At 40.9% G+C, this 138,065-nt stretch overlaps 10 protein-coding genes across 16 annotated transcripts in view; 6 read left to right on the top strand and 4 right to left on the bottom strand.

Moving 5' to 3' along the window:
- Positions 1 to 16,987: 16,987 nt before the first annotated feature.
- On the top strand, positions 16,988 to 19,494 carry LOC133982066 (F-box/LRR-repeat protein 14-like). Its single transcript, XM_062420969.1, has one exon. It carries the CDS (start codon positions 17,506 to 17,508, stop codon positions 18,715 to 18,717), a length of 1,212 nt encoding a protein of 403 aa, XP_062276953.1. The 5' UTR covers positions 16,988 to 17,505; the 3' UTR covers positions 18,718 to 19,494.
- Positions 19,495 to 22,778: 3,284 nt separating this feature from the next.
- LOC133982138 (ELKS/Rab6-interacting/CAST family member 1-like) lies at positions 22,779 to 40,048 on the bottom strand. Of its 2 annotated transcripts, none has more exons than XM_062421065.1 (20): positions 39,901 to 40,048; positions 37,783 to 38,563; positions 37,466 to 37,654; positions 34,524 to 34,815; positions 34,015 to 34,142; positions 33,808 to 33,885; positions 33,572 to 33,727; positions 33,271 to 33,438; positions 32,931 to 33,098; positions 32,653 to 32,790; positions 32,343 to 32,483; positions 31,851 to 31,991; positions 31,537 to 31,730; positions 29,807 to 29,942; positions 29,531 to 29,662; positions 28,440 to 28,600; positions 28,088 to 28,235; positions 26,958 to 27,053; positions 25,621 to 25,806; positions 22,779 to 24,409 (listed from the first exon to the last, which is right to left on the bottom strand). In XM_062421065.1, the coding sequence occupies exons 2-20, from the start codon at positions 38,320 to 38,322 to the stop codon at positions 24,272 to 24,274; spliced, it is 3,330 nt and encodes a 1,109-aa protein (XP_062277049.1). In that variant the 5' UTR covers positions 38,323 to 38,563; positions 39,901 to 40,048; the 3' UTR covers positions 22,779 to 24,271. The 2 variants fall into 2 exon arrangements, with proteins under 2 accessions (XP_062277049.1, XP_062277050.1); XM_062421066.1 differs by having other exon boundaries at positions 33,808 to 33,882.
- Positions 40,049 to 42,064: 2,016 nt separating this feature from the next.
- On the top strand, positions 42,065 to 71,465 carry LOC133981908 (serine/threonine-protein kinase WNK1-like). Of its 4 annotated transcripts, none has more exons than XM_062420779.1 (28): positions 42,065 to 42,246; positions 43,942 to 45,201; positions 55,390 to 55,562; positions 55,814 to 56,034; positions 57,655 to 57,812; positions 59,117 to 59,205; positions 59,312 to 59,531; positions 59,690 to 59,791; positions 59,966 to 60,350; positions 60,459 to 60,607; positions 60,763 to 60,846; positions 61,271 to 61,306; positions 61,755 to 61,889; positions 63,100 to 63,179; positions 63,258 to 63,420; positions 63,511 to 63,627; positions 63,934 to 64,047; positions 64,149 to 64,197; positions 64,321 to 64,464; positions 64,732 to 65,741; positions 65,854 to 65,928; positions 66,056 to 66,157; positions 66,251 to 66,578; positions 67,040 to 67,211; positions 67,334 to 67,527; positions 67,644 to 67,793; positions 67,885 to 68,108; positions 68,226 to 71,465. In XM_062420779.1, exons 2-28 carry the CDS (start codon positions 44,404 to 44,406, stop codon positions 68,613 to 68,615), a joined length of 5,862 nt encoding a protein of 1,953 aa, XP_062276763.1. In that variant the 5' UTR covers positions 42,065 to 42,246; positions 43,942 to 44,403; the 3' UTR covers positions 68,616 to 71,465. The 4 variants fall into 4 exon arrangements, with proteins under 4 accessions (XP_062276763.1, XP_062276766.1, XP_062276764.1 ...); XM_062420780.1 differs by lacking the exon at positions 42,065 to 42,246 and adding an exon at positions 42,566 to 42,640; XM_062420781.1 differs by lacking the exon at positions 42,065 to 42,246 and adding an exon at positions 42,826 to 42,934.
- A 1,080-nt stretch (positions 71,466 to 72,545) lies between these two features.
- On the bottom strand, positions 72,546 to 79,313 carry rad52 (RAD52 homolog, DNA repair protein). 2 transcript variants are annotated; one of them, XM_062420777.1, is made up of 12 exons: positions 79,193 to 79,313; positions 77,472 to 77,543; positions 75,784 to 75,885; positions 75,386 to 75,479; positions 75,212 to 75,279; positions 74,961 to 75,079; positions 74,759 to 74,834; positions 74,433 to 74,668; positions 74,163 to 74,347; positions 73,349 to 73,429; positions 73,034 to 73,264; positions 72,546 to 72,952 (listed from the first exon to the last, which is right to left on the bottom strand). In XM_062420777.1, the coding sequence occupies exons 1-12, from the start codon at positions 79,253 to 79,255 to the stop codon at positions 72,891 to 72,893; spliced, it is 1,389 nt and encodes a 462-aa protein (XP_062276761.1). In that variant the 5' UTR covers positions 79,256 to 79,313; the 3' UTR covers positions 72,546 to 72,890. The 2 variants fall into 2 exon arrangements, with proteins under 2 accessions (XP_062276761.1, XP_062276762.1); XM_062420778.1 differs by having other exon boundaries at positions 79,182 to 79,304.
- prr5a (proline rich 5a (renal)) lies at positions 79,286 to 88,140 on the top strand. 2 transcript variants are annotated; one of them, XM_062420776.1, is made up of 11 exons: positions 79,286 to 79,508; positions 80,760 to 80,890; positions 83,267 to 83,392; positions 83,482 to 83,562; positions 84,108 to 84,156; positions 84,318 to 84,375; positions 84,478 to 84,569; positions 84,688 to 84,828; positions 85,357 to 85,492; positions 85,607 to 85,885; positions 85,991 to 88,140. In XM_062420776.1, the coding sequence occupies exons 2-11, from the start codon at positions 80,760 to 80,762 to the stop codon at positions 86,278 to 86,280; spliced, it is 1,383 nt and encodes a 460-aa protein (XP_062276760.1). In that variant the 5' UTR covers positions 79,286 to 79,508; the 3' UTR covers positions 86,281 to 88,140. The 2 variants fall into 2 exon arrangements, with proteins under 2 accessions (XP_062276760.1, XP_062276759.1); XM_062420775.1 differs by lacking the exons at positions 79,286 to 79,508; positions 80,760 to 80,890 and having other exon boundaries at positions 82,727 to 83,392.
- Positions 88,141 to 88,833: 693 nt separating this feature from the next.
- tmem60 (transmembrane protein 60) lies at positions 88,834 to 91,687 on the top strand. The gene is made up of 2 exons (XM_062420774.1): positions 88,834 to 88,974; positions 89,262 to 91,687. Exon 2 carries the CDS (start codon positions 89,348 to 89,350, stop codon positions 89,750 to 89,752), a length of 405 nt encoding a protein of 134 aa, XP_062276758.1. The 5' UTR covers positions 88,834 to 88,974; positions 89,262 to 89,347; the 3' UTR covers positions 89,753 to 91,687.
- A 1,217-nt stretch (positions 91,688 to 92,904) lies between these two features.
- On the bottom strand, positions 92,905 to 107,508 carry LOC133981904 (lysine-specific demethylase RSBN1L-like). The gene is made up of 8 exons (XM_062420772.1): positions 107,045 to 107,508; positions 106,639 to 106,767; positions 105,518 to 106,233; positions 99,009 to 99,146; positions 98,756 to 98,898; positions 98,027 to 98,194; positions 95,912 to 96,020; positions 92,905 to 95,427 (listed from the first exon to the last, which is right to left on the bottom strand). Exons 1-8 carry the CDS (start codon positions 107,496 to 107,498, stop codon positions 93,706 to 93,708), a joined length of 3,579 nt encoding a protein of 1,192 aa, XP_062276756.1. The 5' UTR covers positions 107,499 to 107,508; the 3' UTR covers positions 92,905 to 93,705.
- A 10,668-nt stretch (positions 107,509 to 118,176) lies between these two features.
- Positions 118,177 to 126,586, top strand: LOC133982432 (fibroleukin-like). The gene is made up of 4 exons (XM_062421485.1): positions 118,177 to 118,549; positions 119,834 to 119,917; positions 124,073 to 124,696; positions 125,883 to 126,586. The coding sequence occupies exons 1-4, from the start codon at positions 118,177 to 118,179 to the stop codon at positions 126,584 to 126,586; spliced, it is 1,785 nt and encodes a 594-aa protein (XP_062277469.1).
- A 3,453-nt stretch (positions 126,587 to 130,039) lies between these two features.
- fbxl13 (F-box and leucine-rich repeat protein 13) overlaps positions 130,040 to 138,065 on the bottom strand; it is a 20,644-nt gene continuing 12,618 nt past the window's right edge. The window contains exons 10-23 of the mRNA XM_062421484.1: positions 137,923 to 138,023; positions 137,301 to 137,430; positions 136,719 to 136,817; positions 136,429 to 136,549; positions 136,185 to 136,347; positions 135,980 to 136,099; positions 135,761 to 135,884; positions 135,575 to 135,655; positions 135,066 to 135,200; positions 134,805 to 134,968; positions 134,576 to 134,726; positions 132,322 to 132,477; positions 131,182 to 131,345; positions 130,040 to 131,022 (exon numbers count right to left, since the gene is read on the bottom strand). Of these exons, the coding sequence (XP_062277468.1) occupies positions 132,421 to 132,477; positions 134,576 to 134,726; positions 134,805 to 134,968; positions 135,066 to 135,200; positions 135,575 to 135,655; positions 135,761 to 135,884; positions 135,980 to 136,099; positions 136,185 to 136,347; positions 136,429 to 136,549; positions 136,719 to 136,817; positions 137,301 to 137,430; positions 137,923 to 138,023 (1,446 nt within the window). The 3' untranslated portion in view covers positions 130,040 to 131,022; positions 131,182 to 131,345; positions 132,322 to 132,420. The remainder of the gene's footprint in view (positions 131,023 to 131,181; positions 131,346 to 132,321; positions 132,478 to 134,575; positions 134,727 to 134,804; positions 134,969 to 135,065; positions 135,201 to 135,574; positions 135,656 to 135,760; positions 135,885 to 135,979; positions 136,100 to 136,184; positions 136,348 to 136,428; positions 136,550 to 136,718; positions 136,818 to 137,300; positions 137,431 to 137,922; positions 138,024 to 138,065) is intronic.
- Positions 137,089 to 138,065, top strand: part of LOC133981747 (leucine-rich repeat-containing protein 17-like) — a 4,709-nt gene continuing 3,732 nt past the window's right edge. The window contains exon 1 of the mRNA XM_062420590.1: positions 137,089 to 137,360. The gene's annotated coding sequence lies outside the window, so the exon portion shown is untranslated. The remainder of the gene's footprint in view (positions 137,361 to 138,065) is intronic.

Below are 138,065 nucleotides of genomic sequence, written 5' to 3'. Positions count from 1 at the left end.
CAAAAACATTACTAAACAAAGTGGCTGCAATATCTGTGACCATTACAGAAGCACCAAGTAACTCTCTTTACCTGGGAGAAGACAGTAAATCAATGTGTCATGACACAGGCTATTAATTATGCCTTGAAAAAAAAGATTGAATGAAAGTGAAATTCACTCTCTGCAGCAATGTGACCAGCACACAGTTTGATACAGTTATAGTGAGGGATACCAGCACAGAGCTGTCCACGGAAAAATGTAATCATGAATAAAATGGACTTACCTGGGAGGTAGAAGTGTGGGGTCTTTAATCCAAACATGGCTCTGGATCACTCTTCCACTGACTCAGAAAATAAGAGCCCTAGGTTTACAGGAGGCAGGGAGGGGGTGGGCTGTGGTTGGCAGGTTAAGGAGCTCGTTGTTGGTGTAAGTCATCAGACGGCTCCCTGCCCCGGCTCTTTGGGCCCTGTGGGGTGTGAGGAGGGAGGAGGGTGAGAGGTCAGCCTCTGTCTACCTCCCCCGCCTCCTCTTCACCCCTCTGGACTGAACCTGTGTAGAGCGACGAGGTGGAGGGATCAGAGAGGAAACAGAGAGAGAGAGGAGAGACAGGAAGAAAAAGTGAGAGAAGAGAGGAAGAAAAATACTCCACAAGCTAAGGACGGGTGGCAGTGTGGTCATGCCATCTTTTACTGAGGAGATCGTCTGGGAAGGAGAGCCCTCTGAGAGAGTTGGGAATGGTGACAGGAAGGATAGAGAAGGGGGAGGGAGTGAGAGAAAGAGAGGAGAGAGTAGAGAGAGTCTTCAGCCGGCGTCCTTTCCTCTTTTTTTCAGTCTTGCGCTTTGTAATCCCTTCCTTGTTATTCATTCAGCGGCCTCTTGCTCGTTTGCTGTATAATGATCTGTTTTTCTGTGCCTCTGTTCTCTTTTCTGTCTCTATTCTTGCTTTATCCTCCCTCCTTTGCCTCAGTCCCACCACTGACTGCTCAGCTCTGCGAGCACAGAGGAGGAGGAGGAGGGAGGGAGGAGGAGGAGGAGGAGGAGGAGGAGGAGGGAGGAGGAGGGAGGAGGGAGGAGGGGGGAGGAAAGCAGGGAGGGAGGAAAGAAAAAGAGGGGAGGAGAATCATAAGACGGATGAGTGAGGGAGAGATGAATGAGTTTGTGTGTGTGTGTGTGTGTGTGCGTTAGTGTGTGTGTGTGTGTGTGTGTGTGTGTGTGTGTGTGTGTGTGTGTGTGTGTGTGTGTGTGCGTGTGCGTCTGTGTGTGTGTGTGTGTGTGCTGAGCGCCCGTGCGTGCGTGCGTGCGTGCATGAAATATTAAGAGAGGAGGAAGGATTATTTAGTTGGCGTGCGTGTGTGTGAAAAGAGTGAGAGATTGAGAGGAAGAGAAAGAGGGAGGAAGAGAGGCGAGAGGGTGTTGATGCAGTTCTCATTATCAGTAGATTGGACTGGTGCCTGAGTGACAGCTGATTCATCATGGGAGAGAGAGGAAGGGAGAGTGAAGGGGAGGTAAAAGTGTGTGTATTGCGTGTGTGTGTGTGTGTGTGTGTGTGTGTGTGTGTGTGTGTGTGTGTGTGTGTGTGTGTGTGGTGTGTGTGTGTGTGTGTGTGTGTGTGTGTGTGTGTGTGTGTGTGTGTGTGTGTGTGTGTGTGTGTCTGTGTGTGTGTGTGTGTGGAGCGGAGTTGGGAGGGGGAAAGGGGGGATTCAAATCTGCCCTTAAGCATCTGCTTCATTCAGATCTCCTCCTCTTCTTTCTCTTCTCTTTCTTCCTCTCCTCTTTTTCAGCCTCTAGTCCTGGAAATCAACAGTCTGCTGCTTTGGGTCGCAGACACACTGGTGCATACAGTGATGTGACCAGCATAACTGTAACTCGTCCACAAACACACAGACACCACACACAGACGCACACACAAAACTGGTCACATGCTCCCATTGATTAGACAGGCCTCATATGTCTGACACATCACGTTAGCTGGGCTTTCCATCAATTACTGTCCACTCTTGGCAAGCTAACGTCCCATCTACTGTCACTGAGACCCAATTCTATCACAGACACGTTAGTAGTAGGAGCCAGAAACCACTTGCCCCACAAACACACACACACATATACACACAGAGAGAGCGAGCATCAAACCAAGCTGCATCACAGGGGAATGATATGCCATTAAGAGCAATTTATTTGAGGTGGTTCTGTGGTGTTCTGCTTGTTGGTGGTATAATGTCAGCGGTGCCGTTGTGGAGCGACTTTTTGCCGCTCATGGTTTTTGGTCTGTATGTCCATGGGAGCCTGGAGGAACCTGGCTGCTCTATCTGTCTCCATCTCCATGCACTAGCCTCCATTTCTCTCTGTCACTTCCTCCTCATGGCCACGAAATGTCTGTTTCACTGCATCTACACACACATTCAATTGTACGGATTATTGAGACTGTTTCTCATGCCTCCTTAACTCTGTATCTTCCTGTACTCCCCTTCTTTATATTTCGTCTTCTTTTTTCTCTTCACCTCTCTCCCTCTTCTCAGTGAGTTGTGAAGAGGAAGTGTGCTGGTGATGAGATTGATCGTGAGGGTCTCAAAGAGCTATCTATAACCCCGTCTGTCACCAGTGAATCAATGAACAGAGACTGCTCTAGGACACACCGTATATTGTACACACACACACACACACACACACACACACACACACACACACACAAACACACACACACACACATACTATAGGGATATAAACGTTCAGCGTCACAAAGACACATGTATAAACGTGCAGCACACATGTGTAAGCATGTATGCAAAGCCTCAGACATGCACACTCACACACAGATACACACACAAATAAACACACACACACGGACACTGATCAGCAGCTGTGAGAGCAGTTGTGAAACATCAGCCGACCACAAACTGACAGTGGGGGCAGACTGGGGAGAAGAGATAAAGAATACTGAGGAAACAGCAAAGAGCACAGAGAGGTGGTTGCGGGGAGGAGGGGCTGAGAACTGGAGTGTGTGTGTATGTGTGATGGGAGATAATGATAGTCAGAAAAAAATATGGTTTTTGTCAATTTTTTTGCCATCGGCCCTGAATCTGATTAAACTCCAAAGGAGACAATACTCGTTTGTCTTCCTTTTCCTTAGTGTCTTAACACACTGACTCATACACACACACACTAGCCAACACTCTGTAAACACCCCTGACCTCTGGGTCGAGACAGTCGAGACCCTCTGGCCCCCAGGGGTCACGCTCTGCTGCACTGTGCAGGCTTAGCGAGGTCAAGAGAGGAGGAGGGAAGGGAGGGCCAACAAACATGCAGCACGATCTGCGATGATTACAGACAACAGCCAATAACGAGCGGCCACCTCTGACCTCATCACCGTGGAAACGTGAGGGAATGTCTGTCACCAAGGGAGCCGTATAACTCAATCTACCACCGAGCGGGCGGAGGGACAGTGTAGTGGATGGGAAGAGAAACCAGCCATCCCACAGCTCTCCTTTTTCCTCCCATCACAGACACAAGAAGCACCCCCCTCTGTCTCTTCCTTGGCTCTTTCTCTATCATTTGCCTGTCAGATGCATGCTGTGGCAGAATAAGAGCTGACACCTCAGTCCCAGCAGTAACCAGGGGGCTGCCATCAGCACTTAAACATTTTTTCTCTCTGCTACTTCCCCCTTCTCTCCCCTGCGTCCATGCAGCACTCATGCTGACAAGGAGCACAGAGAAGATGACAAATAAAAGGAGAGGAAATATATATATTTTTTTTTAGAGAAAGCCCTCCTCCATCTTGCTATTATTCTTGCTTTCCCTTCCCCTCTTGTTTTCTCTACCCCACCCACCCTTCCTCTCCTCTCCCCATCTCAGCCCCTGTGAGGTCACTGACCCAGAGTGAGTGAGCCTCATTACCCAGTCACTATGTATCCACTCACTTAGAGGGGGGGGGGGGGGGGGGTGTTGTGTGTGTGTACATGAGTGTGTGTTGACGAGAGGAATAGTAAATATATTTGTCATTCCTGAAGTCACTCAGGCAGTTTCAGGGAACACTTTAAAAGAGACGACAGAGGACGGGCATCATCGCGGAAAGGAAAGAAAGATTAAAAGACGGGTGAATTGAGGATGGGTAGAACAGAGGATAAAGTGGGGATGGGGTTGGGGGATGAATGGTGGATGGTGGAGGGGTAGGGGGGTGGCTTGATACTGCGTTGGATCAAAGATAATTGTCAGCGGAAGTCATTATGCACATATTGTATAGAGAAACCCGTGGACGCCTCTTTCAACCAATCCCTCTCATCATTTCTCCTCTCCTCTTCATCAGCCTCACTGTGTCTTCCATACCATCAGGGATTTAATTGGACACTGATGGGTTCACTGTGACCTCAAGAGAGAGGAGAAGAAATAGTTAAAATTGTAGAAACCGAGTCCACACCACCATCAACATGAGAACCAAACCAAAGAAACACAAATGATCCAGGAAGCAGCACAATCACTTTCTGTCTCCTCTCCTACATACTCATGACACAGCTTCAGACGTTCAGTAATAACACCCTAAACTGCAGCCTTATTGAGGTTGGATTGCTATGGTGGATTTAGATTGGTTTGGTCTGTGTGTCTTTGTCCGCTGGCGTACGTGTGATTGTTTTAGTCTCCATATGTGTGTAGGCAAATGAGGATGAAATAAGAGGGAGTTTTGTTGTGTTCCTCCCCCACAGAAAAAAAGACTCTTTTTAGCCCCCGAGCTAAACTCTGGACTCAGGCTGTCTGGTGCCTGTCTGGCCACGAAACTATCCTAAACACGCCATTCATGCATGCTCACATAGACATGTATTATCAGAGTGTGGCCTGCTGAAGCCCTGAATCAGCACACACACACTCGGCTGACGTTGTCCCACCACAGCATGCAGAGCAGCATAAATCAAGACTGTTAATGGGCCTGAGCCACAGGGCTTCACTGTACTTCTCCACCTCCAAACTCTCTCTCTCTCTCTCTCTCTCTCTCTCTCTCTCTCTCTCTCTCTCTCTCTCTCTCTCTCTCTCTCTCCTCTCTCTCGTCCTCTCTCTCTCTCTCTCTCGCTCCCTCTCTCTCTCCTGTCCATCTGTCCTTTGCAAGTATGAGCAGAGCACAGTGACACACATACTGAGTGGGAAATTAGCCTGCTGCTGTGACATTTGGTCTTGTATGTGTGTGTGCATGTTGCTGTCAGTACATGTACATGAATGAGTGTGTGTGCATGTTGCTGTCAGTACATGTACATGAATGAGTGTGTATGCATGTTAGCATATGTGTATATGCACATACAGTATGTACATCAGATGTTTATGCTTGATGTGAAAACATTAACATAACATGTCCTTTGGATTGTACAAATGGATGTTTTTAAATGATGTGAAATTTATTATTTTTAATAAGGCTTTGATATTCGTTTGATCAGCATCCTTGTATCATACTGTACAGTATATTATGACCTCTATAGTCACCAGATATATTGTATATTTGGGAGCAATCTATCTAACTGCATGCCTTAGTTTGGCCCTGCTCTGTCTTCCCAGATGGCACATCCAGTGATTATCTCTCTATGTATCTCCTCTTCCATCCTGCAGCACTTCTGGGTCAGTCGGGTCCCACTCTCACAGTGCCACATCGATTATGCTCCCATGGGAAACATACAACCACAATGGCCATGAGCAGAGCTGCCCAGGAGAGTTTTGAACTTCTCTCAGCACATTTCCCTGCCCTGGCCTGACCAAAGGGGCAACCTCTGACCTCTGACTCTGGCCCTGTAACCTCTTAAAACTGTGTCTGTCCATTCGGATGTTTACTGAACTCAAAGGATCATAAATCACTACTTCAGGAAACAAACTAAGCCTGAAGCCGTTCCCTTGCATCTCAAAATGTTTTCTCTAAATACTTCTCACATGTAATATTTATTTTAGGAGCATTCACAGATAAAGAGGGGAAAAAGTGACATAAAAGAGAGAGAGAGGACTAGGAACCAACCAATCAATCTAGGGAAGACAAATTTGAAGGGCTGCCAGATGCTTGTGATGTATATATTGTTTTAGATTTTGCTTTTGTCTGGAATACAAATACTTCCATCTCTTCAGGCCTCTAAAAAATCATTAAAAAGAAAAACCTGTGTAAAAAAAAAAAACAACCCACAGAACTCATGTCCCACAATTTAAGGCCATGAGGCCTTTTTTTGAAATAAAATAGGAGAGGAAGAAAGCACAGCCAGGTGATTCTCTGATGAAAAAATGTTTGAAATAGATTTTATAACATTTTTGTGTGGAAATATCCATCTCGAATGAGTATGACGTCTGCTGATACGAGCTAATTTATTGAGTTTTTACTTGATAAAATTCTACTTACAATATCATCATATATCTCATTTGCTTTATATTTCCAGCAGATGTGTTAGACTGATGTGTGATAGTGGTTACTGTATCATGATTTTTACGCAAATCACAGCTCTGCCCTCTGGGATATCAGGCGTGCTGGTGTGTGTGCGTGTGGTGTGTGTGTGTGTGTGCAGTCGTCACTGTCACATGTCAGTCAGCTGTCACTTCACATCTTGCACTGCTGAATTAAAACACTAAGGAAAGACTGAGGAGATTTCCTATTGAGAGAAAGCAGTTTTTTAAACAGCTTTATCAAGATAATAGATATGAATAGATTCAAATGTTTCATATTGCAAGGCTCTTGAGGGAATCCTGCAGTCTGCACCAACTAACCAGATCAAGGATTATTCTAGCTCCACTGCCAACACACACACACACACACCCCACACACACACACACACCTTCACCACACACACACACACACACCACACACACACACACACACCACACACACACACACACATTACCTGGGGGGTCTGAGCTCCCCCTTCTACAGGCCTTCACCCCACATGCTCATCCCAATTAATCACCCAACAAAACAGATGTCAGGAACAAAGGAACGATCTCCAGGCCTGTGGGGTAAGGGGGGGGGGGGGGGGGGGGGGGGGGGGGGGGGGGAGGGGGAGTGAGGGAGGAGGGAGTATAAGGAGGAGGAGGAGGAGGATGAGCAGAGAGGAGGAAGAATGGCAGGAGGAATAGGAAGCAGGAAAAGGAGAAGGAAGTGTCTGTGTATTAAGAGCCGGGCAGGCTTGTATGAGGCAGGTGATTGGAGGCTGGATGGGCAGTTAGAGTGGGATGTGTTATCTGTTTATGTGATTCAAGACAGGTGCTACTGTTACTGTACAATACAAGATGAAACTGTAAAAAAGAGTGGGAAAATAGAAGTAGAAGTCACGATGTAAGGGGGATGGGTGGGGGGGAACGGCGAGAGAGAGAGAGAGTGAGAAAACAACAAAGCCCTGGAGATGAAAGACGGTCTACAAAACAATGGATACAAAATAATGCTCGGCTGTGTGCAGAACTAGAGCAAAGATTGAAAACCTGCCAAGATAAAGACAAACCCCCGCTTTTGAACTGTCACTTCGCTGCGATACTGTCAGAAAACAAATGGCAATCTTGACAGGTTTCATCTGCTTTGAAAGAGACAGAATCATATTTTATTCAAAAATGCATATTTTAATGGCTTTTTATAGCAAAGATCGTAACCTGTTGTTAAGCACTGAATTCTGAATCTTGTGCTAAATTATTGACATCTACATAATGTACAGATGGGGGAGAGTGGGGAGGGTAGGAGGGTGAAAGTAGGAAGAAAAGAGGAGGGGGGGGGTAGAGAGAAAAGGGCAAGGTGAGGGAAACTGAAATCTGTAATTTTACTACATTTTGTTTTCTCTACATGCACACCATTGTTTTTGCATGACTCCATGAAAAACGCCACACTGCCGTCTGTCTGAACATTACAGGGGAAAAAGCCATTAATCTGCCGGCTTTATCTTGCCACTGTTTTCTTTTCTTCCATCCACCCATCCTTCTGAGGCAGCAGTCCTCTGTCTCCTTCCGCATCCGCCTGTGGAGTGTGGACAGTGAGAGTTACAGCTTGCATCAATAACAGGCAGATAACAGCCCAGTCTTCAGTCTTCAAGCACAGCCTTAAATCACTTCGGGCCCGGAGGGTAGAAAATGAAGAGAGAGAGGCGGGGGGGGGGGGGGCTTAGCACCTATCAGGCACACAACATAACAAAACAACAGCAGTGCCGTGCTGCTAGAACACACACAAGTGGAAAAAGAGCTGTATTGTTTGGGGTGGGGGGGATTACAAGAACACATCAATTTATGCAGCATAAAAACAAGGCTTGGTGTTGTAACTGAGAGTTCACACACTGAGCAACACACTGAGGGAGGACAGAAAAGGAGACAGGCTATGATGAGAGTGTGTGTATGTGTGTGTCATAGGCTACTTTCGGGGACTAATTATAGGCTATTAACTACTTGATTGGGGACTACTTGTCCAATCGGGGAAAAATATGTGTGCCCAAATGGTTAAACGCTGATTTTTTAGTGGTTAAGGGTTAGAGTAAGTCTCCAGGAAATTAATGTAATTCTGAGCAATGTCCCCAAAAGTGACCATGGTGTGCGTGTGTGCCTGTGCGTGTGTGTGTGTGTGTGTGTGTGTGTGTGTGTGTGTGTGTGTGTGTGTGTGTGTGTGTGTGTGTGTGTGTGTGTGTGTGTGCATGCGTCACTGCATGTCTTAATGTCTTTAAACCCATTTTTTCTGTATGTGTGTGTGTGACAGCGGCACATTACCAAGCTGCAGTACCCAACATGAAAAAGCACTTAATGAAGCACTCCCTCCCACGGGCAAAGGCCACATTGATTCATAGATCGCTGGGAAACACTAACCCCAGTTGTATGTATTGAGCTAATGCGCACACACACATACACAGAATCCTGTTTTAAAGGATAATGACTTGGTATTAAAACTTGGGTCTTATTTTCATAGCTGTGGCCATTATTCCTGTCGTTAATAATAACTTTGCACTCGCCAAGTTCATTGCTGAGGTCTGGAATATCTGATAGGCAGGAAATACAGGCAGTTAGACATTCATTCAGGTGTTAAACAAACATACCTGTTTGAAAACAATAGTCAAGTGTCAGTATGAACAGTGAAACAGGGTTTGCTTGTTGTAATTATTCCTTCTGATCCTAATACACTTTCGGTGTAAGTGATGGGGAACAAAATCCAAAGTCCTCCTTCTTAACTTCTTAGATAAGAAGACTTCTTAGTTTATCTGAAGCTAATATGCTAATATTCAGCAGTGTAAATTAGTTAAATCAAGTGTGTATCTTTAAAATGTAGTCATCTCCTCTCTCTCTCCCGACTCTCCCTAATGTTTCCTGTCTGTTTCTGTACTGGCTGTCAAATAAAGGTAAAAACCTTAAAGTAATCTTAAAACGTTCATGTTGGTTTAGAAAATAATATCACCACAAGGTCCTTTTATAACTGGCTTTCATATTAAATGGTCTTTATCTGATGATATAGTTTGTGTAGTAGTCACAGACTTACAGATATTTAGATTCTTAATGTTTTTTTCTGAGGACTTCGCATTCATGGAGGACATGTGGAATACATCTGGATTTTTACCAACATTTTGCATGCACTCACTTTCAGGGTTACCCTTAAAAAAGTGGTTTAAAGAATCTGGCTAAACTGTTGGTTTGTGTTTGCCCTGCCTGACTGTATGACTGCTCTTAAATCCTTTAGACCTTATTGTAGCAAAGTCAGCCTGTTCTCAGATCTCAGCTATTTCCCTGGTAAGACAATATTATCCCAACTGATAGAAAACACATGCAAAGATATGAAAACCTACAGGAATTTTCCTTTAAGTCAAAACCGTCATCAAGCTTCATATGTAACACATCTTTCCTCTCTTTCATACCTGCTTTAACCCCCTTCCTCTATTCTTCCAACCTTTGCACCTCCATCTTCATCTTCCCTCTCTTTTGTTTTTTGTTTTTTTGTTTTTTACGTGTCACTCGTACCCACACCCATCAACGCCTCCACCCACATCTTGCTCATTTATCTCATTTGTCTCTTCCCATCTATCTCTCTCCCTCCTTTCTCTCTTGACATGATGATTCAGTGAGACTTTTCATTTTAGTGTAATGCTGACAGGATACACACACACACACACACACACACACACACACACACACACAGGAGAGTGTTGGAGGTGTGTACAGAATAATATGAGATCTACAGTTAACAGTTAAGTGTGTGTGACATCCTCTGAGCTGAGGTCAGGGGTCAGGCGGTTGTAACGACTCCCTTTATGCCCTCTGTGCTGCGAGGGTCACATATCCTTCATAGCTGCTGTCCATACTGCCCCCATACTCTGAGGTATGGATCAGGACAGCTAAAGAGATTTAAAGGGATTACTCCACTCTGCTCAAACACACACACACACGCTCTAACTTTCAAACATGCACTGGCACACATAGTGTTTTCATGCAGACACACACTTGTCAGAGATAGAAGGGCTTACAGACTGCCATTGTACTGCATTACCAGAGTGTTTATTGTGCCTGCGGTGTTCGATAATGTCATTGTGTTTGGCCACGTATTAGCCAACCTTCTGACCTTTGCCCTGCGCTCAGCACCTGCCGACCCCATTTACAGAAGAGGTCAGAGTTCACCGGGGACCTCCCAGTCACACTCCCAGGTGGAGCCTTTTCAGTAGCAGAGATAAACACCTGTTAAGCACACATACTTTCTCTTCTGTGTGACTACCCTGAATAGTGTTTCTCTATTGTGAGTGACAATCACACTGACACTCCACTCTGCGGAGACACACAACACACTCTACGCTCTGTTTGACGCGTCACGTGAGTTCAGTCGCTCAGAGAGTGAGCACCATATGAATGATGACTGGTCACAGCTCACTAACTCTGAACACAATGACAGGAGGTCACAGTCACACAGTAGTAACTGACTCCAGTCTGTGTGTGTGTGTGTGTGTGTGTGTGTGTGTGTGTGTGTGTGTGTGTGTGTGTGTGTGTGTGTGTGTGTCTGAAAAAGTGTGTGAATGAGTGCATATGTTAAACACGATGACAATACTGACTCAACAGTTTCTATAGTGAATACATTTTCAAATCCAAATGCACATTTTTTCAATTATAATGATACAGACTGTTTTAATAACGACTGAAGTCTTTATTCTCAAATGAACATATGATTTTTCTTTTTCTTTTTTTTTTTAGTTTTGATCTTTAATTTCAAATATGAAATATACTGTGAATAAGACATTTTTCTCTTTCTTTTTCAACAAAATCTAAAATAAACAGATGTGTGTGTGTGTGTGTGTGTGTGTGTGTGTGTGTGTGTGTGCGTGCGTGCGTGCGTGCGTGCGTGCGTGCGTGCGTGCGTGCGTGCGTGCGTGCGTGTGTGTGTGTGTGTGTGTGTGTGTGTGTGTGTGTGTGGTGAACTGTCAGAGGAGATCTGGTGAGAGTGGGCTAATTGGAGTTAATTCACCATCTGTCTGTGTGAGCCAGCAGACAGGGTCATTAGCAGAGACAAGTCCAGCCACAGGGGATGCCGAGAGGGTTATCACCATCCCTCACTTTCTCCCTCTCTGTCTTTAGTTTTCCCCTTCTCTCCATCTACTAAACCCTATTGTGTCCATCTCTTTCTCCATGCATCAGCCTGATCAAACCTCATTGCTCTCTTGTATCTTTTTGTCTAATTTCCTCCTCTTTTGCAAAACACAGAATAAAGGACTAAAAATTAATTATTTATTTATTTTAACTCCCTGACTCTATTACAGGCAGAAGTTTGCTTGATGTGGCGATAATCTAACTAGATTTAGAGAGAGCTGTTTTTCTTGTTATTGATTGCTTTGTCAGAGCTGCACTGACCTCTGCTGTTCAGATGTGAGATGACTGAGATGACAGAACTGAGCAGCGAGAGAGAGAGAGAGGGAGAGAGAGAGAGAGAGAGAGAGAGAGAGAGAGAGAGAGAGAGAGAGAGAGAGAGAGAGAGAGAGAGAGAGAGAGAGAGAGAGAGAGAGAGAGAGAGAGAGAGAGAGAGAGAGAGAATAAACTGTTATTTCCAATGTTGCTGCAGAGAGAAATGAGTATCTGCCAGCGTCTGTAGCTGGTGTGGATTAATTGTGCCACAATTCCTTTATGAGTGAGTATATGAAACCCATCTGAAGCAATTTACAATGCAAAACTGCATGATGACACTAAAAACTTGAGATAACCTTGAGCATCATCAAGTTTAATGAATTATGTTTTCTGTAAAATGTATTTCACAGCATGAAAGTATAAATACTGCCTTTCCAAACTGACAAGAAAAATTCTGGTGGACAAATATAAAATCCTTTAGTAGATTATCTTGTTTGTGCCTAAGGGTGTTCAAATTTAAATATATTGTGTTTATAAAATACTGGAAACAGCCCATAAAAGCACCAAACACAAGCCATAAAAATCTGCCACCTCAAACGTAATCTCTTAGAATTACTAAAAGGAACGAGAGCAAGAATCTGAGAGAGCAGGTGATAACTAAATATTATACTCCACCAAAAGTTAGTTTTGGGGTCCACTTTCGACCCGGCCCACCCACACAGGTTTCACCGATCTGTGTCCTAGAGAAGAGGAAAGAGCAGACAACTTCATATTTGGATCACAAATATTTAGTACTGGCTGAGTGTAATCTGGTCCTTCTATGAATCCTTTTTACAAAGAGGTCACATTTTTTTTCAGGTCTCCCACAGCAGGCAGTGACCATCGAGTGGATAGTGCAGCCCAATGAATTCTTTTCTCCATGTGGTCTTGTTTGCCATAATTTGCCCAGAATGACACCTTTAGGTATACAGACCTGATCATTCATCATAACGTGCACACACAACACCAACAAAAGAAAACTCAGTGAGGAGTTAGAGCTCTCAGCACTCTGATGTTTTCATCTAAAGACACCAGATCTCAGTGGGTGTTTCCATTTTTGTAAAATTATAAGTGAAATACAATATGAAGGTTCAAGAGTATCCCATACAGCATATGGAAGTGGGCGACTTCAGAAAATGATGCGGCACTGCTGGCCTTCTTCTGGCCCCGATAAAATGGATGGGAGCCTGAATTGGCCAACAAGTAGAATAGCAAAATGTCCCAAATATCCCAAATCAAATGATGGCCTTTTGTGGTTAAGATGTAGGGATCTTGGGTATGTGTATTCAGGATGTGGGCCAGTTCTGGTTTATCTGGTTGTTCTTGGTTGACATATGGCCTTGCTAAGGCTTGCTTGTGGCCAAGATCTGGGAAAAAGGAGCTGACCGCCTCAGAGTCATCATTCCATACGGTATGTGGGCCGGATGAAAGTGCCGAAACAGTCGGATGTGGGCTGGATCTGGGCCACAGCAATTTTGCTGTCAGGGATGGTCATGCTTACTATTGAAAATCCAAAACATGCATTCTTGTCACCACAAACTACAACACCTAATGTCTTTGGCCTGATGAACAACATACATAATTCACAGAAGAAAGAGATGATAACGAAAGGAAAAGAGCTAATTTGCTTCAATGACCAAGATGAAGTAAATGGTGTCTGACACAGAATCATTATACATACTGCATGTGGTATTTATAGCGCCACTATCATGTAGTCAATAAAGGATAGGACTTCAGCTACCCTCACACACATTATGCAAACCAAAACAGACGCTCATGTTTTCCACATTACGTGCCAATGCTTATTCCTTCATTTTAGAAAATTTTATGTTAGTAATTCCTTTTAAGATTAGCCCATGTACTATATAAATCAAGGAAAACATTCCGGGGTTGGGGGTTAGGGGGTTGGGGGGGCAGAATGATGAATCAGGGGCCCGGAGCCAGACAGGAGCCCTGAAACATGCCAGGAATTGTAGATATTTATTATTTCATTGTCCCGAGTGACCTGTTTTCAGGAGGCTCGGGATTTCACGAGGTGCCCCTGGAGGTCAAAGGTGAGTTTTATATTAACTTCACACTGGTTGTTTGGCTGACCAGAAATGTCAGAGCATTAAAGTTTTAAACAAAGTAAAATAAATGCAACATACATATGATGTGAATTATTCTCAGTTGAATTGAATATGCTGTGAGTTGATCGTCAAACATTTAAAACAACATACCACAGTTCGGTCTATCGGACTCTCTCCATGGTTATAAGAAATGTTCAGTCACTACCACATAAAGTCTCTATCCTGCTGTCAGATCCTGGACCTCCTGGTTTTCTCTCGGGTTTCACTCAGTGTGAATATATCTCAGCATTAGCCAGAACTTTAAATCTTTTCCTTCTATGAAAATAATATGCCATCACCAGAACTTTTCTCCCTGTAGTTCATGCACTTGTCTCAGCATGTGATTCATTTTTTAAAGTAATTTGTTTTTGTGTCGACAAAAAAATAAAAAATATTATTTTAATGTGCTCCAAGGTTAACAAAGAAACAAACACACTGATTTGATAACCTATTGCAGCACTACAAAGCATAAATGTATTATTTGCTTGAAAGCCTTTGTATTGGTATGCATCGTATTGTGCAAAATCAGGACCTATTGTGTTCACCTTGTGTTTATCTGTGTTAATTTTGTGTAAATCAGAACATCGCACAAACACTGGGGACCTGCAGCCACTCTGACACATCCTGCCCGTGGTGCCCTATCCAAACTAAAACCCCTAACAATCATTGTAAAGAACCCACTGTGTGTCCTCCCAGCAACCAAATGTGGCCACGCAGGTCGGTGAACGCATCGCTCCAGTAGCTCTGGGCTTCCTGCCAGGACAAAAACATTTTACCAAATGGCACTTAAGAAGGAGGCCGGTTACACAGCAGTCCTCTGAATAAATCCATTACACTCAGTGCTGATGATGGATGTGTGACTATGAGAATTCAAAGACTGTCTTCAGCTGTATGTGGACAATGAGGCTGCATCTTTGGTTGCCAGTGATCCTTGAAAAACTTCCAACAGCAAATATGGTTTCATGACTCCTGTTTTCAATCTTCTCTACAGGGCAAAACATTGAGATCCAATTTTTCTCCATAACCAATTGCTTCACTGAAATATTTATGTTGCTGATCTTTTCCAAGATACAACATTAATCATTAGAGATTAGAAGACATCTGCAAACAACATCATATCAGCGATATAAAATATGCATGAAGCAAGTATGGAGTATCAATTATTGGGAAAGGTGTAAAACAAAATTTACTCTATGTGATGATTACATATTTCAGTCAAGTCAGTCTAACATTTTAAGTGAATGTTCTCAACACTTGGAATATTTTTCAGTGCCAAAACACATTTTGAAATGATTTCACAATGTACTAATTTATGTTGTGCAAGAAGGAAGGGATTTTAGCAGTTTTTTGTTAAAGTTTAAAAACTGCTATATAAATGAATTGTTTTCGAAAGTCATCCAACCTGTCATTTGTTTGTTTGGATAACATGTAGTTTTTTAGTCATTTTGAGACCCAGCTACCCAAAATATAATCAAACAGTTAACAGTTTGCTTCATGCAGCAATAGGCAGCTTTGGGCCATACTTGTGTTTTGCTTTTGAAATTTTAGGTTGACAATAATATTCATCTCAGATGTTTTTGATGTACACAATGCCTTCTTTTGCTATTTCCAGTCAATGCCCTTTAGTAAAGCCGTCTGATGCTATCCTGATGCTTTTGATTTGTTTTCTTGTTTGAATTTGCAGCTCCCCAAGTCTGCCAATTAAATCAATCCACATTGCTTTATTCTTTGAAAACAATATATTTTTTAAATTTTGTAAATAAATCATGATGTGGGCTTAAATTGTGTCACAGTTCCAATTGAGGTCATGCAATACTTTTGACTTTTTTCATAAGATATCTTTATTTTATATTCCAAAATCTACATGAACTAATGAATACATTTTCAAATGAGAGATACATCTTGCTTTATAAGAAATGATCTCCCTTTTAAATCATGTCAGTATCCATTAAAACACCTGAACGTAGATTTTGGTGGGCTTAATGGGTACACTTACCCCAACAGCTTAAAACATTCGTTAGAAAATTAGAACAGAAAAACAAATGTAGTAGGTTACATTACTTTGATTAAATAATTGAAATAGTTACATTAGTCTACTTATTACATTTTAAACAGGGTAATTAGTAATCTGTTACTATCACTCCCTCCAGGAAATACACGGGACCACGGTTCTTCAATTACAGATGACTTTATTTTCCTCCTTCCTCATAAACCATGATAAGCCCGTCTAACTGTTTAAATACACAGTGTGCAAAATTAAGACATATTTTGTACATAGCCTACAGAATGTAAACACATACGCACGATACAACATAACAGAAATAAACGTACCTCGCTGCTGGCTGCACACAACCGAGAGGGAAAGAGTCCACTTGACAAATCTTTCAAAACCAAAAATATAATGTCCACATAAATACAGAGACATAATATTTGTGGCAGTTAAAGTGACCTATTACATTTCCTAAGTAATCTTCCCAACCCTGTCAGCCAGACGCCAATCTATATAATACTGGATAACATCAACAACAAGTTTACCCGTACATTGTATATTTCTTCGCCAGCTGTTTCTGCTAATTTATATTTTCATTCTCACACCATGACTCACACACTACATAATAGCTGTTGAATAAGCTTGTCCACTTTTCTCTCTCTCTATGTTGTGGTGCCTACTGTTTATTTTCTGTATGATAGCTACTGACAACTGCAGGCAAATGTAATGCAAAAACAGCAGATGAGGCAATAACCTTCATTCACCGGTTAGTATTGTGATAAATGAGTACATACGTACATTTATGTTAACCTAGTGTGCTTTTCTCATTGTTTTACCCTGAATAACAAGAAAGGGGTTTATAAGCTTCTCACAGTACTAACCGGTCAAACACTGTTCAAGAGCCATTATTTACTCTTAAAAACCGTGTGATTGTATTTTGAATACAATATGCACACTATCATTGCTGCGACTGTGTAAGTGGTTAAAATTGAGGAGCAGCGATACTCCTCGCTGCCACTAGGGGCCGCCGGCTAGCAGCTATCCTCGCTGTGAGCTCACGGTTGTTTTATTCATTTGTGGAGATCCGGGATGCTGGAAATGCTTCAGCGGCTACCTTCATACGATACTACCGCTGTGTAGATTAAGGTTTCCACGGACGGAAAAAGTTCCTGGGTACGCTTTGCGAGGAGTTGGACTTAAGAACAAGTTGTTCCGGACGGCTTGGACGAGGAAACTCACAAGTTTAAACAGCTAGCCTTGATGCTACGCCGACATTTAGCTCAGTAGCATTAGCATAGCTTGCGAGGTAAATATTGCGACTGCCTTTCGGAGTTTCCTGCATTTGCTTCCACGTTGTCAACTCAAGAACTGTGCCTCCTGTAGTCATTTTCTACAATTATGTTTTTTTGAACTTGAAAGGTGAGCTTCTCTGCTGTGAGATGGGTGGATTTGTGTCGCGGCACACACGTAGCTCACTTAGCCTGCGCGTATGCTAGCTGACATTAGCTAACGTTGTCGAGCAACTTCTGCAGGAGAGTGTAACCGAGGCAGTAACGATACTGTCGCTCACGAACAACCTCTGCTGCTCGGAGCCATCCATTTGCAGCCATGTTTGAAATGGAGACGCATATATCGTGCCTTTTCCCAGAGATCCTGGCCATTATTTTCAGTTATCTGGACGTTAAAGACAAAGGAAGAGTAGCCCAAGTGTGCGCGGCCTGGAGGGACGCGTCCTACCACAAGTCTGTGTGGAGGGGGGTGGAAGCCAAGCTGCACCTGCGGAGAGCTAACCCGTCCCTGTTCCCCAGCCTGCAGATCAGAGGCATCAAAAAAGTCCAGATCCTCAGCCTGAGGCGAAGCCTGAGCTACGTGATTCAAGGGATGCCGCACATAGAAAGCCTTAACCTGTGTGGGTGTTTCAACCTCACAGACAACGGACTCGGACATGCCTTTGTGCAGGACATCCCGTCGCTGCGGGTGCTGAATCTCAGCCTTTGCAAACAGATCACTGACTCCAGTCTGGGCAGGATTGCACAGTACCTCAAAAACTTGGAGGTGCTTGAACTTGGGGGATGCAGCAACATCACCAACACCGGCCTGTTGCTGGTCGCCTGGGGCTTGCACAGACTCAAGAGCCTTAACCTGCGCAGCTGCAGGCATGTGTCAGATGTGGGCATCGGTCACCTGTCTGGCATGACCCGCAGCGCTGCGGAAGGTTGCCTGTCCCTGGAGAAGCTGACCTTGCAGGACTGCCAGAAGCTGACTGACCTTTCTCTCAAACATGTCTCAAAGGGCCTAAACAAACTCAAAGTGCTCAACCTCAGTTTCTGCGGGGGGATATCGGATGCAGGGATGATCCACCTGTCGCACATGACCCACCTGTGCAGCCTGAACCTGCGATCCTGTGATAACATCAGTGACACGGGGATAATGCATCTGGCCATGGGCTCCCTCCGACTCTCTGGTCTTGATGTCTCCTTCTGTGATAAGATCGGGGACCAGAGTCTGGCATACATCGCCCAGGGGCTGTATCAGCTCAAGTCCCTCTCTCTTTGCTCCTGCCATATCAGTGATGATGGCATTAACAGGATGGTACGACAGATGCACGAACTAAAGACTCTCAACATTGGACAGTGTGTACGAATCACGGACAAGGGTTTGGAGCTGATAGCTGACCATCTGACCCAGCTGACAGGGATTGATCTGTACGGTTGTACAAAGATCACTAAGAGGGGTCTGGAAAGGATAACACAGCTCCCGTGCCTTAAAGTGTTAAACCTGGGACTGTGGCAGATGACTGAGAGTGAGAGAGTGAGGTGAAAGCTCTCCTGATCAGTATACATGTGCTTCATTGTGTATAGTGCTAATTGTGTACTGAGAGGGACTGCCTGTGTCCATTCTTAATTTTACCTTCTATACTGTGACTAAAAAACAAGGAGAGGGAATCAGCACTGATCACTGGAATAGTGTTTATCTCCACTGCAGTACTCCACTCCTGTTCTGGTTTTGTTTCAGTTTTGTGCTCTCTCTCTCTCTTTTTGATGCGCATTGTTTAATCTCAGCCTGTGTACAGTTCTTACTATCTAGCTACCTCACCCATCCAACACAGGAGTGCCTATCGCCGAATACTAGATTACATTGCATATTTTTATGATTCACATACCAATGGAGATTTTTGATATTTAAATTAAAGAAAATCTCATTGCAGAATAATATCTACGCATTTTAACTCTTAACAATAAGGCTGGACTACCTTGGATTGAAGTTTTGATAGAATGTTTTTTAGGCTGATGTATTTTTTACTTATGTAACCGATATTTTTTGTATTGAATGACAGTTGTTGACAAAATTGTACTTCAAATTGAAGTGGGTGGATCACTCCCGTCTGTCTTTGTTTACCTAATGTATAGTCGGCTATGTTTCATATTCCTGAGGAAATAAGTATGTATCAGATGTTCCAGTATGCTACTCATCAAAACAACTACAGTAAGGCGTAGTAATTAACAGCTGCCAAGGCTATATGCAATATCTTAAACTGTTTGCCAGTGGTTTTCTCCTGAGGAGCTTCCAACAATAGTGTCAAGAGTATTTGTTTAAAAAAAGCAGTAATTTAAGATTGTTTTATATTCATACAGTAGTGATATTTATGAATAAAGATGGCAAATATGTTTCACTTTTGTCTTTTATTTGTAAGCAATTGTCTTAACGACTATTAATTGATTTTTTTTTGTGCAGTTTAGGGCACCTTTTGAAACTTTTCATCTGTAAAAGTTGAGTCTTAATAGCCAGGTTTATTTTGGCATGATCTGATTTCTTCATTGAAGTATCTGAAGGGCCACCACTGAATTAAATCTAAAAGGAAATTATGTAATGAAGCTACAGACTCAGGCTGCAATTAATTATTATTGATGAATCAATTAGTCATTTGGTCTATTTAAGTGTCAGAACATAGTGAAAAATGATGATCAGCAGTTTACTAGGTGGTGTCCTCAAATGTCTTATTTCGTCCTGACCAACAGTGCATAACCCAAATATGTTTAGTATACTATCATAAAGCTGGAATGAGAAAACCTTATTCTTTAAAAATGCATTAAATCATCAAATTTGACAAATTGAAATCAGCTAGTTTATTGACATTTGGCTTAAAAAATTACTAAAAGTACTTAATTTTTTAAAATGGTGATTGTTGACAGATCATTGTAGCTCTACTGGAGACAATCATATTAATCACAGCATATAATGCCAAACACTAATACACAATCCATACCATCTTCTGCAGTCGAAGGAAATTCACATCATACATCTATCACAAAACCGCACTGAAAACTTTGTGGATCTTTGAGTTATTATGTTAAATATTGTATATTGTAGAAACAATTATTTCCACTCAGTATTAATCTCAGCTGCAGTAGTATACACTTAAAATAATTCAAAACTATGCCAACAGGTTCAAAACCCCATTCTGACTAGTTTCTACCTCTCCTAGCTGTTCCTGAGGAAGACTTCAGTCCAACCTCCATGTTTTTTTTTGAGTCTCATATGTTCTTGATACAACTGTGAGGATTCAGGGATGAAAAACTATAAAACTAGCAAGTGCTTTAAGGGTTTTCTGACATGTTTTTGGCATCTGTATAAACACTTGACTGAGGTCTGCAGTGCTGAACTGACGAACAATTCGCTGCACTAAAATATTCAGGAAGGCACATTAAAAAGCTGGTAAGACAGTGTATAGTTGACAGGTTCCAAAGAAGTTTTCATGTGATTTGATTCCACTATCTTGCTTGTATACTGGGAGTTAATAAAAAGCACCACAATTATTCAGACTATAAATTAAATATGAGGCTGGTGTCAGAAAACTCTATTGACAAGTGACCCGGTATGGTAACAAGGCAAGTCAAATTAGAAATTTCTCTTGGTATTCAAAATTGACAGACAGGTAATATAGGCCTACCAGTTTTATCAGAGTAGAATGTCAATTCCACAAATATTTAACATTAATCCTACCGACTGGGGTACCTGTAGATCCCAGTTACTGCACATGCCATATCTCACAGGTGCTTTATTCTATTGTTCCAATTTTTCATGACTGTCGATCAACCTGTTGCTAATGACTTCACATCATAATTTCTGTTTTAATTAGTGCTTATTAAAAATACCAGTATTGGGGTCCTGAGTTCATGTTTGCCGTGGGCCCTAATTAAAAATATAATATACTATCGGGGGGGCTCTCTGTCAGTCAGTTTGAAGGAGACAATTATCCTTGTGTGGGTAGGATAAAAACTACAATTTGTAGTATAGAAAAGTATATAATTTTTAACACATGCAAATCAACTTTTTTTTTCCTTCTAGGTGACATTAATTACATAAGTAGAAAGAATTAAGTTAACCTTTTTTCTATGGTGGTTGTTTCAGGTTTTGTTTGAAAAAAAAAAAACCAAACTTAAACAAGAAAACAAGGCTTATAATTTATTTATTTACATACATACAAAATCCAAATAATTCACAAACATGTCTGGTTTGCTTTCTTTTTTACACAGTTTGATTCTCAACACGAACAGACAGAAGGCAGTACATTTCTCTTACAAAATGCAAAAGAAAGGAAAAAACAAAAAATACCATGAACTTGACAGAAGCCCCTTTAATCAGCTCTGTGTTCCTCAATGAAGAGTCAAGAAAAGAGATGACGAGACATTAAGGCAAGGGCAGGGACACACAGGCCAAAGAAAGGGAAATAAAACACTTTGGGGAAAAAATGCCTTCTTCCTCTCACCAATGGTGAAAAGGTGAGAGGGGGGTTAAAAGGGATGGAGAGAAATCAATCTCCACTCCGACAGGGTTGACAGACAAGATGCTGAAGTACAAAAACAAGCATCCAACTGCCATCCTCCAAAACCAGGGATGGGTTTTATTTTCAGCGTCGCACACTGTTAGTTCACTCTGAAAATCCACCCATCCAAATGTATCTGTAAATCAACCACATATAGGATGTTTATGTTAGAAAACCTTTTTTTTTTCTTAGGATGCAGACAGATGCAGTTTTTCCACAGTTTTGCTGCGTAACATTGCGTTCCTCTCATAACAGCAGGAGGGCCGTGATGGCTAGAGACTTATTTTTGTCCCTTCAGGCGCAGTCTGCCTTTGACATCAACCAACAAAATAACTGACACAACAGGTAAGAAGAAAAGAAAACAGCACAACACTGGAATCGCAGGATAATACATTTACAACACCGTGTGGCGAAAATATATAAAAAAAATGACAATTAGAAATTAATTCAAGAAAAGTACGCTCCCATCACACAGTCACGGTTTGAAAACATTTGTAGTTCACACATTGTTTTGACACATAAAAGTTTTTCTTTTTTTTTTGACACATCTTTCCTCAGTTTCTGCTGAGGACACTAACTCAACGGTCATTTTGTTCAGAGCAGCTCGCTCTTCAAGATTCTGTGCAAACATTCAATGCATATCCATACAGTAAACATTTTTATATATATATATATATATATATATATTTATTTTTATATATATATATCTCTTTATTGAACATGACTTTCCAAGTTATGGCAGTACTGTCACACACACACATTTTGTCTCGAAGACAAAATTAGACACAAGACAACTGCACTGCTTTTAACTTTTCAGATTTTTTTTTTTTAAAGAATGCACAACACCTTCCACTTAATTACCTTTATTCAATCACTGCACGTGTTAAATATCACGTTATTTACAAACTGATCTAAAAAGTCAAAATCTGCTGAAAAGTGACTTTCATTTCCTGTAAATGTAGATGCACTTAGTAATTAAAAACCTCAGCCCTGAAGATTTCAAAAAATACAATAAAAGGAGGCATCACTTGCATTTGTAAGTGATCTGAAAAATACAATAAAAGGAGGCATCACTTGCATTTGTAAGTGATCTGAAAAATACAAGAAAAGGGGCATCGCTTGTATTCTTCAGTGATTCAGTCAAACTAAAGATCAGGTGGGCTTTAAGTAACATCTATAGAAACTTTGGATGAGACTGAATGATCAGTGGATCCAATTGAAAATTCTTACATCATGCCTTAGCACCAATATTACAGAGGAGTAAATATCCCTGCATTAGGTCCAGTACTGATCTGTGCATGCTCCAAGGCCACTAGAACGTTCTCAAAAGAAACATTGCATACCTCATAAGTGGACGTTGTGTGCAAAACCATATAAAAATGAACACGTCACCAAGGATAAAAGCTTTTTTTTTTTTTCTTCCTCTCCTCTCTCTCATCCGGATTTGAGAACATATTGAGCAACTAAAAGCTGACCTTTGATCCATGTCAAAGGTCAGGCCTTGATCCCCCTCTCATGCCACTGACCCAGCCACAGACTGCGCAGTAAAAAAAACAACAACAACGTACCTACAACCTAATCCTGCCTACAAAGACTGATCCACAGCTCCGAGCTGGGAGAGGAAACATTTGGAGAACATGCTGCATTTTATTTGGTTAAAAAGTTGTATCTCCTAAGTGTTCGGAAGATCGATGACTCGGTTCCAATCCACCACTTAGGGAACACTTACTAAAATACACAGCAAGCATCTACATAGCTCCATGATTTGCCATCTGAGTACGGCTCCTCTCTGCTCCCCTCTGGATGTAGCAGCTCCCTGGTCCTCCGAGACAAAAAGTGCTTTCCTGCCTCATATGAGAAATAAACGTAACCCTTTTGACTTGAAAAATGTGTGAGATAGTAGTATGTGAGGTAACTGTGCTTGATCTAGTGATTCCTGCTGTGAATGAAGCCATCTAGGGAGAGGAAGGCTGGCAGTGAAGTCCAAGACTTTGTGAGGAAGTTTGCTTCTTTCATCTTATTTTCTTTTCTCTCCCAATGCTCCTGTCCCAGACATACAGGTGTGCAATAATACTTTATTTGAAGTGTGATACGAGTAAATTAAAATGTGTTCACAAATTCAAAAAGTGTAAACTTTAAACCTTCCACCAACCCAGATTATGCTGTTTCCTGCCTAACATGATTATGTGTGTACTTAACTTTTACTTAACATTAATTATTGTCTTATTGTGACTCACAGGCATCACCATCAGACATGTCATGAATGAGCAGACCTCATATCAGACTTTGTGAACATCCACAATTCGATTTTGCAGGCCTGACATTAGAAAGACAAATGAGACAGGAAAGCACTCAGGGGTCATGAAAGTTTGTTCCGGGGTTGGACGAGGGGAGACGAGGGAGTGGTGCTCAGGGGGAGTAAGATAATGCCCCAGCTGTCTTGTTTCCTTCCAGGAGCCACGTAGGATGGAGGTAGGGGCGCCTGGGCTCAGCTACAGGTTACATGAGAACCAGGGTTCAGCCGGGTTGTTACTGAGGTCAGAGTTGTCAGCATGACTCCTCCAGGGCATTTACAACCTGCTCCAGGATGTCTGGGCAGTAGTCTGCAATCTGCTGGAGAACAGAGTTGGCGTATTCCTGCAGCTCTCCACTCTCCTTCTCACACACCTCCAGCTCCCGCTCCAACTAGAGGGAAGAAAGCCTGGATTAGGTTCTTTTTAACAAAGTTTAAGTCAAACCACTAAAAACTAGAATTATATAAGAATGTAAGCTTCTATTGTATAAAAGCATTTTCTTTTTAAGTTTGAAACACATTGTAGTGTCAATTTTACAATAGTAAAAGGCATTTTATTAAAAAAAAATCTGCATTTACATTCAACCTTATTCATTCACCATCCATGAAGTTATTGTGTACCAAAGGACTGTGCCATTACCCATTTGGCAGACATTTATTTTCAACTTCTTTTAATAAACAGATAAAACTTGACACATAAATCTAAGTTAACATTTTAACTATGCTATTACAGATTTAATCAACCAAACAGGAGTTTGGTTGAAAAGAAGTGGCACAGTGAAGGGCTTGTGTCTTCTTCATAAGTTCTTGTATTTATAAAGAAGAAAACTGTATTTTTGTGGCCATTTTAGGATTGTGTAAATAAGCAATGTTTGTAATTGTGAGTAAAACTGATTATACTTCGCCCAAATTAAAATGTCAAAAACATTATGGTTTTCCTGTGCCTTTGTTTAATTTTTTTTCCTTTATCGGATTTGGGACATGTTACAGCACTGGAAGTGTATTTTTATTTTCACTCCATTTGTATTTTATTTTCCTCTTGACTGTTTTTAAAAGGCCCAGTGTTTAAGATTTAGTAGCATCTAGTAGAAGACTTGGTAGAAAGTGAGTCAGTGTAGAATCACCTGAAAATAAAAATTGTTGTGTTTATGTTACCTTAGAATGAGCCCTTTATATCTACATATAAAGTAGGTCATCATCTTTCAGATTGTTTGCTACTTTTGTGGCCACTGTAGGCTCTTCTACATTGCTTGAAAGGGGAAGGTGAAGGGGAGAGGTATTAAACTGGTTGCAATCTGCAACCTCACCACTAGATGCCACTAAATCCACAAACTGGTCCTTTAAATGATGTTCTAATGCATTTCTTTTCCAATATGAAGAACTTTGAGATGCCTGCATTTTAAAAAGGTTTTGTTCAAATAAATCTGCCTTTCATAAAACAGCTGTATTCATTTTTAGTATTTGTCAATTAAGAACCAGACATAATCTTTATCTTTTACCAATGAGTTATGCTCTACTAATCATAAATGGGTCCTTTTCAGGGTGTGGATCAATATGTAGCTCTTGTATTGTAGAAATGATAAATGTTAAGTTCCTCCGCTACCTGTTCAACACTCATCTTCTGGAGCTCCTCCTCCCAGTCTTCGGGGTCGCTGTGGTGGTAGTGAGAGGGTGGCGTGAGCTGGCTGAGGATGCTGGGGTCACGGTCATGGCAGAGGTCTGTCAGGTGGGCAATGTAGAGCTTGAGCTTACTACGGTTCTGGGACAGGGCTAGAAGAGGGGGTATCATCTGCAGGGGTGGCAGGGAGAAGTAGTGTGGAAGAGAGGAGAAGGATGTTTAGAATAAGAGAGGGTGGTAAGGGACAGAGAAACATTGTAGGACAGGGGAAGAAAATATGTTATTTTTCTGTTTACACGCAAGACGATGAAGGGAAATGCATGCTGCTGTTTGACGCACGCACAGGACACCACCAGCATGAAAACAAAATTTCATCAAACTAAAAAAAACAAGGCACCATCATGGCCATGCATGCTTCTGAACACAACACCATCATCTAACCATTTGAGCCAACCTTACATTACAACATACATTAACAGCGCATGTATGCATTGTTATTTATGTATGTGCAGCTCAACAAAGTATCTTACAAAGCAACTTACTTAAAACTGCAAAATCATTAGTGTGAGAGCAGTGGCATGCAAAGCTAAGATTTTTTTTTTGATGTGATGAGACTGAGCCAGGATTAACACACACACACACACACAAACACAAACACACACACACACACACACACACACACACACACACACACACACACACACACACACACACACACACACACACACACACACACACACACACACACACACACACACACACACACACACACACACACACACACACACACACACACACACACACACACACACACACTGATCCCTGTCCCAGAAGTCACTAAAAAGCAATAAATGAACAGGGTGGTAGCACGGGATGATTGGTGAAAACTGCTCTTACACAACAATAACCATCAACATTATGAAGAGAGGAATGAGGTGACAGAAAGAAAACCACAGATGAATGGAAGACGAGTAAACATGCCACGGCGCACTGATGAAGAAAGACAGGTGTAGCTTTTCATACGTGCTGCTCACCCTTCTGAACAAAATGGCAGAGAGAGAGGGGGAGGGCAAAAAGGTAGGCTATGCCCAAATACCCTCCTCATCATCCTGTTAGCCACAAGGTAAGCCAATCGCAGCATTAGAAAGGAACATTTGGTTAGTGTGTATACAGAGTTAGAGAGAAGAAAACTTCCATTTTAAACCAGTATTGGTTCAACCTGCCTCAAAACGAAACAACTTTATCTTGTTAAATCAGTCACTCACAGAAATGCTGTTGAAGATGCAATGGAAACATGACTGATTGGTGGTCAGATAAGCTACCTGATCTGGAGAGGGTTTGTGATTTGTCTGGTCAGGGGCAGTCTTCAGATGGTCATCCTCATAGTTGTCTGCCATCAGTTTCATTCGATTCTGAGTCTGCGAATATAACATAGAGAGAATTAAAAACCACATCTGTGACATTAAGCAGAGGAGTGAGACCCAGAGGAGTGAGACCCAGAGGAGTGAGACCCACAAAATGATATCTAAAACTAGGACAGAAATGTGACACTTTAAAAAGAATTATCTTATTTTATCTTCTTATTTAGTACTTTCAGCTATCATTCAGATCGATTATGATTACATTTGACTCTTTTCTGAAATGCGGGGAAGTGGTGACTTCCAAGAATAGTTTCCAGCAATACAACCGGAAAGACGATCACTCCAAATCACAGCTAAAGTTTGAATGAGTAAGTCATACAAAACATGAAACAGGTTTTTTCTTTCTATGAGCTGGTAAACAAAGAAATGACTGCTAAGAATCAATCATACTGCATCAATTAATATGGACTGTTTAGAGAATTATGTCACCCTAACCATTTTCATATGTAAGCAGGTACATAGTTATTGTAAGTGATTAGTAGTTTTGGTTTATATCATACTTTAGCTCTCTTTCTATACATATAATCTACCTGATTTAGAATTTATAATGATATTATGACAACTTTGAGCAAGGATTACAATATTTAGGAGAAAAAGATTACATAAGTCTAAAAACTTTGTATGGAGCCAGCATACAGACAGCCAGTCAGGAAGCAGTTTGATAAGAAGCCATTGTTTTACTTTTATTTGACTGGCTCAAGTAGGGAAACAAGCAAATATGGACGGTCTACATCCAAGGACTTCAAATACTGTTTGTAGAAATTTCACCCCCCACTGAGACAAAAGAAAAAAACATATTTTACTGGGATTTGGCATTTAAAAGCGCAATATGTTTGGTGGTTACACAACTACCAATTAGTGGAAAGTCACACTGAGCCAAATTTCTCTTAAGTTGGACAGTTATATTCTGTGTGGGAAACATGTAGGGCAGACAAATGGACATAACATGAATGTGTGTGGTCGTGTTGAGGCTCCTTGAACTATTGAAAAGTCTAAATCATGTATTCTAAAAGCAGAAGCTGTCTCTTCACCTGCTGCTTGAGCTGTTGCACCAGTCTGTCCTTCTCCCGCTTCAGCAGAGCCACCTCGTCCTGGGTCTTCTTCTTCTTGGAGGACGACAACTCCAGAAGGGCAATGTTAGCATCTTTCTCACTGATGGCAGCCAACAGCGCCTCCTGCCTATTAGGTGAGAATGAAATGAGATGGCATTTAACCACATAAGTAAATAGCTCAATTATCATTTATTATTCATAGTGAAAAATCGTTCTGCCAGCTGGGGAGGGCCAGAATTGGATGACATTTTACGATATACAGGTAGTGATCAATAATACAGTCTCCTACACCCTACTGTGTTGCGCGTGTGTGTGCGCGTATGTGTCTTACTTCATCTCTAGCACCTCCTCCAGGTGTTTCCTGCGTTCAGCCCTCAGTGTTGTGAGGTGTGCCTCTTTCTCACACAGAGACTGCTGGGTGGAGGCCAGCTTGGCCCTCATAGACTCCAGCTCCTGCTTCACCTTCTCCATGGCACCCAGCAGCTCCTCCATCTGGAAACACACACGCACACACAGACACACACACACAAGTTAATTATGAATACAGTAAAATAGATCCAAATAAATCCATCAGTGAAAGCACAGGCCTTTTTTTTCCAGGAAAATACTTTTTTGATAACTGCTCTAATGAGAGGCAGGGGCAGCAGACTTAACATAGGCTGTTGGGAAGGAGTAGGGGTCAATGATAACACACATCAGAGCTAAATATACTATTAAACTACAGCACTAAGTTTTATTTACCTGTCATTTACTTGAAAAAGGCAACAGAGTACCATTGTTTTAATAACAATTGACTGAATGAGACTGAATAATTTATCACCAAATTATCAATATCATTGAATACGTTATATGTGATCCAACTAAACATTAGTTGTGTTTTATTAGCAAACAGCAGGTAAACAAAATAAGATTAAAATTACATGAGCTGGAAACAAGAGCAACACCGTCCAAAATAATGCAATCCGACAAAATCTAACTAGCCCCACAAAACCATTTTTATTGCAGGGGTGTTTTATAGCATTGCATGCATTTTGAGGTGTTGCTGTTATTGTGTCCACCCCTGTGAGTGTTGTTGCTCACTGATGGAGGTCAGACATACTGGGCTCATACCTTAGACCACTGTAAGTGGGCGAGGTTGGACTCATGCATTGGTTTGAGTGAGTGCTTCTGAGAGGCGGTGTGTAGCGGAGAGAAAACAAGAGAAAACGACAAGCAAAGATAAAAGAACTGAGGAAGACGAGGAGGCCAGAGCAGAGGAGGGAAGTGAGGAAAGGATGAGAAACACCACAATGGCATAAAAAGGTGAGGGAGAGAGAATCTCAGTATATGAAGGCGTTTGTTTTCTTCTACCAACTGTAAGATGCAATCCTGTGGCTTGTTAATATTGCCTTGTCATGCCGTATTTTTGTGGATGTTTTGTACCTGTTTCTCCTGGAGTGACCTGGCAGCCTCCTCCTGTGCCAGCACCATCTCTCGCTCAGCAGTGATTTGAACGCTCTCTCTCAGGGCCTCCTCCAGCTCCTCTATGCGCTCAGACTTCAGACGCATGGTGTCCTACAGAAGAGGAGTTGGAATTAGATGACGTATAGTTTGTTATGAACTGTGATAGTAAGGCAGTGCTGCCAAATGTGAATGTTTCTGTAGGGTGAATGGAGAGACACGCACACGCACGCACGCACGCACGCACGCACACCTTACCTTTACTTGCTGAGAGTTCTCAGACAAGTTGTCCTCCCTCTTTCTGGCCTCCTCCATGAGTCGAGCATTCTTGCTTTTTTCTACCTGCTCCTTGTGCTTCAGAGATGCTACCTTCTTTGACTGGTCCTTCATTTGCCTGCAGGGACACCATGGGATACATGGGAAGGGTTACGAGTATTCCCCTTGGACAGAAAAAATCATACTGTGGTATAAATGAAGTATTTTTTTAGTACAGTTTATGTACTGGTCATGTTTTTAGGTCTTATTCTAGCTGATGAGCAAAAGTACATTTTACTCAGATCTATGAACAATGGCTTCTCAAGTGAACAGCAAGCATATTCTAATATAGCACACAATTTTCACACATTCATTTTTCACGTGCATGACACAGGTGGCCAATCCACGTGGAAATTAAAGTTATTGTGCAAATATAGTCGTGGCTCCAAATATAGTCACTTTATATTAGATATGTGCTTGATGGCTCACATATTGCCACTTAACTTATGGAAAGTTCATAACTCAGTTCTGAATGTAGCTAATTGATCATTGCCTCAAAGAGACGCAGCAGATGAAATGCATTTTAAATGCACAGTACCAACACACAAAAATGATAATTATAACAGTACAGACTACAGACTTTCATTGGCAAGATTTTAGCCTCAAATTTAACTCCGAAATATAGAAGGTGAAAGAGGAAAAATGTGTGTCAACAGGGGTCCAAGGAAAAAGAAAGCATTCAGTGTCAGGAGAGGGTGATGGCTTGCGGCTTCAAATACAAAGGAGAGGCAAAAGGTGGAAACTTTTTAAGAAACGTAAATGGAGAAAAATGTGAGAAGATGATGAGAAAAAGATGCTGGGTTTGGGGAGGGAAAGGAGAGAAAAAGAGAAAGCACTAACCTGGAGGCAAAACTGGTTGGGTGAGAGATTCCCGTTGTAAAGACAAGAAAGCAGTAAAGAGAAAAATAGACTCAGACCAGGAAGATGAATAAATATGAAGAAATAGGGAGGAAAGGGGTGGACCTCAAACACATCAGCTCTAGTTAACACAGTGTCTGATACAACAAGGTCACATTTTTCAACACACCATCTACATGAAAAAGGACTTGACACTGCTGCAAACTGTAGCATGATTAAAGCAGGTCGGCTCATACCATTCACCACATAAGGTTTCAAAGCAATGCTGCCAATATGCCAAATGGCAGCTGGCCAAATAACACAGAAATCCACTATTTAATGTGCTATGGGCAACAGTCTCCAGAGTGACCTGTCGTCATCAGTGGAAAATTTGCATCACTTAAGGCACAGCGGTCACAAGTCCGAGCTGACAGGCATGGAAACAGATAACAGAAAGTAATACAAGGAACAGCCTGGAAAAAACGTCTGTGACACAAACAACGAAGCCTGTACATTTTGAACAATGTCACAGACCAGTAACCATGAAACCAAGGACAAAGATAAATTCACTACTGTACAATGAAAACAGCAAAGCTTGAATATGCCAAGCAATCACTGTCCACGTCTTTCATTACTTTAAGGATGTAGAGGTGTTCCTTGAACATTCATCCAAAATAAAAAAGATTTATCAAAAAGTTAAAGTTGTTCTGATAAAAAGGTAGCTCTGCTACTCCACATTAAGTACTTGATATTCATATTTCTTTTACTTTGTCCTGACCACTAAAGCATTTATGAACATGCATGTGAACACACAACCACAACATGTTTCCACCCACCTCTCAAGCTCATTGATCTTTTTATCCTTGTCATTCTTCTCATTTTCCATTTCCCGCAGGATCTCCAGCAAGCGGTCCACCTCAGCCTGGGCCTTCCCAGAATCCTCTTTGTGGCGGGCCACTTCCTGCTCCAGGCTCTTAATACGCTCGGCCAGCTCAGTGTTGGCCTGAGCCTCAAGAGCTGCATTTTGAGCCTAACAGAGGTTAAGACGCTGATTAGGATACAGCCGTTTTCACTTTAATGTTAGCACAAAGGGATTAGGAGAGTGAAAATTCAAAAGTGGCATCATAATTTCTTTTTTCAATGATCTTACTCTCTTCAGTTGGTTCTCCAATTTCAGGCACTCCTCCTTCTTTTGCTCTAAAGCTATATCCAGACTCTTGAGTTTGGAGTCCTTCTTCAGCCCTGAGGAGGCCAGGGATGATGCATGCTCCTTCAGGTCCAACAGAGATGTCTACACACACACACACACACACACACACACACACACACACACACACACACACACACACACACACACACACACACACACACACACACACACACACACACACACACACACACACACACACACACACAGTATGTGTAAGTATAGATGAACTTAATGCAGTTTATCAAACTAAGACCATGGAACAGAAGAGACTGAAAATGCATTAGATCTTATACAGGCATCCATGACTCATCGCAAAGTAAGACTAATGGAAAAAAACATGACGCTCATTTTTTGACAGTGAAGTTTTGTTGTATTTATAGAATCGCAGTAAACAAACGTTTGTCTGTCTTTGTGCGAGCTTTTGTTTCTCACCTCTCTGTCTGACAGGTCTCCCTGCAGTAAGCTCAGTCTTTCCTTAAACTCTTTTAGTTCCTTCTTGTTGCAGTCGAGCTCTTCTGTCTTTTCCCGGTCGTCTCTGTCTCGCTGCTCCTTTAGACGCTCTATGATGCGCTCCTAGGAGGAGGTAGAGGAAACAATGACAGATGCTGCCTTGACAGAAATAACAATACATACCACCACCACCACCGTACATACATAGCTAAAAATGAACACGCACAGAAATAAATACAAATTCTAATTTTCTAGTGCACCATTGACTTAAGTTGTGCAGACATAAACTGACCTTTTCTGCAAGAGACTCCTCCAGTGTGGTTAGAGCGGTGTCAGTGTTGGAAGTGTCTGTCTGCAAGGACTTCACTCTCTCCTTCAGGCTGCTCATCTGCTTCTCCTTGTCCCTCAGCTGCTCCTGCAGATTCTCAATCTGCAGAGTGAATACAAGCCCACCCACCCTCAGTCAGCATGGCCATCAAACACACGGCACACAATTGGATGCATCATTGCAGTCATTTCACACAACAAACTCAACACAAGTTCTTTGAAACAGATCTTATTCCAAATCACCTTCTTCTGTAGCACATTAACCTTGCGCTCCTTAACCTCAAGCATGTCCTTGAGGTCGTGGATCTCCCCATTGAGTGTTCCCTTCTCTTCTGACATTTCTTGTATCTGCTTGCTCTTCTTATTCAGAGTCGCCTCCTTCTCTTCCAAGCGCAGGCGCAAGGCATCCACCTGGCCAGGAAACAGTAGAGAATTTCTAGTAATCATAGACTTTAACTGTGTTCTGCCTTCAAGTTTAAAACCATACATAGAAAACTGTTGCACCACACTGCACCAGGATGTTTGCTATAAACATATTCCTAAATCCTCTGGGCAAAGGTGTATACACATGTTTATGCTGTACCTCTGTCTGCAAGATGGCAGCTCTCTGCTCCTTGGCAGTGAGGGACTCCTTGAGGACTTCAATGTGTTGCTTGCTGTCTGAGAACTGGTTGGTCAGCGTCTCCAGCTTGGTCTGCAAACCAAGAAGCTCAGAGTCCTTCCTGGAGAGGTCCTGCTTCACCTGCTCCATCTGAAAACAAAGGAGGGGGGTGGTAGAGCGATATATGTTCATGAGAAATCTGAGTTTACCCCCTGGATTGTTACATAATTTCAAACAACTTCAGCAGCTCAGTCAAACTAAACCCCATCTTGTTGTCTCTGACCTTATTTTTCATGAACTTGGTGTGGCTGCGGTAGACTTCCATCTGCTTCATCTCCTCCTGACGCTCCTCACAACTCAGAAGTCCATTGGATTTCATCATTAGCAGCTCCTCCTCCATGTCCCTCAGGCTCCGATCCATTGAGTTGATTTTTGCATCCTGGGGTGGATGAAGAGTGGTTAACACACGTAGCATGATGTGAGCTTACACACCGCACACGTCTCTATTTAACTCTTCACCTTCATGTCAATGACAGTCTGTAAAGCCTTAGTTTTGGTGGACTCGGGGGTTCCCTCGTATCGACGGTGCAGCTCCTGCTGGGTCAGATAAGGAGGATTATGTTGACAGTATGGAATATATGCAGTTTCAGATCAGGCAAAAATGAGCAAAAACATAACTAGACCACCCAAATGAATGTTAATGTCCATGGTTGAGCTGGACATTACCTCTCTTAGTGCGTTAATCTCTCTGTCTCTCTGGTCCAGTAAACTCTCAAGGTGATGCCGGTGCATCTCTGCATCAGCCAGTCTCCTGGTGCGCTCCTGGTCCTCCTCTGATGCTTTAGCAGATGGCCCTGAAACAACAAACATTATAACAACTTGGTGAAGTAGTTCAAAAGACTTAAATGTAGTTTTAGTGAAACAGATTCAGTCTTCTCAACAGCCTACATGAGCATCATCAGCCATGCCGGTAACAACAGCTTGGAGCTGCTAACACAGAAGGTGAGAGTTTGTTTTATGCATCAGACACAAGCTAATCTGTTCAGCAGGGAGGGATATGCAAATGTACGGGACTCCCAACTGCACACACCATATGAAGCAAAAACAGAGACCACCACCAACCACAATGTCTATCTGTGATAGACTGAGACCCAAACCCACCATAAATAAGATTTGAAATAGCTATTAACTATTGAGACTTGGTGACGTGCTGATCTCCTGGAGCCCAAACCTACCTTTGCTCTGCAGCATCTCTAAAAGTTTCTTGATGGACTCGTCTCTGGCTCCCAGGGTTTGCTTCTGTGTGTCAATCCTCAGCTCCATCTCTTCCAGGGTCTTCCTTAGGAGGAATAGCTCTTTGGCCTGCCTCTCGTACTCAGCCTGTAGCCGCCTGTAGTTCTCCTCCGTAGGTTCAGAGGTCAGGGCCAGGTCCCTGCCTTGGCTGGCAGGGTCTTGCTGGAGCAGCTGGTTCAGGTCCCTCTGGATCCTCAGTTCATCCTGGAGGGCCTGCACAGTCATCTGGAGATGCTGGGGACAGATACATCATGCATGTGTTTATTACTTTTCATCTGTTCTGCTGGATTTTAGTACAAAACAATTCATATTAGGCTAGGTGAGAGAAAATTGGTTATTTGAATGGCGTGGGACTGTGACCACCTCAACTTAATGGGAATTGATTCTGACAGAATATTGTGGTAGTCAGTTAAAAATCAGCCTCTAATCATGACCGAAAATTTGTCAATACTCTGATAGATTCACCCCAACAGTCATGTGTTGTGGACAGTGTTTCATTTCATGCCCAGAGAAATACAAGTAGTGAAACACAATCAGCCCAGTATAGTATTGCATTGTTTGTGGCATCTGACGCCACGGACACTTGGCAGAGCTGTAACACAACACAAGGCTGTGTTACACTCTGGTCTGAACCAGCTGTGACCGTTTTCAGATGAGGGAACAAAGAGACAAGTCAGTGTCTGCCTTCGCTTCTCCCTGTCCTCCTCCTCCAGCCCCCTCCTTTTCTTCCTTTGTCATTCTCTCCTCTCCTCCATCGGCACACACCATCCCCGTCCTAACACGCTGTTCATCTACCTTGCTTGCTCTCTCCCTATCTCTTCCCTCCAATACTCTCACCTCTCCTCTCACTAACCCTCCTTTTCTATCAGCCTCTCCACCCCGTGACTAAGGCTGACTCACTGCTGTGACTACACCGATCCACCCTCCACACACACACAGTCTCCTTTCCTCAACCCCCATATTCTCACTCTTTCTGCCCGAGGAGAGATCACAGTCAGTTTAAGAGAGCAGAAAACATGAGATGTGATGCACTAAGTACACTGATCTAAACATTCACTTACTCACAACTCATTACTGCGTGCACACACAACCAAACCTTTGCACCACACACAGACCAGTACTAAACAGGCTTTATAAGAGTCAAAATGTTTTGTTTTTTTAAAAAGCTCACTGTATGATACAAACTTCTTTTTCTTTTATTCAAATCTCCTGTCTACTGCACTTATACTACTACTGCGTATCAGTTGATGAAACCTCACTGACATTTCACAACATCCTAACATAAAGGTAGTATATTATTCATATGGCAAGGAGTATTTAGTGAGAAATATCTAATGATTATTAGGTGAGTATCTGACCTTTTTTTTTTTTTTTTTTTAAATAATTAAATGAGAAGAGCAAGATGACAGCTATTTCCCACTATTTCAGCCGAGGTAATAACAGTCACTTATCACAGAGGATGACAGGGACACATGCCGTGCAGTGGGGATTTTGGAAATGCTGTGGCTGGCACGCAAATCAGCACAGCAAGTGCAGATACACATTAAAATGATGGAAGCACACAGATTTGAGAATACACACAAGGAGATACAAACATACACATGCAAACGTATGCACAATCAGTTGGAGCTCCGTTCAATGAGGGCATGTAGTTTAACAGAGGCCGTAATTAGCCAAATGACTTTGCGCGCGTGTGTGTCTCCGTGCTTTCCGTTGCATGTGTGCCGGCGTGGGAGGTGGAGGCTGACATATGAAAGCGGACATCTTTAAATTACAGCACCCACTGATTAGCCCTGTGCTAGTTGGGCATTACTGGAATTAGTCCACAGTGTGCTTCTGTGACTCAGCAGGAGTGAAAACAGCAAATTATACAGATCTGCCCATCCATTAAGAATCACAGTGAAACAAAGACAATTTTTCTTCATTAATGAAACTTAATTGGAACAACTCCCACAGAAGATTGTAAGTTTTAAAATAGAACTTAAAGCTATATTTATTAAGTCACTATTGTTAAGTACATAAATGTGTGTGTATACAGTATGTACACATGTTACGCAACATGGAAGCCTGTTCAGCTCTGTTTTTTCCACCTGACATCAGGCGTCATTTGGATGATTGGCAAAGAGAACTAAATACTATTTTTGGTCATTTAAACAAGGAACTTGATAATACTTACGATTGGAAATTAAAAAAAGGAACCAAAGCAGTCAACACAAAGTCACAGATATAGCTCATATTTCAGTATTTTCTCTTAACTGCTCTTTGGGCTTTACATTTGTATTTTTATTCTGCAATTTAATTATAGATTGTGTATAACATGTATTTGTCTGGTTTCTAATAATTTCTTCTCAAGGTACCAAATGTGTACAAAACATTTGATGAACCAAAAGAGAAAATTTGGTATAATATTCTTGAATAACTAAATCACTACATAAAAAGTGCTTTTCACATCAGCTTCTTTCTTTCTAGCTGTGACAACATTCTTATGTTAGCTTTGTGTTTTTCTGCTGTGGTTAAACTGCTACACATACACCCAGCTTTTAGAAAAATTGCATCTTCCCCACATTTTTATCCTTTTCACCACATCCATCAATTTCTAAAACATATAGAGATGCTAATGCTGCCATTAGACTTACACCCTCTTTCATCTATTACGCATGAGCATATAGCTGCATATAAGAGGATTAACTAGATGTTCAAAAATCTGCCTCTATCCTATGCAGAGAGAGAAACACACGTCTACTAAAGCTGACACACTGGAGGAAATGCATTTATCCAACATGTTTGACCAACGTAGATTGATGATACTATTCAAAATCACAACAAAAAGATCAAAAACGGGAATTTTCAAAAGAAGTCAAACAAAACATGGGGGAACACTCACCTGTGCTTCATCTTGAATCACACGATATTGTTCCTTCCACACAGTAATCTTAGAAACCTCGTCTTTCCGAAGAGCTCGCTCCTTTTTTAACTCTGGGCTCCAAAAGGTCTTTATGGAATTCATGGAGGAACTGAGCTTACTCTCTTTAACCTCCACTTCTCGCCGCAGCATCTCATTTTCACGCAGAACCTGAGAAATCAGGATGAAAGGAGCAGCACATAAATACATGTGTGAAACCTTGCATGTACTGTTAATTAAAAATTCCACATCTAAGTTAGGTAATATCGGCCGACTGTAAATAAAAACAAGAAAACTACCTCTTTGAGTTGGGCCTGCAGGTCAAGTATGGTGTTGTCTCTGGCCTGCCTTAGAGAATGGGGTACCGTGGAGGCCATGTGGTGGTCCCCAAAAGCCAGAGAATCACCTGCCATCATGCCTGCTGGCAGCACAGCATTGGCAGGCACTGAGGTGGAAATATTTGGAGTGCTGGCAGCCACTACTCCACTGCTGCTGCCCCTTGACCCATATGTCACCCGCTGTCTCCCCATGGTTGTTACTGTTCCACCACTTTTGGTAATGTGGTCACCTGCCATGGCAACCTCATTGTCACTCAGGTACATTGGTCCTGAGGTGGCATACGCAGCGTTGAGGGACTGGATGTTCTCCATGGAAAGCGTCTTGCCTCCAGGTCCTCCAGGACCCCCTCCACTACCTCCAGTGCTGTTGGTGCGGCGGTGTCCCATACGAGGAGAGCGGGGAAGGCGAGGGGAACGGCCCTGATTACCTGTACCTCCTCCATCCTTTCCTCCACTATGGTTGGCATCCCCTCTGCCAACAGAGCGGGCGCTACTATACATCTTCTGCTAAATAGAAGAATCAAGCTGACAGCAGAACTGTAGACTGGTGAGTATATAGTCTTGCTGATTTTGTGGTGGTGACTTTGACCAATTCTGTCGATACGTGGTGGTGAGCCTGCTTCAACTGGCGACAGAGGACACAATGTTCATGATAAAAAAAATCGGACTTTCCGCTTTCAGTGAGTGATTTTCCTCTTCCAACAGGTGACGTTACATCCAGTGTAGCAAATATGAAACCAATCTGTAAAGAAAACACAGTATTTCCCAATAAATTTCAGTAAGGTATGCATAGTGGTAGCATATGAAGTGAATGTACGCAGAGCTGACACAGTAGTGTATAAAGACAGGGGTTTGTAACAAAGTCTGAGATTACTGGGTGTCATTTACTAGCTTCCAGTCCATCTCCAGCAAAATGGGGGTTCTCTGGCTCATTAATTAAAACTGAGCACAATGACAGTGAGTAAGAAAATGCTTTTCTGCACAGGTTTCACTGTTTTCACTGGAATCCTGTCTGCAGAACAGACAGTTATGTAACTGTAAAAGACCATGTCTAAGAACAAAATTCTTCTCAGCTGGGACTCCTTAAGCACAAAGTACTTGTTGAATGACCAATTATCATACCTATAGGGCAGAAATGTGTAAAAGTTTGTCAGCCACTGCTTTAAGGTTTATCCTTAACAAAAGGTGAGGTTGAATGCGGTGTTAAACTGCTGGTAAGTCATAACTCTTCCTCTCGTCCTCGTCCATCAATGTGACTATAAATTATAAGCAGACTCTGGTGAGCTTTTGTACACGGACATGTATCTATCTGCTCCGTTTAATGTTGTGTCTGTTTTTCACTGAATAACCCTAACTAACCTTATTTCCACCACAGCCATTTGAATTGGACAGTCTGCGTGGCCTGGCTAGCAGCTAACATTAACACACCGGCTAACAGTAAAGGCTGACATTTCTACCTTTACGTGTACGCAAACTTGTTATTTGCGTTGAGAAGTGTGTTATTTGGTTCGTAGAATAGAAACAGGGCCTAAATCTTGAATGTTTTAATCATTTTTCTTCTAATGTGCTGACGCTGTGGATTAAAACTAGCAAGGGAGGGAAAAGGGGATTGTCCATGGTGGACGTTGTAAGGGAAAAAAACCCTCCCTGCTTGTAAAACTGAATACAGACAGAAATAAAACGCCTGTCAAATTCACGACTGGCTAGATATCATAATAAGTCCGATATGTGAACCGTCTAAATGTGACGTTAAACCACAATTGCAGCATTTGCACAATCTCACCGACACCGTAACGTTACAGGGTCTGCTTTGGAGACACCCATATCAAACCATATCCATTTCCCTCCTCCTCTACTGAACGGCTTCCATTGTAAGACGGATTTTCTTCATTTCAGAGGTTTACCCGCGCCTCGTTAAAAAACAAACATATAGCCTAAATACAATTCACATACGTTTAATGTTAGCTCGCGGTGACATATGGAGGCTAGTCCATCCAATTTATGTGGTCAAGCAGAACCTCTATTTTTTTTCTCGCTAACACAATAGCCAGTGGTAAAAAATCACTCCAAACAAACTACCTTTCTCTTCCTCCGGTGGAGTTCAAATCGGGGCCAGTCCCAAATCCTATGTCAAAGGGAGAGCAGCGTCAAAAACGGTCATTTTATGTTAATTACACGATAGATGTGTATCTGATTTTCCCATCTTTTTGCCAGCAGTACCAGCGGCTCAGGAGAGCCAGGGCGCCTCAGTGACGTCAAGCCTCCTGTGCGCGCTCACGACAGTCTTCCTCGCCACGCTTGAATTTTAAACGCGCGGTCACGAGCTCATGCTGGTAGACAATGTAGACGGCAGAAAGCAACAAAAATACCAACGCTTTGACAAAAAAAAGATACACTGTGTTCAATATGATGGGAAAAGTAAAAGTTGTGTTTAAACTCATACGTATTTGAACATTCATTTCGGAACGCAAGCACCAGTGACCATGCATGAAGTTTCTCTATTTAAATTAATAACATAGACATAGTAAATACACTGTCTTCAGTAATGAAGGTTTCATTTAATGAGACTGAATATAGAGGTAAAACCTAAAGCGTGTTTTGTCAACATTTGCCAGCAGAGGGCAGGGCCTACCTGTGGAAAAAAAATGTCTCAGCGTTGAAACCACAATCATCGTGGTCTTGGTGTTTGGTCAGAGAAAACAGCAATTCAAGAAAGTAAATATTTGGCCTTAAAAATGTATCTCAACATGAAAAAGCTGTATATTAGCAAACTCATTATGACACAGTAAAATATCGGGTTTATTTTCTGTAGTAATGTTTGGTCGAATAGAAATTTGAAAAAGAGCCATTAAAAATAAGTTTCCACTTTCGTTTTATAGTAACAGGCGTGTTAAACAGTATAAACGGAAGATACGGTCAAAAACATTAAATAAACACAATGGAGTAACAAAAAAAACAAAAAAAAGAAGTTACAGGCTGTATTAAATTGAGTTTAGATTTAGTGTGCAAGTGCAATTATAACATTAAATTGTATACACTTTGTTTAGAGAGTAAAGATGCAGGAAGTAAACATCGGTATTATTTCAGGGGGGAAAATCCATAACATTTGCAATAAAGTTTTTGCACTCAAAGTATATTAGCACATATTTAACGACACAGATTTAACATGTGTTAACAATGTAAAAAAAAATTACAGCTACATCTGACCAATATTTCTGCAGTAAAATAACAAATGCAAAAGAGAAGGGTGAATGATTAAGGTGAAGAGTGAAACAAAAGCATATCCTGTTATGCAGGATTTCAAAATGTATTTTTCAAGCCTTTTAGAATACTGATGTTTTATATATTAATGGCCATGTTTTATTTTAATTAATACCTTACATTAACTGATTCCAAAAGTTGTTCTCCTTGAAATGACATCTCTTCTCTGCAATTCATTGAGAAGATAGTTATTAATGCATGTTGAATCAATGATGTCTAGACTACTGATACAAATTCATGGTTTGAATGTATAGGCCTGTGTCTTTTTATTGAAGGAGACAGTCCATCTGGAATAGTAATACACACAAAACTAAAGATTTCCGTCGGTTATTGAATACAGTTATAAGTTATCATGAAATCTTTTTTGGCATGTGATATACCATTATCCACTACCATAAAACAAATCAGATACAAAATTGATACAATGTCGGTACCTCAAAACAATGTTTTCTTCAACGTTATCAGTCAAAATTTGAAATACACCCCCCCCCCCCACACACCCATACACATACCCCCTCACCCACACACACACTCGCACTCATGCACATGTGCACACACACTTACACTTATTTTTTCTGTTTTCTTTTTGTTATTGTTGTCATATACATTTGGTTAGTTCTCACTTTTATGTGGTAATATTATTTTCTGTAATGTGAAATAACATTTTTAGGTGGAGGCCTTAAATAAGCCCATTCGGGGTTTCTGCCTGTCCCTGCACTGTATATTTGATGTAAACTAAACTAAACTAAAACTAAACTAAACTGGGGCGCTTGTGGATATAAATGTAAACATCGAAACTATACAAAAACGGACAATTCATTGAAATCAACTGTTCTTGTGTTATTAAAAAAACTCATATAAAAGAAAAAGCTCATCAATTAAGCTGAAAATATGACCAAAAAATAATAGGAGAGTTATGAGGTCATCCCTCGTTGACGCATGCGCTGTAGGAAAGAAGCCGTTTCTTCGTCAATATGTAGAAACTGCGACCGAGAGCCCACAAACTGTAACTCCGTCATATTCAGTAACTGGACAACATATCTCTCTGACACGTATGGATAATGTACACGTAACATTACTCCTCTTTTCACAGACGAAGACGGATCTCCGCTGTGTGGACAATTTCAAACCCCGGTGATCATCATTCGTGTTTTGGATATTGAGGTAGGTCGCTCTCCGCCACCCCCAGCGTCGCTGTTCATTAGCTGTGACGGGCTAGCTGTAATGTTGTCAAATAATTAGTTAACCATTCAACCACAAAGACTCACCCTCAACCAGCTAGTAAAATATATATAATTGTCTAATAATAATAATGCTATTGATATTAACGTGAAATTGAAAGGAGCAGACCCCGGAGGTGGGTCCAGCATTGTAGGCCATGGATAAGACCCGCCTAGCTAACAGTGATAGCTACAGCCGGGTAACGGCGGCGCTGTCTGTCGCTACCTGGTAACTTAGCATTTCAACCGGCGTCACACCGGTGAACGTTTCCGGTTTGTTAGCACCAGCACGACTCGTTATGTTAATCACTCAGGGATGGAAACCGGGCCTGAATACGGTAAAGTTGTCAATAAGTAGTTAAAGCTTGTGTTACATTGCTAACGGTCCCATTTTTTAATGGCAACACCGGCTATCTGTTTGAACTGTGAGCTTAATTTGTCGACAGCTGGGAGGATTTTACTTGAAAAAAGGACGTGACGTGGAAATTATTCATCGTTGGTTAGGCCGGGATTAGCTCACACCAGCTAACTAAACTAGCTCTGTGCTAACAAAGAGCTGTCGCTCCTCCTCGGTGGCTCGGTGTTGCCATTTCAAACGCTGGGGTGTCACTTGTAAGGCTGTGAATAAGTAGGTACGTAAGACGAGAGTTACGTTTAATTAAAATACTTATTTCATTAATTCCCGTTACAGTTCCTTGTATTTATTGGGATGTTACTTATGCTAACATCGTCTGGTTTGGCTCTGGTGTTTTGGTTGCCTATACAATGTTAATTGCTGTAGCCATGGCAAGGTATATGTTAGATGACGAATAAGTAATAAGGCTGTCATTGCAATCTTGCATGCTTAAAAAAAACACCATAATGGATGCAAAAGTGGAAACATTTGCAGTAATTGTCATACCAAAATGGCAGCGGTCTTTGCAGCTAGAATTTAAATGTTGGTGGGTTTATAGCTTTGCAGCTTTATCGTTGAGCGTACAGAAATGATTATTGCAATTGATTTATTCTTTGTTAGTCACACTGTGTTCGCTAATTTGAGATCACCTGTGTGCATTTCTGATCTCTTGTTCATACTCGAGACTGAAATAATCAACTGTCAATTAGTTACTTCTAGTCTCTAACAAGTGTTAAGCATTCAGAGGTTAATGAGTTAAATTTAAAGGGGTAGGGAACGCATTTATGATTTATACTGCATTATATACTTAGAAAAACTTAGATGCATACATACTTAGAAAAACAAATTAGCTAAATGTTATATTGATTTTGCATAGCTGAATAATACAGTATAACCCCCTTTTGGACCTGCAGTGAAGCCCCTGTGACAGTAAGCATGTGTCCCACATGCCCTTGGGCAAGACAGCAGATTTTATTAAAGAGGGAGAAAGTAAAGACAAATTTCACCTTAGTTTATTAAAAGTGTAATACAAAATGACCTGGTGCTTTACTGCATTACTATAAAATAAAATAATGGCACATGGCATTCGAGGTAATTTCTGGAGCACTGGCAATGTTATAAAACTTTATGTATACTGTAAATTCGACTTGTGAACTCTTGTGTAATCTTGTTGACATTTGACATAATATTGGCTACTTTCTGAAATGTGCCATTGAGCTTTTGTTTTTTTATTTTCTCTTGCAGTGAAACGGGACTGGACTATATTTGGATTATCTGGCCAACCTGCCTTTCCCTGCAGTCAGACGTTCAGTGCCTGTAGCAGGCTGTGCATGTTTGTTCCTCACCAGTGATTCCTTATGCTTGGTAGAAGCCAAACCCTGCGTCTTACAGGATGGATGGTGTGGACTTAAAGGGGCTTGTGTATCAACATCAACACTCTGTGTTCTGCTGCGGTGTTCTTTTTTTTTCCTTTTACAAAAGAACACCTCCCATCCTACACCTCCAATCTCTGAACTCAATATATATAAAGACCGTCTTTGAGCAATAAAAAAGACAGTGAAATATAGGAGTTGCATGACGTTCTATATTTTTCCTTGTAAATCACATATAGATACTGCTTAGAGAAGCCTATATGGCAGACATGGAAATATCCTTACTTTAATTTATCAGTTATTGTACCCCCTTACTCTTGGTGTGGGTGGTGGGATGTCGGAAAAGCTTGACGACAAAATGGTGAAGTTCCTGGCTCCCCCTCAGAAGAGTGGAAATGGCCCGAGTTCGGGTTCAGACTCCATGGTGACTGACTGCCGGCCGCCAGAAGTGAGACGGCGGCATCACACCATGGAGCGTGATCGTTGTAACCCCGAACACCGTTTCCTGCGCCGCAGTGTCATCAGTGATTCCAATGCCACAGCACTGGCCCTCCCTTTACCCAGCAAGATCCCCATTCCTGCACCTCTACGCATTCAATCATATGAAGCCATTCCCCAGCGACAACAGGCTGTTGCTGCTGAACATTTGCCACGGGCTGAACCAAGTTTAGCTCCAAATGAGGAGTCTGCTGATAGTGGTAGAAGAAGAGAAGAAGGAAAAGACATAGAAATAGCCACGGTGGAAGTAGTGCCTTTAGGACAGGAGCCTCCCAGTGTACAAGAAATCGGTGACGGAGAGGTTGTGATAGCAACCCGCACTGCACCATGCTTAGAAGCAGAGTTGCCAAGTCAAACCGAACCTGAAAGCACCGCTGAGGTGAAGGCACATCATGGAGAAGAGGGGGAGGAAGAAGATAAGGACTCTGCCAAGGCTCGAGCAGAGGCTGAGCTGAGAGAAGCTGAGAAGAAAGTGCAGGAGGACATCGAAGAGGCGGAGACCAAAGCAGTGGGAACATCACCGGATGGCCGTTTCCTGAAGTTCGATATCGAAATTGGACGCGGCTCCTTCAAGACTGTCTACAAGGGCTTGGACACCGACACCACAGTGGAGGTGGCTTGGTGTGAGTTGCAGGTATGAAATTCTGATAACTATATTGTTTTGATAACTAAACACCCCCCCACCCATCCCACCCATCATGGCTGCTGTCATTTCACACAATTTCCACTTCATCTTGTGCACTGATTTGGCATATAAGCAGTTAAGAGGGCATCAGTTCTTGGTTGCTAATTTACTTACCCTGATTGATGTACACTTTTGTTTAGACTGTTAGCTTTTAACAGGCTCAAGCATGGCGGAGTAGAGCAGAAGAGTAAATATATTCATGGAATTTCCTTCCACATTGTTAGCTGAGCGACAGCCTCTGACATTTCCCGTTTTAGAGACATGACTCGCATTTCCCTTTTGATTGTTTCACTTTGCTTTTGTCAGCAAAGCACAATAAAAAAAAAACCTTCAATTTCCCCATTTAATTTTGCCTTTTTGGTGCAACTCAGTCCGTACAGGTTGGCATGACAACACATGAGACTGACAGTCTTTAATGAAAAAGTGTCTAGTTCACGTTAAGGCACTGGCAAAGTACCAGAGGTTATTAAGGCTTGTATAATGAATGTTTATAGCACTCTGGGACTAAGGAATATCAAACACTTTAGACACAGGAAATTACCTTTGACTACATTCAGAGTTGGACTTTTTCACATGGTACTCACAGTTTGCAGCATTGAGTTATGGTAGTGATTTCCTGTATCACATTTTCAGTTTTAGAGGACATTGTATACCATTTTAAAATAAACTGCTATTTTAATAACTGATTAATGATGAATAATTGAGGTTATTACAACACCCTTTGAAGATGTTACATCTCAAATGACTATAAAAAGACAAAACGGCTAAGACTAAATCAGGCAACAGTGGTTATAATCAACCCTTTTTAAACACACTTTTCAGAGATCTTCCTCTCTCAATTTTGAGTTTTATTCCCATCTTTAAATTATTCTTTGATCCTTGAGTTAATTATTGAGCCTATTTCACTGTTGATAACCTAAATGCAACGTGTCTGTGTTTATTAGTTAATAATGTTGCTGCTTCAGACCATTTGGTATGGTACTAATAACTCTTAAATATGCTGAAAAATAACGTCGCTCTGCTGTCTGTCCGGTTAAAGCAGCGACATGGCCCACAGCAAAGTTTGACCTCATTCACCACATGAATGTTTGCTTTTACTGTCACGCTTTTCCCTCGTCATGAGAGGCCTCACACAGCAGCGCACACAACCATAGCTGCACATGCACACTGGTATCAGAACAATGTGAAGATTACCGACACGTGCCCCTCCCCCCCCCTACACAGAGCAAATCTCGCGCATGCTCTGTGCGTCGCTGCTCTAAATGCTTGTGTGAATGTAAAATGGGTCACATTCCTCACTGAGGAATCTCCTGTGTGAAGCAGACCGGCCTGCCAAGGCCTGCTTCACGACTATCAGTCCACCCTCCGAGCCTCTCAGCTTCCTCACATTTTCCATATTTCTGTTTTTTTCAACCTCCTTTTTTTTTTCAAGCACAACTCACTTCATGTAGCTGCTCTCCTTCCTCCTTTAGCTGATAGTTGTGTGCTTGTAGTTATCTCTGTTTAAACTTCAATCTACAACATTATCTATTCCTCTTTCTTTTGACCTCAAGCTGTTTGCCAACTTCTGTAGTAGTTATTTTAACTTCGTTAGTATACATTTGACTTCCTCTACGACAAAATGCTATATTGTGATACTGTATGAACATTTATATTCTGCTCCTTAATTATATTGTTTAATATTTGGGCCACAACTCATAAGTTACCATAACCTAGTGACTGAAAGGATTTATGATCATCAGTTTTCTGTTGAATGAGTTATTATTAATACTCTCTGTTTGCATGGTTGGTTTATAGAATTAGTTTAATTAATTTATAGGTTGGAATAAATTGAATTCTCAACTATTTGATAATCGGTTAATATTTATCATCACTTTTAAAGGAATAAATCCAAACATGTATTGGCTTCTGCTTCATAAATGTGAGGAGTTGCTGTTTTCTTCATCACATAGGTAGGATACTGAGATTATTGGGCTGAAGATGGTATGTCTGACTGATAAATTAAATAAAGGGCATTTTTGATAATTTCTGACATTTTATAGACTTAATGATTAATTGATAATTAAAATAATCATTATTTGCAGTCCTGTTTACATAAAATGACTCCCACCTACACTTGGTGTGGTATCTAGTTGAGTCTTTTACAGTTGAATGAGAATCAGCTTTGTTTCACGCACATGGTCCGCTCAGAAGTACGTACATGTAACCCAACACCCCCCCCTGTTCCTCTGTCAACTCAAGACAAGAGTTTCAGTGCTAGAAACTGTTGAGCTACACATGAGAGGCTGAAATCCCCTCTCACATGGTTGTTAAAGCTGTCCCATGATCACTCAAGTACTCGTGTTACATTCCCCATACAGCCTCAGGGCATATTTAGTGGGATATAATCTTAATTTATGATATTTTTACTACATTCAGTTTTGTTTCCATTTCCTCTGAGGAGCTTTAGATGTACATATATCGAGCCTTTTCTACTTTCCTGCAAATATTTTTCTAAAAAAATTAACAAATTTTAAGATGGCGCTGTATAAGAAAGGAGTAGGGGCACGTCCAGTTGCTCTGTTTATCATTTTGTTTCCTCTTTACGCCATAATCAGTGATGCAGAAAATAATCAGCTGTCTGTTCACGGGGAATTTGGTGTCAGCAGAACCTGTGCCTGTATGCTAATGAAACAAGTCTGACAGGTTCTCCCTCATAAAATCCTTTTTTAATCCCGCTTAAACGTGGCAAATTTGTTGAGCCTCACCAGCAGTCCCGTGAGACTCAAATGCTAATTACACACTAGAAGGCTGAAAATGGAGAGATTACTTTGATGTTCTCAGGTCTATACCACTAATAGGACAAATAATGTAAAGTTTGACCTAAACTTGGCTATTCTTTATATTTTCTGATGTTTATTTGCCAGGGACCATATCAGACAGGACCTGAAAGCACCACAAGTGGAAAGCTTTTACCTAGTGTGGCGGTCTGTTCAGTATTTGTTGATATTTCACTGCGGGCCAAAGTTCTGGACCGATGAACCAGCATAACCTTCCCTGGAGCTGTGCTGCGAGCACGGCCGAAAACCTCAGTGTGTAAAGTTCACGTGAAGCGGCCCCGGTTTATTCAGTATGAAAGGCCATCTGTCCACAATCGTCTAAGAATTTCTAGGCACCCACCCTGTTTCACCCACACATTTGTGTCGGATCTCATGTTGCAGACATGTTTAGACAATAAGTAGGTCACCACGGAGAGGAAGTCAAGGGGGGAAAAAGAGAATACATTTAGGATCCTCCCCTTTCTTGCTCACTCATCCATCCTCAACCATGTCATCATCCACTCGCTGCCTCCCCACCTCCTTCCTCTCAGTCACTGATTGAAGCCAAACATTGAAAGATTGAAAAGAGAGAGCTCCAGACATCTTTAAGAAGCTGCATGAGCTACCCATCCAGCTGGCTGATGGCATCTGCTGGTCGTGGCACGCTACACCCAAGTAATATAACGTAGTAGCCTGTCTCTCGTCATATTTGGTCATTTTTTACCAGATAAGATTTTTGAGTTCTAATTACTTACTAAATCAGTGGTTTAATGTCTAAGCTCCTTCTCATTCACTGTTTGTTGTATTTCATTTATAGTTTACAGTCTCAAAGCAGTGCATCACTAACAGATGCACCACTAAAGGAGAAGATAATTGACTCTTCTTTATAAAACCTGTAAACTGACTCAGTGTGCTATTGGTGGAGTTCCCCTTTACAAATAGTTTCCTGTCAGATGCATCTGCAGTTGTATTACATTGTAATGAAATGAAGTACATCAGTAAGAAAGCAGAGTTCAATGCCAGCTTTGTGCATCACAGCACTCGAAATAGACCAGAAGGCAAATTAATTAAGGCACAATTAACTGTTTAGTTTGATAATTTGATCATCTGAAATATATAATGGATAAATACGTTTATTTATTACCCGTGTTTTGAAAGCACTCAGACCCCAGCACACAATGACTGTAGTTCAAAACCGGTTTGTCTCATGTGCTATGAGACAGCGACGATGGATGAAGCGCCACTACAGACAAAGCACAAATCTTTGGAGGAAATATACCCCCTCAAATCTGAACTGAGGGGCACATAAAATATAATGAAAACAATCCGATACAATATTATGATATTAATCCGAAAGAGTCCGATATGATTGATCCACCTTATTTTATAATGCTTACTACATGATTTTTAAATGCAGCCTTCATTGTAGGCTCCTTGAAAGTAGAATAAAAAATGTATTTACTGTTAGAGTACTTATGTATTATTATTATTATTATTAATAACATTAGTGTATCATAGAATGGTAGTTTCTTTCATGTTGTTTGTGTATTCACTCGTTCACACCTCACATCAGCTGTATTATTTTTCTGTGCGTTGAAGTAGAGTCCAGAGGTCACGCACTCTTCCAAACAGGCATGTTTTCAACCGGGTATTCAATCGCCGCATTACACAGTTTCATGATTGATTGAAATAACTTGTGAGATGCTACTCTTCATATTTTCTCAATTAGTTTTTCATCAACTGTAAAAAATGGCTCATAATTACATAGAATATAGTGGGAATACACTATTTTAAAGTCATTATCTGTGTACTAAAACGTTCCTTCCAGATGAAAACAGTTGTCAGCACCTTTGTTGTGTAAAAGAAGTAATTTATTTTTATTGGAGCTTCAGATTCACACAAACAACAAAATCCCAGACTAAGAGATGAACATTCAGTGAATCTTTGAGTTAGCAATGTCCGCTTTTCTTAAGAAGTGTGCTTTGAAGTGTTAGTCATGTTGTCTCTCTTTGGGTCCTGTATTTCCTGACTGTATTTTTTATTTTCTACACCGTTCAAATCAGATTAATCGACACACCGGCATTCAAGGCATTTTGTCATCTTATCTTTTGCTGACAGTTTGAGAGTCTCAGTGCTCTTTGACCTCATTACCGTGCGTCACGGTAACACCAAAGATTTCTACCTATTGAGAAATACTGCAATTAATGCAATAAGTGAGTAACCTTTAAGGTGGATCTGTTTAACATGGCATCCTGACTCATCAGCCTTTACACAGATCCTCACCAGTGCTACTCGTACCCCTTTTCCACTGAGCTGGAGCTAGAGCTTGCTGGGAGCTAGAGCTTGACTAAGCACCTGCTCTTTGCTTTTCTACCGCCAAAGCTCCAGGCCCGAGCCTCAGAACGGGAGCCAGAGCGAGCACCAAGTCTTTGCTGGTCTAAAGCAAGACCCGATTACGTCAGCGGACTGGGGGCGTGGTTATGTGAGCAGGACTCAAGAATGAGATAAAGTCATATTTAAGCAGAAATAACCTTTCAGTAACTGTATTTGGCCTCTAATCAATTTTTGGCAGGTGAAAATGCCTTATTTTGTGTTATAATGGTCCTTTAAAAGAGTTCCAAACTGTCCTGTGAGCTCTAGTGTTTATATTATGAAGCTTATGAATGAGATCAAGTCATATTTAGGCAGAAGTCAGCTTTCAGTAACTGTATTTGGCCTTTAATCAATTTTTGGCAGGTGAAAACTGTTCGTTATTTTATAGGCGTATGTAACCCTCCCATAAATCATGTCTTTTATAGTCTTGTCTCCAAATAGTAGGCATAAACAATAATATTAGATATAAAACACATCCCAACATGGGAATCAAATACTACGTAGGGCCCAGATCAGATAAAAAACAACGCAGAGTCACGAGGATCATTGCAAAAGTGATAATTTCTTTACTGAACACACACCCATAAATCACATTCATTATAGTCTAATTTATAATTGCGGACGTACAGTTGTATGTAAATGCATATTATGACCGTTTTAGCGCTACCGCTCAACGGACTGCTGTGCGTGCTCCCGCGGCCAGAAATCAGATTCTGGCAGACGATCACTTTTTGGCGCGACACCGTTCCTGTATTTCTATGTAGGCTTGCAAACACATGAACAGCACTTGCATCGCGGCCGCAATTTCCTCCATCTTCGTCGTCTTCTCCTCCTTTGTTGTCTTTTGTCTTCTTCTTCTCCTTCTTTGTTTTCTTCTTCTTCGTTTCCGGCGGGCTAGATGCCTTGCGGCATGTTGCTGCCTCTCACTGGTGAATCATGGAAGTGCTTCAAAGGCGCACGCTGGCTACGTTATACAGTGACGTAATCGCGTGGCTCCTTGCCAGCTCCTTGCCGGTAGAAACACAACAGGTTCATAAGAGTTGCTCGGGTTAACACCAACTGAGCACTCGCTGTAGCACCAGCTCCCAGCAAGCTCTAGCTCCAGCTCAGTGGAAAAGGGGTATCAGAGAGCTTCATTTAACCCTCCTTGTCGACCTCAGAGCAGGGACCTGGCAGAGCCACCCATGGCACGATGACAGGCCTTTTTTTCACTGTCTCTTTTTTAGGATTGTTGGGTTATTTAAGATGGCCCTTTTTCTGCTCTGCTTTGGTGATGCTGTATTTAACTACCATGACATGTGATTCACAGCGGCTGGAAATGCCACAGGTCACATAGTTGACCAGACAGTGTTAGGGTGTGGCGATTATAGTTGATATTAACATCACAGCTTTAATAGCAGCATATTTCTGATAGCTTCATACATCGAGGCATGACAAATGCAGGAACGCAGAATCACATAAATCACATATACAATAATAACATTGATTTGTTCCAGCCCTGTCCGTTGATCTATAGCCCAGACTGAGATCATCTAATTCAGTTTTTTTCCTGTACAATTTGTAAAATGTCTGCATCTTGGAAATTAAGTTATCCTAAACCAAGGCTCTGTGTCTGCCGAACAGGCACGAAACTCATATCTAACACCTACTAGCTGTATATATTTAATATTAGAAGGGACTCTCTGCTTGATAATTTAAGACATTTTGTAATTTCACTTCAGCTGCTTTAGCATGTATTAGCTTGTTGAGGTGTAACACTGAAATAAAACAATAGGGTCATGATTTTAAAAGTTTTTACTGCTTGTTCGAGACATGGCTAACGCACTGATTCTGCAGAGATGAAAGTGTTGAAGCCTCGGGTGATTTGGGAAATATTACTATCTTAACAGTAAGTGTCCATTTCACTTAACCTGTATGTATATATGTTTTGACATGCACACCTTTTCATCATAGCTGCCTCGGAGACACTGCTGACTCATTCTCACCCTGTTCAATAAAGCTGCTGTGATTCAAATGCAGCTGCTCTTTTCCTCTGAGTGCCCGCCAGGTTTCCTAATTTATAGACATTTTAAGCCTCGCCCTGAAAACGGCATGTCGAATATGTTGGAACCAAAAACAAGAGAACAAGACGAGGTCAAAACCTAATATATGGCTGCACCGTGTACGAAACCCTAGAGTACTTTAATTTGAGATGGATACAGGAAGTGGCGGCATTCGGTCGACCGATGGTTTAACTTCATCACTCACAGAGTCAGCCAAGTCCAGTCAAGAATGTGAAGCCCCCCTCATGGTTTTTGTTAAATCTTTATTCAGAGTCAGACACATTTATGAAATGACTCATCGCTTTTCCTCAGTTCTTAAACCATTAATTTAGCTCTGAGAAGATTGTTTCAATTATGTTTGTCTAAATTCTTTATTAAATATATATATATATATATATATATATATACATATATACATATATACATATATATATATATATATATATATATATATATATACATATATATGAAGATAAATAACTGAAATGGTATAATTTCACAGGATAATAGTTTGTCTTTGGCTTTAGCAGTGAAAGAAGACAGTATTTCTGTTACTTTCCCTTCCATTGTTCAGTGAGTGGAGGATATTTGGCCTCTCCGCTCAGGCTTTGTGGATGTACCAGAAACCGCCAGGCACTGTTGTCATTGACAGTGAGAGCAGGACGTGGCACAGGCCAAAGAACTTGTTCAACTTACAGTCAAAGGTAGTTTGATGTGTGTCTTACGATTTTAAAGACTGTAAATTCCTGGAGGGTTTACTAGTAAGTGGTCGGAGCTATGTGATTACTTCATCCTGGCTTATATTGTGTAATTCATGAAGAAATTGTTAAAAAGGGTCCAAAGTGTGAGTTAAATAATAGATAAATACTTTTTTTGTGTAGGTCACTTAGGTGCAAAAAACCTTTCTTCACATTGAAAAACTGTATTTCAAAGACATTGGACACATTACATGTCTGACATACTCTGACCACATCTCCTCTTTTGATCATTTTGGTGGGTTTGTCTTAAAATAATCAACCTGTGATCTTTGTCAAGTTTAATCTGCTTGATGCACAACAAAGGAATAAAACTCCAGCTGTTAAGTAATTTCACCAAAAATAAGCCTGAAGTCATTACATTAATCTTAAATGTAAACACTATGATTATTAATTTTTGTCATCGATGAAGTAGTTTGGCATTTGTGGGGGTTGCAGTGCTGCATACACTGGGGTGGGAGCTTTGATGCTACCCTGTATGGTTTTCATGACTGTTTTGCAGGAAGAGAAAGGGGAACCGCTGCCCCACATGATAAATACTCGGGGAAAGTAGGTCAAAGCGTGGAGCAGCCTCTATTACTCGCTCATCTTCCCTCACCTTCTGTTTCCCTGATTCAGTGTCTTCCCATGCTGCTGATCGCTACCCATGTCTCCCTGTGACTTCTCATTTAGTCAGGTTACCCTCAAACATGGCAAACATTCAGCCTTAAAGCCACAAAATCCCTTCAGCAAATGTTGCAGCACGGTTCTCTTCAAGTGATATCAGTCACTGAAAGGTTTTCTGTCTCGCTGTTGCTGACACACACACAATTCAAACGCTCACTCCTCACTCACAAATGGGTTGAATTTCCTGGATAGCTTGGCCTGTGACCAGGTCTCTGGGGGTTTCAGGGGAGGTCTTTGGCTGCCGAGTTTCAATGGGCTTGTCTTGCTGGTATGAGTTAGCTGCTCAACAGTCATCCATGTTGCAAATGTAGGTCACGCCAGGAATTACTCAGGAAATTTGAGAAGGGTGGTTTTTACACATTCCAGTTGTTTTTTAAGACCCTATATCCAAAAGCCATTATTGCCCGTCCTTACTTAAGCGCAGATCAGTTTAAGAATGTTAAATTACATGGTCAAACAGTGATATCAGTTTAAATACATTTAAATATTACTCAGTCAACTCAGCTGCCAGAACATTTGCTGACTCTTATCATCCGTAACTTAGTTCAGACTGCATGCCTCGGTGAGTGCATTAGTTTTCTTTAGACCTGATGTGTGAGGCTGTTGTAAAAGGCTGAGAAATATGTTAATATTCATTACTACAATACACAGTTTTAACTGATAAAGACAACGCTCAGTAATTGAGAATGTCTGTTATTTTATTTCCAAGCTTTCCACTGCTGTAGTGAACAGTTTTCAGCATCTAAACTTATATATCATGATGTTTTGATATTGGCCTCTGCTATTGGTGATATGAATTGTTCCCTCATTGCTTAAACCTACTTTATAGTGGTGATAAAAAGTTCAGAGACTACCGTTTTGATGTGGTGTAACAGGCCCGGTTCATTCTTTATTTTTTTTTTAGACTCTGATCTTCTCTTGTTCTGAGTCACACAGCAGCTCTTTTCTTATTTTGGTGTGGTTGGAATCTAGGACAAAGCTCGACACATTCCTATTGGTTCACAGTCATCCGCCAGAGAAAGCAGGGCCACATCCCTCTGCCCCCAACCATATGTGCGCTTGTGCAGGAACATGTATGCAGTTTTGTGTGTGCTGGAGGAAATGGCTGCTTCGCTACCTTTCAGTCGAACTTTCAGAGATGTTTTATTTCATTTAAAACATTTTGGTTGTGAATATGGAAAGAGGAAAACTGATCCCAGATTGCTAATTGTCACCGTTTAGATGTATGCAGCATGACTCCCCCTCAACACTGTTAATAAACCAATAAATAATTCACACATCAAGGCAGAATAATGATATAACACGTGATACAATAAAATGTTTGAGTCATCGCCTGTTAATTAGCTAACCAATACATCAGCAGCCTACCTCTTCAATCTTCAAGTAATCGTCAACCATTTGAACTTTTTCATTCGCCTTACATTTTATTCTATAGCTCTATAAATAACGCAGCCCCGCTGTGTTGTGTGAAATCTTCAAGTATTTCCTTTCTATCCCCTGCAGGATCGTAAGCTGACGAAGACGGAGCGGCAACGCTTTAAGGAGGAAGCAGGGATGTTAAAGGGACTACAGCATCCCAACATTGTCCGCTTCTATGACTCCTGGGAGGGACCATCCAAAGGCAGGAAGTGCATTGTACTGGTTACTGAACTCATGACTTCTGGCACACTCAAAACGTGAGTCTAAAACTTGGTTGGGCTAACAAATGCATGAACACTGGACTTATATATACAGTGTGCACTGCCCCATTTTGATAAACGGATCATCTTGAATGTTGATTATAAGTAAAATAACCATTATTTCTCTTATATTAAAAAAAAACCCAAAACTGAACATTTGTTGCACTTTGTATAAACTTCTCTGTGTTTCTTTGGATACTTTGTAAACTAAACAGAAGATTTGAAAATTCTGACCTGTTTTCTTGTAGATATCTGAAGCGGTTCAAGGTGATGAAAATTAAAGTGTTGCGGAGCTGGTGTAGACAAATCCTCAAGGGACTCCACTTCCTTCATACTCGGGCCCCTCCCATCATCCATAGGGACCTGAAGTGCGACAACATTTTCATCACAGGCCCAACAGGATCCGTTAAGATTGGAGACCTTGGACTGGCCACACTGAAGCGCGCATCCTTTGCCAAGAGTGTTATAGGTACGATTATAAAGTCATTTCTACCTCCCAATCCCTGTCCTACTGTTGGGCAGTAAGTTTTCTGAGGTCATGATATTATGTATTGAAATGAATGATGGTGTTTTAAAGAAGGTATTTTACTTTGTTTTTGTGACGATGTGGTTCAAAAACAGACCACAGCGTTTCAGCTGTCCCTCAAACCACAGCTCAAATGGAGGCCAAATACTGTGATAATCTTAGACAGATAACCACAAGGCTTTCTCTCTTTGGACTCACAGCAACCCTAGAATATTTCTGTTGTATGTTTCTCCAAAAAGGAGAGGTTTTTTTTTTCCAGGCACCTACTGAATGTAAGTAGAGCCTAATGTTTCTCCTACTGTTAAACGTTAATATCTTTATTATAATAGTTGTCATGTGGCCATGGCTAAAGGTATGGCCTTTGCTTTCTGTCTTAGACCGGTCTTTGTTCTGTGGTTTGGAAATATGTGGTCTGTTTGCCAGTTATATACCCATAATGTTTAACATCTCTTTCTATGGGTTTGCCTCAACAGGTTTTTTTTTCCTAGTGTTTGTCTCTTGCTGTCTTTTAAAATATTGCAGGACCGCAGAGTCTTTTTGCTCCATCTTTGTGTCCAGGGAGCTCTCCCCACTTTCTCTCTGTCAGCCTTTTTCTTTTCTTTTCTTTTATTTATTATTATTTTTTTTTTTACTTTCACATTTTTTCTTGGGTATGTTTTTAAAATGTAGGCTCTAGCCTCAGCTGTGCCCCATTCTGCTGTTTGGAATGAATAGGGTACTGCTGGTCATTGAGTAAGTATGAACTTTTATGGGCCCTGGTAAGTCTGACAGTGTGCTGTAACACACATCAATTTCAAAAACAATTGCATTCAAATAACCAAATGAGTTTTTCTGTGTAAGACCTAAGATTGAATGTAAAATGATGAAGTAATAAACCAAAGCTGTTGTGCAGAGACACACTGCTGAGAACAGTAACTAGCTATGGGATCTGCTTCTCTCAGCCTTAACCATAACACTTTCGGTCCGTAGGTCAAGAAGAGATGGTAAGTCAGACTTCGAAAGGTGAGTGTACTATAAAAAGCAATGTTATTGTGGTTTTAAGGTAAGGTGTTGACAAAAGTTACTTCCATAGCTAGACTAATTTCTCCTTCAGAGATTATTGGCATCTCTTTGAACAACTGCCACTGTATTCTGGCCTGTGTACTATTCCTAAGTGCCTTATTTATATAAGCTGATAATAAACATGGCAGATAACTCATTTTGGCTCACAAGTGTGTTCTGCACATTGGCTAACTCAGTCACATTCTTTATATCCCAACATGTGAAGGTCTTACACAGACAAACACGTGCCTTCTTCTCAGCAGTCTAACTGAGTTCGGCTTCTCCCTCCTTTTTTGTTTTCTGTCTCTTTTTGCTTTCCTTCCCCTTTTCTTTTTCTCTCTCTCTTCCAACTTTCACCTCACAGGTTCTACCCCCAGGAGACGTCAACAGGCTGGTCACTCTTCTCATCCTCCTCTTCCTCAACCCCTCACGGGTTAGAGGAGCAGAGGGGCAATGGGTTGTGAGAAGCCCACTCAATCAGTAAGGAAGTGCGAGAGTTCTGAATAGTTGTTTTGATTTAAGGTACCCCTGAGTTCATGGCGCCTGAGATGTATGAGGAGAAGTACGACGAGTCAGTGGATGTGTATGCCTTTGGAATGTGCATGCTGGAGATGGCCACCTCAGAGTACCCTTACTCAGAGTGCCAGAATGCTGCACAGATCTACCGCAGAGTTACCAGCGTAAGTCTTCTTATTCAACCCTCCACGTCACTCCTCTGCCCTGCCTTCACCTCTTCCTATGTGCCAAGATGGCCTAGTGTCACATTGTGGAATAAATCATTTTCTATTCACATAGTTGAACCTGCTATGATCACATTCCTCCTGACTCTTCTTTAACAAGCTTATTTTACATTTATATCTTCTAAACCTGTATTTCACCTCTCAACTTAAGTACTTCCCTGTATCTCTCGGCCCCCTTTTCCCTATTTAAGCAACCCCAAACTTCTAGGACCTGTAAGAGAAAACTTATTTACAAAGACAAGCCCCTTTACTTCACCTCATCTTGTTTTTTCTTTCCCTTTCCTTCTGACTTATGTTATATGTTGGTTAAACATGTGGACCTGAGGCATGTATGATTTGATGAAAGGCTGAACAAGCACAGTCCTGTTATTTTCCTAATCTGTAACAGCTCAGTTGTGTGTCAGTTCCGGGAGGGCAGTAACTGTCATGGAAGGAAATACATAGTTTTGGTCCTAATCATACAACTCCTACTGGCCTACTGATATGATTCATACTTTTGCAATTACAACAGTCACATAGATAAAGAGGTTGAACTTGTTCCTGGAGTAATATCTACCAAATGGGCCTTGAAATATATACCAATATCCTCACTAAAGTCTTTTCCACATGATTCAACAGAGGTATTTTTTATCACATTGCTAAATATTGAATTCTTCAGTTATTTTTTAAACAGCTTTAAATAGTTGATACTGCAGAGCACTGAACACAGTTGGCTCACTTGAGAAACAAAGTGCTGCCGTAGTGTTGAGCCTACATTTAGGTGGTGTCAAATGCTCTGGTGTTACAGTAGTATTCCTTTGGGAGATGGGCTGTTCTTCCTGTTCTGTCATTCAGTTCAGCTGCTCAGCCAGTCCTCTAGTTTTATGTAGCTCCAGGTGGTTTCCTGTTGTTAATTCATTACCTCTTATCAACCGTCCTTCACTGACTAATGCCCTCCTTTTCCATTCAATGGGTATTCTGCCATATTTAAATGCCACCAGGCAGAGTGTGCACCATTTTTATAACATTATCTGAGAAACTACTTCTTCAACTTCTTACTGTGATTTTTGAGATGCCCTATGAATGAGAAATGAAAAGAGGAAGTTTGTACTGTTAAAGGATCATAGTTATTCAGAATATGACAGTATATATAAGTATTATAGAAGTAGTACATAAATGAAAATGACCACATGGTATGGGCTAGTACCAAGAGTTTTGAAAATAGATGAGGACAATTCTCATTCAGTCTTCTGTGTTTCCTGTAGGGGGTGAAGCCGGGCAGCTTCGACAAGGTGGCCATTCCTGAAGTGAAGGAGATCATCGAGGGATGTATTCGTCAGAACAAGGATGAGAGGTCTTTAACTTAAGAAGAGCACATGTTAAAAAATGTAGTCAAACTCTCCAGTAACATGCTCATTTTACGTCTCCCATTTGCTTAATGTTTGTTTCTGTTTTTTTAGGTACTCGATCAAGGACCTTCTGAACCATGCCTTCTTCCAGGAAGACACAGGGGTGCGTGTGGAGCTGGCAGAGGAGGATGATGGAGAGATGGAGGCTATTAAGCTGTGGCTGAGAATTGAGGATGTGAAGAAGCTCAAGGGGAAGTACAAAGACAACGAGGCTATCGAGTTCTCCTTTGACCTCAACAAAGACGTCCCAGAGGATGTGGCTCAGGAAATGGTGACTTGAACTTTTAATGCTACAGTCATTAGACTTCTGTCTTAAAAAAAATCCAACACTTCATTAATTAACTCCATCACTGTTGTGTGATTAAACGGGTTACCACAATGTTTGAAATGTTTATTGCTAAATTGTACATGCTGTCTCTGTGCTTTTAGGTGGAGTCTGGTTATGTGTTTGAAGGTGACCACAAGACCATAGCTAAGGCCATCAAGGACAGGGTGTCTCTGATCAGTCGCAAGAGAGCACAACGGCAGCAGGTGTGTCCTCACTCACCGTATTGCATCCAGTGTTTTTATGTGTACTGCCTGCTCAGGAGCTTTGCTGAAATGATTAATACAGCCATATGGTGGATGTAATTGTGCTGTGATCAGATGATGTCCATTGGTGCTCTCTTCAAAGATTTTAATATTTGGCACTGATTTGTCTTGAAGGTCAGAGAAGATCAGGAGAAAAGAAAACTAGAAGAAGAACAGCAGGGTCCGTTACCGCCAGCACAGCAACCAGGCCAACAATCTAGCGCGGAGGTGCCTCAGTCCCATCCAGTGCCACAGCATGCATCTTACATACCTCCACAACCAAACCAACACAGCACACAGATGGCTGTCCTGCCTACATCTCAGCAGAGCTTTCAGAGCACCAACTACAGCACTCCTCAGTCAACCCAGCTGACTGGTATGACACAGGTGGTCCCATATGTTACCCAGTCAGCTGGACAAGTCCCAGTTCCAGTTTACGGTCAGAGTGTGGTTAACATCCAGCCAGAGTCAGAGGAACCTGAAGCTGACCAACACCAACATCTACAGCGTGCTGGAGGAGGTGTGTATCAAAGATTATTTATGGTCTGATATATTTACATCTCACTGCATGATAATAATATGGTTTGGATTTTTTCATAAAACTAACCCCCTTGTCCCCCTTTTACAGCCACTCACATTGGAGACAGACTACCCGGTTCTGCTGAGGTCCAGCCTGCTCAGCCTGAAATGTCTTACAGTACCCCTCCCAGTCAGCAGCTTCAGCTCCAGGTGTCGTGCCCTCAGACACAAAATGACCAACAGCAGCAGTTGGCAGTGGTGAGTCACACTGAATAGAGAATTTCATCCACTGTGTTTGGTATATGCTCAGACTTATGTGTTTATGTAGACATACATTTTTACTGATTTTGGCTTCCTGTACAATAATCTTTCATGAGCTACTTTGCCTAATTTTCCTCTCTGTGTTGCATAAGATTCAACCCCAAATGCAAGGAGTCCAGCCTGAAATTGTCCCTGTCGTGCCCGGCAGCCAGTCTGTTCCAGTGGCACCTCTGCAGGTAAACTTACTTCATACCACATGTTTTAATGTCCTTTAAAGAGTAACTTAACACCAAGCTGAGGCCTTGTTTCACTGACCTTTTGAGATTAAAAGTTTCAAATCTGTTGCACCTAACAACACGTGTGTGTGTATATAAATGATAGTAAAGTCAGGGTCTACCGAACACACCCTGAGTACACTTCTTTATCACTGCAGTAAAGTGAGGACTTCAACTACTCAAAGTCAGCAAAAACAATGTTTTCAGATAGTGTTAAGTTGACCTCTTAAGTCTGTATGTCTCTTCAGGCGGCTGTGTCGAAGCAGCGGAGAGTTCTGAATCCCCATGGCCTAGTTTTCCTGTCTGTTCTATTTTCCTTGCTTGTCTTTTTCTTTTCATTATCGACTTTCCTCTCTTACCCTGTGTTATGTTTTGTTTCTTATAGTATGGAGTTTACTACAATCCATCGCTTCCCCCTCAGGTAGATAAAATGTCCTGTTACCACTTTTAAATACACCCACAGCCTTTCAGATGTTCTGGGGAAGAAAGTAAATGTAAAGTTTATATTGGTCTGAGTGTTAGACTCTGTGGTCAGTTTTCACATTTTGGTAAGTTTTGACTTAGTTGTAGTGTGCTTTCAAAAAATGAAATTTATGGCATGCAGACAGTTATAGAGACAGTTGAATTGACATAACAATATACATGTCTCTAAAGTGGTCAGTAGATGTGCAGTGATCATTGACTTGCCACGCTATTCTGTCAAATAGATCATTTAACAGATTTATGATATCCAACAGGTAAGTGCATGTGGCTTTTAAGCATATGAAGATAAATGGCCATATAAATGCGCCAGTTTTTTACATTTTTTTATCTCAACTTCTACCTATCTGATTTGAGCATATTTCTGACTCTCCTTTTTTTTCTTACAGATACCCACCCAGCAGGTGATGATACCTTCGTCTTCTCAGTCATCTCCCCCTCAGCAGCAGCAACAGCCAGAGAACAGCACTGCTCTTCAGGGCTCCACTCTACCACAGGCACAGACTGGAGCTCAGCAGATACAGGTGACACACACACCTACCCTGCTCATAAATTCCAATGCATGCTGACATACAGTATATATGTGTTTAACTCATTAGTTCCTCTGTTTACCATACTACAGTATGGATTTCATACTGTCCATTTTTATATTTGCTATTCTTCTAAATCTGTCCTTTTTTCTCTGGAGACACTTCTCATTACCACGGCTGTCCACTTTTTTTCTTTCACCATTCCCCTCTGCATGCTGCTTATTCCTGCATGACTATTAGTCTTGGGCCAATGATCCAAGTCCTATCCTGTCTCCTCCACTCAACGCAGAGCACCTGTACTTCCTCTATCAGGCCTCGTGCCTCTCTGTACTGCAGGTACTCAGTACAACATATAAATGTGTGTGTGTTTGTGTGTGTATGGGGGCCAGGTGTGAAGCATTTGGTCCACAAGTTTTTACTCTGTGTTCCCTGAACTATTCATCCCAAACAATAAATTCACATTTTTCATCTTGTTTCATTGATTTATGTTTAAATAAAATAACTCTTTAAATACATTTCTTCATAAAGCAACAACAAAAAGCAGGTACTCAAGAGGGTAATAACAGTTGTTATTTTCACCACGGTCACACCACCACACACCAAGTATGAGCGACTGTTAATGTTTGACCAAAAGGCAATGTCATCAATTTCACATCATTCTGGCTCTTCAGATCAAAACAGCTCAAAGGTTTTACTTGGAGCTTTGAGCCCTCCATGAAACAGTGCCCCAATAAACATAATATGTGTGGTGTTGATTAAACCCAGTTTTTTATCACAGTTATAAACGTCACAGTTTATTATGACTGGAAATTGATAGAACTGCAGTAGTGTATATAAATGTATATACACAGAAAAATAGCCATATTCTGAAGGAAATGAAATAAACTCCATTGCACAGCAATGTTTACACTGTGAGAGCTGAATAATGGCGGCACCTGTAGTACCCGGATACAACTCACCAGTCTAAACAGCTCCATCTAGTGGATGGTTTGTTTTTTAATCATTACATTTTCTGTAAATATTTGACCAACATAAATGGTCAAAGGTAGAATTTATTTATGCAGTAACACCTAAAGAGTAATTGATTAACTCTGTACATCCCTAAATAATTTCAAAATATTAACACCGAAACAGTAAGACTTTCCATTTTGCGATTTGGTTTTGACATGAAGTGGTTTATTTATGAAAGTTTTCTGTGTTTCAGGCCCCTATGAGCGTTCCTCAGTCAACACCAGCAGAGCAGCCAGCAGGCTCTTCAGCTCTGGTGGCTCCACCTGTGGAAAGGTGAGAATGAACTTCATTAAAAATGTCAGCACCAAACATCTCGTTAGGATGTTTTTCATGGATCCTCGTCTCTTTCAGCTGCTTGTCAGATGCAGCTTCAGGTCTTAGTGACGGCAACGATGGAAATTCTACATCAGGAGGCCGCCATGAGGGGCGCTCACTGAAGCGCCACCAGCGACGATCCGTCCGCAGTCGTTCCCGCCACGACAAGATTGCAAAGGCCAAATTGAATGTCCTAAGTGTACGAATCTGAGCTGATGAGTTAATTTATATTCTTTCTTAAGCTATTTTTTTCATGGAACGAGTTTTAACCTGAATGAATGTTTTGTAGATCTCTAATGTGGGAGACAGAGTAGCAGAGTGCCAGCTGGAAACGCACAACAGGAAGATGGTGACCTTCAGATTTGACCTTGATGGTGATAATCCAGAGGAAATTGCAGAAATCATGGTAACAGTGATTCTCTTCTATAAACAAATATATATGTGTATCATATACACTCTCCGTTCATAGAGGATGTATTATTGCATGCCTGCCATACATGAAATACCATTCAATTGACAACTGACAGTCCATTGACATACTGTAAATGATTCAAAAACAAGCGCAAAGGACATAAAATTACAATAATATTATTAAATATCTGTAGCGTCAACTTCAGCAGCACTCATCACAGTTGTTGAGCTACTATTTGAAATGTTCTCACATTATATTTAGTTTTAGTTACAGTAGTTGAACTTGAGCTTTCTGTTTCAGGTTGCGAGTGAGTTCATCTTGGAAAGTGAGCGAGAGTCCTTCATCGAGCAGGTCCGAGAAGTCATAGAAATGGCTGATGAAAAAGGAGATGGCATGAAGGAAGGCTTTCCCAAGGTATTTCTTTACTACACAGTACCTTCTTAAATATTCAGACTTTTAATTTCAATCCTCATCTAAACCTGAAGATTTACCACCTAAATTTGATTTTTCCACAGATGAGTGATCTTCAGCAACAACCTGAGCTCTCTGTTCCTATGGTGCCAGGTAAACAGCCAGCGGAACATAATAAATTAATTCTCAGTTATTAATTTTCTAAAAAGTCCAACTCCTGCTTCACATCTTTATTTTTCATTTTATTTTCCTTTTTTTTTTCTTCTATTTCCTCAGGCATTTCTCCCAGCACTGCAGCCCAAGTGGTGCATTCAGCAGGACGAAGGTTCATAGTCAGCCCAGTGCCAGAGTCCCGTCTCAGGGAACAGTTCTTTGGCGGGCCTTCTGCTAATACCTCCTTTGGAGATGAAGCTGCCCCAGGTGAGAGAACTGAAGACTGTATTAAGACTTCTTAGATTACAGACATTGAACAATTGTAAGAATTAATTGATATGTTTTAAAAAAGAGATTGTTAGTATTTATGTGAGAAAGAATGAGGATAACCAATGAAGAAACCAAACAGTGATGATTTATTATCAATTTATCACATTCGCTGGGTCTTGCTTCTCAGCATACTTATATTTCTCCACATTTTTGTCAATTTCCATTGTTTTTTTAATTAAATTACTTTTTCTCAATTATCTCTAGGGGCCTCTACAACATTGGGCCTTTCTCTGTCAGCTCCATCTGGGGTTCTACAACAGGCCTTCAGTAAAATGAAGCAGGATCGTTTAGAAAGATGCAACACCATTGATCCTCCTGCTGTTGATCAGGAAGCAGTCACTGTCCCGTCCACTGAGGCTACACTCGGCCCAAACTCTAACAGTGTTCTGGCTCCTCTGGAAGCTGCAGCTTCCACCACTGGCACTAATTATCCTGCTGTGTCTGTCACAGCGACTGCAACGCCCTCACCACCCCCATTAACTGGGAGGGTTTCCCCTCCGCCCATATCATCTCAGTCCCAAATTCCAGCTCCTGTCCCCAGTGAACCCTGTCTACCACGCCAGTCTTCTCATGACACTGCCCCCTCACAAATTGCACCAACTGCTAGCATCCCTTCCTCATCTTCCTCCATTTCTCCTCCAGCTGTGCAGACCTCTGTAGCTGCAGCACCTGGATCTCAGCTGAGCAGCACTACTGTAACCTCTGTGGCTACATTCAGTAATACTGTCTCTGTCCCTACTTCAGAACAGCAGCCTTTTAATGGTGCTGTTACTTCCTCTCAACTTATGAATTCATCCATCCATGCACCACAGCACACAACCTCTCAGTGTCCGTCTGTCCCCATTTCTGCTCAGCCTGCACCTCCTACTTCTTTACCCAGTCAGAGCCAGCCGCAGCCAGGGGAGTCAGATGGGGGTGAACTCCAGACCAAAGGCGCTGGCAGAGATGATATCCACGCCCTAGATAAAAAGTTACGCTCCCTCTTTAAAGACCAGAGCTCTGCTTCCTCTGCATCAATGGATCCTGGATGCACAGGGACCTCCTCCCCTCCGACTGGAACTACCTCCCCTCCACCTGGAGCTGCTCTTGTGCCTCCATCGAACCTTCCCCTCACATCTGGGGTACAAGGTGTCCTGGGCCCCACAACCACCACAGGACAGGGGATCACCCCAGCAGGGCATGCCCAGACCCCCCCAACAAAGCCCAGGGCACAGGTGAGAGAAAATAAGATATAAGGAGTATAAGAAGGATATAAGAGTAATTCCAAAATGCTTACAAAATGCTTACAATAATAATGATCACTTATAAGTCTTTTTTCCCCCCCAGACATTACCCACTGGTTTTGACCAAGCTGCTACACTTCCCTCTGACCTTGTGCCCCCAATTCCTGGACCAAATCAGGTGATCTGCTGTTTCCCTGTAGTACTACCTGCCCTTCTACCTCTGCAGGTTTTTACCAGATGGTGTTGTAGGTGTACTTATGTTCTGCTTAGATTGTTGATGTTATTCTGTTTGTTTGACTCCACAGTCACAGCAACCCCTGGGTAATTTGGATGCCCAGTTGAGGAGAGCTCTGAGCCCAGAGACTGTCCAGCCTCCAGCAGCAGGTTTCACTCTGGGACGTTTCCAAGTAGGTTTATAGTTGCAGCTCTAAACAATTGTGGTTATAAACCTCTTAAACCTGGAGTGCAACCCGTTAAAAATCCCTTGTCTCTTTGCTTAGGTGTCAGTTGCTGCTGATGGTGGATCCAGCAGGGTTCCAGGTCCCTCCAGCATTGTCTCTTCTTCCTCCCACCCACCATCCTCTACCTCTTCCTCCTCTTCATCTTCTTCCTCTTCCTCCTCCCCCTCAAGTCCAGAAAATACTCTCCACCGGTCATCCGGTCTGCCCAGAGGAGTCTGTAAACCTGACACAGTAAACGGATCCTCATCTGTCTCTGCTGGTCCTGACAGTCAGCCCACCACCATAGGGCGCTTCCATGTTTCCGCAAGCACCAACGCCACATCTGGGCAAACCACTGGCTCTAAAGTGGGACGCTTTTCAGTTACAGGTGTGTACCAAATGCACAGTCCACTGCACTTAAGCAAAGACTTGGTAACAGAAGCTAGCTTTAATAAATGAGTGAAAGGCCTTACAAGGGAATAATGTTAAACAGGGTCCTTCTATACTGTGACATTCTGAATACTCTACAAAATGATAGTACATAGTATTTTACCAGTTATTCCAATTCAGTTATTGAAAAATAATTTTGACGATTTGTATCACAGCTTTGATTTGTGACAGTGGTATAATAGCAATAATGCACTTAGAGATGTCTCTTGAAAACTGTTTGAATGTAAATCATGAGCTTTAATGTCATTAAAATAGCAAATTCAGTAGAAATATCTGCTATTGAACTGAAAGATCCATTATGTTTCAATCATTTCCAGATATAATCATTTTATTTGGTCAGTTGCATGAAACAAAGACTCCAGGCCAGTTATTGACATGTGTTCAATGTGTTTTCCTCAGTGACCCCAGCAGCAGGCTCCAGCCCATCACATGGCTCCAGTATGCAGAATGGGCCCTCATCCTCAACCTCTGACCCTCATAACGCACATACCCATTACAGTAGTGACAATGATGATGACTCTGAGACTGAGGATGAAGCTTTGCAGAAAGAAATCAGCCGTCTCAGAGAGAAGTATGTCACGTGTTCACGATTCCTATTTGAAAGTATCTTAATTTCTCCTTGTGAATGTTACATCACATTTCAGTACAAGTGGTTTTTACATGACTGTATTTTCTGCCTTTCTTCTCCCACAGACACATGCTGGAGATTCAGGCCTTGCAGAGTCGTCAGAAAGACGAGATAGAGGGTCTGTTCACGCGGATGGGAAAACCACCTCCTCCCGCTATCCTTTTTCCTGCTGTGGCCATGGCTGGAGGTCGACGTAGGCTTAAAAGCAAAAGCCACAAATCTGCTCGCAGTAGTGGACAGCCCAGCCCTGTACACTCAGGTAGGAACAGTAAACTGGTTTCTCAGGGTTCTGTCCACTTCGAGGACAATACTACTTTTTTTGTTTTATTTACATTCGTAACCATTTTAATGTAAAACTGCTGTGCTGGTTTTCAGGATCTCCATCCTCAGCTCGGAGTCTTCATGGTTCAGAGTCACCTCCAAAGCAAGGTTCACCCTCAGCAACCGAGGCCTCACAAGCAGGTGGCAGGTCGTCTCTACTTAGATCCTCTCCATCTATGCCCATTCTTAGTACTTGCTCCACAGGTAAGTAAAAGCAGTGCTTCTTGCTGCACTGAGCAACAAGGATGATTTTATTTCCTAGTTCTCCTCTCACCTCTCTTTTCTGTATTCCCAGGAGTAAGCGGGACCAGCTCCACAAATGGTTCAGGCCACTGCCAGAACCACTCTACTTCTCTGACCCAGGCAACTGGACCAACCCCTCCTGCCTCTCACACCCAGAAGGGCAAGGGCACGTTCACCGATGACCTGCACCAACTGGTGGATAACTGGGCCAGAGATGCCATCAACCTCTCCCAGTGCAAGAGAGGCCCTAAAACTGGACCACAGGCAGCACATGATGTAAGCTCTCAGTACTGTCTTTGAATGTAAAAACTGTGTGATACATTTGTTTTTGTTTTCTATCAGTTACAATCTTGTTTACGCAGTAGTAACAATCTATTTTTCCCTCTATGAAAGATTGTTCCTCCAGCCAACATGGGCCGTAAATATTCAGCTCCAGGCTACCTCTGCCCAACACTTCCCACGGCTTCCAGCACCACCTCTACCACCACCACTCACATCCCCAACCCTGCCAATCCCTCCGTTCCTCTTGGGCCTCGTAAAGGCTCGCTGGGCCCAGTTGCCCCGGGGTTTGGGTATGCCTCAGCCCCGTACAACAGCGCTCCTCAGTGGGCAGGACCCACAGGCACATGCCAGGTCAGCATGCTTAATCCCACACAGCCACTAACACAGTACCAGCCGCCCACGACTGTCTCGGTGTCCCTGCACCAAGGCTACCACATGGGAACCACGCCAGCCCCCCAGAAATCAGTCAGCCCCGGAGGGTCAAACCTGAGGCCTACGTAGCCCAGTCCAAGCCCTGGTCCAGGCTGAGACAAAGGGCCACACAGGGCAGAGCGGGCAGACAGTCGTTGAACGAGAACCACTAGCTCTCTTTGCAGGTTGCTGGTTTATTGTGCTTTTTATTTTTATTTCAACTTTTGTCATTATGTGTTTATCCTGTCATTGAGTTGACCTGTGTGGTTCAAGTCCTCTCAGGCAGAACGAAATCTGTCTGGCAATTGGAGGGAGAGTGCAATACACATCCACAGCATGAGAGTGTCACACTTAGCTTGCCATTAGCTGTGGAATCGAGCCGTGACGAGTTGGTTGGTTGTGTCTGGCGATGTAACAACCCAAAGGCACAACCAGCAGCAGCCAAAGATGTCTTTTTGAGAGCAGACGTTGCAATTTTGTCATCCCTTTGTAGAGGAGAAGGTAGGAGGGTTTCCGGTTCATATCCTTACTGGTCCTGACATAAACCTGAGCTGGGACTGAAACAGTTTGATTGACGGTCATTACACCATAACAGACAGTGCACATATAACTGACTAAACAAAGACCTATCTGAGTGATTTGGGATGATAAATAAAGTGTCAGAGAGGAGAGAATGTACAGAAAGAGGATTAGTGAAGTGTGACTGGTGAAGTAAGATAGCAAGTGTCGAAGCAGAAAAGACAAAGCAAGTTAGGCAGGAGTGTTTTGGATAAGGTTGCAGTATGAATACATCCCAGTGGCTACCTATTAAGTAAAATGCAATAATGGCAAAGATAAACTGTCCCTTGTAACTGTGGCCTTAATCCCCAAACACATTTAAACATTAACTTTGTACATAAATATTTCTTCACTGGGTTATGATTCCATGTTTAGCATATTTATGTCTCTGTGACAGTCTGGTGTTATTGTGATTTGAGTTGTTCATCCATACAGATTTAATATCATACAGATTTGTCCTGCACATCTGACATATAAGCCAGTGGATCTGCCACATAAAAAGCATTGTCCTGGTGTTGACCACCATTATGAATCTGGATTGAAGAGGTGTTGCTGCTGTAAATTACAATCTGGGTAGAGGTTGTTTGCAGGGTGTTTTTTTTTTTTTTTTTTTTTTTTTAATGTTTCCTTTTTTTTCCTTTTCTTTTTTTTAATGCAAGAATGAAATCTTGTAAAGAATCCCAACTTGACACATAAAACCATTTACTTAGTACTTCATTATTAGATGTGGGCAGTTCAGAATCTGCTTATCATATCATACAGACTGAAATAGTTTTTAGGATTTAGTATTTGTGGAAGGTCTCAGACTCTGTCCCAGTTGTTTACACAGTTGGTGCATAGTACACAAATGAACCGGTCGTTAAGTCAACCCACAAAATATCAGCTCATAACATTTAGCTGTCACCTCTCAAATCACATGTGTCTGGGGTTCTTACTCTCTCTATCTCTCTGTGGTCTGTTTTTGTATGCGTATATTTAATAAAACAAACAAATGTTCTTTATGGACCTGTATTCAGCCATCAGATTTTGATGTTGTTTCACTGTAATTATTATTAAAGGTTGTTAAACAACATGTAGTTAAAGGAATATAAAAAGTGCAATTGCAGGGTTGTTGTTATCGGTATCCTATTCACAACGCAGGAGTAATCCTGCTGTTAAGCTCTTCTATCTATGACTGCCCTGCCCCCCCCCCCCCCCCCCCCCCCCCATACCCCACCTTTTCTATTTTATTGTATATATGTTAATGTGAGGTAAATGCTCAGTCACTAGAGTATGCTTGTGGTAACCTATTCGACATGCACATGCACTCTAACCTGTAAACATGAGGAACACTTTAGTGCCTTGCATCCTCACTAATGACAAGTTCCAGATTCATCTAGTCCTGTTGCTGTGACCGTACTGCAGAAAACCAGTTAACTAAACCTGTACATGACGTAAATGCATCACGTGGCTCCATTACTGTCACACGGCCAGTTCAGAGGTCATAACGCTCTGAAACATTAGACAACACAGGACTGCAGCACAAAGAGCACACTGAGTAATGTGGAATTGTTTCTTTTCTCTCTACAGTTACGTTTGTGTTGGTTGTGTAATCGGCTGTGTATTTATATCTGGCTCATGCATACATGGTTATTTGGCTGGCGTTTTGTTTTCGTGGATTTATCATTAAACCAGTTCATAGAAGCACTTGTTCAGGCAGAGAGTGAGCTGTGTAAAGGTTTTAAAAGTTGTCATGCTCTCATGCTGACTCAACTTTTTGTCACGACCTCTCATGAGTGCCATGCTGTCATTGTGACTCTTTATCGCCTGCTCTTAGATTGGATGAATAGTTAAACTTCTCTAGAGAAAAAATAAGTTACTGCAATGCAGAATATGCAATGTTTAAAGTTTTATAGGGACTGAGGGGTAATGGAAACATTTGCATGCTGATGAGGGTTGTTACTGACGTCAGTGTTTTTGATATTGGAATATTAGAGATCTTTTTTTTTTTTTTTTAATTATTCTTTGCCTTTCTGAGTCATCACAAAGTGTTGATCTATATGATCGCCATTCACCAATATCACAGGCACAACTTCAATATTGTCGTATGATTTCTGCATGCCGGCTTCACTGGTGTTTAATCTTACAACTGACAACGACTCACATCTGGCCACTGTACAGCACAAGCTCACAACAAAGCTTACATGTAAGATCCATGTGCTACAACGCTACTTTCAGTAATTATCAAAGACCTCCTTACAGTACTGTTTGAGGCTACTGACACGTAGTGATATCTGTTGAACTCTTATTTCTGATCCCTCCTTACTGACTTCCTGTGATTCAGTGTCTGTTTTGTGTATGTTTTTCACATTGTACAAAATGTAAAAACAAATAAAAATAATATCAATATCTGATTGATTTGGGGGCTTTTTTTTTTTTTTTGAGATTTTGATGACTGTACTCTTTTTGTACTAGCACTAGTAACTAATTAAACATCCTTGTAGGGTGCACTAATGATATTCTCCTATGTAAATGCTTAAAGATCCCCTCCAGACAGCATTAAGACATTTAAAAATACTCTTGGAGCAATGATGCGTATCTATGGTTTTTCCACAAAAAAGTATAATTACCACTTTAAAATCCTTAATATATATACTTTTTCCTCACTCATCAAAAACCTACAATCTATAAATATGCAAATATATTTAATTTCAAAAGTTTAACTACAGGACAAGATGTTACTGACTTCACTGTAAAGTTAGTTTTCAGTGTTTGTGCTCTGGATGCTTAAAGTTTCTACATCACGCTTGTGTAAATTGAATATTGGACCACGATTGAAACCAAATTACTTGTGATGTCACAAATCACGCTCACTCACCCCATCGCCCTCTAAAAATAGATTTTCAATGAGCAAAGAGAAACTTTCCACTTTCAGCAGATAAACCGGACTAAGTGCCGGACCTGGGGTGATCGGGCCTTCTCTGTTGCTGCCCCCACCCTATGGAATTCACTCCCCCCTCACATCAAAATCTCCCCAACCCTCTCCTCTTTCAAATCTGCACTAAAAACACACCTTTTCTTACTAGCCTTCAACTCCTAGCTCCCACTGGACTCGTCATGTTTTTAACCTTTGTTTTTGTCTTCTTTTGTTTGTTTGTTTTTTAACCTTTTATAACTTATAAACATTTGTTTCATAGCTTTAAATAGGGAAATAGGGAAATTGTAAAGCGTCTTTGAGCACCGCATAAAGCGCTATATAAGTTTGATTTATTATTATTAATGTGAAAACAGCCTTTGAGTGTCAACCTCTGCTAATACATCACTCTGCACAATGAAGCTCAAACATTCAACTGGAAACACAAAGTAAACACATTTTTGAGTGGATGGGATTTTACAATTGTTCACCAAATTTTATTAAATAGCCCTGAAAACCTGAACATTAGGTATTCATGGCTAATGAAGGGGGGGGGGGGGAGTATTTAAGATTTTCGCTCTTAAATCAGCATTTGATAGTATTTGTTTTGAGTAGTAACCTGAATATGTTATTTGCACACAACGTATGTAACATTCTCCACCAAAGCTTAGAATAACCCTGAATCCTGGTGTGACTGTTGTTCCTTGGCCTGTGAGCAGCCACCTTACAGCTGCTGCATTACACTGTTAATATAAAACTTAAAACTGCAGCTGCAGACTCGTGGTTTTTCTTTACAAAACCAAACAATATTTGTGCAACAATGCATTGAACTATAACCTACATAAATGTATTTTCATTGAAATAAATATAAAACAGAGCTAAATCATATGACTGGATTATAAAGTGTTAAAAGTTCACGTGTCCAGTCTGCGTTTCTTCATGTACTGTCCGTGTCTGTAGGGACTGAGGGATTCACCTGTGAGGTTGAAAAAGTGAATTAGACACCACGATACTCAGCAAACATCTCACTGACAGATCTCCTCCAATGATATCTCACCCTGTCCCTCCTGATATTGGTTCTGTTGTTGAGGTCTGTACTGAGTCCGGTCATGTGCTGTGCTGTGTGACGGGGCCTCGCCTGGAGGGGCTCTTTGTGGGGTCTTACTGCGTGTCTGCATCTGATGATTCCCGGGTGTGCTGGGTCTGAGCCCTTTGGAGGGGAGGCCGTCGGCGGGAACATCCAACTCCTCGATCCCATCCAGGGTGAAATTCCAGAGCTCCGGATCATCTGCAGAGAAACACAAACCAGAATTACAAGAAGGGAACCAGAGGCGGATTATGTGTTGAGCCCTCTGGTGGTGGCTCACAGCACCTGCTAAATACTCGTCCCTGCTGCAGGGCTTCCTGTGTCCCTCTGCGGCACTGTCACTAACAGCAGCTACACCATCATGACCTGGAGAGATAGATCGCAATGAAGATGGTAGAAAACACACTTATACTTTTAAAACCTAAAAACAAAGATACACTTTGAACCAGGGAAAAAAAGAGAAAAGTTCATCAAATAAAATATATATGTATAGACAATTATATAAAGTATGTTTAGGGTTTAATGACAAATCTTTCCCAAAAATTATCTTTTTATTTTTCAGTATTTTGTTGTAGCATAATCATTTAATCCAATCCAATCTAATCCAACTTTATTTGTTAAGCACTTTAAAACAACCAAAGTTGACCAAAGTGCTGTACAGAAGAATAAATAAGAGACATAACAGCTCACATGATGCCCAAAATTACATATAAAATACAAAAATAAATTAAAAGACAAAGCATGAGTAATTTAAATTTCTGGCAAGGTTGCAAAATCAGTGAATAAAAACGGACTCTCTCCGTCACATCTGACATTTGCAATTCAGCTAAATTTATTTAGCAGTGCCAATCTGCACAACATAAACACAAACAGCCCTCATATGTACTGTGGTACGCATAAGGCCAAAATATCTCTTATTAGACAGAGTGTCTGGAAACTGTCTGGAAGAAAGTTTCTTTTTTGTGGAGTTCATGAGATTCCTGTCCCAGAAAGCTGCCATTTGCCACGGTCTTATTCATAACCAGTGTTAGTGCAGGTATGAGGGAGAAATTCATTGTTGAAAAAAATTTAAAACAAAACATCAAACTCTAACACCCACTGGATCCTTGTCCAATAGCAACCTCTGCATCCTCAGTCTTGGCTTGATCCTGTTTCTGTAGCAGCTTCTTAGTTTCCATCTCTCTCCTGAACTTCTGCTGTAGCTGCTGCTGCCGCAGTTTTCTCAGCTGTTTAGGGTCTGAGTTTGTTTCAGCCCCAACAACATCCAACAAGTCCACGTCAGGTCTGAGGGGAGGAAACGGGAAGAATGAAATGACACGAGGAGGTTTCAGTGCTGTTGAAAACAGAAAGTAGATCTGGTGCCATTTACCTGGAACAGAGGTTCTCACTCTTCCTGTCAGTGGCAGAGCCGACGTTAGGAGTGTGAGCTTCTGAACAGTTTGTGTTCTGGTTCTGGTGGAAGACTCGCGGTTCCAGTGGCGTCCTGGCAGGACCCACCGCAGACACAGGCTTTTCCTCTCGGACCAAACTGGAGAACCGGGCCTTCTCCACTGACGGCTCACCCTCAGTGCGCTTAGTCTGGGTGGGGTCTAGAGGAGGACGAGGCTTTGTGTAGAAGAGAAGTGACTAGATTGAGAATCCACAGAAAAAATAAAAATAAAAACACAAGACATGAATGATTTCACTGCATCTGACCTGTTTGGGGATCTTGTTGATAGCTACGAGGTATTCTTTATCCAGGATGCAGTTTCCAAGAGCGTTACCAAAGCACCTCAACAAGACAAACAATTATACATCAAATGTTTGTGCCAACATTTGATGAGTTATTAACAAAACAAAATGTTCTACAGTTTTCTAGGTAAATTTAAAAGAGGCATAAATAATAAAATTCCACTACTTCAGCGCTCTCTTCATGCCGTCAGTAACTGCTTCTTTTCTTGCTTTTTCCAGTGACAGAGCTTTAGACTTCAGTCCCTCACTGACTCCATAGCCCACGTCCTCATGAAACGCTCCATCCTGGAGAAAAAGTTATTCCAGTCACACAAATCCATCAACCATATGTGCTTCAGAGGGTCACAAGGGTTCAAATAATGTAAAATACTGCTGGAATCACAATCAAGAAAGAAAAACAATTTCTTTCAGTCTAACCTTCAGCTGCACCTTGACAAACGCGCTGACTCCGACATAAAACTTCCCATTGATGAGGTCTACAAAGTCTGTGAAACACAAATACGGGGTCTGGTTAGTCTTGCTGTGAGGCAGTGTGGTGATTTGACAGTGAAACGTGATCCACTGTTGTTTAAGAGGCTCCACAAGTCATACCGACGTTCTGCTGCGAGATGGAGTGAGACCATCCGTTGTATCCAAACATCTCGTTGGCCAGGCCGATGACCCGGTGCCCCTCAATGTAGCACACCTGGAAGAGTGTGACATCCAAATGCTAATTTTTCAAACTAGAAAATTTGGGTTAAATATTGACCTGCATTGCAACAAAGTATTTCTGTTTTCTTATTTATTTAGAAAGTATAAAGAAATTACAAACCAGCCATGAAAATGCATGTGCGGAGTAATTATGTGTTGCTATAAATACATTTCAACACACTTAACTCTGTTTATTTGAAGCAATTCTACAAGTCACTTTAAACTGGTTTCAAAGCTGCTGGACAGAAACAAAGAGTCAGGCGAGACAGGCAGAGAGAGAAAAACAAGAAAAGACTCACCCTCTGTCCTCCTCCAGCCATTCTGGTACTGATGTACTCTGGTCCCAGCCGCTGCCGCAGAGCTCTGTGTACCGCCTGGTACTCCTCAGCAGTGTAGGTAAGCTGACACCACAAAGCAATGAGGACAGAAAGAAGTAAAAGTACACAAAATAAGTTATGTGACTGGGGATATTTGTATCAGTCATCCAGACACTTGTTGTTGTTTTACTTTCAAATCATACAGCGTAGTGATTTTCCCTTTAATGAAAAATGTGTAACAATCGCAATTTATTCCTATTCTTTGAAGTTGCCTGAAGCTGAAGAATATTATATAATAAAAACAATGAATGACTATTCTGTTATTCTTGCCGCTTGATGCAATCATCCCCCCTCCCACTTTTAATTGATTGATTGATTTTCATTGATTTTCCATCTACACAGTTGTTAAGGGGGTGCAGCTAATGATTATTTTCCATAACCGATATGTGAGTCGGTTGTCGTATTATATTCTCGATTAGTTATTTATGTCAGAAAATAACTGACATAAATAAAAAATGTACCTCATCAAATGTCTAGTTTTGTCCTCAATCCAAAGATTAACTGTCATAGAAGGACATTTAAGAATCTGAAACAAGAGAATTTTTACTTTTTTCTTAAAAAATGACTTGAAACAATTAATTAATCATCAAAATAGTTGACTATTAAATTTTCTGTCGGTCAACTAATCAACTAATTGCAGTTTTGAGCACTATGTTAGAAGAAACATGTCTCTATCCACTCATTGACATTTTTTGGATGGTGGTTACTGGTACATTAATACACAAAAACACTTGTATGCAGATGTATTTCTAATTGAAGGCATCCAATCTACCTGAATGTGAGCAATGAACAGGTAAAACATTCAGACTGGGGCAGAAACACTGGCCTTTTCATAGATTGTCATAATTATACAATAAAAGATAGTTTGACTGATGCTATTTCTTTTGAATTCAGGAGCTCAATATTGTAAATGTAATAGGTTACAGATGACTACTTACCCTATTTAAAATGTAATCAGTAATTTAACTATTTCGATTACTTAATCAAAGTCATACTTTCTAACAAATGTTTTCAGATGTTAGGTTAGCCTGTACCTATTAAGCCCACCAAAATCTATGTTCAGGTGTTAGTCATGGATACTGACATGATGTATAAGGGAGATCATTACTTTAATTTATCTCTCACTTGAAAATGTGTTCATTAGTTCATGTAGATTTTGGAATATAATATAAAGATATTTTATGAAAAAGGTCAAAAGTCTGGCATGGCCTTAATTGGTACTGTGACACCATTTAAGCCCATGTGTGCTCCAAATAAGCCCACATCATGATTTATTTACAAAATATTAAAAAAAAATATTGAGCAAAATGTAATCAGTATCTGACTTCAGATACTTCAGATACTGATGCGGTCCATAAAATACAGTACAGGGATAATTAATCGTTATTACGAGAAAATTAAATAATTACATCGTGATCTCGAGATAACTTTTTTTTTTTTAAATCACGTTCACGACCTTTCTCGGCTTCCGTAGCTTCGTTTACCTCACAAACGCATTAAAATCTGCACACCTGAGCCACATTTGGGTAACAGAAGTTTTCAGTAAAACTTTAAGAGGTGTCAGTACTCTCTATGTGAGTATGTCCAAGCAGTGTTGTTTCTCCACCTACCTGTCCGAAACGCTTGCTGGGTGCAGGGGTGCTCTTCTCCTCAGTGTTAGTGGACATGGCTGCAGACATGACCTGCACATGTAAACACACATGAGACCGTTTGACCAAATAACAACTCTTTATTAAACGCTAAAAAAAATGAAAAATGAAGCTGAGCTGCCGCAGCACAGGTCTAAAGAAGCTCACATTGTACAGCTAATACCGGCTTCAGTTTTACACCAGCCATGACTGAATGTCACAAACTCACCTGTTACACTTATTAAAAAGTGATTTCTGTGTTTAATGACTGAGTCGGAGCCTGCTATCGTTACACTGTAGTTGGACGGAAACAATATCTGAACTTCCCGCCGAATAACCGGAGGTGGAGTTTATGCTGCCTTCAGGGGTTGTCGGAAAATAGAGAGGCATGGTTAAAAGCACTGAGCTCTGTTTTTGCGTTCATTCTTACTATAGCGTAGTAGACAATGTAATCATTAATGAATATGTTTTAAACTATGTCAGTGTGTTTTTTGTGTTTTGTTTGTTATGTTTTCGTTATGTTTTATTTATTTCATTTCATTTATTTATTTTTTGTTGTTTTCGTAGGTGCTGTCTTTCCATTTGTTTTCTTTTTCTCTCCTCTGCTCTGTTACAATTTTGTTTTATATTCTGTTGTATGATTGTTCTTAATGTTACTACATACACCTAATGTATAATTTACAAGTGCAATTATTTTGTAATGCAGATTATACTAAAACTCAATTAAAAAAAAGAGTGAATATGTCAGAGACTGAATATCTTTTCGGCTTTTGACGTCTTACAAAAAGCAGTGTGTAGTCGGGATCACATTTCAGATGTCTATGAGTTGTTAACAGCTCCACCAAATAGTGATTTTCAACCTGCACTGTGTTGTTGTTATTTTTAATTATGGTGAGTAAATGTAGAAAGATAGACATCAAAATATTGTCTGTATATCCATATTATTATTTTTCACCTTTTTAATGCTTTTTTTTTAAATCGTCGGCTTCTTGATCTTTTTTGTCTTTTCACGTTTTCACTCTGAATAAATCGTGCAAATGATTATCTGAGCAGAAAAACATCATAGACTGAATCTGACGTGAAAGAAATTCCCTTTATTGTATTTATTTATTTATATTATATGGGTGCTGTGCAGTGTGCTGATGTGCATCTCTTTGATCCAATGAGAGCGTTTTCCTGCAAGCACAGATTAACTGTCACAACACGCAAATGAATGTCATTATTTGATGTTTGCTTATTTGCGCACCAGTCAAATAAAAAAAAAATTAAAATACAGTTTTATATTCTGAGGAAGCCGTTGAAATTGTTATATTGGTTAAATTGCAAATGGCTCTTAATTGTTTACACCAAACACTCGTGGAAATGGGGGATTATCTGCAAAATCCCATCGTCTGCACTGACAGATGGCAAGACACCCACTGTATTAAACGACATAGATTGGGGTCAATGTGTCTTTCTCCAGCAGCAATATCTAGGCGACTCTGCATACCTGTATTTACTGTAGGCCTACTGATAACTCTTGTTTAGTTTTAGATGGTTTTTGGGTTGGGTTCATGGCCTTTAGTAAATCTGTGACCTATATGACTTTTCGTTTTAATGGTTAATGAATAAAATGTGACATTTTTCATAAATGTGCAATGCAGGACAAAAACTCATAATTTGAATCACATTGGTGCCCTCTTATTTGCATACAGTTTAAAGACCTCGGTGCGCGTGCATGTGCTTGTTCGCGGTCGCGCGTCCACGCGTGCAGGTTCGCTTTGCATCTCGTCAAAACATAGCGGGGGCGAGCCAGAAAGCGAGCGAGCGGAGCTGCATGCTTCATGAATGAGTCCCCCTCCACTGCACCGCAGGTCGGACCCCTCATCTGCGAGCACCCTGATGCCCGTGTGGGTGCGCAGACTGGCGGGGAACAGTAGAGGAGCCCGCCGCTGATGAGCCCCGGACTGTAAAGACTTCCTGATCAGGACTACATGACCGATTCATCTAATCAGGAAAAACGCGACAGGAGAAGGCACGGTGCGTACAGGCTACAGGCGGGCACAGGCGCATGACATACGGCAACTTTGTGGCCATTATGATACAGTTTCCATCCATAGGTGGACTTTATGATGCATCTGTGCCAGTCTGTGTGTGTCCATGAGACAGTCGCGTTGTTTACAGTGGTACTTTTCCTCATTTTGTCGTCCACACAGGTAGAAAAAATAGAAAAACCTCCACGTACGCACGACTGGCTAAACATTCCTCCCTGTAGGATAAACGTGGACTGTTGATTGCGTGTCTGGCCGATTGATTGGCTCTTTTATGTCGAATAAACATGACAGGGGCAGTGCAGTGGGATATCAATAGGCCAGAAAAGCAATAGTGACAAATGGTGATAGAGATAAGTGGCATCGATCCGACTGTAGGCGCCCCTACAAGACAAGGAGGAGGGCGAACAAGAGCAGAAATGCCCAGACTGGCGTGGCATGGCATGTTTGGTAGACAGTGTAGTCTGCCTCAGTGTGTGTGTGTGTGTGTGTGTGTGTGTGTGTGTGTGTGTGTGTGTGTGTGTGTGTGTGTGTGTGTGTGTGTGTGTGTGTGTGTGTGTGTGCGACTTACTCTAATGATACTGCAGACCAATCCCTCTGAAAATACACCAGTCACCCATTTTATCACTTGCATGCAGGGTGGCAGTGAAAGGAGGCTGGTGTTGTGTCTTTTGTCTGAAGAGTGACAGCCCAGACTGTTGTTCTCCCCCTGACCAGAGGATGGTGTTTTACTATGTACAGTGTGTTTCTGTGGGGTGACACCCAAATAGACTATAATACTGTAATGTCATACTCCAGGGGAACCATATACTGTATATACACATATACTGTACATGCACACACACGCACACATTTCCCCTTTCTTCCCAAATGTTACGCATACGTGTGGCAAGGTTGGAGTCTTAGGTTGAGCAATGATTACAAAATACTTGCTCAGTAGTGTTGAAATAATAGTCTATGACAGAATAAGGAAATCCTGCTGATTTCAGACTATAAATCTTTTAAGGAGGTCACAGTTTTGTGGATTTATTTGCTTTAATGTGTTATGTGTGTCTGTTTCAGTGCTGTAATGTTCTCCTTTGTCTGAAAGGAAGATATGAGTGGATTATATTAAATGCCTGAGACATTTTTTGTTGTCTCAAAAAGCATTTTGATCGTGCCCGTAGGCTCTATGTTCATATCTTCTCTTTTACTCAAATCATAATAACCTTTTTTACATCATTTCCCCTCCTGTGTTCAGATGCTTGATGGACTCAGGCGGAGGCACGCCTCCCGGCCCTCCCCCCGACCCCTCTCTCTCAACTTCAGCACCTTCTCCGCCCCTCCCCCGAGCCCGGACATGGAGAGCAGCAGTGAACATCCAATCAGGAGGTAAGGATCAGTTCCTGGGATTAACATTTCAGAACATACAGCATCCTGGAAAACGCATGAAATATTCATTAGCATTCACTAAAATCCCACTGTCTCTCGTCCCCCCCAAAGATTTCATTAACTGGCTATGCATTGTTTGCAACACCTTAAAGATCTAAAGATTTTGACCTAAAGATAATGGTCTCCTGGTGGGATGTTTGATTGACTTATTTTATTACATGCGTACATCTCATCAGTTCATACATGTGTGTTGATTTACAACGCTTGCTTTTCATGTTTGCATGTGTGTGTTTGTGTGTGTGCCTGCGTGGGTGTCGAAGGGGGTCTGTTGTTTACTGCCTTGCTGTCAGCAGAGAGTTTCTGGACTGCGTGGGTTTGAACTCATCATTTCGTCTTCTTCAGAGTTCTAGTTTTCACCCTGAAAATATTCAAACAGTGTTTTCTGTTTTTACACTCATCTCAGGACATTTTCATTCTTCATTGAATGCAAGTAAAGATTAATAACTGTGATCACATCCGGGAGTTAGGATTTACAATAATCCTTAAAGGGAAGGATGTCTTGAGTTGTAGAGAGCCAGTCCGACAAATTGACCATTTCAACTCACTATAGATATCAGATCAGAATTGGTCTGTATGTTGGCTGATATGTAGTGAATGTCCTGCCCAAATACCTTTTAAGAAAAAAAGACTAATTTAAGGTATACTCATCAAAATTCTTTGTTTGGGTTTCTGTAAAAAAACAAAAAAAAAAACAACTATTGGACAATATTGTTGTCACATTTTTTTCAATTGTTTGAAGTTTTAGTATATTGCTTTGCTTTCTTGTTGAGCATGAAATGAGAAGATTGATACTGCTCTCATGTCTGTGTGTGAAGGATGAAACTGTTGCCAGTAGGTTAGCTTAGCTTAGCACAAACACTGGAAACAGAGGGAAACAGCTAGCCTGATGCTGTTCAGGTACAAAAAGCAAAATGTGAGCGGGACTATTTCTTGGTAAGGTGCAGTAACTCCCTGAAGTCAAAGGAAATAGTCTAGCAGATAACTCCCTGTAAAACCACAATTTGTCAATTTTACACAAATTATATATAGAGAGAGCCATGGTGTATTTTGTTCTTGTTTTCAGCCTTCAGTCTTTATGCTAAGCTAAGCTAACCAGCAGCTTCCTTCAAATTCAAATTGACTGTACAGACATCCAAATTCTTACCTAATTCTGGTCAAGAGAAAATTAGTATATTCCTAAAAAAAATGACTATTCCTCTAAATTCTCAAACACTGATAGTTAATAAGTAATATTAAGTAGTTAATAGTAAGTTTAGTTTAATAAATTCCTTGTGTGTCCGTGGTAATTGTTAGACAACAACAAGGACATTACAGTTAATCATCAAACAGCAGAGTGCTCCATAGTATGAGGCAACACAATGAAAACAACAACATCACCATCAATCAAAAATCAAGCACAACAAATGCGACTCTTATATTACACTTATTTCTTTTAGAGCATTACAGGATATGAATGATCTCTGAGCATGTGTAGTTCATTATCTTTGTGTCTGATTATAATTATTTCCTTCAAAAATCCAGTATTGGTCAGACTTGTGTCTCCAACATTGTGCTACTTGTTACTTTTGTTATCCTGCACCACTCATCAACAGCTGTGCAGAAAATGGGAGAGCAGGAAAACCTCCTTTATTGTCCTGTATTGTATCACTGACTTCCTATGTTGTTGTCCCTGTTTTTGTTGTCAATAAACTGCATGACTACCTCCTCCACCTCCTCGCTGTACAGTGACAAGCGCGACACAGTCCCCGCTGCTCCCGTCTGCTTACCCTGCAGTTCCTCTGGCATCTGTGTTCTGCATAAATATTTGTTTGCATCAATGGTTGTATTGTGTTGAGAAAAGAGAAGAGAGGCAGAGAGGGAGGAAGAGTATGTCCCATCAGTGCATGTGCTATTGTTTCCTTCTCTTCTGAGACTTCAGGCTTTGTGGTAACAGCGTGGCCCACCTCTCGGCTTGGCTCCACCCATCCTGTTCTTAACGTGCTGCCCCTCTCTTACCATGCATCATTCTGTCCTACTTCTCTCCTCCTCTGTCACCGGCCGCTCTTTGTATTGTCATTGTGTGTTCTCCCTATGCTCTCTCTCTCTCTCTCTCTCTCTCTCTCTCTCTCTCTCTCTCTCTCTCTCTCTCTCTCTCTCCTCTCTCTCAGGCTTGCTTGCGATGCTTATGTTCTCCTCGGCCCCTCCAGCTATCTCCTCGTGTTTCCCCCCCTCCCTGTGTGTCTGTGTGTCAGCTCGTAGCCTGACCTTCTTTCTCTCTTGTCCAGTACTTAGTGCATACTCTTGTTTCTCTCCACCCCACCAACTCTTTCTCATGAGGACTCTGCACCGGCTGAAGTTGATGAGCTCCCCCAGTCTCAGCGAGCTGGGGAAGAGCGAGAAAAGTTCGCCGGAGGACAGAGGGGAGAAGCAGAAGAGGGCAGGAGCCAACGCCACCTGGAACAGGTACACCAAAGAAAACCAAGACGCAAAAAATGATGTATTTAAATGGGACAGTAATGTAAACACAAGTCTGTGTGTGTTTGGTGTCGCAGCATCCACAACGCCGTCATCGCAGTCTTCCAGAAGAAAGGCTTGGCAGATAACGAGCTCTACGTCCTCAATGAAGGTGTCCGGTAAGTTTAGACAGCCGCACACACTCAATCTGCAGAGAAAACATCCTGATTTTATGCTGTTGATGTCATTTTGTGCTATAATTAGTATAATTACTGTCTGTACTATGTTTGCTGACTGAATGTATTATAGTGAATGAGTTTGTTTGTGTGTGTAGGGTACTGTATGCGGGCCTGGAGAGTCATGTGGTCGTGCCAGATATCTCATTATCTTTCTAAACCAGACACATCCCTTATATCACATCACCCTCCATTAAAGCTCAGTAAACACATTTACATGTGTGGAAAAACACACGAGGGAGGTTGACACACATTTTTGTCAACTGCACGTCGAAATCTGAGCATAATGCAGGAAAACAGGGTGTTGATTGGAATGTGCAGTAACCTGAAAATTAGTGTAATTAAGTAATTAATTGCAGATTGTAAACACTTTATTCACCAGTAAAAAGCTGCACTGACGCATTTAGTTTCTAATAATGAGTGAATGCTGTTCATTTTCGTTGTATTTGAGTCATATAGTGAAGCAGATGACATAATTGTTTTCCCAGGCATCTGTTGAAGACTGAGGTGGGGTCTTTCTTCACGGAATACCTTCAGGTAATAGACTTTTAATACTGAATGAAACAGGATTAGGATCAGTAAATGGCTTCAAAAACATAATTTAGATACGTGAAATATATGAGACGTTTCACAGAAGTTGGCAATCAGCTCATGTCAAATTTTCATATTTAATGACATCTTCTCGCTTAATTTCACAGAACCAGTTGCTGACAAAAGGCATGGTCATCCTTCGGGACAAAATAAGGTTCTACGAAGGTACGACTGAACGTGGTCTGAATACATTATGCGGTGGTCAGCGTCAGTACATTAAGCTTAATCGAACTGTCTTTTTGGTTTGCCTCTTTGTGGTCAATGCAGGTCAGAAGTTACTTGACTCTCTGGCAGAAACCTGGGACTTCTTCTTCTGTGATGTTCTCTCGATGTTGCAGGCCATCTTCCACCCGGTTCAGGTACATCTTAAGAGTCTGCTGGTTTTTCCCCTGACCACTCCAAAGGATCAATAACCTCAACTGGATAATGGTGATTGTTACTCAGTTGCGCTGTTTTCTGTTTCCTCCCTGTGTGCAGGGTAAGGAACCGTCCGTCCGACAACTAGCTCTGCTTCACTTTAGGAACACCATAGTCTTGAGCGTCAAGTTAGAGGACGCCCTGTCTCGGCCTCGGGCTCGGGTGCCCCCTTCTGTTACACAGATGCTGCTTATTCTACAGGTAGGCCTGCAGACTTAAATGCGTTGACTTGCATACTGTTTGGTTATTCTCTCTGTTACTTATGAAGGAAATCATGTTTTAAAGTTTAAACAGTACATTTAACAGCCATAACTAGCAGGGTAAAATGGTCACAGACACATTTCCTGATTTGCATCTGAGATCATACTCAGATCTACTGTTTTGTACTTACATATAAATATAAACTCACGTGACACAGAATGGCATCAAAACAAAAAAAAGCCAAGATGAAAATTGTGATAAATAATATTTATATATTAAGTAGGCAGTCATAAAAACCAAAGTTATTCAGTTTACATGGATGTGAGACAGAGAAATGCACATCCTCAAATGAGAAACTGCGAAAAGAGAAAATGTTTCATATTTTTACTTAATAAATTACTTATTCTATTAAACATTTATCAGAATTTTCACTCTTTACATTTCTCATGGACATGGAGAAGCTTTAGTATAGATCAAATCGAAAAAAAATCTGTAGGTGTGATTGATGTCTGTCTCTTCTGTTTGTAGGGGGTCCATGAGTCACGGGGTTTGAATGAGGACTACCTGAGGCTCGAGTCTCTTGTTCAGAAGGTGGTCTTGCCCTACCTGGGCACCCATGGCTTGTACTCTGGAGATGGCACAGAGGCCCAATGCTGTGTTCTGGGTGAGGCATTGTGTGCATGAACCCAGAAAAGCTTAACAATGGTGTGTGTGTGTGTGTCCGACAAGTAAAACAACTTACAACAACACCTTCCCTGATTTTCTTCTCGTATTTCAGAGAAGCGTTTACATTGGGGCTGTTCCAAGTCTGCAGATCAGCTGTCTAAAAACCCAGTGGTACGATCGAAAAGCTACAATATCCCTCTGCTGCTGACCCCCGTGGCTGAGTATGACCCAGATGCCAGCTCCATTGGCAGTGGAGGAATTAGGCGCCACTCAGCCTGTGAGATTATATCATGCCTGGAGGAACAAGGACTGGCCTACGCTGACCTGGCCTCGGGATCTGAACTGTCTGGCTCCTCCTCTAACAGGCTGTGTGTGGCCTCTCAGTTCAAAGGTATGACACACTTTTGTTTTCTGTTTATGAAGAAGCTAAGATTTTATTCTGTTGGTTATATAGAAAAAATAATGTATTAATCAGTAATAACCATCTGGTTCACAGGTATCGTACAAGCAGGAGCCAGCGCTCTGGACTTGCCTCTTACGTCTGCCTCCATCCTTCCCCTTCACTCCTCAGGAGCCCTCCACGGCACTGAGGCCACAACAACAATGACTGATCTCAGTAAGGCTGCATCCTCCACGCCACCCAGTGAATCATCCAGCCCCGAAACCATAATTGGACAAGTGCTAGAGTCTGCAGACTCAGACTCCGATGGGATATTTATTGATTTCCCCCCCCACTCCTCAGAGGCCATGGGGTACAGCCGCGAAAGCAGGCAGAGCACTGTGTAGCTGTGGTTGCCTTTAGGAACGCACCCCCTCACATGTGTACGGTAATAATCTGGGACAAAGTCAAAAAGAAATCTTAAAACTACATTTCGTTTAATGGGTACCACTTTCTTTTCTTACTGTTGTACGCAGAGGTCATTCCTGCTGCTTTCACTGGTGGATGCAAACCTCGTAACTCTAAAAATGTAATTTTCTAAGAGCTAAGAAAAACACTCTTGCCTAATTTCATTGTTATTAAAAAGCTGGAGATGTTTTACTGTGTTTTCAACTTGACGGCAGTGTAGTTGTAACTTTATCAAATGAGCTTTGAAAGGTTTTTATAACCTCAGATAATTTTCTTAAAGGATAACTCTCTTTTTCTTATGGTCAACAAATCCCATGAAATGACCAAAACTACCTACAAACTGATCGCACTGACATGTTTTGCCTCTTAAAAACATCTCAATGAGCCACACTGTTGCACTGGTGTCATGTGCATTAACACAGTCACTGTAGTTTGATCCCTCATATATGCTCCTGGTAAATTAGAGCCAGACCGATATTAGCCTATGCCAGGTATATCAGTATTGATGTACAATGGTTAATTTTTATTTTTTTTTAAAGTTATACAGGCAGCATTTTATGTTCATTTGATCCTTTTCCTAATTCGTGTCCAAAACACTACTTGACCACTGGGAAAATGGTCTCAGACTTTTGGGCCTCACTGTTTGTGTGAATAAAAAATATCTTTTTTTTTACTCCCTAATATTGGTGTCGGCCCAAAAAAAACAGTAGAGCTCTACTGTTAATACTCACCAGAACACAAACGAGTGTTAAACCACAGTTAAAGATAATCCCTAATAAATACAATAATTACTTCTGTTTGAAGAATGTATGCAAAAATCTACAATGCTCAACTGTTTTATAAAAATATTTAACCTTTAAAAAAAGAAATTAAAGTCATACTTGTGACTGATTTTGAAAGATTTACGTCTTCAGTATAAACAAGTGCTCTTGTGGCTGAGATTTGTGTAAAGTACTGGGAGAGAGATCAATGTATCTTCAGTTTTGGCTTTTTTAAGGATTTTGTTGACAATAACAAAAATATTGAATATCGCCAGCCATATTCTTTTACCTGCTGAGGAGCATGTAATCCTTCAGCAGCAGTTAGAAACACAAAAATCACCAAAATTTGAATTACAAGGTTTCCACACCACAGTTTTTTTCCTCCACTGAGGAGGTGGCGACTACAGCCACCAAAAGTGGCTTTAAATAATCATCATGTTTTACATTTTTCATGGATTTGTTTTATTTGTGTGTATTCTAAACCTCATAACATTTCTGCTAGTTTCTGTTTACGCTCTGTTGTATGCCAGTTGGCATTTACACAGAAATGAGGTCTTCTGCTCTCACTTTTGTACTGCTTCTTATGAAAAAGTGGAACTGTTGAACTGTTTGTTTTTTATGGCCAGCGATCGTAGAGGTCTAATGCAGAAGTCTTTTCTTAGACCAAACATCGTGTGACAGCATTTGCTTCTCTATATTAGCTTTGTACAGCCTGAGTTTGAGGAATATGATGATGTTTATTGTTTACATTCGACAAAGACATGAAAATCTTGATTGAATGTTGTCTCACACACTGTATTTTGCACCACTGCTACCTTGTAAATAAAAGTGCATTGTTGGTTTTTAGGACAGCTAGATAGTGTCAAGTGAGCTTTTACCTTAAAATGAATTGAGATTTTAATAAGGGCTTTTTAACTCAAATCTTTTTCAAGGATGTTTTACCTCAAGCGTTTTGTACTTTACTTTTTTTGACAATCTATGATGTCTACAGAGTTGTACTTTGTATTAATTTGTTATACTAGCCCAGTAAAAACTCAATAAATTTGAATAATATGTAAACCATGCGTTATCTCCTTCTGTCTTATCTTCGTTTGGTCAAGCTCGTCTATAGTCAGTGTCATAGGATTAAAATACTGAGGACCAAGAAAAAAATTGGCATATCCATATTTTATTTTTATATTTAATAAGTTTGATTATATTTTCTGTAGAAAGTATCTCCCAATGCTATTTCAAAGTCTTCTATAGGTGGAATTGCCCTAAAACTGTCACTGTGTGTAAGTCTTTATTTGTACAATGTGATTCCCTGTGATTAGGTCAAGATGCACTTTTTTTTTTGAGCTTGGCTTCTCACTTGTCAACAATGTTTCCCGTGTTTAACTAACTAAGATTAGTCAGAATGAACAGGAGAAATGATTACAGCAAGAAAAGCCTCTGTCAGTGTACATGTGTAGTGTTTTAATACAGAACTGGAAATTTGAACCTGTCCTTTAATGTGGCTGTTAAACCATTTCCATAATAACAGTAAGTGGACTCTGGGTTAATTGTTCGTAAAATCGACTTTGTTCCCCTCCAGAGTTACGGAGGATGTGAGCTGCGTGTCCTGAAACGACTTAATAACGACATAAACATCAGATACAGAGAGAGGAGATAAACATCCCGCTTTTGTTTTGATATCCAGCGGAAGTCCTGCAGGCCTGTTGTTAGCGGAAGCTAGCAGCGAGCTAAAGCAGCCAGAAGCTCAACACTGAACTGCTCCACATGAACGACCTGCTTGTGCTGTAAAAACTGGATAGGTCGTTTAAAAGTGGCGACATTAGTCTTTGTGCTGGAGAGCTGGTCGTTCAACCCTTGAGAAGACAGATGGTCTAGCTGGTAAGGCTGTTTAAGTAAAGTTTATATGTGTGTTTTATAAGTTAGCCGCAGTGAAGCCTGTTATGCTAAGCTGCTGTAGCTTCAGGTCTGAAAGTGACAGGAAGAGCTTTTAGGAAAGCCAGAGAGCTGCTGCTGCTGGTTGGAGGCATTTTTGGAGTACATTTGACTCATCCTGTCATATTAAATCTACCATGACATGTTTTGTTTGACAAAAACGAGCATCTGTTTTCAGGAGCATCGTGTCCATCTGGAAATGGCTCTGTTGTTATGTTTTGGTGTATTTCCAGGTCTGTCACCTTGGCTGTGGTCCTCAGGCTCTTCCACAGTCTCCCTGGGGTGTTGATGACACTGGCTCGGTGCCAGTCCTCTGTAGATGAAGATGTCCCTGGCCCAGCGAGTGCTCCTTTCCTGGATCTTCGCCCTGATCTTCCTCATCATGCTGGTCCTCAAGCTAGACTCCAAGGTCCACTGGAACTGGTTCCTCATCTTCCTCCCTGTCTGGACCTTTGACACCATCCTCATCCTCATGCTGGTGGTGAAGATGGCGGGTCGCTGCAAGCCGGACTTTGACCCCAGGGATGGTGAGCAGAGTCTGAAGCGGAGGTTGTGGTACTTGACAGCCCTGTTGCTGAAGCTGGCCTTCTGTCTGACTCTATGCTCACGCCTAGAGAAGCTCACCGAAATGTGGGTCAGCTTGGTGTGTGTCCCCCTGTGGGTGCTGCTGGGTGGGGCACTGGTGGAGCTGGGACACAGTGTTTTCCACTACAGGAGGGACTGAAACAGAACACTGTGCAGTACACGGGTTGAAATGTTCTGAAGGGGACTTCAAGGTTTTGATACTTAAGTTTCTCTCACTACAGATGCACCAATCTGAGTGACTGGATTGGTATCAGGGCTGATATTGACCTTACTGAGCGCACTGAGTATCGTCCACACCTGACGATCCACACTAGTTTGTTTGTCAGTGTTATTATAACATTAATCACTGTAACTGCTCTAAGTTAAATATATCACAGCAGGCTGAGGTCCAAATAAGTTGTACACAGTGTGATATACAGGTTTCAAAGAAACAGGTAGCACCAGTTGGACTGGGAATTTGTATCACAAGAGTAAAAACTTGGATCAATGCATCTTTCTCTCCTGCCACAGAAGAGCTAAATTATGTTATTTTGTTGCATTTTGGTTTGAAGGAGGTTTTTTTTGGCATCTTCAGAATAATCGCAGCTTTTACACTGTTTTGGCGTTCACAGCATTGCCTTCTGGCTTGACTTTAGGCAGCAGGAGAAGAAAACCGGGCAAATTTAGAATCAGAGCACTTAAACTGCTAGCAAACTGAGGTATTGATCAGCTATTGTGATCCAAAATGTGCATCAGTTCCTGGCTACACTAAATGACACTAAAAGTCACCTCTTCACTGTTATGCACTAGCATGTGTTGCCAGCCGTTGAGCCATTCACTGTCTGTCTGTGATATCACTGTTGACCTGTTAGAAACTACACCACATTCATAAAGATGGACAATATATGATGCATTATTACTATTTGCTCAGGATCTCGCTCTGCGGGTTACACAATTTGGATGTAAATTTTGTAATTGCTGTCATTATATCAAATTAAAAAAATATTTGCATTGTGCAAAGATCTATTTCACTGTCAAATTTTTAGTTTACATCTTTTAGGAGAAATAGTTTCCTGTGAATACAATATAAACATCTGTCAGCTGAAAAGCAACGTTGTTCCCTAAATCAACAGGGTTTGTCCTGACTCATCAGAGGCCTGTCCTACGAAGCTGGATTTTCTCTTATCGAGGTAACTTCAGGGTTAACCCTGGGTTTCCGTCCTACGACGCTAGTTCACTTCTTACCGGGGTAAATCACCATGGTAACTTAAGCTGAACGGCTAACCTGCTCCGGAGCAGGTTATGTTCTGGATAAGAGATCAACGAGTACAAAAAGCACCACCTCCTGACCAATCAGTTCTCTTGGAAACTGGAAATTCTCTTAGAAGATCCTGTCGACATTAGTGCGTGGATCGTGAGAGGAGCGCTTAGGAGAGAAAGAGTTTTTAGGAATAGATGCAATTTTTTAAATGATCAAAATATATATTTAAAAAATAATCCTTGATGCACATGAGGGATATTATTCTGTATGTTATATAGTTGGTTTGACTTTCTGAGATCAAAGGGTCAGGGAGCATAATAACTTTATTTATTTATTGTAATTGTAAACAATTGACGAAAAGATATATTTGTAAAATAAGCCTTGTGGCACGAGAGGGATATTAGTCTGTAATACAGTTGGTTTGACATCATTCACTCAAATGGTTGAAGCGCATAATAGGTTTGTATTTTGAATGTTGAATATTAAACTAAGTAATGTCGCTACGAAAGGAAGGAAGGGCACTGAGGAAGCGCTCTGCCCTAAACGTCTGTGCCGTAATAAAGTGAAATTGAATGATCAGAGTGCTGTCCGTTTATATTGTCCCATGAATTAATATTGTATAATCTCACGAATCTACACATTAACAGAGCCGGGAAATTTTCTGCCAGCATTCCTTCCTGGCTTTTGCTGCGGGAACAGTTTTGCTTTTGGCCTGGATGATGTGTTTGAATTCTTCATATTTTTGAAGAATAATTGTCTGCTCCTCCATGGTAAAGTAGGCTGCTCTGCAGGGTTTCTCCATGTTTGGGATTGGTCAGACGCTGCAAACACCACCCCTTTTACGTGAGCGCGCACTGATCAAGATTGGAAAACCCTGGTTAAATTACCGACTTGATAAGCAGCTTCGTAGTACCGTTTATCAGGATTGCGAATGTCTGGGTAAATCAACCCAGGTAACAGAGAGATATCCCGAGTATGTTAATCCAGCTTCGTAGTACAGGCCTCTGGTCAGCTATAGCTCAAATTAAAAGACTTTTTTTGTCAGTTGTCAGCTGTACTTTATCCTGCATACTCATGTTCAACATCCATCCGCTTCAGGTGTACTTCACCATTTGCATTTTTGTCCAAAGTGTCTTACAATAAGGCCATTCAACCTCCTTTTTAGCTTCATCTTAGTTTAATAAGCCAAAGTTAGTCAACTAATCCATACACATAAAATTAATTGCCAACTATTCTGATTCCAGCTTCTCAATTTTTAAACTTTAGTCTTCTGTCATAGCAGACTAGATATCTTTGGGATATGAACTGTGTGTGCTGTTCAGTCTGGACAAAAGGCATTTGGGACAACTCTGGTAGCTGAATGGTTACTGTGCATGCCACATAACTGTCCCTGTTTCACTTCCAGCCAGCCGCATTTCTGGCATGTCCTACCCATATCTCTCCTCTCGTTTCCTGTCTGCCACTTAACTATCACATCAAACCAAAAAAAAAATCCCTAAACTAACAAACAAAATTTGGGTTGTGGCAAACAGTGATCAACATTTTTCACCATCTTTGGACATTTTCTGACTAATTGATTAATTGACAAAGTAATTGACAGATTTCCCATCTGGCTGGTTCAGTCGTGGTTTGGCTGGCTGTCACACTGTATTGGCTTATTGGGACACTTGAATACAACAGAGCCATCGTTACTGTTATTATCAACACGCGCTTTACCTAATACAACAAGACGAAATGTGCGTCATGATGAAGTGCTACCAGGAGCGTTTTAACATACATGCAGTGGTGTATTTATAGTTGGTGTGTTAGCATCAAACTATAAGTAATGCTGAAGACTATCCTGATATGAACTGATGTTATGGAGAAGTGGACGTTTTGAACTGTTAGTGACACAAGATACAAAATCATCAACGTTTGCACCAAGTTTCATGGCAATCCAATCTTCCTGCTGAGCAGAGCTGCTGAAAAAAGGACAGATACGAAATGCAGGAGACATCGACTAAGTCAATATTTTGAACCATTTATTGAGAGGTTCTGATCAGAGTATAAATCACACTACCAAGTCTTATCTTAGGAAATAAAATGTATTTACAACAAAATTTTCACATACATTGGTTTCAAATAAAAACAGACAGTAAATGATATAAATAAGTTCTATGGAAAATAAAACTTGTCTTACAAAAAATATATGCAATTTCTGTATACATTTTCTCACATTGGTGCTAATAACATCTATACTGTACAGTTTTGGTACATACAGTATCATTTACAGCCCTGTATGAGTCAAACAAAGTCCAGTCTGAAAACAACGACTTGCTCCAGTTTTGGAGTGTTAAACGGCAAACCCCATCGACTAAAATGACGTGACCATGAGAGGATTTCAGTAGGAGTTCAGTGACTTGTCGACATGTTCCAAATAGTGAACATAGGTTGGGTTTTTTTTCTTCTTTTTTTTTCCTATAGCAGGGAGTAAGCGTGGTTGTTTTCAGATTGGCTAGTCCAGTACCTAAAATAGGTGCTTTAAGAGCGAAGCTAAGTAGTGCACAGGCACTGACACACGGGTCACATAACATTTTTATATAGAGCCTACATACATTCGCTAACAAACGTGAAGTGAGCTACTTAGCTTACATTCTTGGGCACTGGTAAAATGCTTGGAGAGTGCGTCCTCCTTTCACTGCGTCACTGGAGTAAAATGCGGCTGCGTCGATGCCAACAAAGTATTGGAATGCATCCACGCCGTCTATTAGAGAAACCAGTTTACGTTTGAAGGAAGGGTGCATCTTCAAATATTTTAACAAAGCCTTGGCGTAAGTTGTACAGTAAAAAAAGAAGACCAGACATCTAGACATTCATATTAAGAAGTCTTTCTGTGTTTGGGGTGTGTGTGTTTTGAGGGGCTGTTTTAATGAGTGCTGCTGCGGCCGAGTGTCCTGTAGGGGCGTGGCAGGTTTTCCCTGCACTGAGTCCTTTACTTTTGGTCCTTTAGAGGGCACAACTGTCCGGCTCTCTGATCCCAGCTTAGAGGAAGAGCCTCGAGAGTCACTGTGATGGTGGGTCTTAGGTCTACTGTCTGTGAAGGAAAGAGCCAGAGTTTGGTGAGCCTCCATCGGCTTAAAGAGGTCAAAGGTGATGAGCGTCCTTGGTGGTTTGTGTTCTGCTGGCGGGTGACCGGAGGCAGGGTTTGACTTCTTCCTCTCCTCTTTGCTGTTGATGTCTTTATCCTTCTTTCCTTCTTTCTTTACCTGAATGTTCACAGGTTTGGGAGCGTTCGTCTTCCCATCCTCTCTCCCTGACTTTGCCTGCGCTCCCTGTGTAGTCGAGGTGCCGCTCTCCTTGCCCTCCCTGTGCCCGCTCTTCTCCTTCTTCCCGTGTGAAGATTTGTGTTTATGTGTGCAGGCGTCTCGAGCGTCCTCTCGGTCTGGCCGTGTGTTAGAAGCTGCCTGCTGCGTGCCTCCTCTGTCTTTCTCGTGCTCCTTCTCTCTCTTGACGTGAGGCTGCGTCTTTGAATCCCACTTCTCGTCTCGCTGAGCAGGCAGGGAAGTTTGAGAGGCTTTACTGCCCTCTCTTGTCCGCTCCTCGTCCTCTTTTTTCTTGATCTGCTGCAACGGCTGAGTGGCCATACCGCCCTCTCTGCCACCCTCTGCTTTAACTTTCTCCTGTTCTCTCACCCTGTCCTTCTCTCTATCCCTGTCTTTCCCCCTGTCCTTTTTATCCCTTTCCTTCTCTTTACTTCTGTCTTTTTCCTTCTTCTCCTTCTCTTTAGCTCTTTCTTTTTCATCTCTCTCTCTCTTTCCTTTATCCTTTTCTTTTTTGATTTGTGGTGTGTTGCAAGAGCTGGTTATACTATCTTTGCTTTTCTCTTTTAGACTTTGACCTGGCGGAGCTGTCTTTTGCCGCCTCTCTTCCTCCACATCATTCTCCTTCCTGATTTGCTGTAGTGACTTTAAGGATGCGCTGTCCACTCCTCCCTCCTCATGGCCCTTCTGCAGTGTCTGGCCTGCGCCTCCATCTCCCCCTCCCTTACCATCCTCCTTTTCATCTTCCTCAGCCTTGGGCTCCGTTAGTGTGTGAACGAGTACACCTTCATCTCTCTCCTTCTTGACAAAAGGTGGAGACTGTATCGTTGACAAGTCCTTTATCTCCGCTCTGCTCTCGTGCTCTTCCTCCTTGAAAATCCGTGTTGGAGTTTGTGAGGGCGGCCCCTCCCTTCCGTCACCGTCATCATCCTCCAGCTTCATCGCTGTCTGTGCAGCATGGTCACAATGCTTCACCTCCACCTCCTCATGTTCCTCCTCTTCTTTAATATGAAGGGAGACTTCTCTAGGTGCGCACTTCTCCTCTTCCTTCACTTTCACCTCCTCCTCTTCCTCCTCGTCCTTCTCTTCATGTTGGTGATACAGTTTGAGTCGGATGTGCCAGGCCAGACTGCACACAGCAGACACAGTTTTAAACTGGTGGACAACTCCTCTGGGAATGAAGTAGATGTCATCGTGGTAGAGTTGGATACGGGCGTATCGGATCCCCTCCCTCCTCAGCTGGTTCAGCTTGGCGTCATCAATCCACTGAACACACTGCGGAGGCAACGACGGGAACAAGAAAGATTCAGTTATGGCTCAATTACACAGAGAGAAAATGCCCCAATATTTAGAATTGTACAGTTCTTTGTAGAAAGTATAAAAACTGATGCTGATCATGATTTGTAGAACCTATTGTCAGCACTGTGCTGGAGAATCCATCTAATTGATTACCAAGAGTCAATGTGGAGTGTTACAAGTCAAAGAAAAGCTTTGGGTTTTCTGTTTTCACACTTTAAGCAGCATTAACTAACTTTTTTGCCTACTTGAGGGCAGAAAAGTTGAAAACACAACTTTGAGGTATCTTATAAAGTTGTTATTGCACACATATTAGCAAACAGTTGCATCTTTACACATCCAGCAGATACAAATCATTCATTTGTAGTCATGTTTGTGGCCATCTGGCAGATTCAAGTCCAATAATCACCCTCCTTTGAGCTCCCTTTAACAATTAGAGATAAAATGAAGAACTCAGACCCACCTGAGACAGTGGAGGCTCGTGGAGGTCCAGCTGCAGCCTCATGACCACATCTGGGAAATCTCCAGCGTGGAAACACACAACATCTTTGGTGATCCGGGCCGGAGCGTCGCTGCATTAAGGTAACAGAGAAAGCCATACTCAGTGGTTTTAATTAAAACAAGGACACAAAAGCAACACTTACTATGTTTCTTATATTACAGCACAGTTTTAGCTTCACATGCTGTCAATGACAGCAGACATTCTGAGACGGAGAGGCTGCAGGAGTCATTCTGCTGCCTGTGTTTGTCTTGTTTTTTTTACTACAGTCATCATCATAAGTGTGTCATCCACCGTTTTTTAACCTTCTCCAGTAGCAGATTAAAGATGATTTACATTTCTAATACTAGCAACACAGCTGTTACGTTGTATTCTATGCAAAAGTGTGCCGAATGTGATAAGGCGTCACTGTCAGGTTCGCACTCTTTTCTGCAGATCATCCTCCAGGACAGTTTCAATGATAGCTGGTATAACAGACTTGGATCGTGCATATACTAATAAGATCCTTTCTGCGGAAGTCTTATTTAAAAGACGTGCTGTAATGACTATAACAGATCTATGAAATAATCTCCTACATGCTTAGAAATGATGACAATTTGTTCACTTTCTCTACTGTTTCCTTCTCCAAAAAGTTACACTAATTAAAAAATAAAGAGCCAGCTAAAGCATCTGGCACCTGCCTTACTCAAATAAATAAATAAATAATAAAAATCAGGAAGAGCAGTGCACAACCCAACATAAATTGACCTAAATAGACCTGAATTACATCCAAATGTCTATGGCCACAAACATTAATTTTTAACTCAAAAGGTACCTGCTGTATGATGATCCTACACAATGGTCAATATAAACCTAAGCAAATGTCACATTCAAATAATGTGCCTTATTGAGTTTAGCAACTTAACACTCTCTTGCAGGAGTTTTTTCTAGCGCTGCCAACTCTTCCCCTTTTCTCTGCAACACTTTTGCGATATGCTTTTGAATTTGACAGTCATGTGAAGTCCTGTTATTTCTCTGCCCTGACTATCTGCCTCTTTCTGCATCGTTGCAATATTCTGTATTACTCTTTGCTGTTTTACTTTGACATTTGCCATTTCATGCTGGAGGTTCTTTCTTTTCTTCTCATTAGCAGTTAGGTCTTTTTCCTTATTTTCCTCCTCCAGGTACTGCACATACATCATCCTTGCTCCTTTGTAATGTTGAATGAGGGCTTTTGGCCTGGTTTCAGCTATTGCATGCCCAGCCATTGCAATAATGCTCCCCTCTCCTTCAGGTTTTCTACAAGCATATCTTTGTTGACAGGGAACCATCTTTCTACTGCAGCTTGTCCGTGAGACAGTGTAAGGAGACATTTCATTATGTCCCACAGTGCTGCATACTCTGCTCTGCCACTGACAAAGAAATTCATCAAGCCTGCAGCTGTAAACACAATCCTGAACTCTGCTTTATTCTGAGCGAGAACTTTGTCACACTAGGAGGCAGCGTATCATCTCTGCACCTGTAGGAGTTTCTCCAATATTGCTGTTGCACTTTCAGCTTCCGTTACCATGGTCACAGAGTCGAGGGAGCTCATGTGCTGCACATACACATCACTCTCACTGTGAGATACCGCTACAAAAGTTAAACATTCTATTTGATGTTATGGTCTATTTTACTTTAACAATGCAGGAGAGACGCAATGCTACAAACACGGGCTAAATACAGTTTGGCTTCCCATTCACTGTTTAGACTCCGTCTTCCCATTTATTATTATCCAACTCTCAAAAATGCCAACACACCGCATTTAAAACCGCTGCTTCTGACTAGTGTTCACAAAGCTTAAACCTCGCCCATCAACTACCACTTCCATTAATGTGATCCTAAACATAACTTAACTTAACCGTTTTAGGTGGTGGTGTTAGGTGGTGGTGCTGATACATAACCTAGTAGTTCATTCTCAGCTAAAGAAGAATAAGAGAATGATGAAATAATTTTCCGAGACATTTTTACTTTTTCTCTCATTTTCAATGTCTGGAAAATTGGTCAAGTGTTTTCCCAAGTTTTCCAGGATGCGTAGGAACCCTGCCACTGTGTACTCACTCCTCTCCGCAGCGCACCGCCTTCAGCACACCTACAGCAGCAGTAGTTTGCCTCTCAAACCCCTGACCGATGTGATCAGCGTGGGCTCTCGTCCGGTCCTCAAACAGCATCTCCCTCGGCTCACTGGTTCTGGGTAGATACTGCAGGTTCTTTATCTCATTGGTGGACCTGAAATATGTGTTTTTACAACAGTCAGGATATATTCAGTGCATGTGAAAGCCTACGTATACAGCATGTGCAGGGAAAAGTGGAAAATATTTCACTAAGATGTGGTCGTACTACGTCAGCTCAACTTCAAACTAAATTTTCTGCTTTCAATAATGAGGATGCTGGAGAGACTATAGCTCTTTTTATACAGAGATCCCGCAATATTGCTGTAAAGATCTGCCAGTATGCCGGCTTTACTTCTTTTTGCTGAACCAAACAAAACCGACATGATGTTGCCCCTGTTTGTGATTTAAGATAGCATGCCGGGTTTCTAGAATCATAGACGTGACATGTAACATGACAGCGTCGCCGTCTAGTGTGCAGTCCCACCATGCCGGCTATCCAGCAATATGACTACCTCCACTGCCAACGTAACAGCAACTTTCTATACTTGTACCTTTTTTTATAAAGAACGGTGAGGTGGAATAATGGCACAACATTCCCACCTTGAACAGGCTGTGTAAAGGGGCTTATAACACCTGTGCACTGGTAAATATTTACACACTCGACACGTCAACCCACCGTTTCCTTTTAAAGGGTGATTTTGGCATGTCAGCCATAGGGATCATCTGTTCTCCAGGTCGGACCCACATGATTGGGCCGTCGTCGCTCTCAGTGGGGCTCTGCAGCCGCAGACTGGAGAACGTTCCCCAGGGCAGAGTCCGCTGCATAAACACAGGGCGAGAAATTAGGAGTTACACAATGACACACTGCGGAAAATGCACTGGCTTTAGACCTATGCACACACAGATATAAGACACACACACACACTTACCTCCAGAAAGGGAGATTCCTCTAACATGCTGATGAACTCGGGGAAGTAGTCTCCGACCTCTTCATCCACAGCCCCTACCAGACTGACCTGCCGCATGGCCCCGGCACGGTACGTTCCCTGGGAATATGTCCGCTTCACCTGCAGCAGGGGAACACAGAGGAGACAGATCAGACTCTCAGCAAGAAGGTATCAATTAATATAAAACTAAACCTGATGTGTAGTTTACTGCCAGCTGAAAAATAAAAACAAAAAACACATGAACCTTTAACAGACGTCATATTCATCCAGGACTGTCATTGCGTTCTCAACATAAACAGTGTAATCTTTCTTAGTGCACCTGTCTTTGATAAAGCTCACATTAAGTCTTAACGGCATATGTTTGCCAGTTAAAAAGACCTCAAATACAAAGATTTTGTCTTTGATTCAGCTCCAACACACTCAGCAGTCATCACAGGAGGCAAAATGTCAACACACGACAAATAAAAGACAAGCTGTTGTTACTCTGAGGAAGGAAAGACTCTCCTACACAATAAACCAACTGAAACCTGCAAATTAATCTATCAGAAAGAGACGCTCTAATCATAAAGGTCTGACAGACCTAGACAAACAACAAAAATCAGGCATCAGGTTCACATGGGTTCCTTCTTGTGTTACAGGCTACTGACTGCAAGACAGATGAATGGATGAATCAATGTGTCACTTTAACGGTGCACAGAGAGCTTCAACAACAGGGCTGATGCTACAGAGCAGCTCATGGACGTTAATCATGTTTCAGAGTTCAACTTTGTTTCTGTTTTGAAACTGCAGTATAATGGTGTCATCCTATCATACTGTATTATACTGCAGGACGTACAAAAACTGTATATCTCTCTGCTTAAATCATTCTTTTATCATTTTATTTGTCTAAATGGACATTTTTGTGCCAGAGGTGCCCAGTTTACAAGAATAACATTTACACTTATAACATGTGAAGTAAAGACATAAGCAGGAAGCTCAGGGCGTCATGTAGGACTCCTGACATGCTTCATGTAGTGAGTTTATTTTGCTTCCATCATATTTTAGAGGCGGTACTAAAAGATATATGAGGCCATTTTTTTCCTCTTTTTTTTTTTTTTTTTTTTTACATAATTCATTAGATTTCAAACAAAATGTAATATGGTCTGTTTCCATCTGTAGATACGACAGGGTGTCCACTGGTTTCTGGCCTCTTGTTTTCTTTTAGATGGTTTTGGTGACAAGTGAAAACAACAACAGTATTTACTTTTTTGCCTTTATTGTAGTTGTTATTAATTTTCAAAGTATCATTACTGACTGCAGTCTGTAAAAAAAAATGAACTGAAATATGCATCAGCATTTATGAATTACAAGTATGGAGAAAATTAAATGAACTGTATTAACGTGTGCATCATACTGTGAGAGGGGCAGGCCTGCAGTGTTTCCACTCCACACAGTCGGGGGAGTTGGTGGTTCACCCCCAAGAAAATTAGATGTTATCTGACTGAAAACTAGTCATTTTCTCATCGTTTTGGACAATAAAAATAGCACAGGTTGTAGTTTTTCACAGTACTGTCAGGCTTTAGCAGGAAGAAAAGTGAAACAAATATGCCAACTGATGAAGGAAGCACTGTGTCCTGAAGTAATCCTAATTCAGAACAGGATTACAACTGATTTAGTCACTATATAAATTCAGTAATAATAATCTCAATAGAAACAAATCTAAAACCTCAGTAAATAAATAATATTGCTGAAGATAGAAGAAAAGACATCAGTCCGGATCAGGCCTTCATCCTGTCCACTGTCCTCCTCCCTCTGCTGTGATTCTCTGCTGCAGGTACCGCTGGTAGACGGAGGGGCTGGTTTGTCTCAGAGAGCAGCGAAGTTTATAAAAATCTGACTCGTTTCAATACACGTGGCGAACTAAGCTAAACATTTACAGCAGCTACATACAGACAGCTTTCATTTTAGCTTGTTATTGTTATTATTAAGACTTCGCTATTAGCTTAGAGTGTGCTGTCGTTGACATACTGGCAGTGGATGTGACACTGTGGACAAAGCGGTTAAAATGATGCTTGTTTATGCTTGTTGAACAGGTGGTATGGTGAACTACTTCTTAGCTTTCCACTTGAAAGTTTTATTGCAGTGACAGTAACACGTGTAGTTGTCATCAGCTCGAGTAAAACTATATCTTTCACTTCACCGCTGCGGCCTCTCTGCCATGCTGTCCGCTCCGTCTCCGTGTCTGTGTGTGGGTGGAGGAACTGAGCCATACCCTCGGTCAAACACTGACAGAGAGCAGAGGAGAGCACAGAGCAAAGGCGGAGGCGGGGTGATGCTGAATCGCTGTTTGAAAGCATCTTGGGGCGGCACTGAAATATTATTTTCATTACCGATATATTTTCTTGATTAATTGTTTTGCCTATAAAATGTTGAATGTTAAAATGTTGGTTATAATTTCTTAAACCCATATTAAAAGGTCTAGTTGTGTTTGGTTAACAATGAAATATCCACTTTACTATCATGTATGACACAAAAAAGCGTCAAATCCTCACATTTGAAAAGCTGCAACAAGCAAAACATTTTTTAAGACTGAAATGATTAACCCTAACCCACTTGTCAACATAGTTGTCAATTAATTTTCTGTGGATCAACTAATCAATAAATTGTTGCAGCTATAAAGAGGAAGATGAAAGCAGTTACATGTTGGCATTTTAACAATGACAAATAATGACATCAGATGTTGACTATACTGATATGACCCTGTACCGCCAACATATTCAATTTTAAAATGATTCATAACAACATCTAGAGAAAGTGTCGACTTAAGTAGTAGAATTTCCAAATAACTTATAAGTCTTAATGTTATTATAGGTCAAATAATCCAGAATAGTCTGGTGGAATGTGGGTTTTTTTGCTGCAAGTCTGCACATTGAAACTATAGCTTCAAGGATTAATTGAGAGAAATGTAATAATTGTTTTGTGACAGTTTCCTGCTTTTCCTTGTCAAACATGACAGCTAATTGATTATCTTAAAATTTTAGGATTATAGACAAAACAAGCCAATTTAAGACATTACTGCGGCCTCGTCTTAAGCTTCCAATTTATCAATGATGAAAATAATATTTAGTTGCAGCCCTGATTAAAACCAAGTCATTTTTGAACTCTTCATGAGTTGGTGATTTCCGCTGAGTCAATTAGACCACCTCCACTGTCTTCTACAGCAGATCCATGTCATCCCTTCTGACATTATTTTATGTGAAAGACGATTCAGTCTCCAGCCAGAAAAAGAGCCTATTAAACCTGCTCCAGACTGTTAGGAGAGGAAATACGGCTGACACACGGCGTTCCCACCAAGCACCACCAAACCTCTCACCCCTGAACATCTTCAGCAATATTTGAAAAAGTAAAAAGTAAAAATGTGCTGCAACATCACAAGGACAGCGTCTGTGATGCTCTAAAACTGTGATTCTCAAAGTGAGAACCGAGGAACCCTGGAGTGTGTGACACACAGCCCGGAGGAACAAAACGCTGTGATAAAACTAAGACACTTTATTAAAAAGTGAATATTTCAGGCTTTTGAGTCAAGCTTTGTTATAAAAATACACGCAATACTGTATCCATTACTCTCACATGAAAATTAAAGGGGCCATACGATGAAACGCTCACTTTTTCCGTGCTTGTGTGCATGTATTTGGGTCTCTGATGTGCCTTCTAACACACAAACTGTGATAAGACCACCCAGTCAGTTTGGTGCGAGCCAGCTCGCTCTGTACTCATGTGATTCAACAAGCAGTTCACATTTGATGCCCCTTTTTACGTCACATAGGGTGAAGATAGGCCAAAAAAGTTTTGTATGTATCGCAGGGCTGGACCGAGGGACAGAGGTACTGATTTTGGCTGACAGACGGCTGCTGGGCACGGCGAGCTCTGCAGAGAGCGCCGGCCAGTAGCAGAGCCGAAGGGTCCTGCATCGCTGCTGCTTTCTCATCTTCTGGAGGACAAAAAACCTCAACTTTGATCCGGTTTACAAACAGAAGTTTTTTGGTTTTTTTAGCTTAGCCGGAGCTAGGCTAACGCCGGAGTCACACACCACTGTAGCTGCTGTCATCAATAATAAACATCTTAAATGCTGACTGAGGAGTAATATATAATTTTAAAGCTACACAGTATATAGATATTTATGTGTATAAATAATGTCGCTGCCATATTTATGCCTTTGGATGATTATTTTAAGTGAGGATGGAGCAGTTAAAATGTTAGCATAGCTCTGATTGATATGCATTTTAAAAGCTGTTTGCTTGTTGCCACACCTGAAAAAGTTGAAATTCAGGCTTTTTACAAATCGGCTTCATGATGTAGTTATTTTTTAGTTTATTGCAATTAAATCACAGTGAGTTCTCCGTTTATTTACATACAGGGCTGTTTACACAGGATGAGAAGCTGCTGTGGTGCTTCACGGGGTGCAAAATTAACTTTTTTGTGCAGCAGCCAAGTGTTAAGTGAATGTTCAAATTTCACCAGCCACTCAACAGATTACTATTGTTTTCTTGGCTAGCAAGTGAAGCAAATCTACCAGCCACGTGCATATTTAACCAGCATTTGACTGGTGCTTATTTTGTGCCCTGGTGCTTGATCCTTGTGGTATTTTGGCCATGTCAGATGCATTTTATTAAGACTCCAGGGAACTGTGTAAACTTCTGGAAAAAACATAATATGGCCGCTTCAATGCCAGTAGAAACTCTGAATCTGAGATATCATTTCAGTTTAACAGCAGATCCATTCATGAATCAATCACTCACTTAACTCAGAGGACACTGAACGCTGTCCCTTCACCATCTGAACTCTGTTTGGAAAAGTCCACGGCTCATATTATCAACTGACATTAAGCCCAAACCAGCTAAATGAAGAAAATATGTTGACAGTTATATTGAGTTTGGTTTTGATTGAGAACAGCAACAGGAAGAAAAGCACCATCTGCCTTATGTTGGTACGGTCGAAGCCGCGATGCCAGACGAGCTGAAGGAATATCTGATTACAAAGCACTCGGAGTATCAGTACGATCAAGAGGGAGACCTTGGAAACATTTTTCCTTCCCAGTGAGGGGTCCCTGGCAGAAATAATTTTAGGTTTGCCTTACTTAAATGGATCCTCTCAATCTGTGTTCAAATTATACGAGAGTGCACACTGTGATTGTGTGGTACACATAATTTATGACTGTTTGTAAATGCTACAAACTTTTTGGGATTTTAGGAATATAATTTAACTGCTGTCTCAGGTGAGTCACGACTTCTTGGTCTAGTTGGATGCAGAACGCTACTGTAGGGGTGCAGCAGTTTATGGCAGACATAATAGATAGATAATAGATATGATATATATACTTTAATTGATAAATCATTTGATAAAAACATTCTTGGTTGTTCAGACTTTTCCACATCAAGAGTTGACTTTAATCTTTAACATCTGCAGGAAAATCTATTTTTAGAGATTGCGAATCAAAACAAAATATTAAAGGTTTAAGATAACTTGTAGAGAACAAATAAGTGTGTCTTTAAAAAAAAGATACGTCTTACAAACAAAGCCAAAGGTGTACTACTTTCAGAATGAGAAGTCTGTTCTTCATCATATATTTTCTGATCAAGAAATGACAAAATCCTGTTTGCATCTTGTCAAATGAACATAACTAATGTCTGATTGTCAAAAGGTACTGCACTCTTTGAAAAGTAGAAGTCATAGAAAATCTTTTCAACCCTTTTCAATATGAAAGCAAAGTGATTAAACAATAATCACACTCACAATTGTGAGTTGGACTGTTGGAGAAGTAAAGAGATAAAAATATAAACTATCCACACTTGCTTTGGTCAAGTTTAGATTTTGATGCACATGAAACTATATCTTCAAAGATTAGTTGATTAATCGATCAGCTGATTGTTCGAAAATTAAATTATTAACTATTTTGATAATCAGATAATTGTTTTAGTCATTTTCTAAAGAAAAAAAGTCATAGTTGATGGTTCCAGCTTTTCGAATGAGACGATTTCCTGCCTTTCCTTGTCAAATATGACAGTAGTGTTGAGAAGAAGTGGAATTATGTTTCAAATTGAACTCTCCAGACAAACTTCCTGTAAACACAAACATCAGCTACTACAAAACTCATGCAGATCTGAATCCAGCCACCTTTAAAAACAAGACACTTACTCTGTTCGACTCAAGACAATTCTACCTTCCTCAGGCGACAACTCCAACTGACCATGCTGTAATCACTATCAAATTCTACACCGGGGAGTTTTTCAAGGGACTATAGATGCAAATTGACCGAGGACACAACACACGCACCACGAGACCAGCTGGACACTTCGAACGTGGGAATAAAGATGGCTGAAGGCAACAGAGACAAAGACTTTCATGTGTTGTTTTGGTTTGTGGACTATGAGGCAGTCTCAAATCATCAACCTCTTACACGCAGAGATTTCTTACTTTTGTGAACATTATAGAAATAAAAGTAAAATGCTTACCTGAGTGTAGAAGTTGGCCATGGTTGTTGTCTCTATGTCCTTCTTCCCGAGCACCTCCATCTTCACTGGTGCGTTGGGGAACTTGTAGGAGAAGTAGTCCAGGAAGTCTGGGAGGTAGGATGCCGCTCCATGGATTATTCCCATCACAAAATTCGCAGCCTGGGACTCATCCTCGCTGAAGGACAGGGTCACAAACTCCTGGGCGAAACGCTGCATCTCAGCTGAAGACAGACAGGCGAGCTGCTCGATGTAGGCGTGGGCCACAGATGCCCCTCCGTTGGCCTGCTGCTCGATGTGGACCAGGTGGCCAAACTCCGACCCAGGCATGCCCGGCACTGGGGTACAGTGCAGCGGGGAGCTGTAGCCCAGCCGGTCCCTGACCATGGAGGGGGTAGAGGTGGAGGTAGTGGCAGTGATAGGAGGATCCTGGTGTTGCTGCGGTGCTGTGGGGTGGAGCAGACCACTGCTGTTGCTGTTGCTGTTGCTGTTGCTGCTGCTGATGCTGTTGTTGTTGTTCCCGTTGATGCGACTGAGGAACTCGGGCAGACCCAGAGACACTCCTGAACACACAGTCTGGCACGAGCGATTGTACATTTTGGGTCGGCTGTGCCTCTCCTTCACCCGCTCGCCATCTTTGTGCTTCTTTTTCTTCTTCTTCTTGAGTTTCTTCAGCAGGAGGTCTTCCTCTGACCCGGCTTTGGGCTTCTCCATAGACTCTGTGATGGAGGATAAGACATTTTTTACCGATTAAGTACAGTTGTTTGCATCAGTCGAGGCCTGTATGTAGCTGAGGAGGGGATGAAGTTTAAATAGTTTATACTTTTGTTGCGCTAGTTTATATTTACAGTAGCTGTATATTAATGTATGTTTAGTGACTAAGTTGTATAAACTGGAAATTCATCGCAGTTTTATCTATTATTACAATAAAAATATGTGACATATTGTTTTCAATTATTCTTATTTGACTTGTTTTATTAAAATAGTATTTACAAGTGACTTGATTAAAGTTAACTGTCTAACTAACTCATTTAAAGGACTTAATGTAATTAACACAAATGTTAAAAGTAACTAAAAAACATTACATTTGATCCCAGCTGGTCACTGTTACATATCATTCCTACCTTTCTGTGGAGAAACCACTTCTCCGTTTTCTCTTGCAATGTCATGCACAGGTGGCAATGTGTGACTTTTCCACTCTTCTTTATTCTTGTCTTTTTTCTTCTCTCGGTCTTTCTCTTTCACACGGTGATCTGAGGTGGAGGGAGAGAAAAAAAACACGCACACAGAAAGATAGACAGTGAGATGAAATGCTGCTACATCCACGTTGATACAGAGCTGACGAACAAACATTTTCCACGTGTGAATATCACCATCTGGGCCTAATAAATACTGGGGCCTGTGGCACAGCAAATTATGTAATAATGCAATAAAGCGTTTTATCGCAGTGTTGCTTTACGCACAGTTTTTAATTTGACGCTAGAGTGTAAAAAGCAAGCTGAGCAGAGCAGGCTGGCGGTGTTGTCCTACCTCCCTGTAGCATTTTCACGTCTCCGTTCTCGGTCTTTGTATGGCAGCTAGCTGCGCTCACTTTCTCCACAGCAGAGCCTGAACTCCGCTGTGCTTCGTTGCTTTTCTCCTTCTCCTTGTGCCGTTTCTCCTTCGCCCTTTTCACTTTGTGGGGAGACGCCAGGAAGTTGCTGATCTTGAAGATTTTCCGAGCGGGAGCTGCGGTGGAGAGGCTCGCCTTGGCCGGGCCGAAACTCCATTTCGCTGGGCTCCCACAACTCTGCTTCCCGTTGTGTTTGTCCGCTGCGCACACCTCTCCGTTCACTGCCCGGTGCTTCAGCCCCTTCTCCTCAACACGCACTTTCTTTGGGGGCGGAGGGTAAATGTCGCTGGAAGACTGCGGCCGGCTCTCCGGTGGCCGTTTAGCTGTTAGGGGTTTAGGGGAATTTGTTTTGCTGTTTGCTGCGAAATGCATGGAGTCCACGGACTCGGCCATCTTGGAAGTTTCTATTTTTTACGGTCAGACGTAACTGGTGCGTGAGAGCCAGGCCGGGGGCGGGGCTTGGAGGGCTGCGTACTTACGCACGGAGGCACGGAGGAGGGAGAGCTGCAGACAGGACTGTTCGCAGCTCTGCAGGATCAGAGGCAGAGGCTGACTTTAACACATGGCATAGCGTGGTAGGCAACTGCCAAGGGCCCCTAACTAAAAGGGCCTCAAGCAGCTTTATTATGATGCTTAGATATGACAAATATTAAATTATGTTACTATGTTTAACTCACTGTACCCAGTGGCAGCTGGTGAAACTTTTATTTGGGCTCGGGGCATAATATGTTTTGGGTGGGGTGGGTATTATTATCCATCACTGTATGCTTTAAATTAATATGGCTCCACTATAAAACCAGACTATTATATTATATAGGGCCTACTTCAAGGTGTGTTTTCCACTTTTATGCACACCACAGCATTACAATTAAAACATTGTAAAAGACCAACACCACATATTTAGTTTCTATATGACCTCTGTAGCTACCTTCTGAAGTTCACCTGGGCCCAGTGTGCAGTGTTTCTTGGCCAGCTGCTGCTGAGATACAGGCTGCGTTCTCGATCACATACTTTCTTTTTACTTTTAGTAAGTAGGCAGCCCACAACGTAGGTAGGCTACTGTTGCATGCAGTATGGACACAGTTGGGACATATTACTTGATCTGTTATTATGGCTTCTGATATTGCCCTGGCTTCCATCACTGTCATTGTTCTCTACTTTATTGGCAGCTCAGTCAATTTGACACATTTTCTGCTGTGCAGAGGATTTTGGGTCAGAATAACCAGAAAAACATGTTGGCTTGCATACTGCAAAATGCGACTGGATGTAGTAAGACATCCTGGTACGTTTGGCGTACTGCATTGACATTATATTTATTGGGACATACTAAATCTTTTTCTGTTAATTCTAAACAGTATGGTAGTATGGGTATCAGAACATATCCACAGATACAGTTAATCACAAACCTAGATGTATCATAACGTGCCGCTGGCTTTCTGCTGCCACCCACTGGATGGTTTGTAAATCAGCTGCCTTCAGATAAATGCTGTTTGGCAATGGGACAAGATCCTGTCTCTTTTATTGAAAAAGAGTAAACTGCGCATGTACCACTTATAACGAGAGTCAACGGGCAAAGATTCTCGTCCCTCTGGACATAAATATGTCAATATGTCATCTATCAGTAACTTTAGACAATGCACAACATTTTTAATTTACGTTTTTTATTGCAGATTATACATTATACTCACTAACTATACTATATAATATTTATTTTGCTCATTTAAAAATACACACACACACACACACACACACACACACACACACACACACACACACACACACACACACACACACACACACACACACACACACACACACATATATATACATTTAATTAAGTAATTGTTTTTACAGTGTTATTCATTGAAGATCTATGTGATTCTTCTTCATGTGGGGAGTGGTGGGGCGGCGCCCTCTATTGACCAGCTGCCACTGATTGCACCCCAAAATAACTTGCAAAAGGTACCAAAAGCATTTAAAAATATGCAACTGTATACAATTTACTTACTGTGTAATTCTGCTTCAGAGGAAAACACTGTACTACTACATTTACCTATTTACCTCAAATATAACAATTACAAATAATGTATATTATTCATTAAACTATCCAGTATTTTGCAAAAATTAAAAGCTCCACCTTGAGCAGGTGTTCGGTACATTTAATGAAATTGTGTTGATAATAACTCTCTTCACTTTTAATTAAAAATCAAATGCAGAACTTTTGCTTTCACTGTATTTTTACTTTGTTTTTCTACCACTGCCAATACAGCAATCCCAGTTAGAGAGAGGGTGATAATCTAGCAAGGCAAGTGTTTGCCTGGAACCCAAAAAAAAAAAAAAAAATTATATTATATTATATTATATTATATTATATTATATTATAGTTAAACCCACAGCTGCTATGAGCATGAAGTTATTCTGGTTATTTTGGAAAGTTACAGTCCATATGTTTGCAACACTATTGATTAAACACCATGAAGTGCAGTTTATTCATACACACAGTCAGTTAATGTACCTTTCTTTGTTATGGGTTGTATGACAGGCTGATCATACTTTGATACTTTGTCTGTTATAAACTTATAGATTGTTGATGATTTTTAAAATCTCCCATAACAGTAACTGTGTTACTTATTAGATATATCCAATTAACTTAAAACTTTGTGGGCAGTTATGAAAATTACAACCATCAATCTTATAGTTTCAAATGAAGAAGCAGCAGGTCGCCCATTTTTCTGTACACTGCTATTGCAACTGATAATGTTGACAAAAGTCCCTTCAAACGTTTTCATGCCATAAAGAAATACTGCTGGTATGATGATAAATTTACAGGTGTAACTTCTCTCCTCAGTGTTTTATTCTGTAAAATCAATCTAATTTTTCAACATTGGTTTAGTAATCATTTTTAATTGTTAATTTATTCAACCAACATGTTCAGCTCTATAATTATGTAGAGTTTATTCAGCACTATGAATCCCCTTTTCACTAAAGGCTTTCTCAGTTGTCATTGACGTTGTCCTCTCTGGTATTATTTAGCTTTTTAAATGTTTTAAAGAATGTGTAAAGTGAATTCAGACATTTTCTTCAAAACACATTAAATAGGTCATAAACGTATTTCTCTAAAAGGTGTAAAAAGCATTTCAACCATTTAGATTTGAATTGTGGAGCTAGGCTTCACAAACTGTGTTTCAAGATTTTTGTGTTCAGGATTTAGTGGGCGGGTCTGAAAATCACTGCCGTGTTACGTAGTGCGGCAGTGATTGGCATAAACCCGCCCCTGCTGCTGTAAAGGTTTAAATACATTCAGCGCACTCTACTACTACTACAGTCTACAGTTTTAAAGTCTGCGATTTTTTTAATCATTCAAATTTGGCAGGGTGGTTAACAACATACTTTTCTGTGGTATGTCAAACTCAGAAAACATATTCATTCTTACTTTACACAGACTTTAAGGGAAATGACAATCAGCCTTCATACTGTTATTAACAGTTGTTGGGAAATGTTTTTCATGGCAAGCTAAGAAGAAGATAACAAGCAATCGATCAACTTTATCAAAAAAAAATTACAAGTAGCCTACACCCTCTGATTCATCATGCTGTTTCACATTTGTTGGGAAAGAGTTTAACTATTGCAGCATAATAGGTTTTTTTTCTGACTAGCAAATTCAAATATATTTCCTTTAAAATGCTCCACAGGCTTTATCCAACTAATCAGCATTTGCAGAAACTCAGAATGACATTGATTTATTTTGGTCTTTAACACAAATACAAAACAACAGTGGAGTAAACTGTCACGATTTATTGCTGATCTTATCTACCCAAACTTCTTATTACATAAAATGTATTGTTTGGATTAATTGAATATGAAGGGAATCTGTTATATTTGATTAATTTGTTTACTATTTTGACCAAATTTTATATTCACGAACCCATATTCTTAAGCAAAAAGCCAAACTTTCAGAGCTGACTGAAAACAACACATTTCACCTGAATGTACAAACAAAAATGCTTTTAAAACCTATAAACAACTGTAGCTATGCTTTACAAGATAGGTATTTAACTTTTTTTTTTTTTACAACCTCGTCCCCCTGGCATGTTTGTGATTATAGACTCAAGTTGTACACACAAGTTACTGTAAATAAAAAAAGACAGTTTGCAGGTCTGCAGCACAAGAAGCTGTACTGTGCTAAAACTGTGTAGGAACACTAACTGCAATAAAACCATGAATACAACACAACAGGCCTGTGTATGACTTCGATACATCATTCAACCTCCACTGTTACATCATTAAATTATTTATTTCACATTTCAATTGTGCATTTGTCACTTTCACGTATTTCATACACTTAATTTCTTTGTCTGTAGCATAGTCCGTATTTCCTGTGTACAGTCAATGCATCAAAGTTGTATATCCTATTTCAAAACAATTATTATTCCATTGTGTAAATTGATTTAAAATTTTAATTTATATATTTCATTTTAGCACTACGCTACTTTGTTTATTTTATTATAATAGTGCCTTACGCTTGTTCTATGTTTATTCTTCAATTCTGTGATTGTGACACATTCTTTGTATGCTGCATATTTGGCTAATAAACAGATTCTTTTTTTCCCCTTTGCTCTTGTTCTTGTATGTATTGTACAGTTTTCTCTGCTGGGCTGCCTGTTTCAGTTCCCACATATGGAGGAAAAAAGTTGTTCAATTGTTATTAATAATTGTAATATTAAAATATTATATATGATTATACATTATACAATATAATATAAATATTTGAATTCTTAATTATTGTGACCAAACAATATATTCAAAGATCAAGTTATATTTAATACATCCCTGGTTACAGGTGTTAGAAATCATTGAAGCCCAATACAGGAGCATTATGGCCCCAGATGAGATTTTAGATTGGAGCCCCCCAAAAAAATGCATATGAATTTACACTAAAATGAGATGCAACAATGGTTCCTACAGCCCAGTCAAAGTCCTCCGGTCCTTCAGACAAAAAGTCAAGTGGGGGTCAAGGCAGTTGTCTGTTTGTTTGTTTTTTTGATACATGTCAATTTTATTTATGTACCACAAAATTTCAAATCTGACAATCTGTGAAAGATCCAGAACATCATCATCATCAACAACAAAACCTCATGATGAAGATTATGGATAATAGAAGATATTGAGTGACTTTCAGGTGCTACATGCTGGTGAATGTGGTTTAATGTGCTGCCACTAACAGTAAAAGTAAAGTAAGTTAGTGCAAATAGTAACTTCATGGTTTTCATGACTAAAATTTGAGAAGTTTACACACAAAACAAGTTTAAAATATGAATAGAAAGTTAATTCATTTAACAAGAAGTGCACCAGCAAAGTTCTTTTAAAATATCATGTATTAAAATGCTTTTTAAAAAATCTAATCTGCAGACACATGCAGTGTGTTCTACCAAAAATAATTACATTACAAAGGTATTTAAATAAAGTCAAACATTTCGAACAGTCTATTTTAAAATGGCATATAGTGTTGTATATAATTAATAATAGTAATAAAAATACTTTTTTTTTTTTAGTATACTCAAGTCTGCAATGCATACAGTGAATCTGCATATTTAGAGACATTTCTTTAAAATGTCACAAGGTGGCAGTGAAGTTCATTTTTCCTCTGCAACATTTATCACATGCAATGATTCATGCAGCTGTGCTGTGGGCTACACAGATGCTGGGAGGCGTTTGTTGATCATTTATTCATTTCTCTTGCACAACAAGACTTAGTCACTATTTTCATTAAATCCAAGATAAGTACTATTATTCATTTAATGTCAACATTATGTGATTAAAATTTCAACACAATTCCTAAATGCTGTGTTTCAAAAACATTAATTTTTGATGAACGTTGTCTTTTTGTTATGACATGAGGCAAAAACAAATCCTGAAAAGATGTGGATAATCACATCTCTGCTAACCTTTCTGTCAAATGGTCCTCTCTCTCAGTTTACATCCATTTACTTGCTACTTTTGTCGTATCTGCCAGAGAGATTGGAAAAGCAGTCTCCACAGTGTTCATTGTTGATGACATTAGCTTACTCTATAATGAGATTTGTTTATTTCTTTTGACCCAGATTTGTTCATTAGGTGTATGTAAGACGGAGCACCAACACTTACACAGTTGCACTTAAACAGAGAAGAAGATACAGTTTGCTGGGTAACAAAGATTATTTTTGGTTCACATTACATAAGGCAGCACAAAGTGGTAATCCGTTATAACCACTTCAGAAGTGGTGACATTTAACTAATGTATTTACTCAAATACTGTAAATCTGAGGTGATCATACTTTACTATTAGTAGTATTTTAGTTTGAAATGTTGTATTATTTACTTAACTTTATGTTTTTGGCAGTTTTAGTTAGTTTGTAGATTAAGATTTTGCACAGAAAACACAGGATAATGTTAGGAAATATGATTAATTCTTTCAGATAATAAAGAAGAAAAAGAGACAAAATAACAAAGGATATAAAATGGTTAAAGTCTTCTCCACCTCATCCTTCTATAGAAGTACACAGTATACAGTTACACATTAATGTATCAGTAATAATAATCCAATTATATATTTAATATTACAACACTCAATTTACCGTTTTCCTTCATTGAGTACTACAAAATAAAGTACATTTTGCTGACACAGTAACATACTACCCAGGCATGTTGTGAGAGTTATAAAAATACTCAATCAGTCAAACGTTATTTGTATAGCACCTCAACAGGTTAGTACCGTTCAGAGTGCTTCACAGATGCTTCACAGATGACTGATGAGTCATTAATAAGACAGAAAAAGTGTAGACCACAAAAACAACAAAATAGGACAAAATCACAAAAAACTGTTTGCCTCTGATGCACGCAAGGAAAGAAAAATGAGGAAAATGTAATAAATTAGATTTAAAAGGCTATAATAATAATAGTAATAAAATAGAGTGAAATAAAAACTAGATGAAAAAACTAGATAAAATAAATTAAAAAGACAAAAAAACAGAAAAGAAATTGATAAGTGAGAAAAAAATCAAATAAAGTATATACATAAAATTAAATAAGTAAATAAAATAAGTAAATAATGTGTATAAACCATTCTTAATCGAAAGCCAGACTGAAGAAGTAAGTTTGAGGTTTTAGGTTTTAAGTTGACGTTTATGGATTTCAACACTTGCAGCTGCTCTCAGATCCTTGTCAGGCTGTTCCAGCAGCTCGGAGCGTAAATGCTAAAAGCTGCCTCACCAAAGATTTTATTTATTCCTGCACTTTGGAACAACTAACAGGCTCGTGCCAGAGGACCCGAGGGGCCGTACTTGTTCAAGACCATGAAGTACTTTCAAAACAAGTGAAAGAATTTTAAAATTTATATGGAAACTGACAGGCAACGGAGGTAAGGGTTTTAAAAAAAGGCTGCGCAACCAGAAGGACCAGAAGGAGTCTGCACTCGGGCTGCAGAGTTCTGAATCAGCTGTATCCGATTTATACGCTAATATGTGTCTGATATAAATGTTCCACAAAATAAGTTTAATTACCTCATTAAAATCATTCATCTACGCCCTCTCTATTATTGAGAAATGCTCAAACTATCAATATGTTTTCAAAAGTTTAACTGCTGGACACAAGATGTGGAAAATACGTTCTCAGTGTGGAGGCTTCAAGTCTACACAATTGTCTCCAAACTAGTTGTGGTGATGACTATAGCAATAAAGGCCCACCCCTTAAACTCAGATTTAAGTTGAGCACAGAGAAACTTTCCTCCCTCAGCAGGAGAATGTGAAAACAAAAGATGTACAAACATCATTGTGCACAGCGAAGCCCAAACAACCAACTGAAGGAACAACATGTAACTCACATTTTCTGACCAACGGGGGGCTTTGCGCAATATTTTCAATGCAGGACTTATTAGTTATGAAGTATTTTCATGATGTTGTAGGACTACTTTTACCTCTGGATAAGAAAAACACCCTATTATCCCAATTTAATTACTTTTACCAGCTTGAAATCTCTTCTAAATATTATGGAGGCATTGGTACAAAGGGGAGAAAAGTCAACAAACATGGGTTGAAATGGATTCAATCACACCTTTCTGTGCATTCACATCGAGTTCTTCCACTGTGTCTTATGCCTGGTTTTTATTAACCACATCTGGGAAATACACAGAATGCAGCACAAATTCGTCTGAGCCTCCTTCAAAATATGTTATAATGTTCAAACCAAACAGCTGCGATTGAATATCTTTGTGGCAAATGTCTATACAGGCAGTTTAATGCAAAAAAACCCGCTTGGACACATTTGCCACATTGGACAGAAGGTGACAGCAGCAGATAACCTGTTCCCACGTTACGCCCGTTTTCCATATCCTTTATCAGAACAAGTATTCTTAAATATAAATTTTAAACAATGTCCTAATGAGGTCCAGGCTTTTGGAATAGAGACAATTTGACCTGACGCTATCTGGTGTTGGCTAGCTGTAGGAAATCCAGCCCAGATGTGAGGAACACTTGGTTGTTTCATTTTTAAGAATCACTATCAGTCAGTGAGCGATGAAAAACATTCTCACACATGGCAAAGGAATGTATCAGTTACTGAAGAATTAAGGAATTGGCAAAAGGCAATTCATGTGGATATGAATGTGAGTATGAGTGTGTGTGTCTGACAGAGAGAAGGGAGATGAAGAACAATACTTTAATATTAAAGTGATACAAACTGATCCGCAGGATTGAGACAAATGCTGTATCATATGACTGTTTTGCTAGACAAATGTTTATTTGTTCTCAGCATGCAAACAGGGAGTCAGAAGAATAATATTCTCCAGGTAGGTTTATACCTTCAGGCAGGCAGACTGAGAGAGGACTATGACAGACGTTGGGTTCACTCCAGTTCAGTTGGAAATGGGACACTTATGCACATAACAGACATAACCAACGACAGTGGCTCCTCTGCCCAAAGTGGATGGAGATGAAGTGGTCTGCCAGGAAGAGCAGGCAGCAAAGCTGGACTGATGGTCAGATGTTTGTTCTAGTCTGTACGGAAAAAAATGGCAGTGTTTACATAATCCAGGACAGAGAGTGGGCCAAGCCAGCTCACTGGGGGAATTCAAAACACTGTTTCCCAAGAGGGCACCCTGAAGAGAAAAAAAGCTGCTGTCCATAAATGGGTAAAGCCAAGAGTGTGGGTATTATTGGGAATAATAAGTTCCTTGCTGTGCCCTGCAGCTGTAGAGAGCAGAATAAAGTATTTTAGATTAGCTACTATCAAATTAATTGACATTATTAACATAAATCAGCTGCATTAAAGCTATAACAATTAACATGCAGCCGGTGCATACGTTTAGTTTTTTTTATGGCAAAGCAATAAGTGTCTGAGCTTGGCTGGGCTGCTATAAATGTGGATCTGATAATTAATCAATATGGCAGAGTGTTCAGACAGAAGTCTCACGAGAGTGTAAACATTTCTCTCACACCATTTGTAAGTGTTGTAGTAGTGACGTGACTGTGAAAGGTGAAAGGATACTTATTCCTGGCTTTTATCCTGCCAACAGCTGTCAAATGTCAAATGAGCTCATAAGCTGCGTTAGCATAGAAGAAGGAAGGGTCCGACTTGAAATATAAAGTCATATTTAGTGCAGTAGGTTTGGATAGATAGCACTTTATATGTCTTTGCAAACCATCTCTCTATATGTACCTATGAACCTGTAGGTAAATTCTGCTCTATATTGAGCCTTTTCCTTTCACCTTCCTTTTCACTTCTAACCTGATACTTCCCACAGTCTTCTTGCTAAACAGATGGTTTCCTTTGTCATTATTAAAGGACAGCTGAGAAATCTCTCCAGCTTAGATTAGTCAGAACAACCGGCCAGTAAAGAGACAGAGAACAAAGGGTCAGGTTTCATCACATTCTAAAAATAAGACAATTTAAGTGGTCTGACAAGCATTGAGATGGACACATTTCTGAAACATCAGAAACAAGCATTGCATGCTATCACTCATATCCTGTGGTGGGACTGACATTAACACGCCGGGTCTGAGAAACTACAGCCTCATTATCTAAACTCCCCGCCAAGCAGATGCCTCATTTAGTTCATGTGACTGTGTTTTCTCTTTCCTTTTTTTTTTTTTCTATATACATAGACATAATGAATTAGCTTAGATGAACCTACAGTCTATGCACAGTGAGCTTAGCTTCTCCTCCCAGTGATTGCCTCACCAATTCTCTACACTTGTCGCGGATTAGTGCTGTCCGGATAATGTCAATAGTACATGAGACATGTCTCTCCCCTGGCATAGCGTTTGAATCAAGCAGCCCTCTTGGATAAATCCAACATTCCTGACTTTCATTAGTCAGGAGCTGAGCTAAACCACACAGCTTACAGTTAAATGAAATATGTCCTTACAAATCTGAGTAACAAACTCTTGGCTCCAGCCCAGGAGCCAGTGTTTTGCTTCAAATGCATATTTTGACTTATTGCATCTGTCAATCACATGTGTGTGCATCCACAAACAGGAAGCTTAGGAAATGCCTGCCAAAGCAACTGTGACCCACATGAATATTCAAGGCCCTGATATACTTATTATTACAGCATGGAGGGAGAATGCATTGCAAATGGTCTTCATTAGGTGATGTGATTACAGTGAGGACAAAACGGAATGTAACAACAGGATAAAATAAGACACACACTTTCTAAAGCTGTACTTTGGTTACGGCTAATTCTGCTTATGTTAGAAAGTAGAAATATTTTACTATTTCCTCACGCTTTCTGATCCTCATCCACTATCTCATACAGACCATCTACTGTGAGTACATCCACACAATCCTCTCCTCCCTCTCCCAGTTTTTTTCCCACCTGTTTCCCTCTCAAAGCGTCTCGCTCTGCACTTCTCTCCCAGACTCACTTTCCACTCAAGCGCTCCATCACTGCCCCCTTCCTCCTTTTCTCCCTCCCACCTTACCTCCTCCTCTCACTGTCACTGCACTTCACAAACTGAGGTGGGTCTATTTTACTATCACCCCCTCCTCTCCTGTTACTCTTTACTCTGAGGACGCGATGAGGTTAACAGCACTATGCATATGTGGGACCCTGCTGGCCTTCTTGAGCCTCTCTTGGACCACGGCAGACACTGGTGAAGGATTCCTCCAGGGGGATAAAGGATTTGGGCCCTGCGCTGCAACTCTGAGACCTGCGGTGCCGTGCAGACAGGGGCCGGATGACAGCATGTGCCCCTACCTATTCAGTCTGCCACCGCTGACTGTCCATTTGCCAAAGCAGCTCAGAGAGCTGGAGAAGATCATGAAGGATCTGCAGAAGCTGAAGGACAATGTGGACCAACTGAGGGAGCTGTGTGCAGACTGTAAAGTAAGCCAAAGTGAGAGAGCATGTGGGAGACAAGGAGAAAAAGAGTATGAAATGCTGATTCAGGGTAAGCATGAACATAGAGATGAGAGAAACTGGATGAATGAGAGAAATCCTGAGAGACAAGACAGTAGACAAGAGAATGACAGAGATTTAAGACAGGATTGTGGGATGGACAGGGTTAAAGTGGAAAAGACTATAGAAGAAGACGGCGACTCTGACTTAGAAACAACAACTTTGGAAAAGACAGAGAGAGAGAGATGGGAAGCAGAAAGAGAGAACAATAAAGGAGCCATAAAAGAAAATGAGAAAGAAAAAACTTTAAAAGAAGTGGCAGAAAAAGATGGAAAAACTCAGGCAGAGGGGGAAAAAAGAAAGGACAGATGGGGGAATGCAAAGGTGCCAGCTGCTGGTGGAAATGACAAAGCAGAAGCAAGAGAAAAGGTTGTTAACAGAAATAACAAGGAGACAGACACAGATACAGAAGACGCTGGAAAAGGCAATTCAAAGAGGGATCGAGAGGATAACTTGGAGAATGGAAAAGAGAGAAAGATTACAATTAATGTTACAAAAATTACAAAGAACACAGAAGACAGTGACCATCACTTTCGGCGAAATGAAACAAAGGAAACAGAGAGAAAGACCCAAACTGTAGAAGACAGTGGCCGTGATCGAATAAAGATGTCAGGGGACCATGATGGGCATACAAATAGGGAGCAAGACCAGCGCAGGGAGGAGAGGAAAAAGGAAATGGAAAAGGGAATAAAAGTGGAGCAAAATAATGAGAACCCAAACCAGACTGAAAGCACTGGGCGCTCAGAAAACAGGAGGACTATAAAAGAGGGGGGGGCGAAGGAGAGGGGGGGAAAGGGAAAGGAGATCAAAAAAGAAGAAAAAACAGTTGAGAGTGTTCAGAGAGACAGTGATGGAGAATTAGCATCTAGCAAAGCAATCGAGAATACAGACTTTGTTTCAATCAGTCCAACCCCTCAATCTATCATTATTTTAACTCAAAGGTCTGATTCCATGGATTCAAATGAAGCTATAACCATGACGTCATCTCTTCCATCTCCTCCCTTGTCCAGTTCCACTTCACATTTTATCACAGATGTCGATGAAGAGACAACATTAACTGCTAATGGACATCGATCCCCAAGCACAGACCTTTGGGCGGCTGATATTACTGAAAACCATGATGCAGACTCTGCCTTTAGGACCAGCAGGCCACCTGCAAAAACCCCAAAGATACCCAGTGCTGGTGCTCGTTCTCAGAATAGAGAAAGCTCAACTACATCAACTTTAACCACCTCTAATCCTCATCAGAACTTATACACAACTGCATTCCCTGAAGCCAAAAACCGTAGCCCTTGGCCATCTCAAAGCTCAGACCAAAAGACTGGTGTGAAACCTCCACCGAGCCGAGCACCAAAGCCAGGTGAGAAACATAAAACTGGAGTTAAGCTTGTATCTGACCAAAAGCAAAAAACTTCAAAGCTTGACCATAAACCAGACCAAACTCCTTTGCCTGACAAAAAAACAAAACATGACCAAAAGCAAAAACCTTCTCTGCAAAAACCCAAAGCTGACAAGACATCTAAACCTGGCAAAGACTCTAAACGAGTCCAAATTTCAAAACCTGACCAAAAACCAGATCAAAATATGAAAAAAAATCCGGTATCAAAACATCAAAACAGGACAACAGATTCAAATCTGGAAGACCACCAAATACCGAAACATGGTCAAAACAGGACAACTGATCGAAATCTGGAAAATGGACAAATACCTAAACAAGGTCAGGACAGGACAACTGATCAAAGTCAGGAAGAGGATCAAATACCTAAACATGGCCAAGACAGGACAACTGATAGAAATCTGGGTAATGAACAAATACCTAAACATGGTCAAGATAGGACAACTGATCAAAATCTGGAACTAACCCAAACACCCAAACACGGTCAGGACAGGACAACTGATCGAAGTCTGGAAGAGGATCAAATACCTAAACGTGGCCAAGACAGGACAACTGATCGAAAACTGAAAAATAAACATGGTCAAGACAGGACAACTGATCAAGATCTCAAAGTAACCCAAACACCCATACATGGTCAAGACTGGAGAACTGATCAAAATCCGGAAGAAGATCAAATACCTAAACATGGCCAAGACAGGACAACTGATCGAAGTCTGGAAAATGGACAAATACCTAAACATGGTCAAGACAGGACAACTGATCAAGATCTTGAACTAACCCAAACACCCAAACATGGTCAAGACAGGACAACTGATCAAAATCTGGAACTAACCCAAACACCCAAACACGGTCAGGACAGGACAACTGATCGAAGTCTGGAAGAGGATCAAATACCTAAACATGGCCAAGATAGGACAACTGATCGAAAACTGAAAAATGGACAAATACCTAAACATGGTCAAGACAGGACAACTGATCAAAATCTGGAACTAACCCAAACACCCAAACACGGTCAGGACAGGACAACTGATCGAAGTCTGGAAGAGGTTCAAATACCTAAACATGGTCAAGATAGGACAACTGATAAAGATCTTGAACCAACCCACACACCCAAACACGGTCAAGACAGGACAACTGATCAAAGTCTGGAAGAGGATCAAATACCTAAACATGGCCAAGACAGGACAACTGATCGAAAACTGGAAAATGGACAAATACCTAAACATGGTCAAGATAGGACAACTGATCAAGATCTTGAACTAACCCAAACATCAAAACATGGTCAAGATAGGACAACTGATCAAAATCTGGAACTAACCCAAACACCCAAACATGGTCAGGACAGGACAACTGATCGAAGTCTGGAAGAGGATCAAATAACTAAACATGGCCAAGACAGGACAACTGATCGAAAACTGGAAAATGGACAAATACCTAAACATGGTCAAGACAGGACAACTGATAAAGATCTTGAAGTAACCCAAACACCCAAACACGGTCAAGACAGGACAACTGATCAAAGTCTGGAAGAGGATCAAATACCTAAACATGGCCAAGACAGGACAACTGATCGAAAACTGGAAAATGGACAAATACCTAAACATGGTGAAGACAGGACAACTGATCAAAATCGTAAACTAACCCAAACACCCAAACATAGTCAAGACAGGACAACTACTCACAATTTGGAAGAAGATCAAATACCTAAACATGGGCAAGACACTACAACTGATCGAAATCTAGAAAATGAAGAAATACCTAAACATGGTCAAGATAGGACAACTGATCAAAATCTTGAACTAACCCAGACACCCAAACATAGTCAAGATAGGACAACTGATCAAAATCTTGAAATAACCCAAGCACCCACACACGGTCGAGACAGGACAACTCATCGAAGTCTGGAAGAAGATCAGATACCTAAACATGGCCAAGACATTACAACTGCTTGGAATCTGAAAAACGATCACATACCTAAACATGGCCAAGATAGGACAACTCATCGAAATCTGGAAAATGAACAAATACCTAAACATGGCCAGGAGAGGACAATTGATCGAAATCTGGAAAATGAACAAATACCTACACATGATCAAGACCAGACAACTGATCAAAATCTGGAACTAACCCAAACACCCAAACATGGTCAAGACAGGACAACTGATCAAAATCTGGAAGAGGATCAAATACCTAAAAATGAGCAGGACACTACAACTGATCAAAATCTGGAAAACGAACAAATACCCAAACATGGTCAAGATAGGACAACTGATCAAAATCTTGAACTAACTCAAACACCCAAACATGACCAAAACACTACAACTGATCGAAATCTGGAAAACGATCAAATACCCAAAAATGGTCAAAACCGGACAACTGATCGAAATCTGGGAAAAAAACAAATACCTGAACATGGTCATGATAGGACATCTGACATAAACCTGGAAAATGAACAAATACCCGAACACAGTCAAGACAGGACAACTGATCGAAATCTGGGAAAAAAACAAATACCTAAACATAGTCAAGACAGGACAACTGATCAAAATCTGGAACTAAACCAAACACCCAAACATGGTCAAGACAGGGCGACTGATCGAGGTCTGGAAAATGATCAAATATCTAAAGATGGCCAAGACAGGACAACTGATCCAAATCTCAAACTAACCCAAACACCCAAACACGACCAAGACACTACAACTGATCCAAATCTGGAAAATGATCAAATACCCAAACATGGTCAAGACAGGACAACTGATCCAAATCTGGAACTAAACCAAACATCCAAACACCGTCAAAACAGGACAACTGATCGAAGTCTGGAAAAAGATCAAATATATAAAGATGGCCAAGACAGGACAACTGATCGAAGTCTGGAAAAAGATCAAATATCTAAAGATGGCCAAGACAGGACAACTGATCGAAAACTGGAAAACGATCAAATACCTAAACATGGTCAAGACAGGACAACTGAACGAAATCTGGAAAACGAACAAATACCCAAACATGGTCAAGATAGGAAAGCTGATCAAAATCTGGAAAAAGATCAAATACCTAAACATGGTCAAGACAGGACAACTGATCGAAATCTGGAAAACGAACAAATACCCAAACATGATCAAGATAGGACAGTTGATCAAAATCTGGAAAAAGATCAAATACCTAAACATGGTCAAGACAGGCCAACTAATCAAAGCCAGTTACTGATCCAAAAACAAAATAGTCGCCAAAAGCCAAATCCTCCTGTTCTTCAAAGACCTGTAGCTGTCAACACAACCAGTTCTGACAAAGATCCTGAATCTGATGGAATCCCAATATTTAATCAAAACTCAAACCCTGAGAAAAAGAGTGTTCCTCCATTTAAAACCAAGAAGCCTCACCAAGAGCAAAAACCTGACAAAAAATTGAGAGGCAAAGAAAAAACAAAATCTGATCAAAGTTCTAAATCAAACCAAGATTTTACACCTGCTCAAGAGCCTGAATTTGGAGGGAGTCAAACAATTAGCTATACAACAAAACCTAACCAAAAGGCTGTCACTGAATTAATGGAACATTTTGATCAAAATCTTTCACCTGAACCTAGATCTGTCCAAGACTCAACTTCTGGACAAAAGCTTACACCTGATCATGATAACATCCCCCCTGATCAAAAGCCGAAACCCAGTCAGAATATCCGTAAAATTAACCAGAAGCCTAAACCTGGCCACCTGCCTAAACTTAACCAAAAACACACACAGCTAGGGACAGGCCAGAAGACTAAACTAAATGGGAAGCCAAAACCAAACCAAGCACTGCAAACCGATAACGGGCCAAAAGTTCCTCGACTTGCCCAAATACTTAACATCAACCCCAAACCTGTGTCTCATCAAATCCCTGGTGCAGAGTCCAACAAAACATCCAAACGATGGCCCCATCCCAAACACAGACCACCAACCAGACCTACACTTCTGCCAGAAGCAACACCTGCTCAAAGACCAAAACAAGCAGTGCAACCAAAGCCAAGCCCAAAAACCAAGACACACATACACACACACTTTCAAATCAGCAGGACTACCACAGACAGCATTCAAAACTCTCACACTGACATGCTACCTACTTCTGTCTCTGTAAAACTAACAGCTGAAGTGAGTCACTCTCCAGAGGACACAGAATTCAGTCTCAGCATGATGAAAACTATCAGTCTGGATTCAAAGAGCCCTAACAGCCTGGAAGCTGATCCCTTGCCTCACCTTCACGTTCTCCCTGAGGCCTTTACAATGAGCCCAGACAGCAGGATCACCTCTGATCTGAGGCCACAAACAGCCAGTCAACCATCATCGATCCCAATGACAACAAGACCAAACAAAGCCATCCGTGGAATCCTCCCAAGTGTTATCCCTAGTGCCAGTCCAGGATCCACAAAGCCAAACCCCGCTTCTAAAGGTGACTCCGGCTTACGAGCTAAGATACTTCACAATGTAGGAAAAAAAGCACCCAGTAAGACGACTATTCTTTCTCCCAGTGCTCAACTCATCCCCACAGTTAGCTCTGACTTCAAGTCAACAACCCCGGCCACCTCTGGCCCCGAGGCCCCAGCTGTTGAGTCCTCCACATCCAGCGCACGTGAGCTGCGTGTGAAAATCCAACAGGTGCCTGCTTTCCCCTATAACAGTCCAAAAGGAAGACCATCGGACAGGCGTCCAAAAGAGCATCTGGAGGACAACCAGGGAGGCAACAAATCCCCAACACTGATACCATCTGAAGGCAAGACATACTATTTTACTGTCACAGTCTCTGAACAATGTGTGCAATGTGTAATTTACAATAACTTCTTGCAGGAATTGTGATTATGACTGACAGAGTTTGCAGTAGCAGTAAATAATATTGATTAGCATCACAATGTAGAATAATTGAATCAGTTAACTCAAAGAAATGTTGTAATATTATATATATATAACATATATATATGTTGTAAACAAAAAGGAACATACAAAAAGGGAGAAGAGAACCCACTTCACATTAAAAATCTTTGAAATTTACAACCAACACTATAAAAGTCCTTTGATGACATTTGATCACAAGCATTAGGGCTGAGAGAAAAACTACTCAAGAAAAGGTTGCGTATCAGTATTTGGGTGCTTATTTTGTGTTCTCATAAAACAAACTGGTATGACCTAAGCTGAAAGGATTTTAATTAAGAGGACCACATGGTAAAAAAACCCCCAAAAAAACAAACTACATCAAAATGATAAAGTAATTATGTGGTCTGAGATCATCTTTGTATCATACATCACAGCTATTATTTGTCAAAGGTAGAATTTGCATATGTGTGCAAAATGTGTGTGTTTCTGTGTGTGCAATCATTATGGATGAAACCACAAGTATGCATAGACCAGCAGCTTTGAAACATATTGCAGCATGCGTGGCTCACATTGAGCAATTAATTTGGCATCAATCATATATATTCTTCAGCTTTAAGTCCCCTATATAGCAGCTATAAGCAATATAAACAGTTAATAAATGGGTTGGAACACACTATAATTAAGTTTTACACAGATTTGCATCAGTATCTCCTCATGTGGGAACCCACACGTGGAGGCTGCTGTATAGTATGTATTATTTAAAGTGTTACCTGTCTTATTTAACAGAAAAAATACTGGTAAAACATACTTTAAAGTTACTGCACCTGCATTGACCTCTCAGATTCAGCCTCTGTGAAGACTGACCTTGACAGACTTAAAACTCATCTTTTATGTTGGTAAAGGAAGCCTAGTTTTACACTGACATCTGTTGCACTCGTGACCTCACCCAACACATTTCAAGGCTACATACCAGCTGTGAGATGATGATCTGCAGGCAGGACCTTAGATCACTCACTAATAAGTTTGCTTTTGAAAAAAATTATTATAAATCTTTATAATTTCCTCATTAAAAATTTCATTATCTACAGTTACCGTGGCGAGAGACTGCTCTGACCTGCTGCTGTTGGGAGAGACTAAAAGTGGAGTCTACCAGGTGACTCCAGAACCCCAGGGCAGAAGCGTCCCGGTTTTCTGTGACATGGAGCAGCATGGCGGAGGATGGACTGTCCTGCAGAACCGGCAGGACGGCAGCGTGAGCTTCAACCGCACCTGGGCGCAATACCGAGCAGGCTTCGGTGAGCTGGACGGTGAGTTTTGGCTGGGCAACGACATGATCAACCTGCTGACCCGGGACAGGGAAATGATGTTGTTTGTGGAGCTGGTGGACTTTGAAGGAGGGATGGGGTATGCACAGTATGACCACTTCAGGGTGTCAAGTGAGCGGTTGCGGTACAAGCTGTCAGTAAGAGGTTACTCTGGCACTGCAGGTGATTCATTTACCTACAGCAGAAGTTATGATCACAACAACAGATGGTTCACCACCCCGGACAGGGACCACGACCGCTATCCATCTGGGAACTGCGGGGCCTACTACAGCTCCGGCTGGTGGTTTGATGCATGCATGGCTGCAAACCTTAACGGAAGATACTATACAGGAAGATACAAAGGGATCCGGGATGGGATTTTCTGGGGGACGTGGCACAACATATCGACAGAGTATTACCCCACCAACGACAGACAGTCCTTTAAAAGTGTCAGGATGATGATCAGACCAAAGGGCTTCACACCATGAGTGGCTCTGACTCTTTAGCAGGGCGTGTTTGAAAAGAAAACAAACCACAACCATAAGCTCCTATAGGCTCCATGTAAAACATGTTTTACCTACACACATATTGTACACTATTTTTTCATGATCAACGTTTTATTGAAGTTCAAGGTATGCATTAATAACTAGTAACAACATTACATGAATAGCAAACAAAACATTTAATAAACAGAACAAAATAGGACGAGTGGCGACTCCCACCTCCCAGATAGATCTCCATACAGTCAACTGGGGAAAATGTGTCTGAATGACAATAATGATTAAAAAGTTAAAAAAGAAAAGAAAAAATAAATAAATAAAAAATTCAAACAAAAGGAGTGAAAGGTCAAAAAGTCACATGTGGAGTAGCAGTGACTCACTGTACACTGTTAACACAATGCTGCTGCCTTGTGGTGGGATGTGGTTCTGCAATGCTATTTTGTTTACAGGATGATGTGACAGAAATCGAGGATGTACATAGTAGATATAAAGGTTATTACTTTATTGTGGATCGTCTTTTCAGTAGTCTTTGAATATTAAACTGTCATTATAACAGTTATGTTGAGAATGGAATATGTGTGTTGACCAGAGAGGAGAATCTTCTTGTGAGGAGTTATTTTTCTATGAGTGAAGATCACAGATGTATTAACAGACATGATTTTTTTTAGTAGCTACTGGAATGCAAGTTGATGGTGGATTTAAGAGATTTTAATAATTAAGATTGTTTTGTCAAGAGAAATAAAACATGCTTTAATAAATCTTTGCATTACTTTCTTTTTTTCTGCTGAAATTTCCTGCTAACAATAATACAAAATAACCGATAAATTAAATAACTGTGTGTTGTATTTACTACTACCACTACTACTACTACTACTACTACTACTACTGCTACTACTACTACTAATAATGATATATATTATTATTATTATTAGTAGTAGTAATAATAATTATATATATAATTATATATATATATAATTATAATAAATATATATATAATTATAATAATTATATATATATATATATATATAATTATTATTAGTAGTAGTATATATATATACACATAATATAATATAGTTTTAAATATAGTTTAAAAGCAACATTTGGCTTCTCAGTGATCAGCCCAACACAGCAGACTCGAACAAATGTTTTAGGACTCAAATTCCCTGCACCCTTTGCGGAGAGAATTGCGTCACTTTAGAGTTTGCTCACCTCGCCTGCTGATTGGATAAGACCAGAAGAGGGGTGGTGCTATATTACACAAGATTGTACATCCGGTGTGTCAAGCTGCTCAAAGTGACGCAGACTAAGGTCGGAAGCACGTGACTTTTCCCTCAACATAAAAGCATAAAATCCTGTGTGAAACGGCAGAGTGATGGTATTGTGTCTGCAGGCCTTGATTTCCATTCAAAAGAGTCACAAGTGTTGAAGAGATCATCCAAAGTCCTGTTGAGAGGTTTTCTGTGGTGAGGTGGTTTGTATACCTATCCACACAGAGCAGGTCTGAGACAGTAAGCTGACCGAGAGCAGTGTTAGGGAAGCACATGCAGTGATCAGACAGCATGTAAATACAACTGTGATCAGACAAGAGGGTTGGGAAGATGTTCCCAGATGTTACTTGATTAGCACCAGGTGAACAATTTCCAGATGTGGATTCAAATCTTTAGATCAAAAGCATCAGGCTATAACAAAGAACAGTTTATTATGAAGTGTGCATTGGTTAAATGAGTATTCTTCATCACAAGCAAGAGTACTCCTCAGTGCTTGAAGTGATTTGTGTGTCATGCTGGTTAACAAGTGGGTAGAAGTCCAGGTACTCTGAAAGCTCCAGACTTATTGCATACCAAACAGTTAGTGTTATTTTACCTGAAACGCTGTTTGGAAATACGCACCACTTAGACACAATATCAGCTGGCATGAGAGCCATACGGTGAGGTTTGGTTTATGCTCTAAACTTGAGGTCTTAGTTATAAGATAGCCAGTGTGTCAACATCTAGAAATTCATTATTTAATTAATTAGGAATGCTGCAGCTCAGGATAATCTGGCCAATTAGTTGGTAATACCAACGCTGAAGAACTTAACTGACTATAAACATGTTTTAATTTGTTGTGATGGTAAATTACGCTTTTAGTCTGAAAACTGACCGGAAATGTTGATCTATCAAACAGACGTTTGACAGTGTTAACAGGGCTCATGTTGATTGAATGGCAGGATTAGTTTGTGTGTTTCAGTGGTTGTAACTACATCTGTGTGTGGTGTAAATGAGCTCGTTTACCGGGCGGTGACAGAGATGTTTTGGAGCTCAGCAGGCCGGCGGACATGTGTGGGGCTCCTGCGCTCCTGGTGCCTGACGGCCAGTCCCGATTACTTCACAGTCCCCCCACGTTGCTTCTCCGTCTCTGCTTGCGTGAAATCCACGATGACCCCAACTCAAGATGATAAGAAGAAGCAGCCGCTGAAGCAGTGGGCTCTGGACGTGAGCCCCTTCAGCACAGTGCGGGCACATCTGGACTGCAGCATATCCGTCAGCCCGCTGGACCCGCACGACTTCCCCGAGGCCGACCGAGTCTTTGTCACAGTGCACGGAGCCGGTGGAGGTCAGGAGGTCAACCTGGATCTCCTGCACGTCCGTTATGATGAGACGAGCAAGGAGCTGCTCATCTCTGCTGAGCAGGTGAACAGCAACCTCTCGATTGAACTGACCGCACCAATCAAAAGTAGTGAGTATCTCTTATGAAATACTGATACTAAAAGATCCCCTCCACACAATATTAAGATATAAAAATACTCTGCGTGGAACTATACTGCGTGTGTATTTTTAAATCCTTAAAATGGTATCTCCTCTTTCTTCTTAATTAAAAAGTCCAGCATCTATAAATATGCAAACATATTTCATCTCAAAAGTTTAAATGGTGGCCACAAGATGTCTCCTACTTCACTGTAAAGTCCATTCCAAGTTCCTACATTGTGTAAGTTGAATATTGGACCAGGATTGGCTTCAGAACTAGTTGTAATGTCACAAATCATGCTGGCCCGTCCCTTCAAAATGGATTTTTAATGAGCTCAGAGAAACCTTTCTACTTTTTGCAGATGAAGGTGAAAACAGCCTTCAAGTGTTAAACTCTGCACAGTGAACCTCAAACATTCAACTGTAGGAAAAAGAAGAAAGGGCATATTTCTGAGTGGAGGGTGACTTTAAATGACCCTTGGTGTCATTACATCAGTCAGTATGTGTTCTTTACATCAGGAAAGAACATTACATCACATTACATCAGTATGTGTCTTTTGTCTGTCAGATCTCTTTATTACCACCAAAGGAAAAGGCAACGTGCAAGTGAAGAAAATGGAGTGTGATATCTGCAAAGTGCAGACAGAGAAAGGCAACTGTTTGCTGCACTCTGTCAAGGTAGGTGACAATATTAACTAATGTTTATTGCAGAAAATACAATAAAAAGAAAAGGAGATGGTCTGATATCTTGTCATTTTTACTCTAATTTATTGACTGATATCACCTTCTGATAAGCAATTTATTTGTCTAATTTATCATATTCACATTGCAGATATTTGACTGATTGTGGAAAAAGTATATTTCTTCCTAACTTCATAAAACTATCAAATTAGCCTCAAAATCAGATATTGTGGTCTTAAATTAGGCATGTCTGAAAAGCTCACCCAGCTACATTTGTACGGATACTATATACGCTATACGTGTCTTCAATGGCTGGCATAATATACAGGACTGTGCAAAAGTTTTAGGCACTTAAATGTTGAGATTCTTATCCATTATGTAATACCATCATCATCGAGTCAGTCTGGGATTATATGAAGAGACAGAAGCAACTGAGACACGCTCTCCAAGATGCAGGGACAACCGACCTGCCAAATAGCTTGAAACATTTTGTGTGCACTGAGGAGAACTGGTACTATTTTAAAGGCAAAGCATGCTCAAAACCAAATATTGATTTCGTTAAGGTTTCTTCTGTTTACTGAATTTTGTGTGAAGTAAATTGGTTAATAAATCGATTCATGGCATTATTTTTGAAAGCAACTTCACTTTTGACCTTTAGTGCCTAAAACCTTTTCACAATACTGTGTGTGCTTCAAAACCTTCCAGCAGCAACAACAACACCTTTAGCTGGTTTACAGCACAAAACATGAACAAAAGAAGCCACAAACAGTCCACAACTAGACCTAAATCACCTAATTCAAGATGACATTAAAATACCCTCCAGGCTGATTGTTGTAGGATTGAAGATGCTCAGTATGGAAGAGGGCTCTTGAGTTAGTAGGATGTGTTTCAGGCTGACATATTCTCACTCTTGTTTGATGTATCTTAGGGTCATCAGGTTGAGGTGCAGTCCCGTGGAGGACATGTTACAGGTGTGGGCACTATCCATGGCAACGTGGACATCAGCACATGTGGAGACTGTGTAAGGAAAGATGGCGTTATTGTTTTTTTTACACTCAGCAGACATTAGGGGGCAGCAGCAGCCTGAGTACAGGATTTATGTGGTTTATGTGGTTTAAGCATTGAGTTTTATGACATAACTGAAAAAAGTAATTTCTTGGTTGTTTGCATACGTACTGTACGTCACCTGGCTGCAGCCCTGCGCAGTGATCAGTTTGTTTAATGTTTGCAGGCAGTGGATGTCAAGAAGCTGCAGGGCACCAAGATGAATGTTTCAACAGAACACGGCCCGCTGAAGGTCAAAGCCATATATGCAGAGTCCAGCTGTGTCTCCTCGTGCTCTGGCAAAGTAGAACTGGGTAATGTACATGGTGAGCAAACAGCAGCATCTGTTTATCCACATTTATACAGTTAGCTTGGTTAGTTTGACAGCCAATCTCAAGTGTAAAGAGATCAAATCTGTTTCATACCATTAATTTGGCTTTTGTCTAGCGCTAGCCTGGGTGGTGTTTAAACTCTAGAGCCAGTGTAGGTCAACCTGCCTGTGAATCCCAAAATTTTCAGGAACATGACTTCATTACTGTAGCTTGTTTTTTTAAAAACAGCTCGTGAATTGGGTATGTTAGGAATGCCTGCTCTGATCCAAACAGAGTTGATTTATGTGCAATGCGGTTGCAGTTCAACACAAATTAAGTACTTGTTTGTTTTGGGGGCAGCCATAAAACGTGTAAGTTGTAAAAATAAAAATAAAAACACACTAATTCTCGAAGGTAGATTGGAAGACTAACAATGTAATGTAATGTGAAGAGAACCATATTTGTCATCCTTTTAGAATTTTAATTTATTCCTGACACAGATGAGCCTCCATCACAGACTACATGGAAATAATTATCTTGTTCAGTGATGCACAGTCTATGCTGAAGACTTTTTCCCTGTCAACTACGCTACACTCTTTTAAATATTTAGTAAGCTGCCTGTTGGTGGCTGAAGATAAACTGATAAATACAGTAACGTTGGGTAGCACTGACCTTGTGCTTTTATTGGTTAAAAGGTAACGCCACTGTGAAGAACGTATCAGGAGATACAGTTATAGGTAAGTAAGCTGTTCCTCTGATTACACAATCAACTATGTATGGTATCTATCAGTGACTAAGAGCAAAACATCTGAGGTTGCTTTGCTTTTGCAGATGGTTCAAATAGTTTCCTGAAGGTTTCATCTCACAGTGGAAACATTGATGTGTACGTGGGAGACGGTGGCAGTGCTGATCTTCACAGCCAGGGAGGTAAACACATAGTATATATTTTTTTTAAATTCACCTGTGTGCTTCTGTCTTTTGAGTCATTCCACCTTTTCTTAGTCTATCCCTCATTCTCCTGCCTCATGTAGGAGTGGTGTGTGTGCGCGTCCCCTCCTCATTAAGAGCAGGGGTGGAGCTCTATGGAAGGTCGGTGGATGTCAGCCCAGAGGTTGTTCTGCATGGAGTACAAAACAACAAAGCTGATGCTCAAACCACAGTTACTGGTAAGCCATTAAGTTTTCATTACATGACACCTCATGGCACAAATAATGTGCAAAACCCTCTAACAAGTAAATAAACTCAGAATGTAATGCCTCCTTTCCATTATCTGCCAGTTTCATATATTTCTCTCATTTCCCCTGTTCTCTGTCTGTCTCAGGCTACATGAACACAGAGTCTCCAGTGGACCAGTGGGTTAAAGTTCAGGCAGACAAAGGGTCTGTCCACCTGAAGACTCAAAGCTGGTTTGAGACCTTGAAGCTGGGAGGCTGAATGACAATATTTATCCTGCGTCACTGTACTGAGGCTTTACTGATGTTGGATGCATCTTTACTTCACTTAAGTATTTAAAATTCTGAGCTCAGGTTATTGCATACTTTAAATGAGGAAATTCTGTATCATCTATAAAATTTTAAGAAATATTCTATGTTAATATTCTGTGTAACTGCAGACCGGTGTTGGTTTGCAGTGAATTGTCAAATAGTTATGAATGCTAACTAAAACCAGCTTATTCATATTTTTTGTATGTTTACTTGCCAATAATTGTATGTCACTATGTAAATAGTATAAAAACTACAATTGAAAGTCTCAAACTGTGACAATAGCACTGAAACGGTTCATACACCTCTCCTCTTATACCTGCATAAAATCCTTCTATAAATCACACCTGTTCACTCTTAATAACCAGGCTGTAGTTAATGAAAGTTACTAATTAAGAAATGCTTATCTTGACACTTAATATGAATCATTTCCAACGTCTCCCTCCCATAATCCTCTTTGCATATTCAAAAAGGTGCTTCAAATAATTGGTCCAAATGAGCTGAGAAAATGCACAGGATCTGTCACTTGTTTCAACTAATGAGCTTCATTTCATCGGAGCATGAAGCAGAAACTGAGTTTGCGTCTCTCTAGTTGTTATTATTAGAGAGTATTAACTGTTTAGGTCCTGCATTAAAAAACACATCCAAACACTAGAAGAAAACCTGTAGGAATAACGTGAGGTTTAATGCAGTTACAAGGTGTTCAGTTAAAAGGATGAATCAAGATTTCCATGCAAAATAATGCAGCTTTTTTAATGTAAAGAGCATAAACAAAAAGGAAAAAGACAAACACATTCCACAGACAAGCAGTGTTAATAACAAAATGTAGAAATTTAGTTAAAACAGTTATACATTGACTCCAATGATGGTTATGTCTTTGTGCTAAAATGTCTAAAGATGGCCAGTTAACTTTTGTATCCACACAGTGGTGTGATATTGCGGTCACTGGTGATAAATAATTAGAGCTGAGTGGTGAACAGATAGTATCTCTGTAATCCAAAACAGTTTGCTTTAAGGAAGAATTTAAGAAGTGTCTCTTATTTCTGTTGCAAATTACAATGTATTCATACTCATAGCCATATTCATACTTTCTATTTAATATACTGTATATAAAGGTTGGAATTTAAGCACTTTTAAAGCAACATACAATTGACTGTTTCAGAGTTTAAAACTAATTTATGATGTAGAAATTGCATTGAAAGATTTATTATACAGAACGGCACACTTTAGAATATGTGGAACAAAATTGTGTTGTCTGCATACAAAAGTCATACACTGTTTAAAAAAGATAAATCAAAATTTAAAATGAATTAAATTATTTAAAAACAATATTATATCATTCATATAAAACAGTAAATGACCCAAAGGCCAATAAGTAGATAATTTATGTAGAAACAAGAGTGATTCACAGTATTAAAAGATTTTGACCAGTCAACAAACACTGTATGACTGAAAGTGCTGTGGCCTAAATACACAGAGGATAGACAGCTGAGACTTAACTTAATTGTAAACCAGTGATTTCAGATTTTAGCCAAGCCTTGTATATTTAAACCTAGACTGAATGTGAAGATCTGATTAATTTTTGTGTGGATTATTTCAAATGTATTATAATGATGCTCTTAATATATTATGATATAAAGTATACAATATGCCCAAAATCATTTCTGCTGTGATTGTCAAATGTGTGCATTAGTTGTCCTGAGTTATTTAAATGTGTTTATATCTTCGCTGTACTTGCTGCTCTTGTCCCCAAGTCTCATCCGTCTTGATGGGTCTAGTGATTGGATGCACTATTTGGCCCCTGTTGTATCCAAACCAGTAGGGAGGGTCGTCATTGCTGTGCTCCCAGTACTGCACATGTGGCTGCAATTTTAAAGCGGCCAACCTGAGGAGACACACACCCACCAGTCGTTAAAATTTCCACTGCAGGACTTTGCAGTACTTTTCTACATTTGTCTCTTACTTGGAGATGCCTCTGCAGCAGGCCATCGTGATGGAGCAGAGTGGAGGACAGATCCTCTCTAAGTGTCGCAGAGTGCGATCTGTGAGGAGAACACAGCCACTCACATCGAGCTCTCGCAGGTACCGAGCTCCACTTGTCAGATATTGCACTGCCATATCTGTCATCTGGGGCAAAAGGAAACAGAAAAATGTGGCATGAGATGAAAATGGGAAACAATCAACTTTATCCAGACAGTTTGTGTGTGACTGTGAGCGAGAGTACCTTCGGACAACCTGACATCCGCAGTGTGACTAGCCCTCTGCAGTAAAAAGAAAAGGCTCTGATGGCTGGGTCAGACAGAGCTACACAGTGAGACACATCAACATGCTCCAGATCTCTCGCATTCTTGCACAGCTTCTTCCCTCATTAAGAACATATGAGATTGAAAGAAATTTGGAATAAAATGTGAATTAATACAAGCATAAATAAATACAATAAATGAGGAAGGAAATGGGGAACCACATCTAGCATATAGTATATCTAGCACATCAAGTATATAGAGATGTTTTTCCCAGAGGGAATAGCAGAAAGTAAGACAACTGTGCAAATTATTGATTATTTTGTTGCAATTGTTTTTCCAAGAAACAGTTTGGGTACAAGTTTATTTCCTGTCAGCTGCTGATGTTAGCAAACACTGGACAAGGACATAAACTTGGACGCACTGAAATTGTAATCTGTTCTATAAAAATGTCACATTTAGCCATGTTTTGAAATTCTAGCTAGATTTGTACCTCAATGCCAATATCTGTGACACGAACGCATTCAGCAAGAACTAATTTCTTCCATCGAACTCTCTCGAGGGCGGCCAGTCCCTAAAAAAACACAAAACAAAAAAAACAAACACAAAGTTACAGGCTGCTCACCACAAAGGCCATTTATCTCTTCTTCAAAAATAATGTTTAACATGCAAACAGTACCTGATCCTGAATGTTGCAACCACTGATGTCTATAGAGCAGACAGAGCTGCCACTCAGCCACTCTAGAGCTGCATCGGTCAGTCTCTCACAGTAACTCAAGTTGAGATGGTGCAGCTTACACAACCTGATAACACGTACACATGCAACACAAAGGAGCTGCTGTGACACTGTAACACGGCAAGATATGTTTGTGTGTGTGTGTGCAGTCATGCTGTATACCTTCTTGCAATCCTCATGACAGAGATATCACTGATGTGATTGCAGTAACTAACATTCAGCTCTCGCAATGTGGTGGCTGAGAAACCTTCGATTAGGTAATAAATCCCTTTATCAGTCACTCTGAAATACACAATACACAAAAATGAAAAAGGTGCAGCTTCTAAGATGTGTGATGTAACACTTCTGCAGTCACAAATACACACACTTGTTGCAACCTGAGATGTCCAGCTGTTGCAGGTTTTTGAGGATAGCCACAGACTTGAGGCTGGCATCAGTTATTCTGGGGCACTCTGTAGCGTGGAGTCTGCTGAGGTTGTGCGAGCTGCTGCACAAGGCCTTCAAGCTGAGGTCTGTTAGTTGGTTGTTACCTAAAGTGCACATGTGTAGAACAGGCAGAATATTTATTTTTTCCGTGGGAATGAAGGTTGCACAATGCAAAATTATCTCACCCTCAGTGCTGAAAGTCTTAAGTTTGGCTCCTTCAGCGATGGCTTTGAAAGCGATGTCGGATAGATGAGGTGCATCCAGCAGAGAAATGGAAGACAGACAGCGACATCTGTCAATCAGGGCCTGTTAAATTGAGGTAACAAACTCAACTTTTCTCTGCTGCATGGGTTTAAGAGTGTGTAGCCAACAATAATTAATGACCTGACAAAGTTTTTCTGTCTACTTTGTTTTTTTTACGTCAAGTATTTCAGATCTGTGAAACCTGTAATGTGTTAGAAATGAACAAACTTACCAAGACACAGCTATCTGAAAGTGTCGGCATGTCATTGATCACAATCTCTTTGAGTGAAGGGCATCCGTCAGAAATGTATCTGAACCCGTTTACCGTCATCTAGGAGGAGATAGAGGAAAAAATGTGTCCACACTGGAATCTCAATCATTCTCCTGGATGCAGTTTTGCTCTCTCCTCACATTTTCAGGGCCCCATAAAGTGAAACCATACATCTGGAACCAAACTAAGGCACATTCCCAGAGGGAGGTGCAGTTCATGTTGCGGTGAATGTGTGTTATGTTACAGTGTGTGCACATGGTGAGCGGGTGGACCCCAGTTGATTGTGTAAACCCAACCCTCCACTTGGCCAGAGCTGCCATTTGCTCTCCCTCTCCTTCAGGTCTCTGTTCATTCGCTCTGAGCTCTGACTGAACAGAGTACAAATGGTGTGCAGCCAGAAACAAGAGGAGACACGTGCAAGCAGAGACGAGTGGCTGGATTTATCCAATGCGAACTGAACACTAAACTTTTGGATTTTCAGTAGGCAAAAATCTGTGAGCTGGCCAGATTGTCATATATACCCAGAGGAGACTAACTACTGACCTGAGTGCAGCCGGACAGGTTGAGGTGGATGAGATTGTGGCAGCCCTTTCCTGTGTTCAGGTACAGAAAGCCTTTATCTGTGAATCTGTAGCAGTAGGCCAGACTGAGGTACTGAAGGTTGAGACAGTTTCTGTTCAAAACCAATAATTAAATTAGTTTACAAAAGAAACTGAAGACTGATCATTTGTGTTGACAGTCTTATTTAGCTGTTTTTTAAGAAGAGTAAAAAGGTGTGTACATGATCTGCAAGGAAAGCAAAAGTGACATCACATTTGGAAGTAAATATCTTCAAATTACTGTGGTAAAATGGGAAATATTTACAAAACAGTTTCCCTAATACTACTGCCAAGACACAGAGCAACTGACAGTTTATGGTAAAATATTTGCAGTGTGCAAATCTGTTAACAATGTAATCATACAATTTCATAGTTATGAGGGTCACATCTGTCCAAGCAGTGGGCTGCACACTGGAAACAGAAATGGGATAATTCTGGGAACTGAATGGCGAGAGGCCAGTGAAAAGGAGAATCTTTGCTATTCATTTGGATATGCGAGTCAGCTGGAACACAATTCAGAGCATAAATCTGATGACATGGTGGTTTTGCCACAAGTGGAGGTTTACCTGGACAATTCTCTGAGAGTTTTGTTTGTTACGAGTGTGCAAGAAAGATTCAAGTAAAGCAGGCAGGGACAGCCTTCAATGATTCTCTGAATCATCGTGTCCTGTTAGAGCACAGATGAAAATATTATGTCAGTAAGACTGCT

The sequence above is a fragment of the Scomber scombrus genome, chromosome 6 (assembly GCF_963691925.1).
Source record: "Scomber scombrus chromosome 6, fScoSco1.1, whole genome shotgun sequence".
In the NCBI taxonomy this organism is placed as follows: Eukaryota; Metazoa; Chordata; class Actinopteri; order Scombriformes; family Scombridae; genus Scomber; species Scomber scombrus.
Note: the sequence above shows the minus strand (reverse complement) of the source record. Positions and strands in the feature narration are given on the sequence as shown.

Excerpts from the sequence above, each read along its gene's own strand:
- LOC133982066 (XM_062420969.1), top strand. The coding sequence starts at position 17,506 with ATGTTTGAAATGGAGACGCATATATCGTGCCTTTTCCCAGAGATCCTG.
- LOC133982138 (XM_062421065.1), bottom strand. The coding sequence starts at position 38,322 with ATGTATAGTAGCGCCCGCTCTGTTGGCAGAGGGGATGCCAACCATAGT. Across the intron at positions 32,484-32,652 it reads AGGAGTCTCTTGCAGAAAAG|GAGCGCATCATAGAGCGTCT; the intron begins GTCAGTTTATGT and ends ACCTCCTCCTAG. Across the intron at positions 28,236-28,439 it reads GAGGAGGTGCTAGAGATGAA|GCAGGAGGCGCTGTTGGCTG; the intron begins GTAAGACACATA and ends CTCACCTAATAG.
- LOC133981908 (XM_062420779.1), top strand. The coding sequence starts at position 44,404 with ATGTCGGAAAAGCTTGACGACAAAATGGTGAAGTTCCTGGCTCCCCCT. Across the intron at positions 63,421-63,510 it reads CCAAATTGAATGTCCTAAGT|ATCTCTAATGTGGGAGACAG; the intron begins GTACGAATCTGA and ends AATGTTTTGTAG. Across the intron at positions 67,794-67,884 it reads TCTTAGTACTTGCTCCACAG|GAGTAAGCGGGACCAGCTCC; the intron begins GTAAGTAAAAGC and ends CTGTATTCCCAG.
- rad52 (XM_062420777.1), bottom strand. The coding sequence starts at position 79,255 with ATGCAAAGCGAACCTGCACGCGTGGACGCGCGACCGCGAACAAGCACA. Across the intron at positions 73,265-73,348 it reads CAGGGACGAGTATTTAGCAG|ATGATCCGGAGCTCTGGAAT; the intron begins GTGCTGTGAGCC and ends GTTTCTCTGCAG. Across the intron at positions 72,953-73,033 it reads CCAATATCAGGAGGGACAGG|GTGAATCCCTCAGTCCCTAC; the intron begins GTGAGATATCAT and ends TCAACCTCACAG.
- prr5a (XM_062420775.1), top strand. The coding sequence starts at position 82,947 with ATGCATCATTCTGTCCTACTTCTCTCCTCCTCTGTCACCGGCCGCTCT. Across the intron at positions 84,570-84,687 it reads CCATCTTCCACCCGGTTCAG|GGTAAGGAACCGTCCGTCCG; the intron begins GTACATCTTAAG and ends CCCTGTGTGCAG. Across the intron at positions 84,829-85,356 it reads AGATGCTGCTTATTCTACAG|GGGGTCCATGAGTCACGGGG; the intron begins GTAGGCCTGCAG and ends TTCTGTTTGTAG.
- tmem60 (XM_062420774.1), top strand. The coding sequence starts at position 89,348 with ATGAAGATGTCCCTGGCCCAGCGAGTGCTCCTTTCCTGGATCTTCGCC.
- LOC133981904 (XM_062420772.1), bottom strand. The coding sequence starts at position 107,498 with ATGCATTTCGCAGCAAACAGCAAAACAAATTCCCCTAAACCCCTAACA. Across the intron at positions 106,768-107,044 it reads CGTGAAAATGCTACAGGGAG|ATCACCGTGTGAAAGAGAAA; the intron begins GTAGGACAACAC and ends CCTCCACCTCAG. Across the intron at positions 106,234-106,638 it reads AGTGGTTTCTCCACAGAAAG|AGTCTATGGAGAAGCCCAAA; the intron begins GTAGGAATGATA and ends CCTCCATCACAG.
- LOC133982432 (XM_062421485.1), top strand. The coding sequence starts at position 118,177 with ATGAGGTTAACAGCACTATGCATATGTGGGACCCTGCTGGCCTTCTTG. Across the intron at positions 118,550-119,833 it reads GTATGAAATGCTGATTCAGG|CCAAAAACCGTAGCCCTTGG; the intron begins GTAAGCATGAAC and ends CATTCCCTGAAG. Across the intron at positions 119,918-124,072 it reads GAGCCGAGCACCAAAGCCAG|CTGAAGTGAGTCACTCTCCA; the intron begins GTGAGAAACATA and ends TAAAACTAACAG.